Source organism: Mustela lutreola, chromosome 2 (genome assembly GCF_030435805.1).
Source record: "Mustela lutreola isolate mMusLut2 chromosome 2, mMusLut2.pri, whole genome shotgun sequence".
In the NCBI taxonomy this organism is placed as follows: domain Eukaryota; kingdom Metazoa; phylum Chordata; class Mammalia; order Carnivora; family Mustelidae; genus Mustela; species Mustela lutreola.
This window is the reverse complement of record NC_081291.1, coordinates 12,736,955-12,875,217: the sequence shown is the minus strand read 5'-3', so window position 1 is coordinate 12,875,217 and position 138,263 is coordinate 12,736,955. Positions and strand designations below refer to the sequence as shown.

At 50.9% G+C, this 138,263-nt stretch overlaps 6 protein-coding genes across 14 annotated transcripts; 1 reads left to right on the top strand and 5 right to left on the bottom strand.

Annotated features, from left to right (window-relative positions):
• Positions 1-22,949: 22,949 nt before the first annotated feature.
• AP1M1 (adaptor related protein complex 1 subunit mu 1) lies at positions 22,950-48,417 on the bottom strand. 2 transcript variants are annotated; one of them, XM_059160348.1, is made up of 12 exons: positions 48,250-48,417; positions 42,611-42,767; positions 41,178-41,245; positions 39,440-39,570; positions 38,597-38,744; positions 31,586-31,712; positions 30,406-30,548; positions 30,023-30,094; positions 29,453-29,611; positions 24,569-24,694; positions 23,936-24,011; positions 22,950-23,815 (listed from the first exon to the last, which is right to left on the bottom strand). In XM_059160348.1, exons 1-12 carry the CDS (start codon positions 48,289-48,291, stop codon positions 23,793-23,795), a joined length of 1,272 nt encoding a protein of 423 aa, XP_059016331.1. In that variant the 5' UTR covers positions 48,292-48,417; the 3' UTR covers positions 22,950-23,792. The 2 variants fall into 2 exon arrangements, with proteins under 2 accessions (XP_059016331.1, XP_059016332.1); XM_059160349.1 differs by lacking the exons at positions 41,178-41,245; positions 42,611-42,767; positions 48,250-48,417 and adding an exon at positions 39,712-41,120.
• Positions 48,418-51,427: 3,010 nt separating this feature from the next.
• FAM32A (family with sequence similarity 32 member A) lies at positions 51,428-56,051 on the bottom strand. Of its 2 annotated transcripts, XM_059160347.1 has the most exons (5): positions 55,896-56,051; positions 55,639-55,780; positions 52,258-52,355; positions 51,949-52,002; positions 51,428-51,682 (listed from the first exon to the last, which is right to left on the bottom strand). In XM_059160347.1, exons 1-4 carry the CDS (start codon positions 55,967-55,969, stop codon positions 51,984-51,986), a joined length of 333 nt encoding a protein of 110 aa, XP_059016330.1. In that variant the 5' UTR covers positions 55,970-56,051; the 3' UTR covers positions 51,428-51,682; positions 51,949-51,983. The 2 variants fall into 2 exon arrangements, with proteins under 2 accessions (XP_059016330.1, XP_059016329.1); XM_059160346.1 differs by lacking the exon at positions 52,258-52,355.
• An 11,211-nt stretch (positions 56,052-67,262) lies between these two features.
• On the top strand, positions 67,263-72,841 carry CIB3 (calcium and integrin binding family member 3). Its single transcript, XM_059160345.1, has 6 exons — positions 67,263-67,313; positions 67,533-67,567; positions 69,247-69,358; positions 70,313-70,460; positions 71,330-71,525; positions 72,716-72,841. The coding sequence occupies exons 1-6, from the start codon at positions 67,263-67,265 to the stop codon at positions 72,735-72,737; spliced, it is 564 nt and encodes a 187-aa protein (XP_059016328.1). The 3' UTR covers positions 72,738-72,841.
• Positions 72,842-74,300: 1,459 nt separating this feature from the next.
• Positions 74,301-83,485, bottom strand: HSH2D (hematopoietic SH2 domain containing). 3 transcript variants are annotated; one of them, XM_059160344.1, is made up of 7 exons: positions 83,328-83,485; positions 81,625-81,698; positions 80,248-80,393; positions 79,029-79,080; positions 77,774-77,959; positions 77,161-77,298; positions 74,301-74,974 (listed from the first exon to the last, which is right to left on the bottom strand). In XM_059160344.1, exons 3-7 carry the CDS (start codon positions 80,370-80,372, stop codon positions 74,408-74,410), a joined length of 1,068 nt encoding a protein of 355 aa, XP_059016327.1. In that variant the 5' UTR covers positions 80,373-80,393; positions 81,625-81,698; positions 83,328-83,485; the 3' UTR covers positions 74,301-74,407. The 3 variants fall into 3 exon arrangements, with proteins under 3 accessions (XP_059016327.1, XP_059016324.1, XP_059016325.1); XM_059160341.1 differs by having other exon boundaries at positions 77,774-77,939; positions 78,991-79,080; positions 83,328-83,473; XM_059160342.1 differs by lacking the exon at positions 81,625-81,698 and having other exon boundaries at positions 77,774-77,939; positions 78,991-79,080; positions 83,328-83,473.
• A 3,491-nt stretch (positions 83,486-86,976) lies between these two features.
• Positions 86,977-105,603, bottom strand: RAB8A (RAB8A, member RAS oncogene family). Of its 2 annotated transcripts, XM_059160340.1 has the most exons (9): positions 105,383-105,513; positions 103,163-103,232; positions 100,891-100,951; positions 98,984-99,044; positions 95,452-95,529; positions 93,842-93,931; positions 93,161-93,226; positions 91,829-91,879; positions 86,977-88,419 (listed from the first exon to the last, which is right to left on the bottom strand). In XM_059160340.1, exons 2-9 carry the CDS (start codon positions 103,170-103,172, stop codon positions 88,327-88,329), a joined length of 510 nt encoding a protein of 169 aa, XP_059016323.1. In that variant the 5' UTR covers positions 103,173-103,232; positions 105,383-105,513; the 3' UTR covers positions 86,977-88,326. The 2 variants fall into 2 exon arrangements, with proteins under 2 accessions (XP_059016323.1, XP_059016322.1); XM_059160339.1 differs by lacking the exon at positions 103,163-103,232 and having other exon boundaries at positions 105,383-105,603.
• A 2,751-nt stretch (positions 105,604-108,354) lies between these two features.
• On the bottom strand, positions 108,355-130,248 carry TPM4 (tropomyosin 4). Of its 4 annotated transcripts, none has more exons than XM_059160335.1 (9): positions 130,069-130,239; positions 124,217-124,342; positions 119,719-119,852; positions 117,632-117,749; positions 117,088-117,158; positions 115,999-116,074; positions 114,065-114,127; positions 113,910-113,979; positions 108,355-109,804 (listed from the first exon to the last, which is right to left on the bottom strand). In XM_059160335.1, exons 1-9 carry the CDS (start codon positions 130,180-130,182, stop codon positions 109,722-109,724), a joined length of 855 nt encoding a protein of 284 aa, XP_059016318.1. In that variant the 5' UTR covers positions 130,183-130,239; the 3' UTR covers positions 108,355-109,721. The 4 variants fall into 4 exon arrangements, with proteins under 4 accessions (XP_059016318.1, XP_059016319.1, XP_059016320.1 ...); XM_059160337.1 differs by lacking the exon at positions 108,355-109,804 and adding an exon at positions 112,600-112,873 and having other exon boundaries at positions 130,069-130,248; XM_059160336.1 differs by lacking the exons at positions 124,217-124,342; positions 130,069-130,239 and adding an exon at positions 123,679-123,949.
• Between the last annotated feature and the right edge of the window lie 8,015 nt (positions 130,249-138,263).

Sequence of the window (138,263 nt, the reverse complement as noted above, 5' to 3'; positions counted from 1 at the left end):
GTGTGCCTCCCCGTGTGCACGTTGCTCCCATGGGTGCCCACGTGTCTATGTGGCAATTTTGAGGAACCGAATCCCCTGGTCGGATGTGTTTGCTGCCCAGAGGGTGTGGGAGGCTCCCCCAGGCCACCCCACATCGCGCTGTCCACAAGCCTTCCCGGCTCTCTGGCCACACCCCGAATCTGACCTCTCCTCTCCATCGCCCTCGGCCCCTGGCCCCCGACCTCCCTCCTGCCTGAGCGCTCCTTTCTCCCATCAACTGCCAAGGGGAAGCTGTGAAACCCAAAACCCTCTTTGGCTCCAACCCCGGACTCCAAGCCTCAGCCCTCTGCCCAAGCCTCAGTCTCCACAGGGAATGCGTGCCAGGGCCGGGCCTTTCGTACCCCATCAGCCCCCACATGCAGGAGCATGGAGATAACTGTCACTCCCACCTCGCTGTGCCCCAGGGGAGGGGTTTTGTCTGGTCTAGTTGCCTCCCTGCATTATGAACCAGACTCAGTATACAGCAGGTGCTCAATAAATACCTGAATGAATGAAGGTGAGGGAGGGGCTGGAGAGGGCAGAGGAGTCAGGTGGGGTGAGGACTTGCCTGTGGGTCTGGGCCTGGTCAGGGGACAAAGGCTGGGGAGTTGGTGAAACGCTGTGAGCTGGGCCCTTCGTGGTCTAAGGAGTGGCCCTTTGGTGGCCCACGAAAGCGTGAGTGCCAGCAGGCAGGGCTCGGGGGTGGGGTGGGAGCTGTCAGAAGCTGGGCTCATCCAGTGCAGGGACTCAAGCCAGGTGAGAGATTCAGGAGGTGGAAAGAGCAGGAACAGCGCTGATTGATATGGGGGAAGGTGAGCCTCGGTTTCCCATTTGTGCTGTGGAACAGCCGGGCCGGGGCTCGCTGAAGCAGGAGAGGTCCTCAGAGTGAGGAGGAGCAGCAGGGTGCCAGGAAAGACACCGAGTTCTTCTGGGGACCCGTCTGCCTGTGGTCTCTCCGGGGAGGCTGGAGGACTGGAAGCCATCCTTGTTTCAAGGTCAAGTGGAGAAAGGATCCATCCCCGGGACGGAGAAGGAGCTGTGGGAGGAAACCACGGGAGGAGGTGGTGGCTCAGAAGCCAAGGGCAGAGGGGGCCGCTCGACAAAGGGGTTGCGGTGGGCACCCCACTGGGTTTACGTCAGTGGAGCCGGATTGCAGTGCAGTCGGAACGTGCGTGAACCCCAGCACCCGCAGCAGGACTGCTGCGGAAAAGGCTGGTCACACGGAGTGCTGGTGAGGAGATGCAGCAAGCCGAGTCCCAGTCCCCGAGTCCCCGCCCCGACGTGCCTGAATCTCACCGGCACAGAGCAGAGCCGCAGCAGCCAGATCGGGAACAGGACAGGCTGTGGGATTCCGTTTGTCTGGATTCAGGAACAGGGGACACGAGCGATGGGGATGGCCGACAGCACCTGGCTCGCTCAGGGAGCGCGGGAGGGAGCCTGCGGTGTGGCGCACAGGGTGAGGGGTGGATGGGGTGAAGTTCTGTGTCGATCTGAACACATGGAGGTAAACACGCGTCAGGCGTCATACAAGAGGGGAGTATCAGGCACATCTTGCTGCCTGTTCTATCTCAATCCAAAAGTAAATATACAGACTCAAATGAAAAACAATTGGGTATAGACCTTTAAATACATGAACTATCAGTAGCATTAAAAGTGTGTGGGTGGGGAAAAAAAAAAGTGTGTGGATGGGCGCCTGGGTGGCTCAGTCGTTAAGTGTCTGCCTTAGGCTCAGGTTATGATCTCAGGGTCCTGGGATGGAGCCCTCCATTGGGCTCTGCCCTCAGCGCAGTCTGCTTCTTCCTCTCCCTCTGCTCCTCCCCCTGCCTCCTCTCTCTCTCTCTCTCAAATAAATAAATAAAACCTTAAAAAGAAAGTGGGTCGGTGTGTGGATGTGAAGCAGTGTGTAGTCGCTGGGTGGGGGGTGGGGGTGGGGGCTGGCCGACTGGGGTCACTGGGAGGAGGGGCCGCGGTCAGTGAGGGTGGAGCGGGGGCTGAGGGGAGAGGCAGGTGGGTGCAGAGAAAAGAGTTCATCCAAAAACACTTGCCAGAAATTTCCAGGCATGGTATTCCCAGGTGCCATGACCTTTTAACCTTATAAAAATCAGGGATATCCCTCAAAAATTAAGCCCAAATTACCATATAATCAGCAATTTCCGTCCCAAGTATATACCCCAAAGGTGGGGACACAAACAGATTTTTTTACACCATGTTCACGGCAGCCCTAGTCACGGTCGCCGGAAGGTAGACACAGCGCACGTGTCCCTCAGGGGGTGGGCAGGTGAACAAACGTGGCAGGTCCACACAGCAGCGTGTCACTCAGCCACAGAAAGCCCTGACCCGTGCTACAATATGCATGAATCTCAAGGACACTTTGCTGGGTGACAGAAGTGGGTCCCAAAACACAAATACCATATGATTCCACTTACACGAAGTGTCCCACGGAGGGAAAGGCGCAGAGGCAGAAAGCAGATTGGCCGCTGCTGGGGAGTGGGGGGAGGAGGGCGGGGAAGGACTGCTCATGGAACCAGGTTTCCTTGTGGGGTGATAGAATGTTCTGGAATGAGATAGAGGTGGTGGTTGCATAATACTGTGAATGCCCTAAATGCCACAGAATTGCTCACTTTAAAACGGTGAACTATATGTCATGTGAACTTCGCCTCAGCTGAAAAACAATGACATATCGGTACCGCCGTGGTCTTTGCGCCTTCTAAAGGATTGTGGCCCCTAGAGAGGGCGACCCAAGAGCTCCCACCTGATGGACAGCAACCTGAAACTTCCTTCTTCAAGAGATTTTTTTTCTTCTAACCAATTAGCTTGCAGAAGCCCCAGCATGGATGTGGAAACAGTCCCGGAGAGGGCAAGGAGCCTGCTCAAGGTCACACAGCAAGGGGAGTTGGTCTGTGGGGCTCAGTTTTGGGCTGGGGACCCCAGGAAAGCCTGGGTGAGGGACAGACCCAGTTCCCTATTTGTTGAATAGGAGGCTGGAAGAAAGTGGGTGAGGGTCACCCTGCTTTCTCTCTCCCCAGTCCTCCTTCCCCACTGCAGAGTGCAGCTAGAGCAGGTGGGTGGGTAGCCCTGGGAATAGGGGACTGCTCTGGGCTGTCTTTGTGCCTCAGTTCCCCCTGTATACCGTGGGGACTGCAGGGCTCAGGCAGGGACTGGGCAACCTGAGTGGAGGTTCCCTGATTTGGGGAGGGTCAGCCTGACCCCTGGTTGGTCATGCGTTGGTCCTTCTAGCCAGGACAGAGTGGCCAGTGGGGAGCACAGTCCCCCCCCCAAGGTCAGGGCTCCCAGCCCCTCCAACCCCGCATCTGCATCTTCCCTAACTTCTTCCAGAGGGTCTGAGAAGTATTCCCTGGGCCATCGGGACACATTCAGAACCCGTAATCTTTCTGTGACCTTTACAAGCCTCTGTCTGCACATCTGTCACAGGCAGGCTGCAGTGAGAACCCCAGGAGAGCTACAAGCAGACTGGGGTGTGCCTGGGTTCAGAGAGGGTCTGTCCTGCCTACCTCTCCCAGTGGCCCAGTCCTAAGTCTGATTTATGACCTCTAGGCTCCCCCTTGTGGTGATGACTGGCAGACTCTGTGGGCGTGTCCGCCGATCGTGGTCCCAGCCCAGGACAGCTGGGTGCAGCCTGGGGATACTGCCATGACAAACCAGACAGGGGACCCTGCCTTTGGGTGCCTTCTAAGGCAGATGGGAAGCACAGAAGGATGTGGGACAAAGGACAATTGCCTTTAGGGACAAGCTGGAGTAGCAGGGGGAAAGTGCCGTTTGAGTTGACCTGTCGCTGTCAAGAAGACACCCAAGAGAAGGCTGCACCAGGAGAGGGACCTGCATGTACAAATGGTGCAGGGGAGACAAGCTGGGGGCAAAGAGGCAGGGGTGGCAGGAGCAGAGGGAAGGAGGGTGTGCATGGAAGCCAGAGCCAGAACTGGGCTGGACCTGCAGGAGGAGGGGTTTTATTCTTGAGGGCACTGGGGAGCCATAATAGGATTTTGAGCAGGGGAAAAACATGATCTGAATTGCGACCTTTAGTAAGAGCCATCTTAGGCCATCACAAAAACACGGGTGCTAATTTAACAAATATTTGTTTGTGCACCACTGACCAGAAGGAATGAACGTGACAGATGGAGTGGAGGCATGCGGTCTCCAGCTGTCGCTCTCCTGCCCCAGAGCAGACGGCTGTCTAGAACTGGGAGTCAGTCCTTCCTTCATGGGCTTTACACTTTATTGTGTACTATGTTGGCCAAAGGCAACAGGATTTATGCGATTTTAGGCTTTATGTAAATAACAGGACAACATCCTCCTGTAATTGGTTGATTTCATTAAGATCATTCATATTTTTGACGAGATTGGGAGGGAGACAAACCATAAGTGACTCTTAATCTCACAAAACAAACTGAGGGTTGCTGGGGGGAGGGGGGTTGGGGGAAGGGGGTGGGGTTATGGACATTGGGGAGGGTATGTGCTATGGCGAGTGCTGTGAAGTGTGTAAACCTGGTGATTCACGTACCTGTACCCCAGGGGATAAAAATATATTATATGTTTATAAAAAATTAAAAATTATTTTTAAAAAAAGATCATTCATATTTTTAACTATTGGTATTTTTATTTTTTAAGCTTTGAAGAACAAACACACAAGTGAAATGAATAAAGTGCACGTGTGCTAGATGTCCATCTTGGTGTGTGTTATCTACGTGCACACGAGTGGGAGCAGCACCCAGGTCAAAATGTAGGACCTTCCCATCCTTCCAGAAGGTTCCGTCCAGTCTGCTGTTCCCAGGGATAGATATTTCCGCACTTGCCTGCACTCTGTTCTGCAGAGGCAGGGAGTGGACCTCTGTGGCTTTTCATTGCTGTGTCCTATGGGGCTGAGAGGGGCTCCCACCATTTGTGTTTCTAGTGTGGGGCTCCCGTGAGTCCGGCTGCCGTAAGCATTCGTGTCCATGTGTTTTCGGGGACTCACGTGCTCACTTCTCTTGGGTAGATGCCCAGGGGTGCAACTGCGGGGTCGCAGGCTGCGTGAAAGTTCAGCTTTGGTGGGAACCACTGAGCGGAGCTGCAGCTGTGGCCGTGTCAGCACACCCAGCCCTGGCCAGTTACGGAGTGAGCAGAATATTCACCTGGATGGGCACACAGCTGCTCTGCCCTCCTTCTCTTGGTTGTGCTTGGGCCGTGCCCCACTGTCCGTTCTTACAGGGCTGTGGGGAGTCTTCTGGAACGTTAGTGCCTGTGTGAGGCGGGATGCAGGGGTGTGATGGAACTCAGACCAGGACAGCAGGACGGCGATGACAGTGTTGCTTTCACTAACCCCTAAGTGAGGTTCAGCATCTCCCAGGGGCACTTGTCACATCACGGGGGCTTTGGGGCAGGTCCTGGCCTCCCCCCACCTGCTGTGCACGTTTCTAGAGAAAGCCACCAACCAAACCCTCCTTCCCTGCTTGTCTGCTACTAGAGGGCACTTTTTGATGCTTGGTGGGAAATGGGGTCGTTTGTAGTAGGGAAGCTGCTCCCTCCTATTGCTGTGCTTGTTTCCATTAGGGATGTCTGTTGTGGCAACACTTCATTCTCAAACTTACAGACGTGGTTTAGTTTGGTGGTGGGATGAGTTATAGGGATTGAGTGGCTTCGGAGGAACCCATTCATGCTCCTGGAGTCAACCCTGCTTAGTCACAGCATGTGGTACCATTCACCCATCCAGTTGCTAATATTTTGTCTAAGAGTTTTGTTTGGTTATTCATAAGTAAGTTTCACCCATGGTTTCTTTTTTTTTTTTTAATTAACATATAATGTATTATTTGTTTCAGGGGTACAGGTCTGTGATTCATCAGTCTTACACAACTCACAGGGCTCATCATAGAACACACCCTCCCTGATGGCCATCACCCAGCCACCCCATCTCCCCTCCCCACCCTCCAGCAACCCTCTGTTTCGTGAGATTAAGAGTCTCTTAGGGTTTGTCTCCTTCTCTGGTTTCGTCTCGTTTCATTTTGCCTCCCTTCCCCTATGATCCTCTGTCTTATTTCTCAAATTCTTCTTATCAGTGAGATCATATGATAATTGTCTTTCTCTGATTGACTTATTTCACTTAGCGTAATACCCTCTAGTTTCATCCGCGTCATTGCAAGTGGCAAGATTTCATATTTTTTGATGGCTGCATAGTATTCACACACACACACACACACACACATACACATACACACATATCACATCTTCTTTATCCGATCATCGGTTGATAGACATCTAGGTTCTTTCCATAGTTTGGCTATTGTGGACATTGCTGCTATAAACAATCAGGTGCATGTGCCCCTTCAGATCACTATATTTGCATCTTTAGGGCAAATACCCAATGCGATTGCTGGGTTGTAGGGTAGCTCTATTTTCAACTTTTTGAGGAACCTCCATGCTGTTTTCCAGAGTGGCTGCACCAGCCTGCATTCCCACCACCAGTGTAGGAGGGTTCCCCATTCTCCACATCCTTGCCAACACCTGTCATTTCCTGACTTGTTAATTTTAGCCATTCTGACTGGTGTGAGGTGATATCTCATTGGGGTTTTGATTTGTATTTCCCTGATGCTGAGTGATGTGGAGCACTTTTTCATGTGTCTGTTGGCCATCTGGATGTCTTCTTTGCAGAAATGTCTGTTCATGTCTTCTGCCCATTTCTTGATTGGATTATTTGTTCTTTGGGTGTTGAGTTTGGTAAGTTCTTTATAGATTTTGGATACTAGCCTTTTATCTGATATGTCCTTTACAAATATCTTCACCCATTTTGTCAATTGTCTTTTGCTTTTGTTAACTCTTTCCTTTGCTGTGCAAAAGCTTTTGATCTTGATGAAGTCCCAATAGTTCATTTTTGCCCTTGCTTCCCTTGCCTTTGGCGATGTTCCTAGGAAGAAGCTGCTGCGGCTGAGGTCGAAGAGGTTGCTGCCTGTGTTCTCCTCAAGGATTTTGATGGATCCCTTTCTCACATTGAGGTTCTTCATCTATTTTGAGTCTATTTTCGTGTGTGGTATAAGGAAATGGCCCAGTTTCATTTTTCTGCATGTGGCTGTCCAATTTTCCCAACACCATTTGTTGAAGAGGCTGTCTTTTGTCCATTGGACATTTTTTCCTGCTTTGTTGAAGATTAGTTGACCATAGAGTCAAGGGTCCATTTCTGGGCTCTCTATTCAGTTTCATTGATCTATGTGTCTGTGTTTGTCCAGTACCATACCGTCTTGATGATTACAGCTTTGTAATAGAGCCTGAAGTCTGGAATTGTGATGCCACCAGCTTTGGTTTTCTTTATTTGTTCTTCCAATCCATGAGCATGGAACGTTTTTCCATTTGTGTCTTTCTCAATTTCTTTCATGAGTATGCTATAGTTTTCTGAGTACAGACCTTTTGCCTCCTTGGTTAGATTTATTCCTAGGTATCCTATGGTTTGGGGGACAATTGTAAATGGGATGGACTCCTTAATTTCTTTCTCTTCTGTCTTGTTGTTGGTGTATAGAAATGCAACTGATTTCTGTGAATTGATTTTATATCCTGAATTCTTGTATGAGTTCTAGCAGTTTTGGGGGGAGTCTTTTTGGTTATCCACATATAGTATCATATCATCTGCAAAGAGTGAGAGTTTGACCTTTTTGCCAATTTGGATACATTTTATTTCTTTTTGTTTTCTGATTGCTGAGGCTAGGATTTCTAGTACTATGTTGAATAGCAGTGGTGATAGTGGACATCCCAGGTATGTTCCTGACCCTAGGGGAAAAGTTTTTCCCCATTGAGAATGATATTCGTTTTTCATAGATGGCTTTTATGATATTGAGGTATGTGCTGTCTATCCCCACACTGTGAAAAGTTTTGATCAAGTAAGGATGCTGTACTTTGTCAAATGCTTTTTCTTCATCTTTTGAGAGTATCATAGGGTTATTGTTCTTTCTTTTATTCATGTAGTGTATCACACTGATGGATTTGTGGATGTTGAACAAAACTTGCAGCCCAGGAATAAATCCCACTTGGTCAGTGAATAATCTTTTTAATGTACTGTTGGATCCTATTCCCTAGTATTTTGGTGAGAATTTCTGCATCCATGTTAATCAGAAATAGTGGTCTGTAATTCTCCTTTTTGATGGAATCTGTGTCTGGTTTTGGAATCAAGGTAATGCTGGCCTCATAAAATGACTTTGGAAGTTTTCCTTCCATGTCTATTTTTTGGAACAGTTTCAGGAAAATAGGTATTAATTCTTTTTTAAATGTCTGGTTGGGGGGGGGGGAAGTAGATGGTGGAGAAGTAGAAGGCTGAGATGACATCAGGTAGCAGGAGATCAGCTAGATAGCTTATCAAACCATTCCGAACACCTACAAATCCAACAGGAGATTGAAGAGAAGAAGAGCAACAATTCTAGAAACAGAAAATCAAGCACTTTCTGAAAGGTAGGAATGGTGGAGAAATGAATCCAAAGTGATGAGAGGATAGCCTGCAGGAAGAGGGGCCGGCTCCCGGCAAGCAGCGGAGCAACGAGCACAAAATCAGAACTTTTGAAAAAGTCTGCTCCAATGAGGACCATCACTCCAGAGGCTAAGCCAGGGTGAAGCCCATGCAGGGACAGTGTGGTCTCAGGTCCCGCGGGGTCACAGAAGGATTGGGGCTGTCTGAGTGTCACAGAGCTCATAGGTATTAGAGCAGGGAAGCCGGCTACAGAGACGGAGCAGAGGAGTGAGCTCTCAACTCGGGGTTACCTTAAATCGTGATCCATGGCAGAGGCCACTGCTCTGTTATGAGGGACTCCACAAGATCCAGGGAGACCCTCCTGGAACTGCTCAGGGATCTGTGGGGCTCAGAGACTCCAGGTGGGGCTGGATGTCAGGGAAGAGACGCTTGGTCACAGGCTGGGTGAGCTCGGAGCACAGGCAGAGGCCAGGGAGACGGGAGTGACTGAGCGCTTTACTCTGAGGTGCGGGGCCCCAAGCTCTCCAGGCTGGAGACCGCCATTTTCATTCCTGTCCTCCAGAACTCTACGGAAAGCATCCAGGGGAAAAAAGCTCACAAAAGCAAACCCAAGCGGATTACTTAGCCAGGCCCCTGGTTAGGGCACTGCAATTCCACCTCCAGCAAAGACACCTGAGAACCACTACAACAGACCCCTCCCCCAGAAGATCAACAAGAAATCCAGCCAAGACCAAGTTCACTTACCAGGGAGAACAGCAGAATTCCAGAGGAGGAGAAAGCAAAGCATGGAATACATGGCTTTCTCCCCATGATTCTTTAGTCTTGCAAAGTTAATTTTTTTAATTTTATTTTTTCTTCTGCTATTTTTAAAAAATGTTTACCCTTTACTCTTTTAACATTTTAAATTAGTTTATCTTAACAATATCTTTCATTAAAAAAATCTTTTTTGAAACTTCATTATTATAGTAATATTTTATCCTTCATTGTATCTAACTTTACTTTTTTGTATACACATAAGGTTTTTTCTTCTAAAAAAATTTGGGGTACAACTTCTTCTAATAGATCTAAATACACCCTAAATCTATCACAGGGCTTTGTTCTAGCCTCCAACCTGAGTAAATTCTCTACACTTTCTTTTTCTTTATTCTCCCAACCAACTTATCTTATCAACTCCTTTTTTAGAAATTTCTTAAAAATTTTTCATCTTTATAGTCATATTCCATCCCTTCATTATGTTTACCCTTATGTGTGGTTTTCATTCTTTAAAGTTTTGGGAGGTAGTTTCTTCTAAGAGACCAAAATACTCCCAAAATTAACTGGGTGACCCTGTTCGATTCACCAGTCTAATATACATATATTTTCTTTTTTATATTTTTTCTTAATTTGTTTTATTTTTTAAAATATTTTTTCTGAACTTCTTTTTCCCCCTTTCTTCCCCCCACAATTTGGGGCTTCTTCTGATTTGATTAAAGCACATTTTCCTGGGATCTTTGCCACCCTCTTAGTATTTTATTTGCTCCTTCATAAATTCTTACCTGGATAAAATGACAAGGTGGAAAAATTCACCACAAAAAAAACCAGAACAAGAGGCAGTACCGAAGGCTAGGGACCTAATCAATATGGACATTGGTAATATGTCAGATTTAGAGTTCAGAATGATGATTCTCAAGGTGCTAGCCAGGCTCAAAAAAAGGCATGGAAGATATTAGAGAAACCTGTCTGGAGAAATAAAAGAACTAAAATCTAACCAAGTTGAAATTTTAAAAAGCTATTAATGAGGTGCAATAAAAAATGGAGGCTCTAACTGCTAGGATAAATGAGGCAGAAGAGAGAATTAGTGATATAGAAGACCAAATGACAGAGAATAAAGAAGTTGAGCAAAACAGAGACAAAGAACTACTGAACCATGAGGGGAGAATTCGAGAGATACGTGATACCATAAGACGAAACAACATTAGAAGAATTGGGATTCCAGAAGAAAAAGAAAGAGAGATGGGAGCAGAAGGTATATTGAAGAGAATTATTGTAGAGAATTTCCCTAATATGGCAAAAGAAACAAGCATCAAAATCCAGGAGGTGCAGAGAACCCCCCTCAAAATCAATAAGAATAGGTCCACACCCCGTCATTTAATAGTAAAATTTACAAGTCTTAGCGAAAAAGAGAAAATCCTAAAAGCAGCCTGGGACAAGAAATCTATAACATACAATGGTAAAAATATTAGATTGGCAGCAGACTTATCCACAGAGACCTGGCAGGCCAGAAAGAACTGGCATGATATATTCAGAGCACTAAACGAGAAAAACATGCAGCCAAGAATACTATACCCAGCTAGGCTATAATTGAAAATAGAAGGAGAGGGGTGCATGGGTGGCTCAGTGGGCTAAAGCTTCTGCGTTCGGCTCGGGTCATGGTCCCAGGGTCCTGGGATTGAGCCCCGCATCGGGCTGTCTGCTCCAAGGGGAGCCTGCTTTCTCCTCTCTCTCTGCCTGCCTCTCTGCCTGCTTGTGATTTCTGTCAAATTGAAAAAGAAAGAAAGAAAGAAAGAAAGAAAATAGAAGGAGAGATAAAAAGCTTCCAGGACAAACAAAAGCTAAAAGAATTTGTAAACACCAAACCAGCTCTACAGGAAATATTGAAAAGGGTACTCTAAGCAAAGAGAGAGCCTAAAAGTAGCAGATCAGAAAGGAACAGAGACAGTATACAGTAATACTCACCTTACCGGCAATACAATGGCACTAAATTCATATCTCTCAATAGTTACCATGAATGTAAATGGGCTAAATGCCCCAATCAAAAGACACAGGGTATCAGAATGGATAAAAAAACAAAACCCATCAATATGCTGTCTACAAGAAACTCATTTTAGACCACAAGACACCTCCAGATTTAAAGCGAGGGGAAAACAATTTACCATGCTAATGGACATCAAAAGAAAGCTGGGGAGGCAATCCCTATATCAGACAAATTAGATTATAAACCAAAGACTATAATAAGAGATCAGGAAGGATACTATATCATACTCAAAGGGTCTGTCCAACAAGAAGATCGAAGAATTTTAAATATCTATGCCCCTAACATGGGAGCAGCCAACTATATAAACCAATTAATAACAAAATAAAAGAAACACATTGACAATAATATAATAATAGTAGGGGACTTTAACACTCCCCTCACTGAAATGGACAGATTACCCAAGCAAATATCAACAAGGAAATAAAGGCTTTAAATGACACACTGGACCAGATGGACATCACAGATATATTCAGAACATTCCATCCCAAAGCAACAGAATACACGTTCTTCTCTAGTGCACAAGGAACATTCTCCAGAAGATATCACATCCTGGATCATAAATCAGGTCTCAACCGGTATCAAAAGATTGGGATCATTCCCTGCATATTTTTAGAACACAATGCTTTGAAGCTAGAAATCAATCACAAGAGAAAATTTGGAAAGAACTCAAACACATGGAGACTAAAGAGCATCCTTCTAAAGAATGAATGGGTCAACCAGGAAATTAAAGAAGAATTGAAAAAATTCATGGAAACAAATGATAATGAAAACACAACAGTTCAAAATCCGTGGGACACAGCAAAGGCAATCCTGAGAGGAAAATATACAGTGATACAAGCCTTTCTCAAGAAACAAGAAAGGTCTCAAATACACAACCTAACCCTACACCTAAAGGAGCTGGAGAAAGAACAACAAAGAATGCCTGAACCCAGCAGAATAGAAATCATAAAGATCAGAGCAGAAATCAATGAAATAGAAACAACAAAACAACAGAACAAATCAATGAAACTAGGATCTGGTTTTTTGAGAGAATTAATAAGATTGATAAACCCCTGGCCAGACTTATCAAAAAGACAAGAGAAAGGGCCCAAATAAATAAAATCATGAATGAAAGAGGAGAGATCACAGCCAACACCAAAGAAATACAATTATAATAAAATATTATTAGCAACTCTACGCCAACAAATTTGACAATCTGGAAGAAATGGATGCATTCCTAGAGACATATAAACTACCACAACTGAACCAGGAAGAAATAGAAAACCTGACAGACCCATAACTAGTAAGGAGATTGAAACAGTCATCAAAAATCTCCAAACAAACAAAAGCCCAGGGCCAGATGGCTTCCCAGGGGAATTCTACCAAACATTTAAAGAAGAATTAATTCCTACTCTCCTGAAACTGCTCCAAAAAATAGAAATGGAAGGAAAACTTCCAAACTCATTTTATGAGGTCAGCATCACTTTGATCCCAAAACCAGACAAGGATCCCATCAAAAAAGAGAATTACAGACCAATATCCTTGATGAACACAGATGCGAAAATTCTCACCAAAATACTAGCCAATAGGATCCAACAGTACATTAAAAGGATTATTTACCACAACCAAGTAGCATTTATTCCAGGTCTTCAAGTTTGGTTCAACATCCGTAAATCAATCAATGTGATACAACACATTAATAAAAGAAAGAACAAGAACCATATGATACTCTTAATAGATGCTGAAAAAGCATTTGACAAAGTACAGCATCCTTTCCTGATCAAAACTCTTCAAAGTGTAGGGATAGAGGGCACATACCTCAATATCATAAAAGCCATCTATGAAAAACCCACCACAAATATTCTCAATGGAGAAAAACTGAGAGCTTTTCCCCTAAGGCATGGCAGGGATGCCCATTATCACCACTGCTATTCGACATAGTACTAAATGTCCTAGCCTCAACAATCAGACGACAAAAAGAAATTAAAGCCATTGAAATTGGCAAAGAAGAAGTCAAACTATCACTCTTTGCAGATTATATGATACTATTTGTGAAAAACCCAAAAGACTCCACTCCAAATCTGCTGGAACTTGTACAGGAATTCAGTAAAGTGTCAGGATATAAAATCAATTCACAGAAATCAGTTGCATTACTTTACACCAACAGCAAGAGGGAAGAAAAAGAAATTAAGGACTCAATCCCATTTACAATTGCACCCAAAACCATAAGATACCTGTGAATAAACCTAACCAAAGAGGCAAAGAATCTATACTCAGAAAACTATAAAGTACTCATGAAAGAAATTGAGGAAGACACAAAGAAATGGAAAAATGTTCCATGCTCATGGATTGGAAGAAAAAATATTGTGAAAATGTCTATGCTACCTAAAGCAATCTACACATTTCATGCAATCTCTATCAAAATCCCATCCATTTTTTTCAAAGAAATGGAACAAATAATCCTAAAATTTATATGGAACCAGAAGAGACCTCAAATAGCCAGAGGAATGTTGAAAAAGAAAACCAAAGTTGGTGGCATCACAATTCCAGACTTCAGGCTCTATTACAAAGCTGTCATCATCAAGACAGTATGGTACTGGCACAAAAATGGACACATAGATCAATGGAACAGAATAGAGAATCCAGAAATAGACCCTCAACTCTATGGTCAACGAATCTTCGACAAAGCAGGAAAGAATGTCCAATGGACAAAAGACAGCCTCTTCAACAAATGGTGTTGGGAAAATTGGACAGCCACATGCAGAAAAAATGAAACTGGACCATTTCCTTATGACACACACAAAATAGACTCAAAATAGATGAAGAACCTCAATGTGAGAAAGGGATCCATCAAAATCCTTGAGGAGAACACAGGCAGCAACCTCTTCGACCTCAGCCGCAGCAGCTTCTTCCTAGGAACATCGCTAAAGGAAAGGGAAGCACGGGCAAAAATGAACTATTGGGACTTCATCAAGATCAAAAGCTTTTGCACAGCAAAGGAAAGACTTAACAAAAGCAAAAGACAATTGACAAAATGGGTGAAGATATTTGTAAAGGACATATCAGATAAAAGGCTAGTATCCAAAATCTATAAAGAACTTACCAAACTCAACACCCAAAGAACAAATAATCCAATCAAGAAATGGGCAGAAGACATGAACAGATATTTCTGCAAAGAAGACATCCAGATGGTCAGCAGACACATGAAAAAGTGCTCCACATCACTCGGCATCAGGGAAATACAAATCAAAACCTCAATGAGATACCACCTCACACCAGTCAGAATGGCTAAAATTAACAAGTCAGGAAATGACAGGTGTTGGTGAGGATGTGGAGAAAGGGGAACCCTCCTACACTGTTGGCAGGAATGCAAGCTGGTGCAGCCACTCTGGAAAACAGCATGGAGGTTTCTCAAAAAGTTGAAAATAGAGCTACCCTATGACCCAGCAATTGCACTACTGGGTATTTACCCAAAAGATACAAATATAGTGATCTGAAGGGGCACATGCACCCGAATGTTTATTGCAGCAATGTCCACAATAGCTAAACTATGGAAAGAACCTAGATGTCCATCAAGAGATGAATGAATAAAGAAGACGTGATATATATATATATATATATATATATATATATATATATATATATATATTATATTGCAGCCATCAAAAGAAATGAAGTCTTGCCATTTATGACAATGTGGATGGAATTAGAGGGTATTATGCTTAGTGAAATAAGTCAATTGGAGAAAGACAGTTATTGTATGATCTCCCTGATATGAGGAAATGGAGATGCAATGTGGGGGGTTTGGGGGTAGGAAAAGAATAAATGAAACAAGATGGGATTGGGAGGGAGAGAAACCATAAAAGACTCAATCTCACAAAACAAACTGAAGGTTGCGGAGGAGGGGGGTAGGGAGAGGGTGGTGGGGTTATGGACATTGGTGAGGGTATGTGCTATGGTGAGTGCTGTGAAGTGTGTAAACCTGGCAATTCACAGATCTGTACCCCTGGGGCTTATAATACATTATGTGTTTATAATAATTTTTTTAAAAATTACTAAAAATTTTTAAAAAGGAAAGGGAAAAAAAGTCTGGTTGAAGTCCCCTGGGAAGTCATTTGGCCCTGCGCTCTTATTCTTTGGGAGATTTTTGATTACTGCTTCAATTTCCGTACTGGTTATGGGTCTGTTCAGGTTTTCTATTTCTTCCTGGTTCAGTTTTGGTCATTTATACATCTCTAGGAATGCATTCATTTCTTCCAGATTATCTAATTTGCTGGCATATGGTTGCTCATAATATGTTCTTATAATTGTATTTGGTGTTTGTTGTGATTGCTCCTTTTTCATTCATGATTTTTTTAAAAATTTGGGTCCTTTCTCTCTTTCTCTCTCTCTCTCTCTCTCTTTTTTTTTTTTTGATACGTCTGGCCGGGGGTTTATCAATCTTATTCTTTCAAAGAACCAGTTCTTAGTTCTGTTGATCTGTTCTATTGTTCTTTTGGTTTCTGTTCCATTGTTTTCTGCCCTGATCTTTATTATTTCTCTTATCCTGGGTTTGGGCTTTATTTGCTGTTCTTTCTCCAGCTCCTTTAGGGGTAGGATTAGGTAGTGTATTTAAGACCTTTCTTGTTTCTTGAAAATCATTGTATTGATATATTCTTTCCTCTTAGGACCATCCTTTGCTGCATTCCAAAGCTTTTGAACAGTTGTGTTTTCATTTTCATTTGTTTCCATGAATTTTTTAAAAAGTATCCTTTAATTTCCTGGTTGACCCATTCATTCTTTTTTTTTTTTTAAGATTTTATTTATTTGACAGAGAGAGAGATCACGAGTAGGCAGAAAGGCAGGCAGAGAGAGAGAGATAAAGAGGGAGGAGGAAGGAGGCTCCCTGCGTAGCAGGGAGCCTGATGTGGGACTTGATCCCAGCACCCTGAGACCATGACCCGAGCTGAAGGCAAAGGCTTAACCCACTGATCCACCCAGGCACCCCGACCCATTCATTCTTCAGAGGGATTCCCTGTAGGCTCCATGTATTTGAGTTCTTTCCAAATTTCCTCTTGTGATTGAGTTCTAGTTTCAAAGCACTGTGGTCCAAAAATATGCAGGTAATGATTCCAATCATTTGGTTCTAGTTGAGGCCTGATTTGTGACCTGAAATGTGATCTATCCAGGAGAATGTTCCATGTGTACTAGAGAAGAATGTGTATTCCATTGTACTGGGATGAAATGTTCTGAATATATCTGTGATGTCCATCTAGTCCAGTGTGTCATTTAAAGCCTTTATTGCCTTGTTGATCTTTTGTTTAGATGATCTGTCCATTCAGTGAGGGGAGAGGGTTAAAGTCCCCCACTATTATTGTATTATTGTTGATGTGTTTCTTTGATTTTGTTATTAATTGGCTTATATAGTTGGCTGCTCCTATGTTAGGGGCATAGATATTTAAAACTGCTAGATCTTCTTGATAGATGGACCCTTTAAGTATGATATAGTGTCCTTCCTCATCTCTTCTTATAGTCTTTGGTTTACAATCTAATTTGTCTGATATAAGGATTGCCACCCCAGCTTTCTTTTGATGTCCGTTAGCATGGTAAATTGTTTTCCACCCCTTCACTTTAAATCTGGAGGTGTCTTATGGTCTAAAATGAGTTTCTTGTAGACAGCATATTGATGGGTTTTGTTTTTTTATCCATTCTGATACCATGTGTCTTTTGATTGGGGCATTTAGCCCATTTACATTCATGGTAACTATTGAGAGATATGAATTTAGTGCCATTGTATTGCCTGTAAGGTGACTATTATTGTATATTGTCTCTGTTCTTTTCTGGTCTATGTTACTTTTAGGCTCTCTCTTTGCTTAGAGGACCCCTTTCAATATTCCCTGTAGAGCTGGTTTGGTAGTTGCAAATGCTTTTAGCTTTTGTTTGTCCTGGAAGCTTTTTATCTCTCCTTCTATTTTCAATGATAGCCTAGCTGGATATAGTATTCTTGGCTGTATATTTTTCTCATTTACTGCTCTGAATATATCATGCCAGTCCTTTCTGCCCTGCCACGTCTCTGTGGATAGGACTGCTGTCAATCTAATGTTTCTACCATTGTAGGTTACAGACCTCTTGTCCTGAAATGCTTTCAGGATTTTCTCTTTATCTCTGAGACTTTTAAGTTTTACTATTAGATGATGGGGTGTTGACCTATTTTTATTGATATTGAGGGGGAGGTTCTCTGTATCTCTGGGATTTGATGCCTCCTTCCTTCTCCAAATTAGGGAAGTTCTCTGCTAAAATCTGCTCCAACATACCTTCTACCCCTCTCTCTTTATTCTTCTTCTGGGATCCCAATTATTCTAATATTGTTTCATCTTAGGGTATCACTTATCTCTCAAATTCTCCCCCTTGTGATCCAGTAGTTGTTTATCCCTCCTTATCTCAGCTATCATTTGGTCTTCTATATCACTAATTCTCTCTTCTGCCTCATTTATCCTAGCAGTTAGAGCCTCCATTTTTTTAATTGCACCTCAATAATAGCTTTTTGACTTGATTAGATTTTAGCTCTTTTATCTCTCCAGAAAGAGATTCTCTAGTGTCTCCTATGCTTTTTTCGAGACCATCTTTATAATCATCATTCTGAATGATGATGTATCTTTATAATCATCATTCTGAATGATGATGTATCTTTATAATCATCATTCTGAATGATGATGTATCTTTATAATCATCATTCTGAATGATGATGTATCTTTATAATCATCATTCTGAATTCTAGTTCTGACATTTTACTAATGTCCATATTGATTAGGTCCCTGGCAGTCAGTACTACCTCTTCCTCTTTTTTTTTTTTTTTTTTTTTGAGGGGAGTTTTTCCATTTTGTCATTTTGTCCAGAGAAGAATAGATGAATGGGGGAACAAAATGCAAACAGGGGAACAACCACCCCAGAAAAATATACACTAAACAAATCAGAAGAGACCCAAAACCAGGGGTGGGTGGTGAGGAAAAAAAGGAATATGATCAGACTGGTGAATAGAACAGAGCAACACACTAGATTTTGGGTGTCTTTTGGTCTGTTAGAAGAAACTGTCTCCCAAAATTTTAAAGAAAGACATATATACAAAAATAAGGGTAAATATGAAGAAGGATGGAATATGACTAAAAAATGAAAATTAAAAAAGATTTTTAAAAAAGTATTGTTAAGATGTTGGTTAGAATAGGAAAGAGGAAAAATTTTTAAAAATAGAAAAAAAATAAAGAAAATTTTAAAATTTTGAAAAATGAAAGAATCATGGGAAAAAGGCCAAGAAGAATTCTATGTGGTGTATTCCCCTAACTCTGGAGTTCAGCAGCTCTCATTGATTGGCAAACTTGGTGTTGGCTGGATGTTCTTGCTGATCTCCTGGGGGAGGGGCCCGTTGCAGTGATTCTCAAATGTCTTGCCTGAGGCAGAATTGCTCCACCCTTGCCAAAGCAGGCTAAGTAATCTACTAGGGTTTGCTCTCAGAGCTTTTGTTCCCTGGAGGCTTTACATACAGCTTTGGAGGACAGGAATGAAACTGGTGGCCTCCTAGTCTCTGGCCCTGGAGAAGCCAAGAGCTTGGAGACCCACTCCTCAGTACAACCTCAGAGAAAAGCAGTCAGTTCCTCCTGTTTCCCTGGTCTCCAGCCGCTGTCCATGCTCACCCGGCCTACGACCAAGCATTTCTTTTTTTTTTTTTTTTAAGATTTTATTTATTTATTTGAGAAAGAGAGACAGTGAGAGAGAGCATGAGCGAGGAGAAGGTCAGAGGGAGAAGCAGACTCCCCATGGAGCTGGGAGCCTGATGTGGGATTTGATCCTGCGATTCCGGGATCATGACCTGAGCCGAAGGCAGTCGTCCAACCAACTGAGCCACCCAGGCATCCCGACCAAGCATTTCTATCTCTGGTGCATGGCTCCATTTGGAGTCTCCAAACCCAGCAGATTCCTGCCATGTGCTCCCGCGCCACTCCTCCGAGGGGGGAGGAAGATGATTCTCCCTGGATCAGCTGCTTGTGGAGTCCCTTCTCAAAGGGTAGTGACTTGACTGTGCCAGGTATCATGGTTTAAGGTAACCCCAAGCTGAGAGCTCACTCCTCAGCTCTGTCTCTGAGCTCCGGCTTCCCCACTCTGATATCTGCCACATCAGGCACCCCCCGTCTTTCTGTGGCCCCACGAGTCCTGATACCACATTGTCCTCCTGAGGGCTCCACCCCCACTTAGCCACTGGAGCCAAATCCCTCCATGGAGCAGACTTCTAAAAGTTCTGATTTCATGCTCCACATGCTCTGTCACTTGCTGGTAGCAGGCTGATGGAGGCTCCCTCTCCATGCGGTCTGTCTTCCCAAATATTGCCTTGGATTCACTTCTCTACACTTCCTACCTTCCAGAAAGTGGTCGTTTTTCTGTTCATAGATTTGCTGCTATTCTTTTCTTTGATCTCCTGTGGAGTTTTTAGGTGTTCAGAATGGCTTGATAACTCTCTAGCTGAATTCCTGGGACCAGATGAAGTTCAGGTCTCCTGCTCCTCCACTATCTTGCCCGCCCCCCCCCCCCCCCGGGTTTCTTTTCTACCTCCTTAACTGGTTTTGGTATTCAAGTCCTGGCTGCTTAAAAGAATGAATTGGGGCTCTCCATCTTTTTGATTTACATAACAATAAGTGTTATGTTAAATGACATTAAATTCATCTGATTTTTGATGCATTAAACATCATTATAACATCATACTATAAAATGCATAAAACACAAACATACCATTCAACAAAATTATGAGGCAAACACCCACATCACCACCACCCACTCAACAAAGAGAGAGCAGCCAGCACCTGGGAGCCCCCTCTCCTGTTCCCTCTTTCTCCCCAAGTAGATCCATTCTGACTTCCTCTTCTTTAGATTTGCCCCTCAAAATGGAAGCATCCCCAAAGAACAGTTTCACTGAAGCCTGGTTTTGAATTTCCTTCTGATGCAATCACACTGTGTTATTTTGTGTCTTAATTACTATTGATGAAATAGGCCTTGCTGCCCAAATAGGTCATCCTCCCCCCACTTTCTTGTTGAGATAGTGTGAAATTAGGGTGAAGGGCAGAGTGGGGAGAGAGAGAATCTTGAGTAGACTCCCTGATGAACGCAGAGCTCAACACAGGGCTCAGTTTCACAACACTGAGGTCATGACCTGAGCTGAAATTGAGTCTAATGCTTAACTGACTGAGCCACCCAGGTGCCCCATTTTATTCTTCAAGATTCTTCATGATTCTTGGCTCTGACCTTCCATGTGAATTTTAGAATTTGCTTGTTAAGTTCCACAAAAACCTGATTGGGATTTTAAATGGGAATGCCTTCAACCTGTAAATAGTTTTGAAGTCTACTCATATCCTATTGCTGATGTAACAAATTATCACAAACAAAAAACAACACAGATTTATTAACTTCAATTCTGGAGGTCAGAGGTCTGAAAGTGTCTCATGGGGCTAAAGCCAGGGTGTCAGTGGGGCTGTGTTCCTGCTGGGGACTTTGGTGAGAATTTGTCTCTTCCTTTTCCAGCTTCTGAAGGCAGCCTGCATCCTTGGCCCATGGCCCCTTCCTCCACCTTCACAGCCAGCAACCACAGACTGGGTCCCTCCCACACTACTGCTTTCTGCTTCTCCTTCCTCTATCCCCTTCTTCTACTGTTAAGGACCACTGTGATTACACTGGACCCACCTGATGGTTCAGGGTAACCTCCCCATTGTGGTCAGTGGATTAGCAACCCTAATTCCATCTGCAAACTTAATCCCCTTTGCCATGCAACTTAACACAGTCAAAGGTTCTGGGGACCATGGACATCTTTGTGGGGAACTATTACTCTGCCAACCAGAGGGATTATTAACATCTTGACACAGACATCCATTCTATGACAAGGACGTACCTCCCCTGCTTTAGGTCTTCCCTGAACATCCTCCATAATGTTGCCCGTGAGGCTTTGTGTATTTTTTAATCCCAGGTACTTCATTTTTTGGGGGGGGGTACTGTTGTCAATAATTTGTAGTTGGCTTAAGGGTTATTCTCTTTTTTTTATCATAATGTTTAATTTTATCAAACACTTTACCTGCACCTATTGAACTGATGATCATAAATGTTTTCCTTCCTTACTCTTTTTAAGGCAGTGGATTAGATTAACCCATTTTCCAGCATTAAACTGATTTTGTCTAAGATTTAACCTTAGACCCAAGGTTATGTCCTTTGTATACATCCCCACTTCCCCTCTGATTTTTATTTAGGATCTTCACATCTATGGCCATCAGTGAGATTGGCCTATAATTTTCCTGTTTCATATTATTTTGAGGAAATGCTGGTCTCACAGATGGGTCAGGAAATGCTTCCTATTTTTCTGCCAGTGAGTGTTGGGTAGAGCTCTCCTAATAAGGCCATCTGGGCCCGGAGCTCTGACTGGTTCTGGCTCTTTAGTAGCCATAGGACTGCTCAGATTTTTTCTTTCTTTTTGGGTCAGCTTTTGTCCTCTAGGAACTTACTCATGTTAGTTTACACTTTCAAGTGCACTGGCACAAAGTCACTCCCAGCATCCCTCACCCCCTCTGGGGTTTTCAGGTAGCTTGGACAAGGACAGCCCCTCTTGGGTGGCTGGAGCTCCGGGGGCATGGGTGGCCTAAATGCCCCATGAGGTGACAGCTGTCCTGCTCTAACCTCTTTCATGTTTGAGAAGCTGCAGTAATGTCTTTTGTTGCCTTTTTATCTTGATCCAACTTCTTAGCAGCTTTATTCATTTTTTAAAAGAACAAACTTGTAGTTCTGCTTTTATTGAATGTTTGTTTTCTATTTCCTTCCTGTCTGCTATTATTTCCTGCTATGCTCTTAGGCTTCGTTGTTTTTTTCTGATTTCTTGAGATGGATGATTAGCCCACCGTTCTCAGTCTTTCTCTTATATATACTATACTAAACATCACATACATATGAGCTAATAGCGGGAGGGCTTGTGGACAACCTTGTCCCAAGCATTGCTGGGAACAGAGGCCCCCCTCTACACTGTGGGTGTCCACTCTGTCCCACAGGGGCTCTGGAGGCTGCAGCTGGGCCTCCGGCGATGGCAGTGAGGATGGGAAAAGCTGTTGGATCCGAGGTCTCCTGGAGGGAGGCCAGGCTGTGGATATGGGTGTTGGCAGCGAGGGACGGGGCATCAAGGGTGCCTCCAACAGCCCTGGCCCAAGCCCTAGGCCACGGCAGTGCTCTTTATTCAATGCAGGTGAGAGGCCAAGCTCCTACTTGGGCTGATGCCCACCAGTCCTCCAAGGGGGAGCTGGGTGATACGGGAGAGGGACAGGGGAGAACAGCCCTTGAAGGCAAGAGGGGGTGATCCAGGTGGGGCCAGCAGCACAGATGGGGAGGTAGGTGTGTGGTAGGTGCCCACTGCGGGAAAACAGGGTGCTTCCTGCCCAGGCGCCCCCTGCCATAATCCCCTCTGTGGATCAGGTAGTGGTTCTCAAACTCCAGCACATGCATGAATCACATGGAACCTATGAACTCTCCTTGGCAGGTAAGGGTAGATCTGTGAATGTGCATTTCGGGTGAGCTCAGAGGGGACACAGACGCTGCTGCTCTGAGGATCACACTCTGAGGGAGACCATCGGGCCAGCACGGGGGTTGATGGGAGCCCCACACCTGCCCCTGCTCACCCAGGAGGAGTTGACCACGTGCCGCATCAGAGGGAAAGCAGGCAGCACCTTTAAGTAATGGAATTTAATGTAATCATGACATTAACATAGACAGGGTGGTGGTGGGGTGAACCAGCACAGATGGGGGTGACCTGTGCCCCCAGCCCTCTGAGGCCACCACCTCCTTGGTGGGACAAACACTGATGTGGCTGAGTGACAGCATCGCACGGTGTGGCGGACTCTGGGAGAGCATCTCCGCGAGGCCGGGAGCCCCCGAGGAGGAGCCTCTGCCGCAGAGGCGCGGGCCGGGGTCAGGCCAGGCAATGGGAGGGAACCCAGTGTCGCGTGGGCCTCGCTGCGGAGGAGGGCACTGTGCCCTCACTAAGTGCTGCCCAAGAGCTTTAGGACAAAGGGCGGGAGGCACGGACAGTGGGGTGCACGTAAACAACAACGAACAGATGGGACAGAAACTAGGAACACTCATGAACCTAGAACATTCAACAGAACAGCAACCGAACAGTGGCCTAGTCGGCCTGGCCAGAGGCCGCGTGCAGCCAGTGGCTGGGTGAGCGTCTCCCCATCTTTTTGGTGCCTGGGGGCTCAACAGCACAGAAGGCTGTATTTGATCTCTAGAGGGAAAGATTTCATTTCCTTCCCCTCAAACTGACTCAGGGGGCAGAGAGACAAGACTTCTCGAAGATGAGCCTCGTCTGGGAGGAGGGACCCAGAGACGAGAGTGGCAACGGCAGAGCAGGTGTGCCTGGAAGAGGAGGGGTCCCCGGGAGGAGCCGGAAGGGTGGCCGGTGGCCAGGGGTGCCCCCCCTCCATCCAGCAGGCTTGGCAGGTGCTTCCTCCTGGTGCTTCCGCCAGGAGCCCCAGCGCCGGGGCCGGGGGGCGCTGGCTGTAGGGCCCCTCACTGGGTCCGAAGCTGGTAATCTACAATCAGGGAGGGAAGCATTGGTTTTCTGCTCTGTACCTGGGTCTGGGGGTGGGGGGAGTCCCCTCCCCCAGACCCAGGGGCTGCTGCACGCCCACCGCCCTCTCAGCCATGCGCACCTCCGTTCTGAGTGATGTAGCGAACCCACGGCAGGGCCTGGTAGCCGCTCTTCTCGATGATCTTCAGGTAGCGCACCTAGGGCACAGGCAGCAGGGCGTATATGCGCTGGCCCCTCTTTGTCCTCCCCACCAACCCCCTCCCAAGGCCAGGGAGGGAAGGCTGTGCCGAGGACCAGGGCAGCACAGGCAGAGGAGGAGACGGGTGGGCGGGGCCTGTCACTTGCGGATGCCAAGGGAGGGAGGAGTCACTGTGGAAGGGGTGGGAGAGAGCTGGAGGTGCACCCTCAGGCCCGGCGCTCCAGCAGACTCCTGGGGAGGGGGGCCCGGCCCCTCATAGACTTGCCATGGAGATGCCTAGGGAAACAGGCCCTGTGGTGGCGAGTGTGTGGCCAAGAGAGGCTTGGACTCGAGTTCTGGGGGTCAAACGAATCTCTGAGCTTGGGGCTGAAGCGCGGGGTCAGGTCTGGGTAGACAGGTGTGGAGAGCGGCAGAAGCAGGGCAGCACCGCGGCACCCCAGGACAGGCTGTCCGGCACCCTCGCTGAGGCGGTCATCTGCAGCTCTCTGAGCCGGGACGGACAGCCGGGCCTGGCCACGTCCGCTCCGGGGCCCCGGCGACCCCGGCCGTACACACCTGGATGCCAGAGGTAGTGAAGTAGGGGATCTCAAACTTGACGCTGATCGGGGGCTTGCCCTCCTTGTCCTCCGCCTCCACGCTGGGCAGGCCGAAGTGGGCCCGCATCAGGTACTCCTTGCCTCCCTGCGGGAGCACACGAGCAGAGACGGTCAGGCGGACAGCTGCCCCCAGAGAGTTCCAGGTTGCTGGCCTGGCCAATGAGCCCCTTCCTGCGTGGCCGTAGTCACCCAGAGTCTCGGCTCCTCCAGCACATTTACACTCACCCAGGCCTCACGGACTGTCTGGCCAGCCGTGCCAGGGGAAATCCGTGAATTCCAAGCATCGGGAGAGTTTCACAGACTCTCAGGGAGGGCAGACTAGTCGCTGCAAGGAAGCCTAGCCCGACAGGCCTCAGGAAGGAAGCGGGGGCACAGAGCACCGAGACAGACAGTGCAGGTGCCTCTGTAGGACTCAGGCTCTCTGGCCCAGGCCAGAGTCCAAGTGAACACCCCAACATGTCCAACGTCCGGTCAGCATGTGTAAGCAGAAGGGGAAAGGTCCAAGTGAGGGACGGTGAACAGAGGGAGGTGACAAAAGAGACCAGGGTCGGGGGCTGACGATGAGCTGGACTGGAGTCCTGCTCCCAGAGGGCTAGGATGAGGGCAGCGCTGGCCCCGGAGGCTGAGCAGTGGCTCTGGAGATGGGGCCTGAGGCAGAGTCAGGAGGAACCGGAAGCCCAGTCCTGCATGGGAGGAAGGCATCATGCTCTGGTTGTCCAGGGGCCCGGTGTGCCTTGCCTACAGCAGTGGGGAGCAAAGACAGCCCAGCTCTGGCCACACCAAGGACCATGTAGGCCTCGATCCCCAGGCTCCTGGAAGGAGTGGCTGCCGACCAGCTGCCTCCACCCCGAGTCGCACTTCTCGGGTAGAGCAGAGCTGCGCCCCAGTTCCCCAGGGCGGCGCTCAGGTTCCCTGCCCTGGGACGGTGCCAGTCTCTGCTCACCACCCCTGGGGCCAGTGTGAGAGCGGGGACTCCGTACGAGTCAGGCACATGTGCTGAGTAAAGACTCTGGGACAATGAGGGGAGAAAAATGGGGTCCTAACAGCAGACAAAGCAGGTGGCAAAGGAATAAAATCAGCTCCACCAGCCTGTGTATGAGACAATAACCAGACCCCAAATCTGGGCCTTACGAAGACAAAAGGGAAAATGAAAGCAAAAGCACCTGCAGGGGGCAGGCCCTCCCGGCGGGGCGGTGGAAGTGGGCTCCCCTACCCTGGGTCCGTCATGTCGACGTCCATGGGTCTGATTCTCCCACGAACGAGGCAGGCCTCCAGGCTGGCTCACAGCCCAAAACACAGCTCTGTGCTGGAACAGCAGACAGAAGATCCCCCAGCAGGAGGACCAAGCAAAACAGAGTGGGGGCTGCTGTCACCGGGGAGAATTCAGGGCAAGAAGGGAGGCCAGGCCGCAGTCCTGAAGGCTGCAGTCCTGTGTCCAGACGGAAGGGATCATAGTCCCGAGTGTCCACAGCTAACACAGCCGCAACCCCTGTAAGCAGACGCTAGATGATGGGCAGAGGGCACCAGAGGAAGGCAGCGCCAAGTGGGCAGACCTCGAGGGCTCCCTACCCCGGTACCAGAAGCCTCGTCCTCCTACCAAGTGCACCTGCGGCATTTACAAACTTGGACCTTCTGTTAGCACACGACAAACACGCCGAGAAATCCCAGAAGTAGAAACAGTCCAAACAACACTCTCTGGCTCCAGCGCTCCGCAGTGAGGACAGATGAAAGTCAGAAGGCCCGCCCCTTAGGGACTTAGGAAAGAACCATGGGGTGCTTGGGTGGCTCAAGTGGTTGAGCGTCTGACTTGTGATTTCAGCTCAGGTCACGATCTTGGGGTCCCGCACTGGGCTCCGCACCCAGCAGACAGTCTGCTTGAGATTCTCTCGCCCTCTGCCCCTCCCTCCATGCTCCTGCACGCTCGCTCTAAAATTAATAAATACATCTTTAAAAAAAAAGAACGATAATCAACTCTATCCAGTTACAGATTTCTAGATGAGCAAGTCAAATATTACGTGTCAGAAACTATGGGTTACCCAGGTAAGGCAGGGCTCAGAGCAACATCTATGGCTTAAATACTTGTATTAATATAAAGTTTAAAACAAGATCATCAAATGAAAATATCTAACTTGAAAAATTAGAACAAAAAAAGGATGAAGAAATTCAAATCAAAGACTTGTAAAAGACAGAAAAATATTACAACAAAATTAAAAAGCAAACCTGGAAAATAAAAACAAAAAGATAAGCTGCTAGGCAGCCTTATCCAGGGAACCAGAAGGCCCAAAGACACACCAGAAGAAAGAATAAGGAAGAAGTAACTTTATAGGTGAATGGGAGGTAAAAAAAGACCACTTTCTCCAACTTTGCAGACAACGGCGGAAGTCTGCTTAGGATGGATCATGTTGAAGGGAAATATGATCTACCCAGTCTCCGACAGAAATGGAAACTCTGACGACCCGGTTTCTACAGAAGAGATGAAGAAAGTAGTCGAGATCTGGAAGGTCACATGGCCAAATTCTATCAACCTTCTCAAGACCAGACGACGTCCTGGCCACTTAACTGTTCTGCAGCACGGAGACGGGACACAGAGTACTTACAAAGCAGGCATAACACAAACCCTGGCAGACAGTACACCGAAAAAACAGCCTCATCAAAGTGAAACAGGTCATCAAAGTGAAAATGTCACATACAGTGTTACTGATAGAATCCAATGGTGCACGGAAAAGGAAAGATCAGGCGGAGTTTGCCAGAACGCGGGGACGGTCCAGCTCCACCCACGGACAGACCCGAACTGAGACACGCTGAAGGGGCACCTGGATAAGTCTGTCACCCATTTGTGTCAGAACCGCAGTAAAGTGGGGCTGGGTCAAATCCACAGCCCCGTGCAGCGTCGGACTTGGAAGGGACACCTGACTGGCATCTCTGGGTTGCGGCAAGACCAGGCGGCCACTGTCCACCGCGTCTTACAGGTCCCAGAGACAGCAGCCAAAGCAAGGAGGTGCCAGAGCCATCAAATGCCCGAGAAGAGCAGAGGAGAAGGGAAAACTGTATTTGGCTGAAATGATACGAGAGGATATCTGAAAACCCACAGGAACTCAAAGAACAACAACACGAAAGCAGACACCCGGTAAGGAACCAGAGCAGAAATTACCATGCAAATAGCGGCTACCCCCTGGAGGGCACAGCTGAAGACCAGACCCCACTCACTAGCACGCTGACTTAAAGCTCATCTTAATGAGAAATGTGCAAACTGGCAGGAGCCTTGGGGGCTCCTGACGGTTGGGGGGCATTCTGCGGCTTTCGCCTGGTTCTGGACACACGGATGTATCCCTGCCGAGGAAACTCCTTGAGCTGTCCACATTTCGTCTGTCTACTTTTCTGCATGTTGTACTTCGATGAAGTACTTTTTAAAGCAAGAGAGAAGCTATGTGAGGTACATAAGGTAAACGTGAAGACAGTCCCAAAGCACTGAGGTGACATTGGCACAAAGCCTCATAAAGGTGTTTGCACTTCCGAATTGACTTATAAATTTAGTGCCAACAAACTGATTCTAAAACTTGTAAGGAACACCGAACAAGTAAGCAAGCAAGAATCACCAGGAAACAAACAAGTGATGTGTGTATGGGGGGATGGGAGTAAGTTCGGGTGGGGTGGGCCTGGCCTTATCAGATGTTAAAACAGAGAATAAGGCCCTGAGTTAAAATATGGCCTTGCTGCATGGACAGAGAGACAACAGGACATTCAGAAAGACTTCTTTCGCTGTGTGAAAATCTGATATTTAATAAACATGGCATTTCAACCCACTGGGGAGAAGACGGACCTTTTAGTAAACGATATTCAAAAACTGGATAGCTATTTGGAAAAAGATAAAACAGAACCTGCACCTCCCCCCATTTATCAGACCCAGCTCTGAAAGTACCTAAAATCTAAGGTGAAAACTGCCACCACACAGGGTCCAGAAGTAAATATGGATGAATTCCTTTACATCTGGGAATAGTAAAGCATTTCAAAGCATGACTTATAATTCAGATATTATAAAAGGAAAAGATCAAGAAATCTGACATTAAATAATAATGAAACAAAGAATTAATTGAATCAAAAAAGGTCACACAGCAAAAACTACCAGAAACAAAGCCAAGAGAAACATTAAAGGGGGGAAAACCATTTGCAACTTACAGCAAAGAAAAAGTGCTCATTTTGCTTATATAGACAGAGCTCTCGGAAACGAAGGAAATGACCAAACCTGACAGAAAATGAGCAAGAGGTGGCTGCTAGAGCTTCCAGGGAAAGAAATGCAAATGGCCCTCAGACATAAGAAAAGGTGCTTCATCTTGTTTAAAAGAAGAAAATGGCGGTGGGCCATGGCCGGCCCGGGAGCACACATCCACCTTCAGGCCCTGTGGGCACGACTGGCTGCACACCCGGATTCCAGTGCTGAAAATCCTGAACACAAGCCAGGCAGCTGGGCCAGCCTGAAGTGTTCTACATTCCTGGAGCTGGTGCTGGATTCCTGAAACCCACGCTGCTCAGGCCGCAAGGCAGTCTGGTCCCTTAAGGGAAGCTGAGTTCTGAACCAGTGTCAGAGAGAGGGCAATGGGGTTGAGGGTGCTGTCCGATGCGGAAGATAGGCCGTTCACGCACAAGCTGCCTCTCCCAGCTCCAGCTTCCTCTTCCTCTCTTTGCTCAGCCAGCCCCTCAGCTCTGTCCACTGGCCTCTCAGAATCCCCACGTGCGGATCACAGCCCCATGCCCCGGTTTCGAGGCTGCTGCACTGTGGTGGGGACAGGGAGCAGATGCGGTGTGCCTGGAAGTCAAGGGGCATCCCACTGAAAAGGGCACTCACCGGGAAGGACTTGATGGACCACACGATCTCGCTGTTCTCGGGGACCCACTTGACACTCCCCACTGTCGTCTTGAACTTGGGGGAGTCGGCATCATTGGGCACGGGGATGTGGATCTCCACGTTGTTGGCTGTCGATCGCCGCTTAAACTGGCTCTTGGCCTGGAGAATAGGCCGGTGCGGCCAAGGTTGTGGAAGGCACAGGTGAGAGCCCAGCCCCCACCCAGCCTGTTCCCACCAGGGCCCTACACCCCTTGGCCTGGCCTGTGGGCCCCACCAAGCCGACCCCCAGTCCTCTAGGCACAGCTCACACCCTCTCAACCACCTGAGATTCTCCCTATGCCCTCCAGTCCCTTTGACCTTCAGGGCTCCCCGTCCTTCCCTCTGGCTCACAATGAGGCAGCACGAGCATCAGTCACAGGCCTTATCTCCCAGAATAGGGAGCACAGAGGCATGGGGCCCCTGCCCTGCTTAGGACCAATGTCAGAGGCCCTGAACAGGCGGGGTCATCCACCAGCCCCCTCTCTTTCTGCCCGCATCCCCAGGCTAACTGTGTGCGGGCTGCACGCGCACCTTGATCATGTACTCGATGCGGCTGTGGGAATGCTTCTCAATCACGGACTCGATCCATATCAAGGGCTTGACCTGTTGAGGAGAGTGAAGGTGGCACTCACACATGGTCATTTTACACAGGCTTATCTCAAGGAGGGGAAACTGAGGCCCAGGGCAAGGGACCATCTGCCCGGGTGTGAGCCCAGCGTGCCAACACCCAGGGCTATCAAAGGAGTCCACAGCCAGACTGGGATGGACAAAGAGATCAGGGGGTCTCCGTGAAAATGCAGAACACATCACTGGGGCTGCTTAGAATGGGGTCTGGCCCCTTAGAAAGTGCAGCGCCCTGGGCTGTGGAACATGGGCTCTGCGGAGTCTGGGCGGGGGCCTGCGGGCACACTCACGTGCGTGTTGAGGCGGTACGACATGAGCTCAAACTCGCCATCTGGAGGGATGAAGGAGATGGTGCGGTCGTTCTCGAAGCGGGAGAGCCGCACACACTGGTGGAATTTCACGTCCTCCAGCTCCACGGACTTGCTTTTGCCACCTGGGTGGGGGGGCAAGGGTGAGAGCGGGACAGATCCTAGGCCCTCTGGGTCTGTCAGCGACACTCCCATTGTTTGGGCTCACCCCTGGCAGAGCAGAGCTGCCTCTTAAATCTGTGGGTCATGATGGCCAAGGGGCTTGGGTTCCCAGGCAACCTCCCCTGTCCTTCCTTAGCCCCTCGGAAGCCTTGTCGCATCCCGACACTGGGCACATGCTGAGGGCAGGGCTGGGTGGCCTGGTTCAGTCTGAGTCCGCAGCAGTTAGGCCAAGGTCTAGCCAGGGCTGCCTCTCAGGAACGTTTGCTGAACGACCAGTAGACCAGGCTGGCAATGCACACGGACGGCTCAGGGCTCCCAGGATGCCCTGGCCCCATCATCATCCCTTGGGTTCTGGGTTCCTGTCTTGGTTTTCTAACCCTCAGAGGAGCTGTGCAGGCTGGGCCCAGCCAGAGACAGGAGCCGCCCTGATGGCCCAACACTGGAGAGACCCTCAGTTCTGCTGCTGTGGAGGTAGGTCTGACAGTGCGGCCATGGCTCCTGTGGCTGGCAGTCTAGTTTGCAAACACAGAGCCTCAGGAAGCCAGGCCCCTGGGGTCTCCCACCACATCCAGGCCAGATGGGAGAGCTAGAGCCACTGTGTGCGGCCTTCCAGCAGCCCGGACCACATGCCCCATGCAGGGGCAGGAGCTCCGCAGGGAGGGGAAAGAATAAGGCCTAACCTTGAGCCCACTGCTCCTTCCAAGATGGTACAGGGCGGGGTCGCGGACCTGCTGCGTGACCCTCCTGGAACTTAACATCTAAGGCACTGGCCCGTGTTCTCTGGCCCATGGGGCGGTGAGGGGACTTGACTTTAGGATCTTCGCTCTTCCGTACTTTCTATGTCCAGGTATTGATTTGTTTGTTTTCACAGCTGTCTCGTATACAACGTGAAAATGTGTCTGAAGCAAGTGCTTGAGATCTGCGTGTTCCCTCATGCAGCTGACTATCCCCTCGTCTCCGCTCAGCCACAGGGGCGCAGTGGGGTCGGCGGGGTACTCACGGCCCGTGTTGTCAAAGAGGACCTTGTCGTTGAGGCCCAGGCGCAGCTCGGGCATGCCGGACAGGAAGACCCGCATCTTGATGGAGCCAACGATCTCGCTGCGCAGCACGTTGCCGTTGGCACTGACCTGGGGGATGGCGAGGCGGGTGTGATGGGACGTCCCCACTCACAGCTGCCCCTTCTCCATGCCCTTCTCGCCATCCCCTGAGCTGGGCGAGCCTCACCTGCCTCTCATCCGGCCTCTGTGCCAGGGCCTCAGGCCACGCGGGCAGGCCTCTTTCGGAGCAGGCCATACTTGCTTTTCTTCTACTTCTATTACTTCCTAAAGATGGGGTTTCCAGGACCCTGACCCCTCCCTGCTCCCCGGGGGTGGCCTGAAGTCTGGTACCACCGATCCAAAATAACAGTACATTTACACAGGTACGGTAACTGACTGAGCCCTTTCTCTGCTCCGGGTGGGGCTCTGCGCGCCTCAACAGCCTGCAGGCCAGGGTTCTGACTCGGGCAACCCTCTACCTCACATGCACACCAGGAAGCAACTGAGCGCAATGAGACAGTCACGGCAGGCCAACAAGCAAGCCCTGAGACTGTCCTGAGAGAGCCAGGCTGCTGCAACGCCTCTTGACACACAAGGACACTGAGGCACAGAGCAGAGGCCATGTGTTGGCTGGCAGAGGTGCTGGGGCCACAGCTGGGACTGCCACCCCATATCAGCATGTCCACACACACAGGTGAGAACCAGGGCTGTGAACACAGGGGCCCAGAGGGGCCAGCCACACTCTCGTGGTGCAGGGCTGCCTCTCTTGGCAGAGGAGGAGGAGAACCCGTCCAGCCTTTAACTGGAGTGTCTGGAGAGCCCCGCATGCACACAGGTGAGCCCTCTACCTCTGAGGGAGGCACAGACCTGAGGCACCAAGCAGATGACAACCCCAGAAAAGGCACACAACATGCCAGAAGGCCCTGCACGGTCTGGCTCCATTACCCCCACCCTCGCAGCTCACTCCACTCTGGCCACGCTGTCCCCCACTGACCCCAGTGGGCAGGTACCTCCCTGTCCCCACAGCACACAGCAGCCACCTCTTCCTCCCCTGCCTCTTGCCAGCTCTGCCTGCCCACCTCTGCCCCTCCTCAGGTGACAGGCTGTGTCAGGCTGCTCACCACCGGGCCAGCATGAGGACAGTGCCTGGGTGGGCAGAAGGTCCTCAGAGAGCACGTGCTAATGGGGGCCCTCGCTGGCCAGCCGGGCTCTGGCACTGCCTGGCCTTACTCAGGAGGCCCTCCAGGCTCCCAGGGGTGACTTCCCCTAGATTGGGAGGGCCATCTTCCCCTTGGGGAGTAGGGACTCCTCAGCCCCCTGTAACTGAGCACATGAGCCGGGAAGGCAGGCTCAGGAAGGGTGCAGCCCACGAGGCTAATCTCAGCTCTGCGGGCAGCAACCAGGCCAGGTGGGCACAGCAGAGATGGCTGCTGAGCTGCTGAAGGACCCCACTGCGTCCAGATGACCAGAATCTGGAGGCCCATGTTGACTCAGCTGCTCGCTCTGTAGTCAGACCCCGGAGTCTGGTGTTCTGACACATAGGGGTATCCACACCCTCATGGTGCCCTGTGTATGGAAGAAAAGGGCTCCTTCGGGCACAGACGCATGCTGGGGTGCACTGCGCTGGACACCCCGTGAACTCCTAGTGCTTTCACATAGAGCTATGTAGAAACTACTCCTTGGGATTTACTCTTCTAGCCCAGGACACTCTAAAGTCTGAGACACCATGTTCTGGGCTCAATAAATAATTCAGACAAAGGTCCCGAGACGGGAGAGGCCTGTGGTTACCGAGGCCACTGTCTTGCTCCACGACTTTAACAGTAAGAAGGCAAATATGTTTACGTTAAGTCCACTGGGAGAATCTGTTGGGGAAGCACTCTTGGCAATTCCACAGTGGGGAACTCAACGTTCCAGGAATCCCACCCAGGGGTGGGAGATGCCCCAAACACATGTTTGAGGATGAATAAGTTTGCCTGTTTCTGCACTGTCTGCAGCACCTGGAAATGGGCACAACCAAGTGAGTTACACAATGGGATTGGCCCAGTCATGGTAATCTGAAGGCGACATGGGGTCGGCTCTCATCCCCCTTCCCTGCCACTGACTACATGACAAACCTAGGCAGGGTGCATGGGCAAGCACGGAAGACTGGAAGGCGCAGCAGGGGGATCTGGGAAGAACCGGTGTAGGAGAGCGCCCTCCTCCCCCACCTCCCCTTCGTGCGGAAGTGCAGAGGAAACCTGGAAGTGGAAGTGAGCACTGGGGTGCAGACAGAGCTTGCAGAATCCTCTAGCTCTGGTTTTAGGGCCAGAAGGGGAACTCCTGCCTCTTAGAGCAAGTACAGAAATCCCCTAGTTCCCCCCTTTTGTCTGTTCTCTCACACCCAGGCCCCAGGCCACATAACTGCTGTTCCCAGAGGGTGGGGCAAACCCAGGATGGGAGCCCACTGCAGACAAGCACGGGGATCAGGAGTCCCCAGTTGGTCACAGAACCAAAAAGGGATGCCCAAGGCAACTGGAAAGTACCAGAAAGGTAACTGAGAATGAGGAGTCCAGGGAAACAAACCCATGCACTTGTTTAGGTCTCCACGGAGCTCTCTAGAACTAGGCAAGGGTGGCTATGATGCTCATTAGCATGCCAAAGGCTTTGAGATACAAACTGCACAGTCCCAGACTGACCACCGGGTGGTGCATACTCCGGATAAGCTCAAAGAGCAAACAGCACGAAGGCTTTGAAAACTGAACTGATACTCATTGCCCACGGACTGGAGAGTGCAGCTTGTGGCTAGAACCTAACCAGGTCAACGGTCAGCTGACACACAAATAATGACGCTTCTGGTATAATCTAAACAATACCTAGAATCTTAGAATATTCAAAAAGTCCAGGATCAAATCTAAAAATACTTGGCATACAAAGAACCATGAAAACTTTAGCTCAGATGGAAAAATACAGTCAACAGGTCCCAACCCTGATGTAAACGCTAGGATTATCTGACAAAGACCTTAAACAACTAGGTAAAAATCACAAACACCCTGGTAGCAAATGTTAAAATAGAAAGTCTCAGCAGAGAAGCAGACTACAGGAAGAAGGATCAAATGGAATTTTTAGAGCTAATAAATACAATGACTGAAATACAAAACTTGTTGGATGGGCACAATAGCAGAATGGGGACAAAACAGGAAAGGGTCAGTGAATTTGAAGACAGATCAAAAGGAATCATCCAATATAAACAACCAAAAGAAAAAAAAAGTTGGGATAAAATGAACAGATCCTCAGAACCCTTGGGTCACTGACAAAAGGTCTAACATTCATGTCCCTGGAGTTCAAAAGGAAGGAGAAAGAGTGAAGTGATGCAAACCTATTTAAGGAAACACTGGCTGAAAACATCCCAATTTCTGTAGAAGATGTAAGCCTACAGATTTGAGATGCCAAACAAATCCCAAACAATAGAACCCAAAGATACCCATACCCAGACACATCATGATCTAGCTGCTAAAAATTAAAGACAAACACAAAATTTGGAAGGCTCCTATGAAATGCAATGCCCTAAAGGGTGACTATAGTGACTGTGGATTTCTCGCCAGGAAGCATGTAGCCCCGAGGGAAGGCAGGACATTTTCAAGGTACCAAAGGAGAACTGTCAACCCAGAATTTGATATCCGGTCAAAGTATCCTCCAGAATGAAAGTGAATGGAAGACATTCTCAGATGAGGGAAAACCAAGTGGACCTGTTCTGAAGGACCTGCTAAAAGCAGTTCTACCGCTTAGGGGGAAGGGACAAGATCCCAGAAGGAAACCTGGAAAGTCAGGAAATGAAGGGAAAGCAACAGAAGTGTCAAATGTCTGGGTTATGTGGAAGACTGTTATTCTTCCACTCTTGATTGCTGTCAGTGTTTGAGAATTAAAAGCAAAAATCTTAACATTGTCTGGGACGCCCGGGTGGCTCAGTCGGTTAAGCATCTGCCTTTGGCTCAAGTCAGGATTCCAGGCTCCCTGCTCAGCGGGGAGTCTGCCTGTCCCTCCCGCTCCGCCCCTCCCCGCTTCTCATGCTCTCCCTCACTTCCTCTCTCACACTCCCATGTCCTCTCAAAAAAATCAATAAAATCATTAAAAAAAAAATCTTAACACTGCCTGATGTGGTTTCCAATGAATCTAGATGGATATATGGAACAATTCTAGCATCAAGGGGTAGGAAAGTTTCTGGATTCCAATTGAAATGATAAAATATTGATTCTAAGTAGAGGATGAAAAGATAAGTATGCATTTTATAGCAACAACATTTTATAGAAAAAAAAACTATCCAGAAATATAATAATGACCACAATGAAGAAATGAAAGGGAAAACTAAAAATATCCAGACCATACAAGGATAGAGGGGGGAAAAAACCCCAAAAGAATAAAAAAACAGAGGGAACAAAAAGAAAACAAGTAATACAATGGTAGATTTTAATCTAACAAATTAATAATTACTGTACGTATAAATGCTCTAAACATATCAATTAAAAGACAAACTCCTAGAACAGATTTTTAAAAATGACCCAGTTTGAGCACTGGATAATATATGGAAGTGTTAAATCACTGTATTGTATACCTGGAACTAATATTATACTGTATGTTACCTTACTGGAATTTACATAAAAACCTTTTAAAAATGACCCAGTTATATGCAGTCTACAAGATATATGATACATGTAAGTTAAAAATAAAAGGACAGGGTGCCTGCCTGGCTTAGTCAGTAGAGTGTGTGACTCTTGATCTCAGGGTTGTGAGTTTGAGCCCCAAACTAGGGGTAGAGATTACTAAAAAATAAGATCTTTAAAAATAAAATAAAAGGATTAGAAAAAGAAGTAAAAGGATAGAAAGACACATAATGTGTAAACACTGATTAAATGAATTCTGGAATAACAATATTAATAACAGACTTCAGAGCAAAAAAAATTACTAGGGATAAAGAGGGATATTATATAATGATAAAAGAAAGGGTTGGTTCACCAAGGAAACATAAGAATCCTAAATGTGCTTGTGCTTATTGGCACAGTGTCAAAATCTGCTAAGCAAAGGCATTAATTTGCCATTAACAGCTGGAGCTTTTAATACTGTCAATAATAGTTAGAACTAGTAGAGAGAAAATTAGCAAAATAAGCTAGAAGAATTGAACAACATCACCAACCAAGAGGGTTTAATTGGCATTGACAGGACACTCCACCCAACAAAAGCAAAATATACATTTTTTTCAAGTGCATAGGAACATTTACCAAGATAAGATTATATTCTGGGTCATAAAATAAACTTTAACAAAATTTAAAAAACCAACATTATTAAAAGTATATTCTTAGATGATAATGCAATTAAATTAAAAATCAGTGACAGAAAAATTTGTGAACACTTAAAAATTAAACAACACACTTTTATTAAATAATCTACGGGTCAAAAAGGAAGTCTCAAGGGAAATTTGAACATATCCTGAACAAAAATGAAAATCCAACAAACCAGTTATGGGTTGCAGCTAACATAGTACTTGAACATTAACAGCATTAAATATTTATATTAGAAAAGAGGAAAGGTTTCAAATCAGTATCTTCAGTTTCCACTTAAAGAAACTGGAAAAAGAGCAAAATAAACTGAAATCAAGAGAAGAAAATACTGGTGCTAATAGCAGAAATCAATGAAATAGAAAACAGGAAAACAACAGAGACTATCAATGAAACCAAAAGCCACTTCTTGGTAAAGATCAACAAAATAGATGAAACTCTCACAAAACCGACAAAGAAAATAAAAAAGCCATATGGCCAATATCTGGAATGAAAGAGGGGCAACAGCATAGACCCTGCAGACATTAAAGAGACAATAAGGGAATACCATAAACAACACTATGCATATAAACTCAATGACTTCGAGGAAATGGAACAGCTTCTTAAAAACAACACACTACCAAAACTCACCCAAGATGAAAGAGAAAATCTGAATAATTCTAGAACTATTACAGGATTGAAATTTGTAGCTAAAATTATCCTGAAAAAGGGTTGCCTGGGTGGCTCAGTTGGTTAAATGTTCAATTCTTGATTTTGACCTAGGTCATGATCTCAGGGTGGTGAGATCGAGATCCACACCGGGCATGGAGCCTGCTTAAGATTCTCTCTCTCCTTCTGCCCATCCTCTCTTAAAACAAAAATTCTGAAAAAGATATCTCGAGGCTCAGAGAGTTTCACAGGTGTGTTCCACTAAATAAATTAAAAATACACAATTTATGATACCTTCAAAAAAATGAAATAGTTAGGTATAACTATAACAAAACATGCACGTGGTAAAAAACTACTAAACGTTGATGAAAGAAATCAAAGATGACCTAACTAGAGAAAGAGATATATAGCATTTATGGCTTTTGAGACAATATACTAAAGATACCAATTTTCTCCCATACTGATTAATAGAATACCAATCAAAATCCCAGCAAAATCTTTTTGTAGATAAGACAAGCCAATTCTAAAATTTTATACAAAGGAATTAAATACCTAAAACAATTCTGAAAAAGAAGAATGTTGGCAGGACCATACAGTCTGATTTTCAACATGGACGGGACTGGAAGAAATTATGCTGAGTGAAATAAGTCAAGCAGAGAGAGTCAATTATCATATGGTTTCACTTATTTGTGGAGCATGGAGGACATGGGGAGTTAGAGAGAAGGGAGTTGGGAGAAATTGGAAGGGGAAGTCGGAGTGCCAGGTGGTGGGTATTATAGAGGGCACGGATTGCATGGAGCACTGGGTGTGGTGCAAAAATAATGAATACTATTATGCTGAAAATAATAAATAAATAAATAAATAAAAAGGTAGGTGGAAAAGATAAAAAAAGAAAGAAAGAAAGAAAGTAAACATCTCTCATGGCCTGGCTAGTTTTAAAAGTCTAGCTGCTTTTTCTTTAATCACGGAGAAGACAAAATTTCTCTAAAAGCAGCAAAGAAAGGAAAGGGAGCCTACCAAGAGGTTGACAGATTCGATGACGTCCAAGAACACCTCGTTCTTCCGGTACTTGATGCCCTCGGACCGCCAGGACACTGCGTTGGTGACGGTGGCTGGGGGCCTCGGGGCCCCCGTTTCCAGCTTGTGGCCTTCCTGAGTGATGTATCTGTGGGACCACACCCAGGGTCAGGAGCTGGGGCACCGGCATTTGGAAAACAGTCAAGAAGCCCCAACAAACTCTATACTGAGTGTAGAGCACGCAGTTTGGGGGCGGGGGTGGCAAGGAGACAGCAGTGGGGAGGAAAACAAGGAACGGACACCACCTGCTCTCCTGCCGGGCAGGTGGAGGGGACCGAGCCCTGGGGGGAAGCTGGTGACCCTGATCCCACCTGGGGACTGATGGGCGCGGGATGCCAGCCAGTGATGTGGCTTCTCCGAGTGTCCCCTGCACCATGTAAAATGGGGAGCCACGCCCCTCACACAAAGAGGTGAAGCTTTCGCCACGGGGCCTAGTGCCCAGACTTGATCCGTCTGCCCCGGTGCAAAGGGCAGGGCTGCCAAGAAGAATGCGTTTTTCCCTCGGCCTCATGTATGACAATGAAAACAGAGGGAGGTGACTCCCTAACGACAAGGCACGTAGTGCACCACCTAGCACGAGCGACATGCTTGTGGTGTGTGGGGACGCTGAGTGCCCAGGAATCTACAACCACCCAGGAGCCTGCAAACGCCCAAGTTGGACCGAAGATGGAGACAGGGTGCCGGCTCACAACAGGAAGGCGCTTTCATTTCCTCCTGTCTTCACACCTGATGACATCAACGCTGTGATGTCGCCAGGCCTGGGTCCCCACCCTGCCCACTCACTCCTGCAGGATCTTGCTGTCGGTGGTCTGGGGGTAGCCGAAGTCCATGAGCTCATCCAGCAGCTCGTAGATGATGACAAAGTTGTCACGGATGCTCTCCTCCTCCAGCTCCTTGAAGTACTCAGAGAACACCTGCGGTGGGGCGGCAGATGGGTGACACGGGGCCAAGCAAGGGAAGCGCCTGCAGGAAGCCACTTGGCCTTCAGGCCCCAGAGCCCACAGCCCTCATTCCGACCCGCTGCATCTGCCCATGTGCAAGGCTGAGTGACAGACCATTGATGAGGCCTCAGGCTCGGCGACTGGGCAGGAGGATAGCACTGGCTGCGGAGAGGCAGGAAGCAGGCTGTGGGCAGGGCAGGCATCCTCGGGGGCTGGCAGAGCTCTGCATCTCCATTCCTGTGGGTCCTCTCTCCTCTCCATCCCAACGGTCCCCACTGGGTCTAGGGTCCCATTAGAGCTTCTCTTTAATCCCCACTGTTAACTATCACCCTGAGCATGTCACAAGTGATTCAGGTGAGGGGCAAGAGCCACTGGGGACAGAACAAGGAGTTCTTCTGGACTCTTCCAACTCCCCTGAGCTGTGACACATCTCCCCCAGTTCAACAGGAAATTAAGAGAATCAAAGAAGGGAAGGGAGAAAAGTTTCATTAGCCCTAACCCTAAAGGAAAGTCACCAAGGCAAAAAGGAAATGCCAAACGCTGCAGGGAGAAGAAACTCCCTCCCTCCCCCTTCTCTGGTCCGCTGATGTCCCTCTGCATCGTGGGACCAGCCGCTGGGCCTCTCTCTACTCAGAAGTCATTCCTGCACCAGAGGAAATGACCCACTGCTCTGGGACGAGCACCTACTCCTCAGCCTGGACTCAGGCTCCCCAGGGGGACACACATTCTCCTGCCCCTGTGTTCTCATCGCCCAGATCAGCCCATTCCCCAGTGTCCAGCACTTGTGGCTCCTGAGCTAGCTGCACATGGCACCGCCTGGGGAACCACAGCTCTCTTGGGCCCACCCAGGGCCTCCTGGGTCTGGTTCTCCACTTTCTTCAACCCCACGGCTCCTGCTCCAGTCAGGCCCTCCATTTGCCCTGTGGGAGCTTGCAGCAACTTCCTCATTGGCCTCCTGCCGCCTTCTAGTTCCTCCTCCATTTAGCAGCCTGCCAGATGATCTCAACTCCAGTCAGGTCTTGTCAATCTCCTGCTTCGAGTTCCCCACCATCTCTCATCACTCTTGGAATGGAATCCAAATTCCCTCCAGCCCCTGTGCGTCCCTAACCCCAGTCCAGCTCTGCCAACCTTGCTGACCTCAGTCCCACACTGTCCTGAGCACCCTGGCCAGCCTGATGCTCCCTGACCATACAATCCCACATGCACTCCTGCCCCAGGGCCTTTGCATGTGTTGCTCTCGCTGCCTCCCCATCTCTGAGCAGAATCTGGTTCTGCCCTCCTCCTGGCTAGCCTGTCTTGCTAAGCTCTGACTCTCAGCTGGCTGCCCACCACCCTTCCCCAGCCAATCCTGGATTCAGGGCGCACTGACCTGCCCCGAGCTCTGTTCACTCTGTTCACTTTCCTCTCCTCACCATGTCAGAAAGACAACGAAGGCCATAAAATCCCACACGTGGGGCAGCTGGAGCTCCCCCTTCCCATTTTTCGGGGTTCTATCCCTGCAACTCCCTAGGGTGCTGCAGCCCTCAGGGGGTATGGGCAGAGGCCCATAGCAGAGCCAGGGTGACTGCGGTTCGACTCACCTGAACCACCTTATAAAGGAAGGAGAACACCAGCGACACGCATGCGTTCTTCTTCGACGTGGCAACCACTGATTGGAGGCCCCAGTTAAGGAGTGTTCAGAGGCCTGGGCTGGTACCTTGCAGACCCCGGTTCACCACAGGTCTGAGGGGGGACCCCACAGCCATGTGGGGTTCAGAACCTCCCTCAACCCAACCCTAGACATTCACTTGGCCTTCAGTGAGTTACTGAGCTTATGACCTGAGCCAGGCCTGAGACACAGCAGTCACCCAATGTGGTCCCAGCCCCAAGGGAGTCCTCCCTCGTCAGAGAGGCAGCAAGGGGCACAGGGAACCCGCCCCAGCCACGGGGCTGTCATGAGGAGCTGCTACCTGAGCCGAGAGCCAAAGCCCAGGGTGGTGGTGGGGGTGCACCTTGGGTGGGGTGAACGTCCCGGGGTGGGGAGCAGAAAGCAGGACCACAACTGGTCTTTCCCCAAAGCCAGTGGTTTAGGTGATCCCCCTGAGGCCCACGGCTCCCCAGCCAGGCTCCAGCGGAGACAGCCAGGGCCAGCGCTGGCTCAAGCCCTTCCTGCAAGCTTTGGCTCCTAAAGCAAACCTTTTTAAGGGACTCTCCATTTTCCTACTTGTTTGATGGAGGCCTGACCATGGATTCATCGAGGTGATGTGTGTAACATGTGCGACACAGACTCTTCCTCCAACACAGGGGAGGGTCCCTGCCTCATGGAGTCAGCATGTGCTATACACCTCCCGTTCCTTTCCCTAAAGGGCCTCGAGCCACTTGGGGAGGCTGGTTCCTCCACTGCAGGCCCATGTGCTGTGCCCTGGACATGCCCGTTCATGGCATACCCGTGCTGCCCAGCCCCTGGGGCTAAGCCCGGAGCTCCAGGCAAAAGGGATGGCGGGACCCATGTCCACCTCACTTCCTGCCCAGAGCAGGGACCCAGGAAGCCGATGGAGGGCCAGTCAGAGTGCTGGCCTCTGTCCTCCAGCCTGGGATCACATGTCCTTCTGCTGCTTTTTAAGGAGGGACAGCAGGCCCTCCAGGCTGGGCCCTGCTGGAAACTGTCACGGACAATGGAACCAGGGAGGAGGAAGGGGATGTTGGGCAGCAGCACCCAGAGAGGTGAGCGGCTGCCGTCTCCTCCCCGGGCTCGACTGGGAACTGGCCAGACGGCTCCTGCTGTGCTCACACCACCACCACCTCCACACCTGGGTGGCCACTGCCCAGACCCAGGGCAGCTTCACAGACTGCCAACCCCTGGACTACAGGCTGCCTTTGGTACTCTGGAGCCGTCCCCCAGTCCCTCCGGAGCAGGAGGGGGAAGGAGCAACAGAGGCTGCAGGGGAGGGACCTCAAGGAGTTCTCGGTCACCCGTGCGTGCCGGTGTGTGTGCGCACAGCAGGCCCCGGGGAGCTGCCCCGCGAAGGGATACGATACAGATTGTTGTGCTTGATCCACATGAAGCGGACGCCCCCGTGGGCCAGGATGGGCGACAGCATCCCTTCCTCCTCCTTCTCCATCAGGATAGGCATGAAGTGCTCCACCTCTGACATGTCCACGTCACCGCGGTAATTCCGGCAGATGAGCACCTGGGTAGGGCGGGGAGGAACACTGCTTTCAACGTGAGCCCACAAGCCAGGTGCCTGGAGTGGGAAGGTGGCTAGTCACAGCCCTGTCCATCAGAGACTCCAGGCCATGCTGATCTCTGTCCCCCAGGGAATTCCTCAAGGAGAGCATTTCCCAAAGTGAGCGACACAGGGGCCAGCCGGCTGCTCTGCAGGGGAGGGGAACAGGGGACAAGGGGTCCGGGACTGAGCCAACTGTAGGGTGCCAGGTTAAAACAACATCCTGTCAGCTCTCTCGATGCAGACCTTCCCAGAGCCTTGCCTATGCTAACATACCCCACCCTTCTGCCTGTGTCAGGGTGCCCGCCCATTCAGGGGACACCGCTGAATGTTTGTGTCCACCAGAACCCCCCTGTGGCCTGAGAAGCACGTCCTAGCACTGCTGCTTCTTTCTTGCTCTTTCACAGCCCCTGTGTGAGGACATGCAGCACCCAGAACCCTCGTCTGCTGCTCCCGGAGACTTGACATGGGACAAGCACTTCGGGAAAGTCTGGCAGGCTCTCACACAGGGAGACCTAGCATAAGACCCAGCCATTCCTCTCTTAGGTATCTACCCAAGAGAAGCGAAATCATACATATACACCAAGACCCAAATACGCTGAAGCTTTACTGTAAATAGATCAGGCTGGAAGGAGAGTCATCGTCCTTCGACGGGCGAATGGAAATAAGAACTCTGTCCATCCACAGCCCGGAAGGCTCCTCAGTCACGACAAGGAGCGACTACTGCCATGGGTGGCAGCATGAGGGACTCCTAGGACCACTGGGCCCAGGGGATTGCATTCACATAAAACCCTCACAAGGGGTGACAGAAAACATGTCCGTGGCAGCCAGGGGATGGGCTCGACACAAGGGGAGTGAGGAAGCCTCGGGGGTGATGGACTGTGTGCATGAGGCTTCCCGGGTTTACACAATGACTGAACTCATCAAATAAACGCGGTCTGGACCATGAAAGCGACCCCTCCCGGAAGGGATAAAGAGGAGGCCGAGCTCTGCGAGGCTGCACAATGCTCTCTCTGGAGACCGGTGTTCTGGGCGGCCGTGCCTGAGTCAGCCCTGGGCCCCTGGTTGCCTGTGTGTGCCGGGCTGCTGCCACGAGCCCGGGAGGACAGCGGCAGCAGGACTCGGCACCAAGGCAAGAGGGTCCCTGCACAGCTAACCATGCTGGCAGCACCAGCCTCAGAACCTCTAGTTCCACAAAATACACTCTTTGTTGTTTCAAGCCAGGACAGAGAGAGAATCAGAGAGAGAGAGTAAAAAATGAGAATCTCTTTCCTAGTTTCCCTTTCGTGGTCTGTGTCCTCTTCCTGAGAGGTCCAGAGGGCCTTAGGGAGCCAGCACCCAGTGGCTAAGCTCATGGGCACATGGGCCAGGCCCGGGCTACTCCTTGCCAGGAACAGACACGGCGGGACTGTTACTTTTAGAGAGATGCACAGTCTGCCCGTGGTCACACGGCCTGTCCGCGGTCACAAGCCAGCAGAGGTGACTCTGGATTCTAACCAGTTCTCATCCCCTGCATGGTCCCTTCTGTTCCCTGAACATTGCTTTCCTGGCTTCTCAAGGCCCAGCTTCTTCCCCAGGTATACAGTTTTGGGGGCTGCTGCTAGCAGGGAGCCCCAAGTCCCCAGAATGGTCAGAGGAAAGAGCAGGGAGCAACTTCTCTCGCTCACCTTCTTCACCAGGGCTGAAGAGAGGCCCGCTCACCGCCACAGCAGGCACTGTGTGCCCCTCTGCCATACACCAGGCCGGACCTGGGGACACGGAGGTGACCAAAACAGAGTCCCTGCACTGGGATGCTTGCTTAGGAGGCACTGAGAGCCTCCCGAGGGTGTGACCTTCTAACTGAGGCCAGAAGGGCCGGGGGGACAGAGGCAGGGGGACGAAGTTAGCTGAAGCCACGGGGTAGAGTCGGGGGTGCAGCCCATGGTGGGACCTGCGAGTGCTGGGTTGGTGGAGTGAGGAGAACCTCAGAGCTTGGGCTGCAGGTCCCGGATGAGAGGACAAAGGCAGGAGACAGGATAGATTGAAGGGAGGCAGGCAACGTTGATGAGACAAACCTCTATCCTTATGGCTACTCTTGAGTCCCACAATTCCTTCCCCACAAAAAAAGAGGGGTCTTCTTATGCAGAACTCAGACTGAGATTCTCCCTGCTGAAACTGCTGTCCACCCCGGTCTCCCCCATCCTGAAAGCAAACTGCACGCTGAACCCCATGGCAAACTGGTTCTTCATGGCTCCGCTGAAGCCTCTCAGTCCATCTCGCCCCCACCCTCCCTCCCCCACCCCCAGGTCACTCCATTCCAGCCATCCCGGTCCCCTAGCCGCTCTCTGAGCCCTCCACATCTGTTCCTGCCTCCAGGCCTCCACACCTGCAGCTCCCTCTGCCCGGAATGCCCCGGCCTCTTCTAACTTCTCAAGCCTCAGGTCAGGCGGCACCTCCCCCAAGAAATCAGAGAGCAGACCCTGTCCCTCCCTAGCCCAGTGCCACTCGTCCTTCATTGCCACAACCCTGCTGCACTAGAACTTCTATCCTCTTTCATGGTCCGTCCCTTCTGCCAGAGTCTAACACTCCCTGAGCACGATGACCACTTCTAACTCGTTCACAACTGTGTCCCAGCACCCACAACAGAGCCTGATCCTGGTGGGTGCTCAGCTAATGTCTGTGGGGTGAACATGGGGTGAGGAGAGAAAGGAGGCCCGGATAATGCCCAGGTCTCCAATGAGGGCAGTCCCGTGGATGGCGGTGTCACTCACTGAGATGGGGAGAGGGCCGGTCTGGGGTGGCAGCGAGCTCATTTTGGGAAATGCCAGGTCTGTGGTGGCTGTGGGACCTCTGAGGTGTCCCAGAGGACAATGGATCTCCAGATAAGTATTCTGGGCTGTGGCACAAACTTGAGTCCCTGGTATAGGGCCGTGAATCAAAGCCTGCCCAAAGTGTGCGCGGGACTCCTAGGCCTGAGCAGGAGGAGTCAACACCCAAGGGGAGAGGCCAGTACATGGAGACAGAAATGGGCAAAATAAGAGGGAGCAGCAACTCGGAGACCAAAGGGAGCCCACCGAGGAGTATGGTAGAGGTGTCAGAAGCTGCAGAGAAACAAGAAAGTAAGGGCAAGGAGATGTCATGAAGGCTTTCTAGCAGCTAACTGTGGCCATGCTGGTTTCCCTGGCGATCAGAGGTTCTGGCTGGCAGATAGACATGTGGTCATGAACTTCTTAATGGGCAATTACCTTACTTTTTATTAAATATAGTCTGCACAAAAGGTCCTTTTAAAACCTGAGGTCCATGGGGAATGGAGTAATAAACAGCACGATGGTTGCTGAGGCCGGGAGGCAAGGCCATGACTGCCCTGGGAGCGTCCCGAAAGGCAGGTCTGGTCATGCTCCTCCCCGTCTACAATCTCCTCCTGTGGAGGTGGTGGCTCCTGTTTCTCGGGATCCCACTGGTCCCTTATGTTCCTCATTCCCATCTGGACATCCTCAACCACCCATGGCCCTGCTGGTGCCAGCCTCCAGGCTCCAGCATTACCCAGGCCTTCTGGCTCACCAGCCCCAGCAGGCCGCCCCTGACCCCTCAAGGCCAACCATGATGCTTCCATGTCCACCTGACCGTCACCTGGTCCCAGCTCTGGCACCTTCCTCCTCCAGGAAGCCTGTTGTAACTACTTGTCCTTCTGCAAGGCTGGCATCTATATTACCTGGCGCTGTGTCCATACCTTGCAAGCTACCTAGATCTGACCATTTGGATCCATCCGCTTCCGTGTGTCTCCCCTGCTAGACCTTGAGGCACCAAATGGCGTTAATAAGGATGGTGGGCCATGGGTGGTGCAAACCCATCTCAAACATCTGCTCAGAGAGTTTGCACAGTAACACCATAACCAGCCTGTGTGAGCAGTGAGGAAAACAAGGCTCAGAGAAGGGAAGGTACTTGCCTGAGGTCACATAGCTGAGCAGCAGCGATGGGTTTTGAACTCAGCCCTAACTGTACAGTCACGATAAGACAGTCCGCACTGGGCTTGGTGCATGCTAGATGCTCATGAAATGTTTGCGGAAAGAATGAGAGATCGGACATAAGGCAGCCTTTGGAAACCCAGGACACAGTGGCTCCCATGGAAGGAAGAATACGCGTGACAAAAACACTAGGAACACTTCACGCATTTGGCCCTGGTATGCCCTGTGTCTTCCCTTGCCTGAGGGCTGGGGAAGGGAGTCCAGCACGGGGCCTCACTAGTTGTTGACTTTGGGTGGCATCCAGGGCAGGCGACCCACTCGAGGGACTCTCAGAAAGTGCTAGAGTGCGGAACTCTGGGATGGGGGCTGGAAGGGATAGCCACCTCACCTCTTCACTCCCCACTGCTTTGGAGCTGACTCCTACTTGCCCCCCTGGGCCCAATGCCCACCTCTCTTCCAGAGATCCAGGCAGGACTGATTTAGCATTGTTGGTAGTGTTCCTCTTACGTCCAGATGCAAGAGGCCAATACTCTCACTTGCCTAGTCAGGACAGACTTGGGGGAACGCAGCAGCCCCCCTGGAAAGGCTCTGAGATCCCTCCTTGAAGAAGTTTTCCTGGAGTCCTCTGAGAATGGTGCCTGGGTCCTAGTCACGTTCAACTCTACCTTTAGGTCTCAGCCAGATTTGTCAGTCCCTCCCGGAAACCCTCCCCGACCCCCAGCCAGGGCATAGTCTCCTATTACATCGTCACTGCTTCATGAGGGCAACTGACTTTGATTCTGCTTTCTGAGATCAGTGTCCCTTTCTCCCACCAGACTGTGAGCTCGAGAAGGGATTCCGATTTTGCTTACCAAAGGCAGGCGGAAGCTAAGCACCCCTAACAGGTGCTCCCCAAATATCAGCTGACTCCTAGACCTGCCATTCTGTGGCTGGTGTGACCTTGCGCAGGTGGCGCGCCTCTCTGTGCCTCAGTTTCTCCCTCTGTAAAATGGCCCTCCCACCACCCACCTCACTTAATCCTGTAACTAACTCTGTGTCACTCCGAACATTAAGAAATTCAGGCGGGGACTGGCCCAGAGAAATCTCCGGATAAGGAGGGCGGGACTGGCCCGAGGGCACACTGTCCCCGACGCGCCTCACCACTACAGGCCAAGGGTCGCACGGCCCCTGAGCGCCAGTCCTGGCTTCGAAAACGACTGAGGGTCGCCCTCCCGGCTGCCTCGGGTTCCCCTATGCCCCCACGGAGGACTGAGCACCCGACCCACAGTGGGAGGGGGGCCATGCAGGTGTGTTACCTAGCAACAGGGCGGGGCTCCGGATAGAAGCCCCCGCCAGGTTACCTAGCAACAGGGTGGGGCCCTCAGGTGAGGTTGACCGGCCTCTTCGCCTAAGACTAGGGTGGGTCCCATTGGCGGGTTACCTAGCAACAGGGTGGGTCCCCCTCCAGGGGGCGAGGCCCCACCGGTTGCCTGGCAACGGGGAGGGTGGAGAGCCGTATGTACCTTGCCCTTTAGGTCCAGCACGTAGACGGCGCTGGCGGACATGACGGCTGCGGGAAGCCTCGGCAGCTGCCGAGGACGGCGGCGACGGCGGGGACTGCCGAGCGTTGAGCAAGGCCGGGCGCACCCCGCGACAGTTCGCCTCCACTTCCGGTCCGGGGAGCCGCGCGCGGACCGTTATGTCCGGTCGGGGAGGGGCTGCCAGAAAGGCGCAGGCGCGAGGCGGAGTATGCGCAGGCGCAGTACACGCGATGTGACCTTATTTCCCGCTCCTACCTCAAGCATCCCGGAAGTAAGGCGCGGAGGGGCGGGCCCGGGCGTGGCCGACTGAAGCAGGGCACTCTCCAAATGCCAGGCGAGGAGGCCAGGGAAGCTGGAAACCCCGCCCGGCCGTGGGCCAAGTGAGGTGATATACCGGTGGCAGAACCCACCTTGGGCCCAGTCCCATGAACCCCACAGTCTAGTGGGGGAATCTAGGAATAAATATAGTTACCAATTATGATATGCTTGATAGGGAAAGGGAAGGCGGTGGTTACTTGCAAAGAGGCCAAACTCTCTGAATGGCAATCCAGCCTTACCAACAAGTCACCGCTTGTTACCTGTCAGTGTCAACATTCTTCAGTGCCTGTTTATTGCCTGGAATGATCTGGAAACCACGCCCCACCGAACCTTGGTGAAAAGCGCTTCTCTTGTTTCTGTAGTTGGTGACTGTAATGGGTGATGCAAATTGTGACCCCTGGTCTATCGACTGGGTATCTCATTGCTTTTAATAACACTCGGGATGTGGAGAAATGCCTGCATTTTGTCCTAGTGAACCATCACAGTGCTCTGGAGACCACAACCCTGCAATCTTCCTCCTATCTCCTTTGGGGTTTTGAAAGATGGCTTTTGCAATACATCCTCTGCTTAGGATAAAGATGAAGTGCAAGAAAATCCAGAGAAGAAAACCAGAGTATTTAGAAAACTACTAAGTAAATCCTGGGCTGGAAGCATTCTTTCACAAAACGTCTGGGAGACTGTTTTTGACAGACTTCAACTGTCTTGTACAATACCCTATTATACCTAGCCTCATAGTTTGCCCAAAATATTTCAATGTTTTAGGAAAACATGTCTTTTGAAAATTACAAAATTATACACTTCTCTGGAAAAAAAATCTATGGAAATGCCAAAAAGTACAAGACAAAAAGAAAAACCACCCAGGAGAGGTGACCCCTCTCATTATGGAGTATTTCAGGCTTGCTCTAGGCAATGTTTAGATGTTTAAAATCAGTATTGGGGGGTGGAGATAGGGCTGGGAGGAACAGATTGGACAAAAGTCTTGAAGAAACAAGACTCCCAAGTGCCAAGAGCACCATGACAATAAACACTGTTTACATAAATTATTTGTACCCTCTCTTTTCCGTGTGTGGGCGGAATTCAAGTCACCGTCCTTGGCAGTTACACTTAATGTATAAGCCAGATTTGACCTCTGCACCATCTCAGGAAAGACCAGATGTGGCAGACCAGGGCTTCTCAAACTTTGCTGCCTATTAGGGTTATCTGAGGAGCTCTGAAAAATCTCAGTGACAACCCCACCCCAGGAAGCATCAGTGGTTCTTAATGCTCCCAATGCTCCCAGGAGTCTAACATCCACAAGAGCTCGAGAAATGTTGTGGTAGAACAGTGATGGCCTGAATCAAGAACGTCTCCTGGTATGCGTGGCCATGGAGTTCTCTCCCTCACTGGGTCTGCCAAATGTGACTTGTGTTGGCCAACGAGAGAATACACAGAGATTCTGAAGAAGGCATAGATGCCACCTTAGACTTTCTAATCCCCAGGCAAATTAACACAGTGACACAGAACTATACCACATGGCGTAGAACCGTCCAGCCCAGCAGTCAACCCACAGAAGAGAAATCCTGCTGTTTTAAGTCCTTCAGCTTTGATTAGGTAGGCAGAGAAGTGGAGGATCTGTCTTCCAGCATACTGACGATGGCTTTTCACAGCATCCCAACATGCTCACAAACCCCAGCTGCTGGCTTGTGGATGAAAAAGCCCTCCAAGTGCCTTTCTGCTAGGCAGAGGGGGAACCTGCCCCAAAGAGCCACTACTAATGAGTGGACTCTCAGGTGGGCTGCCAAGCCACAGGTGGAAAAATATGTCACCTAATTTCTTCCAAGTTGAGGATGAATGGTCACTTTGTAGCATCCACATTCTACAGGTGCAATAACCCAAAAAGCAGTGTTTCTAGTGATAATCAAACCACTTTTAATTAAGACACTCAGACTTCTGTTTAATAACTATTTTTTTGCTTTATTCCATTCATAGGTGACAGCCTCAAACACAACACTTGGTTTTTCTCTTTTGACTTTGCTGTTCTGTCACTACCTAGGTCAACAGAGTCTTCCTCCCAATAGTATATGCAGTTTGATCCTCAGCAAGTAGGGTACCAGTAGGTCCTCAGAGATCATGGCTCTCCAGCACCAGGATCTGGGTCCTCTCCTTTGACTGCACTGTCTGTGCTGGGGCTCTGCCCAGCACAGGTCCTGTCACTCCTGAGGTGTCCTTAGGCCAGAAAGGCCAAGCGGGCTACATGTCATGTGCCAACTCTGAACAAACCCAGGGGATGGTTAGAGCCCAGGGTCAAGGGTAGTATGGCAGGTTGTGTCAGGGTTCTATTACAAAGGGATGCCATGCTTGATTAGTGATGTCTGCCCTGGCAACACCCTCTAGACATGTCTGGAACAGAGACACCAGGGGAAGAGGCTGCATGCCAGCCACAGGCTCAGATAGGGACAAGGCATGCATCCCATTCTTGCCTTAGACAGTCGTTCCACTTCCCAAACTACATTGTCTCACAAACGACGTGGCTGGGGAGGCATTCTGAAGGCCATGAAGGTTCAAGCGGCTTCCTTAGGCTCTGGAAGGAACAGCCTAAGCCCCAAGCTAGAGGAAGCTTGGGAGGACAGCTCACGCAGGGCCCCGTGGGGGCATAGGCTCCTCATCTTCTGGAGTCTGTTTCATCCGGGGAAAGAGAGCTGAGCTGGCTGACTGTCAGAGTTAGATGCAACTTGGGAGGTAAAGACACTTTTCTGTGACACACAGAAATAACCTTAATCTCTGGGTAAACTTGCAAAAATTTCCAGTCCAAACTAAAAAGGTTTATCGTTTGTGCTACTGACAAACCAAAATAGAGTAAAAGGACAGTCTTATTACTTTAATCATGTTCCAGAAAGAGGGCATACTGCTTTGGAAAGCACTTGTCTCAGTAGAAGACACAAGAGTGTGTGTAAAAGTATGTTTCTAGAAAAGACCAAAGGCACCAAACATAACCCCAATTTTGCCTTCCACTTCCCCTTGATGCCACTCCATACCCTGGGTGGGGAGGCTACTTCGTCCAGCTGACTTTGGGAATGTCATAGTGCTCTGTGAGGGTGTCCAGGTGTCTGTTGAAATCCTGGGAAAGCCGAGAAGAAAACCCACATCAGTATAGCCTCAGACAGGGCACTACTGCCGTGTGGCACTGCCCACTCCCACTTGTCCACATCCTGCCTCTCCTCTGTGAGCGCCCTCCTCTCAAAGCCACCTGGCCCTGAACCCTGGGCTCATCCTTAAATGACCCTGGGAGGTGTCGTTTCTGCTGGGTACCCCCACCCCAACACTCCAGTGGCTCCCTCTGCCAGGCTACATAGCCTGGTCTTCCCCACTGGACATGTAACTTACCTCCACTCTCTGCTTGTGGGTTTTGGATGCTTTCTTTAGGATCCTTTCCATTTGCTGAAGAGAGGAGAGAAATGGAGGTGAGTTCACACACTTGACACAGCCCAGGCCAGCATGGGGTGGAAGATGGAAGCCCCTACCAGCTTGGCTCTCATACCTAGCACAGCTGGAGGTCTCAGGAGGTACATGCTGTCCCTCCCTTAACTCTACTCAGGCTGGTCCAACAAGGATGCCCAGCCCCCAATATGTCCCACCAGGAACCCTGGTCGACTGCCCTTCAGTCAGAGTGGCAAGGAATGTACTAGCACTGACCTTAGCAGGCTCTGCTGGGAACTGTATGTGTGCTTCCTGCAGCCCCGGGCAACTGACTGCATTCCCATTTTGCAGAAACAGAAAGTTTCAGATGGGGTCTGAAGAAGGATGAAAAATGAGGAAGGTGAAAGGCCCAACACCTGGTAGGAGCTCAAGGAAGTAGGTGCTGGTGACACAGTGCCATGAGGGCTCCAAGATCCAGATCGCCCCGATGAGTGTGACTGTGGAATGTGTATCTTGTACCACCATGACCTGCCCCACACCATTCCCAAAACTGGATGGGACCTCGTAAGAGCGAAGAGCACGGGACACAGAGCCCAACAAACCCGGGGCTGCACTTGGCTCTATGTTTACTGACTGAGTGACTATGGCCAACTTTGGTGCCCCCCCCCTGTGACCCATGCTGCCTGGTATTGGTGCCCTAGTGCAGTTCTCTGCCACAATGACTCTGGGATGGCCCTGTGACTCAATTTACTTAACAAAATGCAGTGCCAGTGCTGGGCCAAAGATGTAAGACCCGGCAGCCTTTGTGTGTTCTTGGAAGCCAGCCACCATGCAGGAATTCTGATGACCTTACTGGAGAGAAAGGACCTGGAGTATAAGAGGACATGTGGGGAGAGAGGCCATGGGAGGAGCAACAAGGCATCAGGCGTGATGGTGACACTATCTTGGACATTTCAGCCCAGTTGGGGCTCCGACCTCAGCTGCCATCTAACTGCACAGATTCCAAGCGAGGCAAGCCGGAGAACTCTTCAGGTAAGCCGAGCCAACCCACAGAAGACCATGTAAGCCACCACCTGGCTGCTCCTTCGCCCCCCATCTCATTTGCTACCTCATCTTCCTCTGCATCCAGTTGGCTCTCACCTGGCTGACCTGCTTTCCCATCCCTGCCTCTCTTCCTGCTGCTGTGAGCCCCTGTGAGGCCTGTGCATCCTTATAAGAGGCCACACTGACCTGACCAGTTGTCACCAATGCCAGGCACTCAGTAGGGCTCTGCCTTCCCTCTCCCCACTTTATGTACCAAGTTCACAGGGTATCCCACTTCACAGATACAGAAAATGAGGACCAGCCTGTGCAGTGGGTGATGAGACTGGAGATGCCAAGCCCTATCCCTTCAGGCTGGGGCCCTGCCCCATGGGCCCTTCTTCCAAGAACTGTCCAGCCTTCAAGCTCACTACGCTCAATCAAACACCCTTCTACAAAGGAATCCGCATTTCCCAATCCCAGCTACCTTTGCCCACACTTTCCCCCATCTCTCTCCTGGGTCAAAACAAAACCAACTGCAGAACTTCCAGTTTTCAGTGCCAGCAACAAAAAAACTCCCCTTGACCTTCCACCACCGTCTAGCTACAGATTCATTTCTGTTCCTCTTGACAGATCTCCCAAGAGTTATTTCTGGGTCTTGTCTCCACCTCTGCCTTTCCCCACCCACCCCACAATCCCCTCTAATCAGCCATTCTTCCTTCTCATTCCAACTAAGGGCTCTCTGTACTCGCCCCACAAGACCCTCGGCAGCTTGATACTGTTGATCACTTCCTCCTTCCCTTTTTTTTTTTTTTTTTTTTTAAAGATTTTATTTATCTATTTGACATACAGAGATCACAAGTAGGCAGAGAGGCAGGCAGAGAGAGAGGGGGAAGAAGGCTCCCGGCTGAGCAGACAGCCCAACTCAGGGCCCGATCCCAGGACCCTGGGATCATGACCCGAGCTTAAGGTAGAGGTTTTAACCCACTGATCCACCCAGGCACCCATACTTTCTCCACTCAGCTAAGGACACACTCTCCTGGTTTTCCTCTTTCCTGTGATCCTTTGCAATTTCAGATTCTAGACCTCATCTCTGTCCCTGTGCCTCCTCAGAGGATCTCACCCAGTCCAATGGCAATCCAGAACGTTTGTAAAGGTCCAGAGAGGCCTAGACCTCTCCTCCAAACTGGAGATTCAGATCTCAAACTGTTCACAAGAGTCCTTCATTTGAATGTCTAACAGCCATTCAACATTCAAGTGTTCTCTAAAACCAAGGTCTTGATTCCCCACTTTAGAAGCCTGCTCTACCTGCTATCCTTCCTACTGTAGTAAATAGCACCTTCATTTACCCAGTATATCCCACCAAAAATCTTGTTCATTCCTCATGTCCCAGTCCACACCCAGTCCATCACCTAATTCTGCTGTTCTTGCTCCAAAATCAATCCCAAACCTGATACTTTCCATTGCTTCCACTATTACTGTTCTATTCCGTTACTAGTCACCTGATGGTGACTCTCCCCAACCGTGCTTTCGCTCCTGGAGTAACATCCCAGCCCAGCCTGGGACTGTAACCTCAGGGACGGAACTTAAGTGCATTCACTTGTTAAATTCTCACCACAAACCTGTTAGGTAAGGACTTCACCCCCGTTTTACAGGTGAAGAAAATGAGGTGTGGGAGGTTAACCAACCTGCCCAGAGTTATACTACCACCAAGAAACAGTAGAGACTGAATGGAACCCAGGTCGGTCTCGTCAAAGCCAGTGAGTCTTACCACCCCCATTTAAAAAAAAAATGACTCAACTAAGCCCGAGAGTGATGAGTTAATTCTTTATGATGTTACTGGACAAAATCACCCAGATCAGGGTTAGGGTTTCTCAGCCTGGACACTTGACATCTGGGGCCAGATCATTTTTGCTGTGGGGGATGCTGTCTTGATGACTGTAGGATGTTGAGCAGGATCCCGGGCCTCATCCCACTAGATGCCGGTAGCACTACTTCCCCCCGCCATCAGCACACCCTGAAGTTTTAACAAACATAAATGACCTCAACCACTGCCAAACGTCTTCATGGGAGCAGACGTAGGTTACAATCACAACCTATTTGAATCTGCCAAACAAAGTCCTCATGGAAACAGACTTTGTGGAAACTTATAGCCAGGAGCATCACCAGTTAATATCAACAGCTACCATCAACGGAGCACTGACTGACTTTGCCAGACTGAGTGCCAAATGCTTTATCTGGATGACTTTATCTAAAGTTCCCATCCCTTTTAGGAGAAAGCACTATCCTGATCCTTACAGACAAACTGAGGCAGAAAGAAGAGGAGTCATTAGCCCTGTCACTGGGCAAATGAGCAACTGCGCTGGAATCCAAAGCCAGCCCCCAGCTCTGGCCTTTCAATGCCAGCTCTAGCTTTCTTCTCTGCCGTCCACTCTGACCAGAGGCTCTTCCTGACCTCGGAACTGCCCCAACCGTGGATACCATCTTCTCGGAATCCAGGTCTCTCTGACCGCTCACACTCCTCCGAGAGACCCCGGGCTGACCCCAATTTCGAGTCGTCTGGCCCTGCCTCTCCATCCACCTCCAGAGACCCAGACCTGCCGCGCGGAGCATCTCCAGCTTCCCCACCGGCCTTACCCGCTTCTCTTGCATCTTCTCGAAGGCCGCCTGGGCCGGGGTTCGTTTGTCCAGACCGCGCCTCTTCTCCTCCTCATTCTTTTTGCTCGTTCCCATCGCTTCCAGGAGTTTCGCCTTGTCTTTGTCCTTCTTTTTCTTCTTTCTGGGAGGGGAGAAGCGGGAGAGGTGAGGGCGCATCAGGGAGAAAGAGCTTGGGGACTCTAGAAGAGGCTTAAGGGGACAGAAGACAAACTTCTGAGGGGCTCTCGGGGCCTCACCGCTTGGTGACGCCAAGCTCTGCAACGCCTTTTAGTTTCAGGGGCCCCTTTTGAACTTGCTCGTAGGCCGCCATGATGCCGCTCGCCGTTCTGTAGGTAAACTGCCACACTTCCTGTTTGCGTACGCCCTTTACGTCCGAACGCCCGCCTCACTTCCTCTTGATTGGTTGAGCTGGGAGGCGCGCCTGCGCTCTTGGCATCCGGAACTGGACCACACTTTCTGGTTGTAGGTGGGGCCTGGAGGGTGTGAGTGGACCTCATCCTTCGCAGGCAGTGTCCTGCCACGCTTGCGGTTGGATGCACTCATTCGGTTTGCCCGGCTTTGGGCCCCCTCGATCCAAGAAGCTCCTTTGAGGGGCTCCTCATTTCCTCCTCCTCCTTTCTTCTTCTTCTCTTCCTCCTCCTCATTCCTCATCCTTTTTTTTTTTTTTTTTTTTTAATATTTATTTATTTGAGAGGGAGAGCCCACGCTAATGGCTAGTGGGGGAAGTGGCAGAGGGAGAGAGACTCTAAAGCTGACCTCACACTTAACGGGGAGCCCAACGTGGGGCTTGATCTCAAGACCCCAGGATCTTGACCTGAGCTGAAATCGAGGGAGTGGGATGTGCAACCAGTTGAGCCACCCAGGTGCCCCAGAATCCCCAGTTCCTAAAACTGCAGTGTTCTCTTGAGTGTTTTGTGTGCACAGGGATGTTCCGTTCTCTTTTACTGCTGTATTTTGAGAGTGTTTTGTTTTTAAGGTTTTATTTTTAGGTAGTCTTTACCCCCACGCTGGGGCTTGAGCTCACAACCCCAAGATCAAGTGTCATGTTCTGCTGACTGAGCCTGCCAGGCACCCCTGAGAGTTTAATAGATAACCTAATTTTGTGAACCTAATCAGTACTTAACTAGTTTTTTCCGGTCTTGGTGAATGATGGTATTATGCGAAGTACATGTAAATCATATTTGAGAAAAAAATTAAATATATCCTATTGAGGTATAATTTATAAACAGTAAAATGCATGCATTTTAATTGTACTTTTTGATGAATGTTGTCATGTTTACACACCTCTGCATTCAAGACATAGAACATCCCATCACCACAAAGTCCCTTGTTCTCTTTCCCAGTTAACCATCCACGCCCACCCCACCGTTCTCTGCAGGCAACTCTGAACCTGTTCTCTCTCACTGTAGATTAGATTTGTTTTTTGTAAAAGTTTCGTATATATGGAATTATACTATATGCATGGAATTATATACAATCTCTTGAGCTAGAGTTCTTTCAATGAGCATAATGTGTTTGGAATTCTTCCGTTTTTTAAAGATTTTTTGTTTGTTTGTTTGAGAGAGAGCATGCTATTGAGAGAGAGAGAGAGAGAGAGATGGGGTCCAGTGCTGCCCAAGGCAGCCAGTTAACCAACTGAGCCACTCAGGTGCTCCGCTCTAGTTTGTTATAAAAGTACTCCATTTGTATTGCTGAGTGTTATTTCACGGTATACATATACTAAATTTTTTAAAAAATCCACTTATCTGTACATGGGCACTTGGGTTTCTTCCACTTTGGAGCCCTAATGAATGGAGCTGCTGTGAACATCAGTCTATAAGTCTTTGTATGGACCTAAGTTTCATTTCTCTTGGGCTCACTTCTGATGCCTTCGTTACCTTAAGTAGAATAGTAGCAAGGTTTGATTTTTCTCTTTATAAAATGTTGAGTCTTGGGTGGCTCAGTCGGTAAGCATCTGCCTTCAACTCAGGTTATGATCCCAGGGTCCTGGGATCGAGTTCCGCATTGGGCTCCCTGATCAGCAGGAAGCCTGCATCTCCCTCTCCCACTCCCCTTGCTTGTGTTCCCTCTCTCACTGTCTCTCTCCCTCTCTCTGCTAAATAAATAAATAAAATCTTTTTTAAAATGTTGAGTCTCAGCCACTCTGTTTTGAGGGTTTGATAGAGAAAATAGCTGCATAGGATGTACTGAAAACCCTGATCCAGCAGAGCCATAACACTTGGGGCTCCAATGAGTTGGGGTGTTTCATTCCCTGATAGCATAAGTAATTTGCTTATTGAATAAGCAGAGCTATTGTCATAACCGAAACATTCCTATTTTTCTTTCCTTCTTTCCTTTTAGGCATTATATTTCTCAGCGTGGATCATCTTCCTCTGGCCCTGGATGAAAATGCTGTCAGGCCTTCCAGCTTTTCTCTCATTGTTTATGTGATATACGGTACTATTGTCACTTTAAGTAGTACATGGTTCTCAATTCAATATGTGGAAGGTCTGGAACTTGATCTGGAAAGAGTAGTCTCTCCTTTTCCTTAGCTGGGACTAACACACACTAAAAAAATAAATAAGGTGGGGCACCTGGGTGGTTTCAGTAGGTTAAAGCCTCTGCCTTTGGCTCAGGTCATGATCCCAGAGTCCTGGTATAGAGCCCCACACTGGGCTCTCTGATCAGCAGGGAGACTGTTTCCTCCTCTCTCTCTCTGTCTGCCCCTCTGCCTACTTGTGATCTCTCTCTCTCTCTCTCTCTTCAAATAAATAAACTAATTAAAAATCTTTAAAAAATAAAAAAAAAATAAGGCAATGGGCCCAAAATGCCTTATGCTAATCACCACATCGCCAAACACAGACTTGATTTCATTACAGTTTTGGCTCTTCAGAAATGAAATCTTAAACCAGTCAATCAGGAATTCTCTGATCAGCACTAGGGAGGTAATCTGCCTGACAGGGTCATGGGATTGAGCCTGGAGTCAGGCTTTGCAATGAGCATGGAGTCTGCTTGGGATTTTCTCTCTCCCTCTGCCGATTCCTATATCTCTCTTAAATAAATAAATTTAAAAAATGGAATTTTAGGTCTTCTTCCTATCAGAATGTTGTGATTTGCTTTTGTATGTTGAGCTAATACTAAGGGAAACAGAGAAGACTCCAAATCTTCCATAATCCTCTGCTGACATTAAAAATATATATACACACATGCATACGTTCCATTCAAGAAAAGCACACAGTATGGAAAAGGTTAAAAGGAAAAAGAAAAAAAAAAGTAGAAACATCTCTTCCTACCTCTTTTCAAAATGATTCGCAATTTCATTTTTAATATTTTTTGGCACAAAAGTGTATATGCCAACATCTGTATATCTGTGCAATGTTCTTTTATTTACGTCCTCGGTTTTTCATTTAGCAAACTGTCTTTTTTTTCCTAAAGATTTTTAAAATTTATTTTAGAGAGAGTGAGCTAGCGTGTGAGTGCGGGGAGGGGCATAGGGAGAGAGAGCCACCCCCCCAAGGGGACTCCACGCCGACACTGGAGCGCAGTGTAGGCTCCAACATTATCAAAATGTCTTGAAGCTCTTTACAAGGCCCCAGTTACCTCCACTCACCTTCCTCAATGGCTGGGTGTTCTGAGGCTGAGTGAGGCCCTCCCTAACCAACGCTCATCGACTTGCCCACAATCTCAGCTCACTTTTGCAATGGCCTGAATCCGTAGTATTATATACTACTGTACTACATAGTCCAAGATTACGTACATTTGTGCATTTTAATGTAGACTGCTATTGCCCAAATTGTGCCAAAGACTTTTGAGGGAATGAGAAGGAGGGAGAAGCAAAGCCTCCCGGCGTTAGGCCAAAGGAGGGCTCTGGACTGACATTTTCAGTTCTACCTGCAGGGGGCAGCAAGCGACTGCCCAATTCTCCAGCCATAAACTCAACCCTTGGTATTCAAGAGTTATTAAGAGAGCGTCCAGAGAGAATGGGTTTCCTGGTATTGCCGGTGGGTCCGGGTTTGCTAGTGGGGTGATCCTTGACAGAATCCGCACCTCAGGGAGGAATAGGACAGACTCAGCTGGGAAAACCTGTTCTCCCCCAGCCAGCCTAGCAAGTTTGACGCCCCTCTCCGGCACTTCCAAGGCTGTGAGACCTGCAGCAAGTGGCTTGATTTCTCTGACCTTCTCTTTCCTCTTCTATAAAATGGGGCTTCTGCTGCTGCTAACAACAGCTAATACTTCCCTTGGATTTCCATGGATCATCTAATTTACATTAACATCTAATTTACATTACATCATCTAATGTAAATTAGATGATCCATGGAACAGCCACCTGTTACACAAACCATCCTGATTTTACACGTAGGGAAACTGAGGCACAAATTGTAATCCAACCTATGCTGATTGTTCCAGCCTAGCTTTTGTCACCACAGTGTGAGGCCATGCATTGTAAGATGAGTCACTATTTTATAAACCTCTGTGACAGCATTTCTCAACCTTCCCCCCCGCCCCATTATCATTCCCTAAAGAGAACAGCCCCTAAAGAGAGCTCAATTCAATTTAGTTTAAGGAGAGAAGTTCAGTATCACTGATGAGGTTTTTGTCAAAGATTGAGCTTTAGGGATGCCTGGGTGGCTCAGTGGGTTAAAGCCTCTGCCTTCTGCTCAGGTCATGCTCAGCAGGCAGCCTGCTTCCTCCTCTGTCTCTGCCTGCTTCTCTGACTACTTGTGATCTTTGTCAAATAAATAAATGAAATCTTAAAAAAAAAAAAAAAAGATTGAGATCTGGAGAGAGCCACAAACCATTGAAGCATCTAGGGTTTTTGTGTCCCCTCCTCCCAGAGCCAATTTTCACCATCTTAGGAGCAATATTGCCCCTATTGATAATTAATGTTCTAAGAGGAGATTTGTGCTAAATTCCTGTGCTTTTGCTCACTTGAAATTATTTATTTATATTTATTTATTTATTTATTGAAGATTTTATTTATTTGACAGAGAGAGAGAGAGAGCGAGAGATCACAAGCAGGCAGAGAGAGAGGGGGGTAGAAGGTTTCCCGCTCAGCAGAGAGCCCGATGTGGGGCTCGATCCCAGGACCCTGTAAAATTTTTTACTTTATATCCTCTTAAAGAGTCATGACATTTAGGGGCACATGGGTGGCTCAATGGGTTAAGCTGCTGCCTTTGGTTCAGGTCATGATCTCAGGGTCCTGGGATTGAGTCCTGCATCGGGCTCTCTGCTCAGCAGGGAGCCTGCTCCCCTCTCTCTTTCTGCCTGCCTCTCTGCCTACTTTTGACCTCTGTCAAATAAATAAATAAAATCTTTTTTTAAAAAAAGTCATGACATTTAAATACACAGAGATTTTTATTATATATTATTTTTGCATATACATACAAAGAAAATAAAATAAATCAGCTAAGGTTTTCTACGTGTCTTCAGACACAGTTACAAATCATCGAAATCACTGTCCAACTCTAAGTGTCCACACTGGTGCTTTATCACATGACACTGCCCTCTGTACCATCGAGGACCCTGATAGGGAGGATTTCTTTAACACAATCTGCAGTGTTTCCAAAGAATAGTGTATGGAAAGGGAAAGCAGTTACGCAAGGATGGGAAAACAGGCAAATGCCGCCATAACCAAGAGATCAAGGTCAACATTGTTGGTGACATCATGTAGCTATCAAGTAACCCCAGGTATGATGTGATGAGGAGCACATCTCACCTCTGAGGTCTTCCCCCCAAACCCTATAAACTCAGTCCAATCATGAGAAAATACCAAATAAAAATGAGGGACATTCTATACAGTACCTGACTGGTAATCTTCAGGATTATAAAGGTCATGGGGGAAAAAAAAAAGACTAAAAAATCAAAACCAAATAAAACAAAACAGACTGACGGTCAGGAGCCTAAGATCCCAAGTGTGACGTGGGATCCTGACACAGAAAGAAGGAATTGACTGCATATGCACACCCATGTTCATAACAGCGTTAATCACAGCAATCAAAAGGTGGAAAGACACCAAAAGTCCATTGATAGAGGAATGAATAAATAAAATGTGATCTATCCATACAATGGAATATTAGTCTTAAAAGGGAAAGGAATTCTGACATGCTACAATGTGGCTGAACCCAGAAGACATGCTGAGTGAAAGAAGCCAGACGCAAAAGGATAAATACCGTATGACTCCATTTACATGAGGTTTCCAGAATAGGCAAATTCACAGAAACGGAAAGTGGGATGGTGGGATGGTGAGTTCCAGGAACTGGGGTAGGGGAGAATGCAGAGCTGTTTAATGAGGACAGAGTTTCAGTTCTTCAAGATGAAAAGAGGTCTGGGGACAGATGGTGACAGCTGCCCAACAGTGTGAATGTATTCTATCCCACTGAGCTGTGCACTTATAAGTGGTCCAAATGGGGGCGCCTGGGTGGCTCAGAGGGTTAAAGCCTCTGCCTTCGGCTCAGGTCGTGATCTCAGGGTCCTGGGATTGAGCCCCACATCAGGCTCTCTGCCCAGTGGGGAGCCTGCTTCCCCCACCCTCTCTCTGCCTGCCTCTCTGCCTACTAGTGATCTCTGTCAAATAAATAAAATCTTTTTTTTTTTTTAAAGTGGTCAAAATGGGGGGCACCTGGGTGGCTCAGATGGTTAAGTATCTGCCTTTGGCTCAGGTCATGATCCCAGGGTCTGGGGATAGAACCCCACGTTGGGCTCTCTGCTTGGCGAGGAATATGCTTCTCCCTCTCCCTCAGCCTGCTGCTCCCCCTGCTTGTGTGCTCTGTCTCTGTCTCTCTCTCTCAAATGAATTTTTTTTAAAAAATGGTCAAAATGGTAAATGTTATGTGTACTTTACAACAATTTTCCCTCAATGGTAACATCTTACCAAACTCTAGTGCAATTTCACAACTGGGATATTGGCATTATTATAGGCAAGATATAGAGCAGTGCATTATCACCAAGACCCTTCTTGAGGCACTTGATATACACCCATCCCCTACCCCCACTCCATCCCTCCACACTGGCAGCCTGCTGTTCTCATTCCTATAATTTTGTCATTTAAAGAACACTATGTAAGTGGAAACTCACATTACATAACATTTAAGGATTGGCTTCACCCCCCAACAGTCAACAGAATTCCCCAGAGATTCATCCAAATTGTCAGGTGTATCCCTTTTATTGCTGAATGGTGTTCCGCAGTTTGGATGAACCAGTTTGTTTAACCATTCATCTGTTGAAAGATATATGGGTTGTTTCCTGTTTGGGGCTGTTTTGAATAAAACATCCATTACAGGTTTTTATATGAATGCACGTTTTCATTTCTCTTGGATTGCCCAAGAGGGCAAGTGCTGGGTCCTATGGTGGTTACATTTTGTTTTTATCATATTTTATTGTAGTAAGAGTACTCAACGTAAGCTCTAAACTCTTCATAAGTTTTTAAGTGTACAAAGCATTATTGTTGGCTATAGATATAATGTCCAGTAAACCTCTGGAACTTATTCGTCTTGCTTGATGAACCTTGCTTTTGTGCCTGTTGGCTAGTAAGCCACTTTCTCCCTTCCCCCAGCCCCTGTGAACCACCATTCTACTTTCTCCTCCTGTAAGTGGAATCCAGTAGTATTTGTCTTTCTGTGACTGGCTTATTTTACTGAGCAAATGCACTCAGAGGTCACCCGTGTTGTTACGTATTGCACAATTTCCTTCTCCCACCCCCACCCCCCACCCCGTACCTATATGTCCTATTTTCTTTATCCTTTCATCCATCCATGGACATTTAGGTTGTTTCCATATCTTGGCTATTGTGAATAATGCTGCAGTGAACGTAAGAATGTTAATACCTCTTTTGAGATCCTGATTTCGTTTCTTCTGGATGTATACTGGCATCTATGGGAGATCTATTTTTAATTTTTTGGCACTTCCATACCCGTTTCCATGGCTGGTGCTATGGAATTTGCATTCCAACCCACATTGCACAGGGTTGCCATTTCTCTACATCCTCATTAACACTTACCGGCTTTTGTTCTTTTCATGATATCCATCCTGATAGTGATATCTCACTGTTGTTTTGATTTGTTTTCCCCTGATGATTTTTGAAATGCCGTATTGTCATTATGATTCTAAATTCTTTACCTTATATTACAAGGGGGAAATTGTTGCCTATTATTTGTCATAATATAAGCTGGTATTTATCCATACAAAGATAAAATTAATTTATGTGTGCCATGAAAAATTATTTCTTTGGAAATGCAATAAAGAAAAATCCCATGATTGGAGCTGGGTGTCAGAGAGGCAGCCTCTGCTGGCGGACCAACTGGAGGAGCAGCTTGGTAATTTTAATTAGTGCTTGGTGAGCTCCAACACAGAACCACCCTCTTGCCCTCCTCCAACTGTGTCAAACTTACTCCAGCCTCAGGACCTTTGCACTTGCTCTTCTCACTGCCAGGGACTCCCTTCCCACTCACGATTCCCTCAGTTCCCTCCAGTCACTACTCAAATGTTGCTTCTTCAGGGGGGCTTTCCTCTCCCAATCCATTTAGCCCAACCTCTTCTCTCTCTATCCCTGCCCCATTTTATTTTTCTTCCTGGAGCTTTACACTCCTGACTAATTATGTGTTTATTTGGTTGCTTCCCCACTGGCACAAGAGCTCCATGAGAGCACTGCTTTCGTATCGTCAGGACCTAGGACAGTGCCTGGCACACACTAGGTGCTCAATAATTAATTGTTTATGGGTGGGGAGACACATAGCCAAATCACGGAGTCCCTGATAGGGTGAGGCATAGGAATCTGGACTTCAACCATGAGGCACTGGGGAGTAAGGAGGTGTTTGCTAATTCGTTTTCTTATTGTTTTCATTTTTTTAAATGTTTTTACATGCAAAAAAACTCACCCTTTTTGGTGTACAGTTCTATGAGTTCTGATAAACGAATACAGCCATGTAACCAATACTACAATCAAAATATAGAACAGTTTCATCTCCCCTAAGTTTCCCTTGTTCCTCCATCTGCAGCCCCTGGCAACCATTGATCTGTTTTCTGTCCCTATAGTTTTGTCTTGTTGAGTATGTCATTCTGATGGAATCGTCCAGTAGGTAGCCTCTTGAGTCTGGCTTCTTTCGGTTAGCCTAACACATCTGAGGGTCTTTCATTTTGTGCGTATCTGTAGTTAATTCCGTTTTATGGTTGAATAGTCATCTCTTGCATGTATGGACCCCAGTTTAACCATTTCGCAGGTGAAGAATATTTGCATTGCTTCCAGTTTTTAGTCATTATGCATAAAGTCGCTATCGCTCTTCCCGTACAGATATTTTTAAAAACAGAGATATAATTCACCCACCCTACAAGTGATCCTTTAGAGTGTGCAGTTCAGTGAGATTTATCCCCTTCACGGAGTTGTGCAACTGTCACCACCGTCTAGTTCCAGAACATTCTTGTCACTCCAGAAGGAAACCCCAGCCCCCTGAACAGTCAATCTCCTTCTCCCTCCCCCAGCCCCTTAGCAACCACTAAATGTGCTGTCTCTGTGGACTTGGCACTTCTGAACATTTCATATACATGGAATCACGCACTAGGTGGCCTTTTGTGTCCGACTGCTTTCACACAGTGTGGTATTTTCAAGGCTTATCCTCGTTGTGGCAAGCATCAGTGCTTCATTTCTTTTATATGACTGGATAGTATTCCATTGTATAAATGGACCACAATTTTTTTTTTTAAGGAAAAAATTTTTAAGGTTTTATTTATTCATTTAACAAAGAGGGAGAGTACAAGCAGGGAGAGCAGCGGGCAGAGTGGGAGGGAGAAGCAAGCTCTCTGCTGAGCCAGGAGCCGGATGTGGGACTCGATCCCAGGACCCTGGGATCATGACCTGAGCCAAAGGCAGGCACTTAATGAACTGAGCCACCCAGGTGTCCCACAAACCACAATTTCTTCATCTATTCATCTATCGACAAACATCTGAGTTGTTTCTACTTTGGGGCTATTTTGAATAATGCTGCTATGAACATTCACATACAAGTCTTTATGGGCACATACATTTTCAATACTCTCCACCTCGGAGTGAACACTTTGGGGTCATATGTTAACTCTATGTTTAACTTCTTAAAGAACTGCCACACTGTTTTCCAAAGCAGCCGCACCATTTTGCATTCCCACCAGCAGTGTATGAGCATTCCAGTACCTCCACATCCTGGCCAACAACTTGCTATTTTATGTCTTTTTTGTTGTGATCCCGGGGTCCAGGGATCAAGCACCGCATTGGGCTCCCTGCTCAGTGGGGAGTCTGCATCTCCCTCTCTCTGCCCTTTCTCCAACTCGTGCTCTCCCTCTCTCTCAAATAAGTAAGTAAAAAAATAAGATCTTCAGAGGGAGAAAGAATCTCAAGCAGACTCTGTGCTGAGCATGTAGCTGGACATGGGGCTCAATCTCATGACCCTGAGATCATGACCTGAGCTAAAACCAAGAGTCAGAGGCTTAACTAACTGTGCCACCCAGGCACCCCTATAGGAAAGTTCTAATCCATTTTCCAGAGTGGCTGGACTTTTTGCAACACCACCAGCAATTAATAAGAGCTCCAGTTGTCTCACATCCTCTCTAATACTTGATATTGTCAGGGTTTTTTTTTTTTTCTTTCAAATCATCCCAAGGGGGTCTTTAAAGCCGAATCATAGTCACATTCTACAAGATGGGGTGGATGAGAATTGATGATGTGATCGTCCAGGCCAGAGAGACTGGGAATGAGGGAAGGGGAAGATCCCAGAGCAGTTCAGTGAGGGTGAGGGGTGGCAGTGGAAAAGGCTGAGCAGGAGAAGAAAGTGGAGGGACAGGAGAGACCCAAAGGAAGAAGAGCGTGGAGCACCAGGTTGAGGACTTTTGACCCCCAGGTGTTCTGCCCAAAAGGATTCTGGGTCTTAATAAGGTTGGTAGCTGTTACCTTGTATGTACCCATTGAGGATTCATGGTGAACATTAGCATGCTAACGGCTCTGAAAAAGTCCTGCAATAAGGAATTCTGTTTGATATTATTTAACTGACTGTTCTCTAACTTACACCTTGGATCACTTTTCTTAAGCTATAACATCATCAATTATCATCATCACCTTCAGTGTACATCTGGGGACCTCTTTAGCTTGTTTGCCCAGTGCCTAAAATTGACTTAAACCAAATGGTTAAAAAAATTTTTAATGGTCTCGTTAGATCTTCAGGACGACTCGATGAGTTAGGTACTAATATAACTTCCAACTTACAAACGAGGCTTACAGGTGATGTGTCTAAGGCACAAAGCTGGTGGGTGGAGAGGCGGTATTTGAGCTGGGATCTGCTTGCTGTCTCCCCATCACCCTGCGTGTCTCTGGAAGGGGCCCCATACCCCCACTTCACCCAGTCATGGCAGATGTGGTCTGCTCTTCTGGGACCTCCTGCAGTCCATCTTGTCCTGATGGCCATGAACGTACTCGGGCTGTTGCCCAGAGAACTCAGCTGTAACTTGATCTCACCAGGCTGGGGGTGACGGGCGGGTGGGCAGGTGACGCCAGGGCAGGGAGATTTGCCCAGACACTGGTGTGCAGCTGCCTGGAAGCCTGTGTGGTCCTGAGGAGACTGGGGTCTTTGGGAGCTTGTCTCAGAGTCCTGGCAGTAGTCATCACCATGGGCAACAAGCAGACAGTCTTCACTCATGAGCAGCTGGAAGTGTATCAGGTAGGGGTGATGGGCTGGGCCCTCAGGAGGTTTGGCAGCCTTGGCTTCCTGGCCTGAGAAGTGGGGACAGCATCATTTGTCCTGGGTGTGCAGCCTACAAGCATTCCTGGTGCAGCTCTGTGTGCAACAACAGGCAGAAATGGCCGCGCAGTGGGAGGGAGAGGAAGGTGGCCTCTGAAGCAGGCTCTGGGCCAAGCCGACATCTATCTCTCTCTGCAGGATTGCACCTTCTTCACAAGAAAGGAAATCATGAGGTCAGTCTGGGGAGAAAGGGAGGAAGATCTGGAAACAACTTTCTCTCCTTCGCTGGAGGATGTTTGTAATTGACCAGGGCTGAGTGCCCCATGGTGGTTAAAACACAAAGGGAGGGATTGCGGGCATGGTCAGTGGATGGAGGCCGAGATGGGGATGCTGAGAAGCCACGTCTTGTCACATCGTCACTGTCTCTAGGTTGATTAGCTTGGGCTTTCTCCCAAGGGTTGTGGGGAGTCATGGAGAGTATGTGAGCAGGGGTGTGGGGGAGTGGGAATCAGCATGTTAGAAAGATCCCCCCTCCCGCGGCCAGTGTGAAGAGGCTGGGACTGAAGGCTGGGCACCTGGGGGCAGAGGCTAGAATCAGCTCTGGGTTGTGGGGGTAGCATCCAGGTAAGGGTGCGGGTAGGCAGTCTGTGGCCGCTGCAGGTTGCTGGCATGCACTAGAGAGGCATAGATGGGTATCCCACGTTACTGCTCAGTGCCCACGCAGCCATTGTCCAGAGGCTCCGACCCATGAACTCGGAGCTATGAAACCCAAGCCGGCCGGGGTTCAGATACAGAGTGATAGGGGCCAAGGCCCGAATTGTGTGGGCATGGAATATCCATTATTGATGGGCACACCTTTCACCAGTGAGCCCCATTGTCTGGGTGAGGACAGCTCATAGGGTCACCCTGGCCATCAGAATCAGATTACTGATGGGGAAACTGAGGCTTGGACAGGGGAGGCTGACCCCAGCTTTGCAGATGGGCAGAGCTCCAAGGAGTTAGAGGGCTGACATTTCGTCCACCCAAGCTTTTTGTTTATCAGCAGAATAACTCAAGCTCAGAGGGGAAGAGGAAAATGCTCATGGCCATGCAGAAGCCCAGACCCAGACTGTTCCCTGAGGGGGCCCAGACAGGGACCTGGGTGGTCAGGACTGAAATTCCAGATACCTCCTCTTCGAGTTCCTAGCCATCATATGGCCCAGGGGTTCCCATCTCCCTTGGAATCAACCCTTAGCAGCTTGGGGACCTCTGACTCACCAAAGATAGTCTCACCAAGGCTGCTGCTTTTCATGCCCCCAGTGAAGACAGGGTGACAGCAGGGGAGCACACTGGAGTGGAGAGCTGGCCTCACCATCTAGCTGGTGTCAGTGGTATTTGGTATTTTGCAAAATGTCTTGCATGCATTAAAAAATCCCGAATATTGGCCTTTTGTCTCTGCTCTGGCCCAGTTAAGGAATGCTTGCATTATGGGGAAGAAGGAAGGAAAATGTGAGAATGGGGGGGGGGTCTCTAGAGCCAGTGGCCAACAATGTGATGATACTCAGAGATTCAGAGATTCACTCGGACTCTCTGAATTTTGATGCGAAACGATCTCACCTTAAGCACACTCCCTTTCGCCATCCCCACCTGCCTGGTCAGCTCCTACTCATTCTTCAAAGCCCAGTGTCAATGTCTCCACTGAGTTTCCCCTGGCTCTGGGGCCCTCTCCACTATGGCCCTGTCCCCAGGGGGTAGACGTGCCTGTGTTTGGCTCTGGGTGCTTGAGGATAGGGCCCAGAGCAGATGACTCTTGGAGACCCATGATCCTTCAGTCCTCCTGTGTGGAGTGAGCAGTGGCAAGAATGAGAGAAAGGGGACAAGTCCTCCCCATGCCATCTCCCAGCCCTGCCCGGTGTTTCCCTCCCCGCACCAGGCTCTTCTATCGCTACCAGGACCTGGCTCCCCAGCTTGTTCCCCTCGACTATACCAGCAGCCCTGATGTGAAGGTGCCCTACGAGCTCATCGGCAGCATGCCCGAGCTGAAGGTATTTGCGGGCCATTGGGCAGGCAAAGAAAAAATAGTAAGGATACCTGCTGTGGCATTCCTATGAAGTGGATGCATTTTAAAGATGTAAGAAGTGAGGTTCAGAGAGGTTAAGAAACTTGGTCATGGTCACACAGCTAGGATGTGACAGAGACAGGATTCAGACCGGGGAGTCGTTGGAACGATGGGATGAGATAATGCTGGTGAAGGGCTTGGCATGGGGTCTATGGCATGGCAAGTAGTCAGGGAACCTGAGTTCTGCTTTTCATAGCAAGAGCCGCTAAAAAGGCAGGTCCTTCTCAGCTGGATGTTTGTCACATAGTTTGTGTTGCCAAAGGGGATTTGTGGGGTGAGGGACTGAGCAGAGATGATTTTATCACAAGGGACAGAGACCTCATTGGAGAGGGACAAAATGTATTGGAACACAGGAGGAGAAACCCCAGGCGGCAGAGCTATCACCAGGTCTGGCTGGAACCCGGGTTTCTGAGGGTGTGCTCAGGAGTCTCTCTTCATCTCTCAGCTTCCCCCAGGAAGGGGCTTTAGTCTCAGGCAGCCTGTCTGCCCGAGGTGGTGAAGGGAAGCCCCGGTGGTCCCAGATCCCTCCTGCCAGCTCTCCAACCACCGGAAACCAGGTCCCTCCAGATGCATCTTCCAGGGCAGCCTCTGATTGGCCAGTTTGAGTCACGCTACCTACCCCAGAACCAATCATGGTTGCCAATGGTAGCGCTGTCTGATTGGCCTCAACCAGGTCACGTGGTTCCATCTGGAGCCACAAGTGAGGTCAAGGCCACCCAGACCACAGGTCCAGAGCAAGGAGTTGCCTGAAGGCCACCGGCGGGAGGAAGTTTGAAGGTGGGGGGTACTTGAAGGTTTCAGGAAGGTGGATGCTGAGAGCGTTTCCATAGGGAGCCCGGAGTCCCGGGTCAGGGATGGCCTCTCTGCTTCCTGCCTCCAGGACAACCCGTTCCGCCAGAGGATTGCCCAGGTGTTCTCTGAGGACGGGGACGGGCACATGACCTTGGACAACTTCCTGGACATGTTTTCCGTGATGAGCGAAATGGCTCCCCGCGACCTCAAAGCCTATTATGCTTTTAAAATTTATGGTGCGTGCAGAGCATGGGGGTGGGGGAGCGTGGGAGTGGGGTGGGGAGTGGGAACGAGACTCTGCCTGGGACCAGGGGCTGCGCTGCCATCACTGATGTCTCCCCGGGGGTTTTGAGGCCCTGCGTGGCCCTGTCCTGCACACTTGGTACTTGCTCCCCTCATCCCCTTACTCCTTTCCAGCCACACTGGCCTTCCTCTTCCTCCAGCACTCCAAACTCTTCCTCCCTCCCGGCCTCTGCATCTGCTGTTCCCTCTGCCTGCCAGCGCCTTTTCCTGGACTCCTGCTCATCTTGAAGTCTAGGGCAAAAGCAGTTCCACCCTCAATCACTCTCCACCCCACATCCTAGTTCCCTTCTAGCACGGAGCAGTGCTGCTTAATTTCTGTTCATAATCTGTTCATTTCTTATGGATTTCTCTCTGATGAGACCCAAGGGCAGCAACAGTGTCTGTTTTCTTCCCCATCGGTCTCTTATGCTCAATAAATACTTGTTGACTGACCGAATGAATGGACATTTATCACAGCGCCTAGGACATAGTAGGTGCTCACTAAAAACCTGTCGAATTAATGGAACTTTGTCACAGTGCTTAGAACATAATAGGCACTCTCTAAATCCTTATTGAGTGAGTAGATGAAAAACAGTCACATATGCCTGGCACATAGTAGGGGCTCAATAAATACTTGGAGAGTGAATGAATGACCTCCCACCAGGACTCTGCTCAATTCCAAAGCAAGACCCAGCTATTATCGCAGGGTCTTGGTTTCTCTCCAGTGCCTCACTTTGCTCCTCTGTAACATGGGGTCAAGAGGCCCAACCTGCCTGTGCCCAGCTGTGCCCCCACTCCATATCCCCTCCATCCCACTGCACAGACTTTAACAATGATGGCTACATCTGTGCGTGGGACCTGGAGCAGACAGTGACCAAGCTGACGCGGGGGGAGCTGAGTGCTGAGGAGGTGAGCCTGGTGTGTGAGAAGGTGCTGGATGAGGCCGATGGTGACCACGATGGGCGGCTGTCCTTGGAAGACTTCCAGAACATGATCCTGCGGGCACCCGACTTCCTCAGGTGTGACACTCCTTGCCACTTTGCATGTCTGAGAGGGGCTCCTACAGAACTAGTTCACAGACTCCATTTGTGAAAGTTCCTCTGTTCATTCATTTGTGACCTTGGAGAACTTTCCCAGCCTTCCTGGCCTCAGTCCCTGCATCTTTAAAATGGGGATAATTGGGGACCCTGTGGGTAATGCCCTGTGGGTGGATGCAGCTCTTTGGGTGAATGCAACATGGCTGGTCTTCAGTGCTCACTTGCCTGAACATTTGGCAGTGAACAGAGTGTACAACTGTACTGGGCAGTCCTGGAGAGAATCAGAGCCCCCATCGTAGGGCAGATAGCCAGTTAATACAGGGGGTGGCCCAGCCACCTGTTTTTGTACCTCTCGTGAGCAGAGAATGATTTTTATGTTTCTTAAATGGCAGGGGAAAGATTAAAGACTAATAGTGCTCTGTGACTCGTGAAATGGATATGAAATTCAAATTTCCGTGTCCAGCAGTGGTTTATTGGCACACAGCCAGGCCTGCCTGTACTTGGATTGGCCATGGTTGCTTTCGAGCTACAAGGCCTAGCTGACTCCTTGCACGAAGCTGGAAATACCAACCGATTGGCTCTTTATGGGACAAGTTGGTCGATCCCTGAGTTAGTACATGGAAAGACTTTATGGCAGGGTTGGCACACAGTAGATGCTCTATATCTGTGTGCTGGGGTTGCAGTCGTGGCTATTACTATGTGTCCTGACATGCACAGAGGGCACCCCCACCACCTAGAGAAGCGCGGCTGGTCTCTTAGCAGACAGAGACAGCAATAATGACAACTGAATGAGCCCTACAGAAGACAGCATCTCTGTGTGGCAGTGCCCTGTGCATTTTCCCCCTTGGCCCTCATTATAGCCCCAAGCAGAGGGATGGCTATTATCCCCATTTTACAGAGAAGTAAACTGAAGCCCAGGGGTAGCCACTCACTCAAAGTCCCACAGCAAGTCTGCGGCGGAGTCAGGATGTCAACTCCCGTCCACAGAGGTGTGCTTTCCACCCCTGTGGGGGTTGAGGGGGGCCGCAGCCTGGGGTTCTTGAGGGGATCCATCTCCTGCTGTGGTTCCTGGCCTCAGGGAGTCCCTACGGGAGAGTTCGGGGATGGGAGGGGTGACAAAGGAGGGCCACCTTCTCTGCCTGATGACTCACTCTCCATCTTTTTGCACCCAGCACCTTCCACATCCGCATCTGAGCGCACCATGGAGGAGAAGCCGGGTCAGAGGAGGACGGGGTGACCCCTCAATCCATGATGGAATTCGATCTCCCTGGGTTCCAGGAATAAACACACATCATTGAGTCACATCTGCTTGGAGGACACGTGTTTCACCTTAAACCTGCCGGATGGGAGAGAGGAAGCCTGGGCTCTCACCTCTGCCCTCACTGCGTGACCCTGGGTGTGGCTATGCCCTCTGAACCCTGATCTCCCCATTTATACTAGGGAGTGGCTGACTTCTAGATCTCTGGCCACCGTGAGAGCTGGAGGTGCACTGGTGGCTGTGAGTTTTGGGGGGCAGAGACCAGATGTGGAGATCACGCCCATGGGATCTCATCCCCGGGCCTCCCAAGGCTGAACCCTGCCTCCAACCTCTTAAGTCTCCTCTTTCCTCCCAATCCTTGAGCTTCTCAAAGGGACCAAAGCTTTAACTCCATGCTCATTCATTAGAACAGCCAGAGGAGGTCTCTGGGGGAGGTGGCAGCAATGTCCTTCTCTGAGGCTGGCACTGTACTTTACAGTTTACAAAGCACGCGTCTCTCTGCCATTGCATTGGCTGCCTGTGGCATCCCAGTGGGGTTGACTAAGAAGCAATCACACTTCATTCGGAGCAAACGGACTCATTAGCCCAAGGCTACACCTCACACATCATCTACAAAGGCAGCCTTGAGCCCAGGCCCATCTCTTTCCAGATCCCAGAATATCTACACTATGAGGATTTGAGAAGCCCCACATCCACTCCACCACATCTGGGGGCTCACTTAGAGCCCCAGTAATTCCAGGGAGGGATGGTCATTCCTGGAATCGAAACGAGCTGCCAGGACCCTTCCCAGACCCTTCCACTGTGTGTCATTGCTCACCCCCGCCCCCCACAGCTTCCACTTACTAAGCACCTACTGTGAGCCAAAGCCTCAGTTTTTATGTGCATCCTTTTGGTTCATCCTGAGGTAGAGAGATTGCTTCTCTCCCCATTTTCCAGATGAGAAAACAAGCCCAGAGAGGTGTAGGATCTCACTAGAGGTCACACAGTCTTGTGACCTGGGATTTCCTCCAGAACCCACTGCTAACCATGACCCGGGGCTGGCTGTCTTCTTCTTTAAAGGGGCTCATATGCTTCTCCTAAAGCTGATTTTGATGTTGGAAGTGTGTACCGTGTGCCAAGCCCGCTCCAAGTCTCACCTCCTTCATTTGCACGAGAACCCCGGGAGGAAGATGTGAAGAGCTCTGTTTATGGGTGAGGATGTACTTAGGGGTGAGCCAGGGGCAGAGGATGTAGGGAAAGAACTCCAAGTGACTGGGTTTCAAATCCTGGCACTGACCTCCTATAACCGGGTGACCTTGGCTGTGCCTCTCCTCCTCTCTGACCCCTAGTCTCTTCTTTAAAATATGCAGCATGAACCTACCTGCTGGGCCTGCTCAGAGGCGGAACAGAAATAATGAACGTGGAGGCTTTGGCGTGAGGCCTGGCACACAGTAGATGCCCTAGACCCTTCCTGTAACTGGTTATTATTACTCAAATCACCACGTCACCCCACCGGCAGCTGCAGGACCAGACCCAAGCAATGTCTTTATTACATTTCTCGGTTCCTGAGGACTAATAACAAGGGGTCCAGTGTGAGCAACCCCCAGAGCCAGGACAAAGCTCTTCTTTAACAGTACCCAGGGGCAAAGGGTGGTGGTGGGTGGTACTCCTCAGGGAGCCAGTCCTTCTGGGATTCTGCCAAGTCCTTTGTCTCTGGTCTGGACACTTTGGAGGACAGAGCCCTCACTACCGCTTGGTGCCAACCCTTGACCCTCGGGGTCGCCTCACTCCAGCTGGCCAATCTTGAGGCTTTCCTGGATGGGTCGGCTCTGTCTCTCCGATCCTGGGGCCATGAGGGGCTTGCAGGGGACATGGCCACTGAGCTGTCTGTGTCGACGTTATCGTCCCAGTGTGTGTCACCTGGCGTGGTCCTTGAGCTGTGTGTCGCTATTGGTGGCCCAGCACTCCAGAGCGAAGACAAGTTCACAGATGGCAGGTGGAATGGCAGCTGCTGCTGGACCCTCTTGCCTGTCTCAGGGAGTGTCTTGAGGTTCCTCCAGAGTTTCCGGCAGGCCTTCTCAAGAGGAGCTTTTGGGGGGCAGGAGGAAGTGGCTTCCTCCGTGGAGACTCTGTCCATCTGTGCTCGTGGCTCCCTTCCCTTTGGCCAGTGAAGCAGGACCGGGCTTGCTGAGGTCTGAAACCAAGAGCAGGTGAGACCTGGGCCATCCCACCCACCAGAGCTCTAAATCTGCCCTGGAGGTTGGGACATGGGTCCCACTCAGACATCTGGAGGGGTGAGAAGGACCCCAAGTGAACCCCCAAACCTGATCCCATGCCCCCTCCCCCTCCGCATGAACACCTTCATTATCTCCCCCAGAGACTGGCAAACTCTTTCCATAAAGGGCCAGAGAGTAAATATTTTTAAGTTTCTTGGCCACACAGTCTCTGTTCTGAGGCAACTGAGATGGTTCGTCAACGAGTGAGTGTGCCTGCATTCCAGCAAAACTTGATGGATATGCAAATTCCACTTTCATCTGATTTTCACAGCTCATGACATATTATTTTCATTTTTATGCTTTTCGACTGCTCAAAAACATGAAAGCCATGCTTAGCTCATGGGCCAGACAGAAACAGGCCAGATGGAGTCCTCAGGCCCTGACCTACTTGGTCATTCAGGTGACCTTGGTGGCAGATGGCGACAATGCCCCATCCATCTCCCTTTGCCCTGAGCACTCAGTGCCCCCAGCTCCACTCCCAAAGGCCAGCAGAGGGGACTCTGGCCGGGGTCCTTCTATGAACCCATGGCAGGCCAGAAGTGCAGAGAATTAAAATCTCCCAGAAGTGGCACTTGACCAAGGACTAATGGGAGATGGAGTATCAATACCCCAACTCCTTTCCCCTAAGGTGGGATAACCGGAATGCATGTCCCATGCAGAGTTCCAGCCTTCCCGGGGGGGAGACCAAACCTTGGCTTCCCACAGGGGAACCTGCTCCCTAACACGCCCTTCCTGCGCCGCCCTCTTCTGTCCCACTTCCCCACTCCCCTACTGGCACATCTTGGGATCACCTCCCAAATAATGGAGGCCCCAGGGACTCAAGCCATGACAGCAGCTCGCTTCCCCTCACCCCCCACCTCCAGATTCCCTTCTAAAATGCCTAAAATATCCTCTTCTTGCTCTACCCCCAGGGATCCTTTTCTGGTCCCTCCCAGTCTCTGCCTTGGACAGTCCCTACCTCCTTCCTGCCACCTCCTTACTGCCACCAGGCAGCCCCTCCTGCAGCTGGTAGCCACAGGCTCTCTCATTGCAACTCCCCCTGCACAACTAGACTAGAATGCCAGCTCCTCACCCAGGCCCCAAGGCCCTGCATGACTGGCTCCTGCTGTTCCTGGCCCCTCACCTCCCAGGGACCTCCCTTTCATTCAGCCCACTCCATACACATACTGGCTATTGTTGTTCTTTTGATCTGCAAATACACTGAGCCTCCGGACCTTTGCATGTGCTCTTTTCTCTACCTGAAACACCCTCCCTGCATCACTGTGTGTGACTGACTCCTCCTTATCCTATGCATCCCAGGTCTACACCGCCTCCCCCAGGAGGTCTTCCCTGACTGTTTCCTTCACCACTTAGCTCCACACCCACTGATGTTCATCCTACCAGCCTGTTTCATTGCCACTATTATCAGAACTTCCTTGCCATGTGGGGGCATGGAGGACACCACTCACTATCACAGTCTGATAGGGGATGCAGACAGGAAACATGAAAACCTACAAATAAACTTTAACCCAGGAAAAGACCAGTTAAATTATGAATACCTCCCAGAGCTCACAGTCTGATAGGGGAGGCAGGCAGGAAACATGAAAATGCACAAATTTTTAAACCACAAAAAGACTTTTTAAATTGTGAGGAGAGATCTGCAGTGAATGAACAGAGTGAGGTGATGGAGAATGCAGAGGGGACTACTTCCAGTCTGGAGTCTGGAGAGGGAGACACTTGAAGAATTGAAGAAAGAAGCCAGGCATAGGAAATCTGGGAGCAGAGCACACACAGCATGTGCAAAGGCCCTGAGGTTGGTGGCACAAACATGTGCAAAGTTCCTGAGGTGGGACCAGCACATGCAAAGATCCTGAGGCTAGTTTGATGCATCAGAACAACAGAAAGGATAACAGAGAGGCTGGAACTGGGCTGGTGCTGGACACAAGGAGTAGCTGAGGTCACCGTTTGGATTTTCATTGCAGTGTCTTGAAAAATCACCGGAAGGTTTTATATTTAGAGCTATAGGGTCTAATTTTTCACTCTAGAAAGTCTCCTCTGTCAGCTGTTGGCCACTTCTGCCCCTGCCCCACCCCTGTGTTGGAGATGCGAGCTTTCTGTCACATACCTTCTCAGGTGCAGCCCTGGGATAGGAGGAGGAAGGATTCTGATGCTCCCTGGGGACATGGGCGGGGCTGGTGACTTCCTCAGTCAGTGCATTGGAGTAAAGGAAGAGATCCTCATAATCCAAGTTCTCTGGATCCTTCTGTAGGGCAGAGGGCGTGTACTGCTCATCTCCCTCCCAAGGAGGGAGATGGGGGTGGTCCCAGGGTCCCAGACAAACCCTAGAAGGTGGTGCTCAGGACCTGCCTTGCCCATGAACCTTGTATGGAAGCCTGCCCCTCCCACAGTAGCTTCGGAGGGTAGGAGCAACCCCCCCACCCCCTCACCCCCCCCACCCCGCCATCCCCTTCCACTCCCATGAGCCTTCTAAGGAGATATATTATTCCTATAGATCAGCCAAGGTTATACCCCCACAAACGAACCCTTGTAACGAATTAGCCTGGGGGGCTGGGGTGAGGCAAGGAAGGGGGACCAGAAGGGGTGGGGCTGTGGGAGGGCAGGGACCACAAGCAAGACAGAATCACAAGAGGCTGAATGGGGAGCATGGGAACAAAATGAGTCTGGGGGCTTGGCCCCTGCGAGGGCGGCTACAGTCCCCCAGGGGTTCCAACCCTTACCTGCCCACAGGGCCGGGTCAGCAGGTCCCTGTGTGGCCGCACAGGCTGCTGCTGGTGGAATGTGACTAGGGCGTCCAGCGAGGCATGGGCCTTCTCTTCCCCAGGGATCATGAAGCTCCCATCATCCAGAAGCTTCACCATGAAGTGGCGGCAGCAGCTCTGGGCTCTGCGGTGACACTGCTGGGACTAGAAATCCTATTCCTCCTCCTTCCGACCCCATCTCCCACCAGCCCCTCCCCCAGCTGGTGGCACTGAGGCTGCAGCTCTAATGTTTAGGTTCCTAGAAGCCTTCTGCATTTTTTTAGCCATGTGACACTGGTACTAACTACACTGTGCCTCAGTTTCCCCATCTATAATGTGGGGCTACTAAGGCTGACCTCGGGATTTCTCATGAAAATGGAATAAGCTACCGCAGATAAAAGCTTAGCTCGGTGTCTAGCTGGAGTCAAAGGATCGGTAGAAGTGATGGTAGTGAAAACCAGAGTCAGGCCTCCACGCTAAGTCTATGCACTGGCACACAGCAGGTCCTCAATAAATGGTCTATTAATGGATGGATGCACTTATTAATGGCCCACTATGTGCTTAGTATATCTCATTTAATTTTCACAACAGTCTGAATGACTTTAACATTCTTATATTAGAGATGAGGACTTTGGGGGAGGCACAGATAGGTTGAGTAACTTGTCCAAGGTCACACAGCATGTAAGTGGCAGAGTCAAGCCTTAGACTGTGTGACTCAGGACCTAAACTTTTCCCATGGTGGGTAACTCTCCAGTGAAGCCATTGGATTTTTTTTTTTTTTTTTTAATTCCTTTGGCCTGGAGTCCTTTTTGAAAAGTGGTTTGTGTTGTTGAATCCTGTGGGACGCCCGGTCAGGTTTTGAGGCCTTAAGGAGCTGGACTGCCCTAAGTTTCCTTAACATGTTCCTGTGGGTGGAGTCACAGAGCTGCCAAGCAGATGGCTGAATGGGGAGGGGTGGTTAGGGGAGGGCAGCAGCCACTCTTGGGCTCCCAGCAGCCCCTGTTCTCGGACACATAGGCTGTTACCACCAAGCCCCCATCTGCTGGTTATAGCCGGACCTGCAGCTGCAGCCAGAGTTGGCTAGAACTTGACACCAGCTGCTCTCTGAGCAGTTGTGGCATGATACACCCCTTGCCTCCTCCCAGGAAACCCTGGAGCCCTCCCACCCCTTCCCTGGCCCCTAGCCCGGGCCTTACTTGTAGGACAGCGTGTAGCCAACGTGGCTGTGACTCACTCTAATGAGAAAGGATCCCAGTGGCTCTAACTCCAGCAAATTCTCGGCGTCCCTGGAAGGACAGACACAGGAGGGAGATGTGCACCCGTTATCCCAGGACTGAACAAACCTAAACCCCCTTGTTGTGGTTTCACACCTTGGGATTCTCAGGCACAGGGATGTTCCAATCAGGGGCAGAGGCCTCTGATGACTTTGACCCCAGGACAGAATTTCTTCTATATCCCACCACCCTTGCCTGCCTTCCTGATGCCTGAAATGCCCTCATACCCAGTAACTTCTCACCAAATTACTACTAGTATTCACCATCATCGTGACTATGATTATCCTGGGGTCACAGAGAGGAAGAAGGTGGCCTTCTATAGGACACGATGGGGAGACTTGGGACCCAAGCTGTCTACTCCAAAAGCTGCTGACCACGTGTAGCTACTGCTCACTTAAAATGTGGTTTTTAAGATGCGCTTTTGGCATAGGATACCAGAGGTTCAAGACTTACTATAGGATAAAGGAATGGATACTATCTCATGAGTGAGCCTTTAGTGCTCATGTTGAAATGGTAATATCCTGGATATACTGGGTTGAAGAAAAGATAAGATTAAAATTAATTCTGCCTGTTTCTTTTTCCTTCTTTTACTATAGCTACTAAAAGCTAAAATTGCAACACGTGGCTCACATTATATTCTTAGGGGTGTCCCCACCCCAAAACTCAGAGATAGTGGCCAATCTGCCCTCTTTGTGGCTTTTGTGACATTCTCTCAATGTCTCTAGGCTAATGCTGGCCATAGATGTTCTCTTCATTTGTTTGAGAACTGAGGGGGTGAACTAATGAGATGTATTTGTTCATGTCCTCAGAACTCAGACCAGTGTAGAAAGTGCATGTAGGTCATGTCCCTGATGGATGGAGAGCAGCTGTTTGGGACACTGTGTTAAGGAGGATTCAGAGGCTGCACCCTGCCATGATTGATGGTGGATGCCTGGCTTCGGGGAATGGGTCCCTGGCAGTGCTGATCTGGTGGCCACTAGTATAGAGAAAGCTGAGGTTCAGGGATGGGAAGTAGCTGGCCCACGTCCCACACCGAGTCCCCACCTGCCCAGGACTTTAGAGCTCTGTTCACCAAGCCAAGCTGAGTCCAGAATTCTGTAGAAAATCTGCCCAGGGCGGGGGCAGACAAGGAAAGAGGGTGAAGGGCATGGTGGAAGGTGTGTGTGTGTGTGTCCTTACTCTCTCGAGATGGCACCGTGGAACCATGCAGGGATCCCTTCTTGGGAGAGCTGAACCACCTGCGTCTGCACAAACCAGTCCAGTCGAGGGGGCAGTGGTGGGGGAAGTTTTCCTGCCTCTGTCATGGCTTTCTGGGGAGCGGTTACCTGGCAGTAGGAGGGAGGAGAGAGAGTCAAGCCTGGTCCACCTCCTGTACTTTGCTCTGTTCTTACAGCTCATGGTGCCTCCTCCTGGGGTAAGTCCTCCAAGCGGGTGAGAGCAACAGGCTTGAAACTGGCTTGTGTTTCTTGAGCACCTACTATGCATTCATTCATTGGCTTCTTCCAAAAATCCTCCCAGAACTTTTCCTTGTCCTTCTATTCTTATTACACTATTACGAGTTAGAAAGCTCCCTTTATAAATAGATGCATTTAAGCTTAAAAACTGACTTTATTGAGGGGCACCTGGGTGGCACAGTCGGGTAAGCACCCGACTCTTGGTTTTGGCTCAGGGTGCAATTTCGGGGTCCTGAGATCAAGCTCTGCATTGGGCTCCACATTCAGCATGGGGTCTGCTAGAGATTCTCTCCCCCTCTCCCTCTGTCCCTCCTGCTAGTGCACACACTCTCTCTCTTTCTCTCTCAAATACTTTTTTAAAAGATGAACTGACTTTATTTAAATAAATATCAACATCCCAGGAGCTATGGGGACATGGCAAAATGGTAAGTGAAGGGGCACCTGGGTGGCTCAATGGGTTGAGCTTATGCCTTCGCTCAAGTCATGATCAGGTCATGATCTAGACCTGGGATCGAGCCCCGCCTCGGGCTGTCTGCTCAGCAGGGAGCCTGCTTCCCCCTCTCTCTCTTCCTGCCTCTCTGCCCACTTGTGATCTCTGCCTGTCAAATAAATAAACAAAATCTTAAAAAGAAAATGGTAAGTGAAGAAACACTAGAGAGATGTGGCCCTGAGTAACTTCCTTTGCTCCCAACATCATCATGTCTGGTGGCACCAAAGCCACATCTGTAATGTGTCAGGGACAACAACATTAATTCACATGAGTTTCGACAGTTTTAAGCTCAAGGTAACACTGGAACTGTGAGCCAATGACAGGGAGCTGAAGAAAAAGAATAGTCCTGATTTTTTAAAAATTATTTTTAAAAGATTTTATTTATTGGATGCCTGGGTGGCTCAGTTGGTTAAGCAACTGCCTTCAGCTCAGGTCATGATCCTGGAGTCCCAGGATCGAGTCCCGCATCGGGATCCCAGCTCCATGGGGAATCTGCATCTCCCTCTGATCTTCTTCCGTCTCATGCTCTCTCTCGCTGTCTCTCTTTCTCTCTCTCCAATAAATAAATAAAATTACTGGGCTGTTTCCAGAGGTGGGGACATATTGACTAACCTAGTCAATATTGACTTTCTTCTGCCAGAAGACAGATGCTGAGCATGCCCACCCGGGAGAGGCCCAAAGGCATTCTGGGAGGAGTAAAATTAAAGAGATCTATTAAGAAATATTTAATAAAGTCAGGTGACAAAGCAAAGAGCCTGGAATCAGAGCCAGCTCCCCCACTCAGCTGCTGTGTGACTTGAGTAAGTCACTTAATATCTCTGTGCCTTTAGTTTCATCTGTAGTTTGGGGATATGACCATATTTGCCTGGGAAAATACAGTTTATTGTATTCAGAACTATGCGCTCTGTGTATATGATAAATACTCATGAATCCAGTAGTGTCCAGGTTTGTTCTTTTTTCTACCTGGGAGAACTCCTAGTTATCCTTCAAGACCCAGCAAAAATATCCCCTCCTCCAGGCAGCTTTCCTGTCTCTTCCCCTAGACAAAGCCTTGGCCTCCTTCTCTGTCTCCCATCTTCCCCTCTGCTCCTGCCCAAGTTTTGCCTAGCCTTGCCTCGTGGAGGTCAAGTGTCTGCCGTGCATGTGAGTCCTGATGGCTGGTTTTTCTTTCTGTTAATTCAAGTGCCTGACTTAAGCTTTGACTGCCAAGTCATCTGCTTGAACTCACTGAAGTCTATCACGAATAAACACATTGAGAGCCGCACAACTAGATAAAGAGCCAGTATATCCCCCCCCCACCCCCTGGTTTTCTTCCCCCACCCCCACAGCCCCACCACGAGGTTCCTTTATTTCAGACATCCTAGTTGATTTCGGTAACTGGCCATTTGGATCATTTCCCCCCCTTCTTTCTTTTCTTTTTTCCTTCTTCCCATGCTTCAAATTCCTGCTCTTGTTATACATTCACTAATAAGGAGCCCCCCAAACCCTAGCCACCCCCCCACCAAGCCCAATAAAAGCAGAACCCCAGGGCCATGTGCGCTGGCTTGGTTCCTCTCTACAACCTGGTTGTGTGCCCCCTGGACACACAAAGTTTCTTCAAAGTTTCCAGGTGGTTATGGCTGAGGGTCAGCTTGCGATCCTAATAACCACAGGGGTCAGTCCTGTTGTCACACTGGTTTGGCAAGGGGAGACATGAGTGGGAAGCTCAGGGGCCTGGGCGAGCGCCGGAGTCATTTACTATCAATCGACCGAGATGCACAAAGCACTGTGTCTGTTTCTGTCTCCCCCATATGAAGGGCGCCCAGAGACCTGGCCCAGGGCTAGGTCATTTTGGATTTTTCTGGGTCCCCAGTACTACCTGGTGCTGGGCAGGCACAGACGAGTGTGCAGGGGTGTCTGGTGATGAACATCCAGGGATGAATGAATCCGTACTAAGTTTTGACCTCCTGACCCAGACACTGGGGCTTCCCCATCTCCTTGTCCCCCACACTCCAGCCCTAAGGGACATCCTTGTTCTACCCCAAACTGACCAAGCTCTCTTACCCTCCACACCTTGGTCCATGCTGTTTCCCTGCCAGGTATGCCCTCCCCCATGCCCCAGCTCCGTTTTTCAATGGTCAGCTCCCACTGGAAATTCCTTCTGCTTTCCTGGTCTCTACCACCTTGTCCCTCCTTCTGGCCCAGCCTGGCTCTCACGCTCTGTCTTCTAGAAATCTGGGATGACGCTGAGGCCCTCGGGCCCGGGCCTCACCCAGCATGGGGCAGGCCCAGAAGTGGGCGTGTGGCTGGCTAAGGGACTCCCACCCTGCACTTACCTGGGAGACCCCTGGTCGGCCAACGCCCTCACTCTTGCTGTGCTCAGAACCTGCAGGAGCCTTGGTTTCGATTCAGGGTCTGCACGTCAGTGGGGTGGGGCTACTGCCCCCGGGCTGTTCCTGTTTCCTTAAGCAGGTGAGCCCTAGGGGCGGGACTGGGACTCTGCTGGTTGCCCTGGGTATGCTATGCAGTCCAGCAAAGCCTCTGAGCTGTGTAGAGGGACACCCTAGCTTCACCCACGACAAGCCTTTATTGAGCACTGTTTATCTGTGTGCCAGATCCTTAGGGGACAGAGAGGGACCCCAAGAGGTGCAAGCCCCACCCCTCCTGGCATCTATAATCTAGCAAGCAATGAAGAAGAGTAAGAAATGATTAATGTTTTAAAGGAGACAGCTTCTCAGGAAGGAGGGTCTGGAGTTGCAAGAACCCCAGAGGGGGTTTAAACTGATCTGGAGGAAGCGGCGCTTTGGGAGTTAACTTGATTGTGAGGTGCAGAAAGAGAGGGCTATAGGTGGAGGGAAGAGCACAGGCAAAGGCCTGAGGCAGGGTCAAACCTGGACAGGCTGGGGCCTCCTTATGCACATGGGGCCACATTATGACTTCCTCTGTAACAAAACACACACTAAAACCACATTTAAAATGATATTTTATGGCATTGGCATCTAGTCCAAGCTGGATTATTATATATTCATTATTGTATTCATTTCTTTTCTTCTGATTTTAGAAAACTAAGACATGCTAGGGAGCCCTACTCGCCCCCCGCCTCCCCCCGACCCCCCGTAGGCCATGAGTGTAGGAGCTTGTGTCTAACGGACCAGGCAGGCCCGGATGTGAGCCAGCTGCACCTCCTTCCCCAGCACAGGGGCCAAACCACTTCCTTCTCCCCTTTCAGGCAGAAATAGCCCAGATCCTCGTGGCTGAGCTGGGGGCCTCCCCCGGGGGCTTATCACCCTGGGCCAGCCAGTCTAGATAGCTCTCGCTGCAGGCTCAAGGTCGGTAGGGGGTGGCCTTGTCTGGAGTCTATGGGTCCACAAGTCCCAAGCGGGAGACACATGGGATGTGGCCTCTTACTCACCCGACTGGGTAGCCTTGGGTAACTTGCTCAACCTCCCTGGGGCTCGGTTGCCTCAACTGTGAAGTGGGCATGATTACGGCCCCCCTTAATCACGGGATGATGGCAGGAGTGACAGTCATCAAGCCTGAGGCGTGGGGCTCAGTTGAGGGTAAAATCAGGACTCTTCACTGTGATTTAATCTGATGCCTTTGGGCCTGGCTGGGGACACAGAAGCCCGGGCTTGGGACTGCACAGCCTGGCCACCTTGTGCCACTTGCGTCACCTCTGTGCCCTCCGCAGCCCGGTGAGTCAGTTCCGAGCCCTGATGGTAAGGAGCAATGCTGTTGGGGAGGGGCTCGCACCAGCCCAAGAGAACCTTGCCCCTTCCAAATCTTGGTCTCGTTCGCATATGGTGCAGTCTCCAGAAACATGAAGGGTCTCAGGCCACTTCTGGCCCTGCCCCCTGAGGCTCTACCACAGAGGGCTCCCCCCAGTAAGCTTGACCCACTTGGGGGACATGGTCTTACACAAACCGAAGTCCTCCCCTGAGAATGTCACAACAGAATCATCCCCAGCCCTTGGTGACCATAGTCCTCAAAACTGTGAGCAGACGGGTGGCCCCAGAGAAACTTCTGGAAGAGGACCAGCAGGGGGATATGGATCTGGGACTGCAAGGCCCCTCCCGCTCTGGCGTAGCTCTGGGCTTTTCACTGGAGGCCTCAACTAGCAAGTAGGACTTTCCTGGCCCCACGTGGGGTGGCTCTTGGGGCAGGGACCACAGTGCCCTCTCAACCCTGCAGACAGGCAGGGGTGGGGCAGTGAGTCTCTGCCATTGCTGATCTTGATGTGTTTTCAACCATCCCACCGTCCTATGAGGCTTTCATTCTATTCACGAATTCATTCACTCCACAAACATTGGCTGAGTCCCAACTGGAGGCACCATGCTAGATGCTGGCGACGGAGCAGATAGGACCAGCGCTGTCCCTGCCCGGCCGGAGCCTGCAGTCCGGGAGATGGTTACTGCACAAGCCCCCACGCGGGAAAGGCTTGCACAAGAGGGAACAGCCAGGGCAAAGGCTTGGGTTAGGAATACACCAGGCACGCTGGAGAAACAGGCAGCTCGGGGGCCCAAAAGGTGGAAATAAGCGAACGCCCACTGGTAGATGAACAGATTAAGAGAACATGGTCCGTGCACACGACGAACATCACTCAGCCATAAAAAGGAATGCAGCCCCGATATGCACCACAACAGGATGGATCTAGAGAACCACGTGGAGCAGAAGAGGCCTGATCCAAAAGGCCATACGGTGTTAAGATTTCATTTACACAGTGTCCAGAACAGACAAATACAGAGACAGAAAGACTAATGGCTGTGGGGGGCTGCGGGATGGGGAGTGACTCCCCATCTTGGGGATGAGGTGACAAAAACATTCCAAAATGGACTGTGGCGACAGTCGTGCAACTCTGGGAACACACTGAAGACTACTTGCACCTTGGTTTGTGGGCGGATGGTTCCGTGTGTGAATTACATCTCAATTAAGATGTTATGGAAAAAACTAAGAAGTCATGTCATCTCTGCTGGTTCAAGGGGACAAGACCCGAGGAGCCACTTCTCTGCGTGCCACCGCATCGAAGCCCTAGTGAGTGCAGAAAAGCGCGGGTCTAACGCAGGTCTGAGTTCAAGGACACCAGGCCTGACCTGGTTGGGAGCAACGGGGACAAAACTGGGGCCTCATGGGGCAAATGCTTTGAGCTCAGAGCCAGAGCTATTTCTCTGACTTGTGCCCTGTAGAGGCACAAGATGTGAAGGGAGGTGGGAGTTTTCTTCCGGGGGTGCAAGCCGGATAGTGAGGCTAACAACGAGGACGATGAGGACGACGTGGCCAGCGGCTCACCTCCCAGTGCTTACCGGGCGCCCATCCCAGTCTGAGATGCACTAGCTTGCTGGCTCGTGCCTATTTGACTGGCAAGGGGACTGGGGCTCAGCCCGCCGCTGTGCTGGCGGGGGGGCGAGGACAGGGGCTCAGAACCCAGCACTCGACCTGGCAAAACGGGTGCCAGCAAGGATCCAGACGAGAGGACGGACGGTGGGGGCACGGTGGGGTCCGAGGTTGACCAGGCTGGCTTAATAGGGGACATGGTGTCCCCCAGTGGTGCTGTGGGTGCGTACACCTCTCCGTTCTCCTTGCGGGGAGGGGGGTGCAGTGATGAGGGCAGAGCCAGGGGTCGGGAAGCTTCTTCTCCCAAGTCAGGCTTTTGGTCACAGTTTCGTCTCCTCAGAGCTCAGGGTAACCAACCTCCTGCGCTTTGATCCTGTCTAGACCTGGGGTAAGAGCAAACCCGGCACACCTAGAGGAGCGGATGAGAGCCAAGACACGCGAGAGTGGAACAGGTGTGCAGGCCCTGCCAGCAGAGCCTGTGCTTTAAGTAAGAGGCCTCCCGGGGACCCCCGACCCAACACCTGGCCATACCCGTGTACCTCCAGGAACATGTGGACATAAAAATCCATGAACTTGAATCTGGTCCAATCTCTGATTTTACAGATGAAATTAAAACCAAGAAATAAGATAAGCTGTAAAAAAAAAAAAACCCCGTTAACTTTAAAATGAGCTTTAATTTGTCTTCTGTAAGTGCATTTATCCTTGTAAACAGAGCATGTTAAGAGATTTCAGGGGAGAGCAGACTATTGCTGGTATGTTGGTTTTAATTCACAAAAGAAACTACAACGCCAATGGCTTGGACTGACAGCAGCTTGGGGGTGGGGGTAGCGAAGATGTGGGGGCAGAAAGAGAAAGAAAGGCTCCCGGGTGACGCCCCTCCGACCTGGTTACCTGGTCCCAGTTGTACAGTCTCCACAGGAGGGCAGAGCTGTCACAACAGAACCAGGTGACGGCAGTTAAAACCAACTCAACTGCTCTGCACTCAGTCTGGCACCTGCGCCCCGGCCCAGGCCAAGCGCGGCTTCACGCTCCCAGCCCGCCCGGCCAGGGTCTGCCACTGGAAATCAAAGTCGGAATCACTTCATGACACTACAGATCTGGAAAAATAAAAATCTCAGCTAGAAAGGATGTCCGATTTGGAGACAAAGGGAGGGAAGAGGCGTGGGGGGGCGCTGGGGTGGGGGGCAAGAGGCAGATGCCCCAAGCACAGGTGGACCATGTGTGGTTGCGCGTTCGGGGTCACCTGTGGCCCATGTGGTGTCCCCTCGGTGCTCAGCAGGGAATGCCAAGAGGCCCAGTGACCACGCCCGAGGCCTCGCTGGACTACAGACCAGCACCTGGCTGTGAACAGGAAGGGCCGCCCCATGCTTCTTTCCTCAGGATTTCCGTAATTTGTGCTTCCCTTTGGTTTGGTTTGACAGTTGCGAAGAAGGTGGGGGGGGGAAGAAAGGGAATGGTTTTCGTCACTTGTCCAAAACTGACAGAAGAGGAGAAAGTAGGCGTCCGATGTGCTAGGTGGACGCTTCGTGGGCCCGGCATGCGTCGCCTCGCTCAGGGTGTGGGGCCTGGAACTCCCGGAACCCTCGCTGGCCTCTGGGGGCCTGGCTTCTGTGGTGGGGCTGGGAACCGGCTTTCCGGGGGGGCTTTAGTTGTGCTGCCGTGAGATGAGGATCAAAGGCCTGGAGGTGGAGGCCCGCCGTGGTGGCTGACGCTCACAGTCGTACCTCAACTCCGTCTTCCTCTCTGATTACGCGACGAGAGGGCCCGTTCAGCAGACATCGAGGGAAAAATAGCAAATTCTTAACTTATTCTGTCTCCAAAGTTGAAAAAGATCAGACAGTTACTAAAATAAACAATTTCTCAATTGTGTCTGGTGGCCACGGGCCCAGGGGCCGCGGCACGGCAGGGAGTGTTGGAGGGGGAGGGCCCCGGCTGAGTGAGGGCCTCACTCAGGACAGGCACAGTCAGCTCGGCTGAGCGAGGCTCAGAGTAAGGCAGTGCTCCTCACAGAAGAACACATCGGAAAAAGCTGCTCCTCTTCTGCTGGTCTGGTGTGATTTTGACTCCCTGGTTGCTCCCTTGGGGACTGTTGCCTTCCTGAAATGGCAAAAGGTTTTCTGAGGTCATGGCTGAGCATCAGCTCTCCGGCTCTTAACCAGCCAGCCACCCAGCCAGCCACCCATCTGCCAGTCCATTCACCCCTCCGTCCCCTCCCATTTGTCAAACTCTGTCACTTTCCAACCAGCCAATCATCTAACTGTCCCTTCCCACCGACCACTCGCTTTTCTCAGAGCCACACATCTGCTACCTACCTCTCCTTTCCAAGCAACCGTTCTTCCAGTCCCTTACTGGCCTGCCCATCCCCTGCTCCCATTCATCCCTTCAACATATTTCCCATTTGCTCACTGCCCCCCGCCCCAATGTCCTTCCTTTCAATCCATCTACCCACTATGCTGCGTCCCTCACACTGAGGCAGCCCGGAGGCGGCAGAAAGACTGCCCTCTGGGATTGGGGGGCAGGGAGAGGGGAGATGGGTTCAAGGTCACTCCTGGCTGGTCTCCATGTCCCTGTGCCAAGGCTCTGACTTGTCCACCTTCTTGTCCCACAGCTGATATCACAGGCCCTATGCTCTAATCTTGTCCACTCGATCCATACTGAAACCCACCCATACACCCCCATTCTCAGGGGGTGCTCACCCAGCATCTGCCTGTGATCCAGAAGAACCTATTTTCTCCCATTCCACCCTGTTTGCATGGCTTGGTCCCCTTTTCTTTGACTAATTCCTTCTCATCTTTCTGCTCTTAAGTAAAACCTGAATTTATTCAAGTAGCCATCGAGGCCTATGCTGTGCTAGATTCTTGTGTGGGCACCGGGCATGCAGCGGTGGGCAAATGGTCCAGGCTTGGGGAGCTCGCATTGTATAGGGCAGACAAATCTTAAGGGTCAACAAAAAAGCCATGATTTCCCACAGCAGTGAGTAATGAGCGATAGGACAGGTAGAGGGTGGAGAAGCGTTTTGATGGTGGTGTCTGAACAGAGGCCTCGTGAAGTGAGGCCAGGGACAGTCCAGGGGCACAATTGTGGTCAGCGGAGTAACTACCCCCAGTATGTCCATGCCCTCGTCCCTGGAACTTGTGCAGAAGGAAATCTGACAAGGCAGGAGGGACTCTGCACATGTGACTAAGCTGAGAGCACAGCCTGGATCCCCTGGAGGCAGGGGGCATCCAACCCTGAGAGCAGAGCAAATTCCCAGCTGCGGTGGACAGAATGGGGACGGAGGAAGCAGGGTCAGAGAGATGCTGAGTGGCTCGCTCGGAAGATGCAGGAAGGGCTCACAAGACAGGGAATGGCCTCCAGGAGCCGGACGAGGCGAGTTCTCCCCTGGGGCCTCCAGGGATGAGGGCACCCCTGCCGACACCTTGGTCTCAGTCTGAGATCTGTTTCCGACTTGTGACCTCCAGAACTTTTACACACGTGCGTTTTGGATGCTGCTGAGTGTTACGGGAATTTGCTACGGGGGTCCCAGGATGCTGGCGCAAGAGGGGAGTGCCCCAGGTGGAGGGCAAAGTCCAAAGGAACGTGAGGGGTTCAAGGAAACAGGAAAGGGCCTGTGTGGCTGCAGCAGACGACAGGGAAGCGGCAGGGTGAGAAGGCGGAGGGCGGCAGTGGCCTGGGCAGTGCGGAGTTTGCTCTCCGTGCAGCGAAGAGTGCTGGGCTGCGCAGAGCAGGAAAGGCCCAGAGGTCTGCCAGCAGGGTGGTTGGGGAAGAGCCTGGCTTTCTATGCTGCTCTCAAGAGAGAAGACGGATGGGCAGAGCTGGCTGCATCACTGATGTGACCAAAAGGAACTTGCAGCTCGGAGATAAACAGGTTCTGGAGAGCTAACGCACTGCACAGTGATTACAGTCAACAGTACTCTGTTGACTCTATTGCACCGTGTTATAAAGTTCAGAGTTGCTAAGAGACTCGATCTTAATTGTTCTCAACACAAAGAAGGAATGATAATTATGGGAACCCAAACTTGCACGCTGTTAAATGTCAATTACATTTCAATTAAAAAGAAAAAGCAGAGTGGAAGTGGTCTGGGGCTGTGACTCTGAGTATAAACAAATGTGTTAGGAAATGAGTAGGAATTTAACTGTCTGTGATTTGCAATCCAGTTCAGAAAGAGGAAACGCAAGGACAACGGCTGCACACCATCTTCATACAGCACGTCCGGAGGCCACCTACAGGCCGCGGAAAGCAGAGCATCACCACACACTTAGTGTAACTGCCAGGGCGGAAGCGTCAAGAGAGATCATCAAGAATCACAATTTTACGTCACACTGAAGAGGAAAGAAAGGATAGGAAAACGACAAGCTGTTGCTGGTCAGTGGATCTGTGCACACGGATGGCTTCTTATTTCGACCAAGGGGCTGCTCCTCATCAATCCTGTTCTTTATAATTCCATTCACGGCTGCTGAGAATTACGGAGGCACATCTTAAATCAGATGTGAACTACCTGAGCGGTGTTTTGTGTCATGTGACCTCATCTGTGACCAGATGTGACTCAAGGGACAGACGGCTTTATGCTCTCGTATCCGACGACGAAAGGTGGGAAAGGGCCAGGAAAGAGGGGCCAAAGAGGGGCTGGGGACTCTGGGGCAACACTCTCAGCAGCCTTTAGGTGCTCAACACGCCCGAAGTACAGCCAACTGTGTAGACACGACCAAAGGCGGCACTAAAAATACTAGTGCCTGGGACTATGAAGCAAGAAAGCCAGAAAACAAACAAAAGCGTGGATGCGGAGGGATCCAGGAAGGACCCCTCCGAGGCCCCAGGGCCCTGGGACACATTGAAGCTCACAGAGCTGTCCCAAACTATAGCATTGGAGATGGGACTCGAGATGGAGAGCCGGTGGCTGTCAGACACAGCCCTGCTGGCAGACTCATCCCGGGGAGGGCTGTGGTTCTGGGCCTGCATGCGGCTTTTCGGCAGGAGGCTCTCTCCTTATGCATGTGATCTCCCAGGCAGCATGGAAGGGGCTGTGTATTTCCTGCCAGCTTGTGTGCTCAGCGGGCAGCACTGGGCATGGAGCAGCTCCGAGCCATATAGGAAGGATGGAACAAAGCAGTGCCTCTGGGTGCGAGGGCCCAAACCTCTCCCGCTACCCCTCGCCCCTTTTCCAAAGATGCCCTGCTGGGTCCGGCCGGGCCCCGACAAGCAGGATCTGCCCTGGGGATGCATCACAGCAGTGAAGCCAAGGACGGCTGGTTCCAACAGGGACCGGAGCAAAGATTCAAAAAAGGACATACACTTGGGGTGCCTGCGTGGCTCAGTGGGTTATGCCTCTGCCTTCGGCTCAGGTCATGATCTCAGGGTCCTGGGATCGAGCCCCACATCAGGCTCTCTGCTCAGCAGGGAGCCTGCTTCTTCCTCTCTCTCTGCCTGCCTCTCTGCCCCCTTGTGATCTCTGTCGAATAAATAAATAAAATCTTCAAAAATAAGAAAAAAAGGACATACACTCACCAATTTTTTGTCCATTTTTGCTTTGATGTCTCTGGCGAGAGTGAAAAACGCCTGTGGAATAAGCATGTCATTAGTGCCCCTGGAGCAGGGGACAGAGAGGGGCTTGTCGGTTCTGGGCCGTACCCCTACCCCCGTGTAGAAGAAGTGGTGGGACCGTGGGGTGGGCAGGGGGCAGCATTAGGGCAGCTCCCCGGGTGTAGGTGTCCCCTGCCCAGCCCCATTTCCTGCTGCTACTGGGCTACTCCTGCCAACCTGGACCACTACCTCCCCTGGGCCAATGACCCGGGATGGGGGACAGCATGACTGGGCAGAAAGGACACTCAGGTTCAAAGGGGTGAGTGACTTGTCTGAAGGCACACAGTGCCTAACTGACAGAGCTAGAAGGATCCATGAGGACGACCTAGCTTTCCATCCCCAACTCCTGTGTTCTGTCCAGTTTCGCCCCTGCTTCTGATGGTCAGGGGCAGAGAGAAAGACAAACCATTCTCAGCCCAATAAGCTTCATTTCCCTGCCAGCAGGGAGGCCTGGAAAGGCCGGTACTGGGTGAAAGGTTTCTCCCCCCATGCTTGACAAAGGCTCAACCCAGGCTCTCTTGGGGGCCACATGAGGTGGGAAGTTCTATTATAGAGGGTGACCTGGGGTGCTGAGGAAAGGGGGAGGGGCCTATAGGCCTGAGGGACAAGAGGCTTCCCCGGGGAAGGCTCACTTGGGCAGGGCTCTGAGGGAGAAGGGGGTACAAAGAGGGTGCCACACAGGCGGCGTGGCAAGGAGGGTGCTGGGGCTGGTCAGAGAGGGCCTCTGTACCAGGTGTACGGGGCTGAGCTCAGCAGTGACAGGGGAGACCCACTGTAGGAAGATCACTGGGGCGGTGGGACAGAGGTGGGCAGGTTAGCTGCGAGGCCTGCATGCCCATGGAGAAGAAAGGGTGGTGTGGGCCAAAGCTTAGCCAGGGCTCCCTGCTCCATCTGGGCTGTGACCAGGGCCTGTCTGAGGGTGGCATGGCCAAGAGCACAAACTTGGAGCCAGGCCTGGGCACCAGTCAGCTAGGTCTATCTGAGGCTCAGTTTCTCCATCTACAAAACCATGCCTGCTGCCCAGGGCTGCCCAAGAGCCACTGAGGTAATGTCCTGGGTGGCCAGCTGGGGCCCACACCTGCTGATGTCCAACACAGCAGCGGTTCCCCCAAAGGTCCTGGCACATGGCACTGTCCGAAAAGTGCCTCCAGGCCAGCCGGCTGATAAAGCAGCCCAGAGCCTAAGGTCAGAGCCTCCCCAAAGGGTGCAGCCTGTTTCTCAGCCTGGAGGGGTTTGTGCCGTGGGCCTGGGACTCACATTCTCCACATTGATGTTGGCCTTCGCACTGGTCTCCATGAACTTGATTCCGTAGTCCAGGGCCAGCTGTGAGGAAGGGAGACACACATGTCCACCTCAGCCACCAGGCACCCCTGAACCCCACAAACCACCAAGTGGGGAGCAAGGAAGCTGCGGGGGGGGGGCTCTCAGGCCATGAACGTGACCTCCAGGGCTGCTCCCTCAAGCCCCCTGTGGACAGTAGGTGGTGAATGGGGGAATGTCTCTGGCAGGAAGATGGAGGGGCCCGGCTCAAACCACAGCTCTGTCCTCTGCTCCCTGTGGTCTCGGCAGGTTCCCACCAGATGCCTTCTGGGGGCACACAGTGCACACCCCAGGAGCCCTGGCCCTTGCAGTCTTTAGACAGAACCCCAGCCAGGGGAGTGTGCTTTCCCCCCTCTCTTCCCAAGGAAAGCACCCCACCAGCGCAACCAACGTGTCCCACTTTGCCTGGCGAAGACCTGAGTCCTAGACCCTGAGTCTTACACAAGCCAGGATGGCGGGTCAGTGTATGCTCAGAAAGACTGTGAAGGAGTCGCCCCCACTCCATCAGCGAGCAACTGGGGACCCTTTGGGCCAGAATAGGTCTCCATGCAGAGAACCCTAAAACCCCAAGGTCCCTCTGCCGGGAGGCACCAGATCCAAGCTGGCTGCCGTGCTCACCTTTTCTCCCCGTTCCTTGGAAACTTGTCTCTTGTCGTTCACATCACACTTGTTCCCGAGTATCATCTTTTCGACATCTGCAGAAGCATGCTAGGGTGGAGGGGCAGACAGGGAGGGTGAGAGGTCAGAGGGGACCACAGGCCGACAAGCAGTCTGTCCTGAAATCAGGGTGGTGGGCCAAGACTGCTAGCCACCTTTGTACCGGCGACAAGCTGAAGCTCAGAAAGCCTGAGTGGCCTGTCCCATGTCACACAGCCAATACAAGGGCAGAGTCCAGGTTCGACTAGTACTCTGACCAAGCACACGCCTACTGGCTCCTGAGGACAGCTTCTCTATGGGCCATGTCGACACCCAGGTTCCGAGGCCGCTCCTGGCAGGGCCCGGCCTACGGGAGGCCAGCAAGGCTGGCCATTTCCCTCTGCTTGCCTCCCTCCCTCTGGCTCCTCCGCCGGAGGCCCCAGCTGCTGTCCTGGGACCTTCTGCCCCACTCCAGCTCTCTCTGTTTAGGCTCTGAAGTGGGCAACACCTGTTTGGGGTGCCCCCCGCCAACCTCAGCCAGCCATGGGTGCTTCCCTATCCCCTGGTGCTCTGACAACTGCCCTCTCTACCCCCCACGCTGTGTCTGAACAGGACTCTTCCTCCAATTTTCCCGAGGCCCCAGTGGAGGAGTCAGTGCTTCCTGAGGGACTAGGGTATAGAAAAGGGCCTTCTTTGTGTAGTTAGTCTGGTCTTGGTGAGACATGCTGCCCCGCTCCCTGCCCAACTTCCTGTTAACTGCAAGCCCCCTCTTGGCTGGAACAGTGAATTTCCACAAAGACCAGTGGGAGCTGTTCCTTGTCCTCTGCCAGGGCCCAGCCTCCAGCCAGCCAGTGTGGGGCTGTCAAGAAGGCGGCCTGGTGCCACTGCTCCCGGACGCCAGTGGTGACAGGACCTTTGGTTGTGGCTTTATGGATGGGTGAAGTCCTCTGGCTGCACCTTTGACCCAAAGCCCCACCTGATGAGTCATCAAGAGCCATAAGTGCCATCGTCCAAGAAGGCTTGGCAGGTGACAGCCGGAAGGCGAGGACACCAGCTTTGGGACTGGGAGGTGGGGCTAGCTGCCTTCTTTTCCCTCCTTGGTTCCAGGTCTTCCCTCTAGGCCAGCTGTAGTCAAAGAGCTGCTGGCCTGAACACAGGTAGCTCAGACCAGCTCACACCGTTCTCTGCTGGAACTCAGTACAAACTGAAATGCCTTCCGACCACCTCTACCCAACACAAGGGTCACGCCTATTCTAGAACCTTCCTTTTCTAATTAGCACCAAATGTTCACGGTGATCAAGAGCTTGGATATCTCTTCTCTCATGACTGAGACACTGCCCAGATCCAACAGTCCCGCTGGGGAAATGGGCTCTTGAGGCCTCCCCGTGATGAGGCCAGGCCCATGTGTGGTCTCCAGCGTCAGCTGCCTAGCTTCTAGTCTCCATCCCGGGTATTCTCCTAGCTATAGGGCTCTTGGCAAGTGACTTCTAGGGATCTCAGTGATCTAATCCATGACCAGGCAGCTCTGGGGTGGGGACTGAGAAGAGACACGTATGAAGTTCCTATGCCACGGGAGAGGTTATGAGCCTTACCTCCTCAATGTTCCGAATCCAGTTCCGGATGTTGTCAAAGGATTTCTCGTTGGTGATGTCATAGACCAGCATGATGCCCTGAGCGGAGGGAGACAGACACGCGAGCTAGATAAGCTGCGAGCTTCAGGGAAGGCCCCCAGCAACGTGGGGGCGCTGGGACTGGCCCCAACAGGACACCCCTCCCACTAACTGCTTCTACTCCACCCCTGGGTCCCACACCCCCTTCTGCTGGACTGCAGCACCAGCTCCTCCCCAGTCTCCCAGGCTCTCGTCCTTTCTACTGAGCCACTGAGGGGGACCCTTCACCCTACAGACCAGCTCCCACCACCCCAGGGCCAGCAGGGTAAGTCTGGCCCACACCCGGCAGCCCGTGACGTGTTGCGGACCTCCCAGCCTCACGTCCCACAGCGCCCTGCCCCACACGCTGTGCTCCATGGGCCCAGCGCCCACTGGGCTCCCCTTCACTCCACTCCTCTGCTGTGCTCAGCCTCCCCCACCCTCTCCCTCACTGCCACCCTCCCTCCCGGCCGGAGTCACCTCTGGGCACTCCAGGATGACCTCTCGTCTGACACCTACTGCAGTAGGGTCTCCCTGAAGCCCCAGGTCCTGGTCACATGGGTGCCACCACTCCCAATATACAGACGAGGACCTTGAGGTGGGGGATGGCTAGGCCTGTCTCCTGTCCCATTTGAGAGTAAAGGGCACAACTGAGGCCTGAACCCCTGGATGGCCTGATGCTGACACCCTTCTGCGTTCTGGTGACTCCACTTAAGTGGGGGGCCAGCTTGGAGCAAGGGGCTGGGCAGCACTGAGGCCCCTGAGGTTCCATAACCCAATGCGTGAGCACCTATGGGACAGTCCAGGGGTCCCCATGATCTTGTTGCCATCACCGAGCAGGGCAAATATCCTTGTTTGATACAAGGGAAACTGAGGCACACAGAAGAGACCTTTAAGACTGAAGCCCAGGCAAGGCTAACTCTGAAGAAGCTGATCACACCAGCCCTTGTCAGGAACCTCCCTGGGCCCTCCTCGGGACCAAGCAATGCTGAGGGCCACCTCTGCGGCCCAATGGGGTCAGCTGTCCTGACCCAGCCTGGCTTACTCTATTCCCTCAGGCTACCCCACCAAGGGCACAGCCCTGCACCCGTGACCTCTGGCGCTGGCTATGAAGTCTCTGAAGCTGTTTGAGTCTGCAGAGTAAGAACACGGGCTGTCGGTGCTGGGCTGGGAAGTGGGGACCATGGGGAGGACGTGTGACAAAACCTCAAAGGTGTGAGAGAGCCTCCGCAATCCTAAATCCCAGCCATGAACCTGAGAGGATGCACTGCAGACTTGTAGCCTGCCACAACCATGGCCATGGCCGAATCCCTCAAAAATGCCTCCTAGGGGCCCTTTCTCAGGGCTCTCTTGGAGAAACTGAACAGAAGCCACCTGTGGGATAACTCGGTGGAGGTTTCAGCAGCCGTGCTGTCCACCACACGCCAGCCGAGGCTAGTGTGAATAGAAGACGCCGGCGTGCAGACTCCATAAGTCAAGCATCACTTGCCCAGCAGCTGCCCTCTGGCCGTCAGGGGCAAGGAATGCCATGGGGTCCTGAGGCCTTTCCACTCTTTATCCAGGGACTGGCCCATCTGGTAGACCAATTGATACCACAGGCTCAAGATTCCAAGGTCCCAGATATTCACCAACTAAGGGGTATAAGCAGTGGGTAGAGCTCTATCAGGAAAGAGAAGTTCCTAGAAAACACAAAATCGCCCTATTCCAGGTCCTCCCAGAAACTCTCCTTGAAGCTCCAAATGACCATTTTCCCAGCCCTCGTTGTGCACAGCTCCCCGTATCGGGTTGTAAGTTCATGATGGGACAACAGACATCCAATGCTGCCAAATTTGGGCCCCCACAGTTTAATACTATGCAGGGAGAAGCTGGCTTCCATGGTGGCTATGTCCTCTGACTGTCCCGCGAGGTCACCCCTGGCCACACGTGACTCTGGAGTAGTTAAAATGCAGCTGGTGCTCCTGAGGGGCTGGATTTTTTACTTTAATCAATTTAAACTCAAAGAGCCAAAAGTGGTTGCTGGCTTCCATATGGGTTCGCACAGATTTAGGACTGCAAACCACAAACCTTGGGGTTGGACAGGGCCACACAAATGGTTCAGCCCAGTGCCACCTGGGGCTGGCTGAGGATGTGGGCAGTGTTGACAGCCAATCAGTACTGGCCCGGCCATCTACCCTCCACGTGAACTTAAGCAGGGCATGAAGCCGTGCTGAGCCTCAGGTACCCTGTCTATAAAATGGGGATAACCATAGCACCCATGCTCAGGGGTTAATGGCCAAGACCTGGGCCCAGTAGCTGGCCCAGGAAGGGGCTCAGTGAATGGAGCAGTGGGGTGGAGGTGGCTCTTGCAGGCCAGACAGGGATGGGGCCCACCTGGGGCCACACAGCAGAAGCTCCCCCAGGGCCAGGCCCCAGATCCCCAAGACCCCTATCCCGCCACAGCACAGCAAGGTGAGAGGAAAATAAGTAAATACATCTTAATGAGGAGTGCTAAGGTTGCAACCCACATGACTGAGTTTCTATTATGTTTCAGAAGCTGCGTGGGGTATTAAAAATACTTAATGCCGCCACTCATTTCGGCAGTCCACCAGCACTTCCCAGGCACAGTCCCAGGCACAGGGCAAGCGGCAGTGACCAAGACGGGGCCCTGCCCTCACGGAGCTTATGGTCTGACGGCGGAAGCAGGCATTTATGCTGCTGTAGGATGGGGTATACACTGGGAAGGGTGGGGTGTGGTAGGAGCTGGAAAGGGGCAGCTGGCCATCCATCCTCACAGCTGCCCGGAACACAGTTCTGTTCTCTGCTCCACTTTCCAAGTCAGGAGATGGAGCTCAGATGGTGACCTGGGGCTCTGAGCCAGGCTGCAGACCTCTGGCCCCCAAGCGCTCGGCTCTGTACATGCTTCACACATGCACAACCTGCTCAAGGCCCCCGAGGGCAGGAACTAAGCCCATTCCAGGTCCTCCTCTATTTCTACCTCAGGCCTGGCCTTGAGAAGGTGCTCAACAGAAGTACTGGAGGGATGTGGAGCAAGTCTTCCTATCACAGTACCCGCCTCTGGCCCAGGAGACAAACCTAAAGGCCAACAGCCCAGAGCAAGTCAGGTCCTGGATAATCTTCAAGTCTTTGGGCGCAGATTCCATAGAGACTACGTGGGCCACGTGAACACTCCTAAGTGTTGGGGCATGCCATCTCCAATTTCACTGACCTCACCTGGAAGAACCGGCTTCCTGGGTCTTCCCTCATCCCTGAAGAATTAGGTTTCCTTAAACCCTGCATTGTCTCTAAAGCAAAAGGGGATGTACGTGGGGGCAGGGTGCACTGTCTTCTCCTGAAACTAACCTGGGACCGAGGACCCCTAAGACGCCTGCGCGTGGGATCCCCAGAAACGTCCAGGCTTTGGTATTCAAGATGGTGATGTTCATTTTGACCAAAAAAGAAAAAAAAAAAAGAAAAGGAAGCAAAAACCAATCCATACCATTGCGCCCCTGTAGTAGGCTGTTGTGATCGTCCGAAACCGTTCCTGACCAGCTGTGTCCCTAAAGGAGAAGAAGGGATATGGGTGATGGCGAACACCAATAACCATTACAGTGGCAGCAGGGGACATTTTCCCAGGACGGACACCCCGCTTTCTCACGAGTGAGTTCCTAATTCACCGACCTGCCATGGGGCAGCACCTCCACTCTCCCTATTCCTACAGAGAAGGAAACGGTGACCCAAGAGGTGTCCCGCTGGGTGTAAAGTCAGGTGCCATGCCCCCCATGACTCCTCTGGTTTCTGGGGCTTCTCCCCAGAGCTGCTGGGTCACCAAAGAGGCAAATCAGATATTATCTGTGAAAGTCCAGGGCCACAAGGGTCTGGAAAGGCTTGGCTACACGGCAGGAGGGCTGGGCTGGGCAACCTCAGGGGGGCCCAGAAGCACTTCTGCACTTGCTGTTTTGGTGGAGGCCAGGGAGAAAGCCCTCCGTCATTGGGGCAGAGGTGCCTCCAGGCTGAGACACGCTACGCCCAGCCCCGCTCCTGGCATGGGAGGTATTCAGTGCTCGGGATAAAGGGGACTTTATGGATTGGTGGCAGAGCCAGGGCAAGACCCAAGTCTTTTGTCTCTGGACCCATGGCTCCTTTCACGACCCCACACCCGCTTCCTCCCCTGCCGAGGGCTCTCAGTCTGGACCGCACAGAAGCGCCTCACTTGGGCCTCTGTTCACTTTCTGATGCCAACAGCAGGTGACATCCGTGGTTACGGACAGTCATTTTATTTCCAACTGTGGCCCTCGTCCAAAAAAGTTACGAAAGTCATTAACCCTAAGGAGACTGCTAAGAGCAGAAAACGGAAGAGAGGGGAAGAGGAAAGCGAAACTCTTGTCTCAGTGTCACTGTGGACTTCGGGCACAGAGGCTGCTGGGAGCCACGTGTGGCAGGTGGAGGCACTTCTGGAGGCAGCCGGAAACTGCCTGATTCCCAACAGACAAGGGTTAGGACTCATCCAGATTTGGGACTCTGGAGTCTGATCGAGTCCGAGGCAAACGCCACAGAAGCCGAGGGGCCATACTTGGCAAGCAGGGCAATGCCCGCGCTCTGACGCCGAGTGAGGGAGACAGGCTGCAGGGAAGATAGCTCTGTGGCCCATCCCACCACAGGGGCTAGCTGGGGCCAGGAGACTGCACCACCCTCTCAAACAGGACTTCTCTCTAACTCTGCTCAGGGCATACACTTCCCTGTCAGTGACGTGGCTACGGGGAGGGAACTCCCCTCCACCTGACCAGCTAAGCTCAGCCTTCTTGGCGCCACGGGCTACACAGACCACAGTCAGCATCAGTCACAGGGACTCCCTATGCTTCTAATTTAAAAATCGTGAGAAATCGGCCCCGGGTCAGTGGAATGGCCATGGGTCTCACCATTGGGCCTGGGCCTCAGTCTATTTTTGGTTCGGGGGTTTCGGGTCTATGTGTTAGAGAAGTAAGGCCTGGGCTGCCCCAGGACAGAAAAGAGGAAATGATGTCTGGCCTCCTTCAGTGACCTGATAGGCTCAAAGAGGAAACGCTGGGCTGGGGAATTTCACTGCTCTGCAGCCTTCACCGCTGCCTGGGCACAGAGAGCACTCTCCAAGTTTAATGGAAGTAGGCCACCGAGAAGCCCAGAACCAGCTGTGCCCACATCCGAATGCTGAGCTAACCAGGACTGGCAGCTCTGTCTCCAGAAGGTGCTGACACAGACTCCAGGGCCCAGTAACCAGCAGAGCACAGTCCCCGAGGTTTCTGAAGAAAAGCCTGATTTGTACGGCAGGGCACAAAGAGATGGAGGCCATGGTCACGGAGACGGGGAAAGAGGTACCAGGGTTTCTGGCTCAAAGCCCTCATGGGCGAAGGTGGCAACAACGCTTACCATATCTGTAGCTTAATTCTCTTGCCATCGAGTTCTATGGTCCTAATTTTAAAGTCAATTCCTAAAAGAAAAGAAAAAAAAGGCACATCACCGTCAGCCCATTTCCCAAGCTGCCTCCGAGGCGGGCACTGCCAGCCTGGGTGGGGAACGGCATCCACGGCTTTGGCAGCACCTGTCGGGCACCGGGCACGTGGGATCTCGGAATCTCCCAGAACAGATCGGGAGGCACCTGGAGAACTTTCTCCTTTCATGGACGGGGAGGCTGCGGTTCAGAGCTGGCAGGCAAACCCAGATACTTCAGGTGCCAAAGCCTTGTTCTATCCCCTCTCTCCACCGGGCCGCCTCTGGGGGTGAGCCTCTATAGGACGCTTTGCTGGCCAGAGCCCCATGCTTCCGGCCACCCAGCACCAGGCCCTTCAGGCACACAGGGCACGGAGCCCCATGACACCCCAAGATATTGCTCCCATGGCCTCTAGGCCTCTACCCTTCCCACCTGCTGTTCCTTCTCTGTCGGCGGTCCCCACCCCACCCACCTCTCAGCCCACCAAACTCTCTCTCTTAGGCCATGCTGGAAGGTCACCTTCCAAGAAGCTTTTCTGCCCCTGCCCCTCTTGTCCCCTTTCCCCAAGACGAGGGTGACCCGTCAGCCTCTTTGGCTATTCTCCAGGCTCCTACCCCCTCGGTCACCTCCCAGGGTTTCCAAACCACATTCAACCATGTCACAAAGCTAACCTCTGTTCCAAACCTTCTAGGGTGTCTGCCAATTGATGGATGAACAAAATGGGGTCCATCCATACTACTACTGAGTCATGAAAAGGAACAAAGCCCCAACACACGCTGCAACATGGATGAACCTTGAGAACATCACGCTGAGAGCAAGAAGCCAGACAGGAAAGGTCAAAGAGCGTAGGACCCCATTCGTATGAACTCTCCAGAATAGGCAAATCCAGACAAACACGAGATCAGCGGTTGCCAGAGGTTGCAGAGGGAATGGGAGATTCAGGGGGTTGACTTCTTTTTGGGGGCTTTTTGTCCTAACAAAAATGTTCTAGAATTGGATGCGGTGATGGCTCTACAACTCTGTAACTATACTAAAAGCCCCTGACTTGTATGTTTTAAATGGATGAACTCTACAGTTCACGAATTCTATCTCAATAAAACTGTTTAAAAAAGCCAAAACAGTTTCCACTGGCTTCCCACCACCCCCGTGGCCCCAGAAAAAAGTGAGAAGGGCGGCATGGGAACTGGTTTTGCCCAGCCTGGTCACCTCTCGGCACCTGTGGCTCATGTGACGGTTTCCTAAATATCCCAAGATCCGGCCTGGGGGCTCTCTGTTTGCTTTCTTTTCTTGCAAGGTTGTTTCCTTCCAGTTATCTGCCTCATCTCCTCACCGCTCCCCACCCCCGGGCCATTCACTCAGGTCTCTGTTCAAGTCACCCCCTCTGGGAAGCCTTCCTGACCAGCCTCGCTCTCTCCTCCCAATCTTTTTCCTTCTTCATGCACTTATCCCTGACAGTGTTTATTTGCTCCATGAACCTGGGAATAAACCTGCCCATGTGAATGGCCTGCACGGAGGGCAAATAGCCCAGATCTCTGCTCGTGAAGCCATGAGGCTGAAGCCTGGCTTGACCCCTCAGAACTGATGACGGGGATGGTAATTCCATCCCTGCCCACCTCAGGAAGTGTCCAGGGGGCCACAGGGAATGTCAGCCTGCACATGAAGTTTGCCCACAAGAACATAAGCTCCAGGAGGGTAGGGGCTCAGATGTCTCACTCATGGCAGTGTCTCCAGTAACTCAGCATGGCAGAGGCCAACTACGTATTTGCTAGATGCTGATCACCCAGTCCTGCACACACACCTTGACTACAGGCCTTGCTGCATTTCTGTTTCCCTCTGATTCATCCAAGTCATCTCTGCGGCCCTGGCGGCCCTGATGGCACTAGCAGGTGTTGGGGAAAGTCGGCAGGGCAACAGAACTAAGAGCAACAGGGTCTGTGTGGTGCTGCATGGTTTATGATGCACTCTGACGCTACACCATCTGTCTCCCTAAAGGAATGAGTGAATGGGGCCCTGAGGAGGCGGTGGAAGCTGAGCCAGGCAGCAAAGAACCAATTCCAGGAGCCACGGGGCCAAGTTCACACCACAAATGATCGATGAAGCTGATGAGAATAGGCTTTGGCAAAATGAAACATGAGCAGGAAACAAACAGCCACTTAATCCCTGATCTATAAAGAAAACCCAGACGTACACTTAGTGCCAACAGAGAATCACCTTTATGCATTCAGTTGTAGTTCAGGACTAAGAGGCCAGTGATGCTCCTTCCTAAAACACCCTCCACCTCCTGTCACAGATGCACAGGGACATAGAAAATAAACACTGTTTCATTGGCAAAGTCCAACAGCATTACTCTGTCCTCTCCTCTTCCTGGGTTTCATTATCACACCAAATTTAATTAGGAAGTGTAAACTTTACAAGGCTAAGAATTATGAGGCCATTACTTCAAGGTCAGGATGAATGAAATTTTCTTAGAAGACAGAGGCCTGCAGGAAAACTACAAATGTAATGAGAATACCATGGTGGGAGGGAGAGATTCTGGGTTCAAGGGCCACCTCTACCTTCCCAGGGGACCTCGCCCAAGTCATGTCTTTGTCGGGAAGTGAAGGCCAGTCTCCTCAGAGCCCTTAAGTGCTAGACTGGGTTTTCTGGCCAAGAATTAGGAACCAAACAAAAAAGTCTAATCCCTGAACTAATATCACTAGTGCTTGTGCTGAATGGGAAGTTTCTGATGCTGGGAAACAGATCTGGGTTGAGAGCGAGCCACAACCTGCCAGGAGTTAACATCACTTCCTGATTGGTGAAGACGCAAGGGTTATCCCAAAGTTTGACCTTAGGGTGGCAAAGGGGGAGGAATCAGAAATATCTGTGTCCAAGGATGGGATGCTGCCACTGCAGGGAGCCATCTTGCTTCCTCCAGGTAGCCTCTGGCCATGATGACAACCCCTTATCCACTGTACATTTCGGATCTTCGACCAACCAGGGCACTGGTCAAGGCAGCCAGTGTTATTCCTAACCTGAAGAGACAGGGTTCAGAGAGACTAAGTGCTTATTCAAGGGCAAACAGCAGCTGGAAAGCAGGCATGGCCATTTTCAGTCCAATTCTCTCTACTCTGCATCTGGCGTACAACTGTAAAGTGCAGCCCCTAGAGGAGGGCAAGGTTGGACAAAGCAGATCATCATGGGGTTCAGGGAGATAGATGAGTGGGTTCAAGTTACACAGGGGTAAAGCAAAATCTGGTCCCTAGGTCTTCCCCATTCAGAATCAACTCCTGGGCTGGAACAAGACTGCAGAGCTCACAGGCCACTCTGCTTGATCGGTGTTATTTTCAGGTCAAACGTTTTCACGCGGGCAATGGCCGTTGTTTGTGACACGGGGAGAAGTGAGCTCCACTTTTGTGGGTATCAGCACTGAGAAGCAACAAGCCAATTCTGTTCAACCACAATGTGGGCTGGCTCTGTGGGAAAGGCTGTTCTGCAGTGACAACCGGTGTCCTGGGCCTCAAGATAGGGAAGTCAGGGCTGTCTGTGGCAGCGGCTGATTTTGGTTTCTCACTGAAGTTTTTATCTGGCATCTCCTTGGGGATGACAGGTCCTTGGGCAGGCAGCTGTCACCCTCAAGTGATGGAAAGTCCAGCAGAGAAAGCCTCCAGACTCCTCACCATTCCTTCTAGAGGAAAATCACCCGTGGAGGAAACAGGTTCAGGGAGAGGGGCTTAACCCCTCAACATGCCAGAGGAAAAGAGCAGGAGAGGTCTGGTTTAAAACAAGTTCTGGTTCGTAGATGGACCAGCGATGCTTGCCCTGGGGGCAAGCGCTCACATCTCTCTGGGATGGTCCAGCCTTGAGTTTTGGAGTTAGACCCACATGGATTCAAATTCTATCTTTGCCACCTGCAGTCTGTGACCTTGGGTGAGTCTCATCCCTCCCTGGACCTCAAATTCCTCATCTGTGAAACGGACTCATAAGAGCACTTAACACTGAAGACTGGAGAGTGTGATAATGCACATAAAGCGGCTAGCACACAGTAAATGCTTAATAAGGTCAGATGTCATAGGCCTCTTCCTATGGCCTACTCCCCAGGCCTGTTTCACTTCTGTAAGGTGGGAACTCCAAAAGAACAGCTTCGAGGGCTGCTGCGTGGACAGAACGAGATGACCGGCGCCCGAACCCCAGCCCAAGGCACATACTACCTGAGGAGCAAGCTGAAGGCTGGAGCCTCAGTCTCCCTATCTGCAAAATGGGCACTTGGTTCCCTCCCCCCCAGAGCCCGGGAACCCCCGAAAGGCGGTGGAGGCGGCTGTTCTCCCCTCCGGTCCCCTCGACCCTCTCAGATCCCTGGATCCGTCCGGCCCAGCCGCTCCCTCAGCCCCAGCCCTTCAGGGGCGCGCCCGGCCCGGGCCTCCGGCGTCCCCGGCCGCTCCCCGGCCCCGCTACCTATGGTGGAGATGAAAGTTGAGTTGAAGGCGTCCTCGGAGAAGCGGAACAGGACACAGGTCTTCCCAACCCCCGAGTCCCCAATCAGCAGCAGCTTGAACAGGTAATCGTAGGTCTTCGCCATATTACACTCTCTCCCCGACGGGAAGTGCGGCCAGCGCCTCGCCACTGGCCGCTAGCCCCGTCCATCAGCGCCGAGCCCGCCCTCTATTGGCTCCCGGCCCGCCGCGCGTCACCGCGGCCCTCGCCCGCTCCCGCGCCCCGCCCGACGCGGGGAGACCTGGGGAAGGGGCGAGCAAGGAACGGTGCCGGAAGCGGCCCGAGCGCGCCGCTCATTGGTCGGCGCTCGGGACAGGGCGGACTCCAATTGGCCCGCAGTGAAGAGTCGAGGGGCTTCAAAAAAGACCAGCAGGAGGCGTGGCATCCCGGGTCCCCGCCTTCTTCCCCCGACACAGAGGCGGCCCCGCCCCCCGGTGGGAGGGGGAGAGCGGGGAGCGTCGCCAACGGCTCCGCGTGCCCGCAGTTTGGGGGCGGGGCCTGGGGCGCGTGCGTACGCGGGAGAGAGAGAGAGAGACCGTTAGGCGCCAGTAGAGGGCGCACGCGCGGCGGGCTCTCCGGCTCCCGCCCTCACGGCCTGCGCAGCCTCTGTAGGCGCCAGGGAGAACGCGGGAACGGGCTGCGAAGGTGGCCCTGGTGTGTGGAGGCGGCTGCGTCAGGCCCGGGGCAACGGAAGAGGAAAGGGGAGAGGGGGCGCCCGCCGTAGTGGAAGCAAGGCCCCCTCAAGACGTCCTCCGGAGTCTCAGCGCTGGCCAGGGAACTACTTAGGGTTACCCAGGCCTCCGCCACCTGAGCGGCTTCACCGCCACTCGCTGGGCTGAGGCCCTCGGGGACTCCTTGCGCTGCGCCCTCGGACCTAATTAGAGATTGCCCAGACCACTGTCTGCCTGCAGCTTTCCCCGGGACCCTCGGCTGCCCCAACCCAGTCGGCCGCCCAGGGAGCTAGGGTCGTGAGGCTCCTAGGTGATGGTTCCGATCATTGTTCTTCGTCTGCTGGCGTTGTCCGCTCTTACAAAAATACAGAAAGTAGTCAGTCCCTACCCTGACCTACTGGGGTCGGTATTGCGTTTCCTGCCTTTTTATGGCGAGCAACCCGAGGCCAGAGCTTCAGTGATTTTCCCAGACTCCAGGATGGAAAGTTGGGTCCGAGGTCGGACGCGCAGGCTTCGGAGGCCGGAGATCACCAGCGTGTCCTGCGGGTCCGAGGTGGGCCACGCCGCCGGCAGGGCGTCGGAGAAGCGTCTAGACTGGTAGCCCTGGTCACCCCTCCTCCATCTCTCCGCAGACCACTGCGCGCATCTGGCTCGGGTGGGGAGAGCTTAAGGCGGAGACGCGCCCGCGTCGTCTTCGGTGCCACTGGCCCCCTTTCTGCGACACTCCACATTCTACTGTTTCTTCTGTCGCCTACGCCTCCACGGCCTGCTTCTCAGATTGCATTGCAGACTTTCGGGGTCTCCGCGTGTCTTTTAGGAGTTCCCCGTGGTCCCAGGTCTGCTCGCCCTCTGGGGGAGCTAATTCACTCCTGTGGCTGCTAGTGTATCCGCGCACAGGTGATTCCTTAAGGAAACCCATAGCCCGGCCACCCTTGTGTCCAGCCCATTTCTGCATCTGGCAGATGTACTTCGACCTGTCCGCAACTGAACGCGGCAACTTCGACTCAAACTAGCCTGGCCCGAGTTATCTTATGAGTGAAACCGAAGCCATCCTTGAGATTGCTCTTTCATCCCCGCGTATCTTGGTGGTTGAACTGTGTCCTCTCCACTGGTCTTCCTGACTATTCTGTTCTCTAATCTAGATTTTACCCTGCAGTGTGCTCATTCTAAAACCCCCAGTACCCATCCAGGGTGTCAGGATCAGGCCTTCACAATCTGGCCCTAAGCTCACCCTGTGTTGCACATCATGGGACTGGGAATTCCCAGAGATCTGAGATCAGTTTACCCAACATCGAACACTTGTTAGGTGCTGAGACATGGGATGGACTGTAACAGTATCCTGAGATTGGATTACAGCCCAAGGTGGTGGGCCAGAGGGACAGAAGGAGCTTCAGTCCGGGGAGGCCCTTAGAGAAGGAATTGCAGCCATTGATAGTCCCTGCATCTACCATCTAAACAAGCTCACAGCATCAGCTAATTGTTGAATTAATATGAAGAAAATGTTTTTAATTGTACTTGGTGACAAAAATTGTTTGCATACGACATTAATGTTTTAAGACTTTCGTTTCTCTTTTTGATTCCCTACCCTACTTCCCCAAGATCAGATCTTGAGGCAGGTATCAGAGCAATTCAGGTAGTGAAACTGCAGTCATCTTTCTTCTTTAAGATACCTGCCAGCTGGTCAGCTGTTTTAAGATTACTTCCTCCTGATCACTTCTTTTCATTCCAAGGCAAGCACTACCTGGGATTAATGGAAACATCCTCTTAACTGGCCTTACTGCCTCTAGTCTACTCCCACTCTAGTCCCTCCTGAAAATGACTAAGTGGATCTTCCTAATGTGTTTCTTTGATTAGTCTTCAGTGGCTCTCCACTCCTGACCAAATTAAGTTCAGGCTCTCATTGCTATGGACCCAGCTTACCTTTCAATTTTCCTACTTCCTTCCTTTATATATCCAGGCCTTGGGCTTTCCTGACTCAAGCAGCAGCGACCATTTTCCCTCTCATCTATTAAAATCCTAGTTACGCTTCACAGCCTGAGTCAGGCAGGACTGGGTAAAACAAAGGACAGGAGTTTTTGAATTACTGAGGCCAAGTGCTCTCACCTGAATACAGAGATCATAATCCTCATATGAAGTCATGGTATAAAGCAAGTAACATTTGCTAATGATCTTGGCAGTTATCTTTCCCTCCCGTCCAATCAGCATTCATTGAACAAGAGTACCTTCAGTGTCCCCCCAAACAGATTCTGAAGTTCACACAAATTATAGTTTATGTAAAAATTTATTTGACCAAAATGTAGAAAAAGTGATACTATTACATATGATACAGTTGCAAGAATCTAAATGGAAAGTGTGGGTTTTATTCAATTGCACAATTTGCTAGTGTACCTTCTGGGTAGTGTGATGCTTAATAAATAGGAGTGAGGGGTAGAGGACTTGGATAAGCTAGAAGCAGGGTGATTTTATCAGAATTGTAAACTTGAGTTGGCCCCCACACTGCCGGGGAATGTGGAATGTTTCAGCTCTGAGATGTTAACCAAGAAAGCAGAAATATAACGAAGCCAAAATGTGCAGCCCTGCCTACAAAATACTCCATATCCAGTTTAATCAGGAGTTTCTTGGTCTTTTATTAACTTGGTCCTGAAGAAGGACTTAAAGTCCTACATAAGTAAATCTTCAGTTTGCCATTCCCTGAAGTATAAAGGAGATGAAGCTAGGCCGATTATCTCTACTTTGCTGTCAGAGAGGCCCCTTCCACCCAGTATTTGTTAACAAATGCTCAGTTATTGAAGGCTAGTGGTCTTCTTGATAGGACTTCTCTGAATAAGACTGAATTCTACCACATTCATTCCTGCTGAGGAGATGGTCTCAGATCACAGCAGACAAGCACAGGTCATTACTGGAATAAGCTATCTGCTCCTCAGAGAACAACTTTAGAATGAAAGGAACATGAAGAAGAGCCTAACATCAAGGATCTATCCAGAAAATACTGGGGTAATATGATTATGTCCTGAGCATTCTCATGCTGACTGCTCAGAAGATGTTTGTTCTGCATGGTAGAGTGTGGGAAAGAGCCAAGATGATTAGGTTAATCTGTCTATGGTTTAAGACTTCCACAAAGCCAGCCCCCTCCCCGTGGCCTTTTTTTTTTTTCCCCCCCTCTGGATGGAAAATCCCTACCCATATTTTAATGTGATGGTCCCTGGTTACCTGTCATGTGACCAACAGTGGCCCAGAAAGTTATACATTCTTTAGCCTTCTAAGCTGACCCATGACTAGATACTGGAGTTGTTTTTGAAAAGTATAGGGTTGTCTATTTTCCCAGGAACCAAATGCCCTCAGTCTTAAGAGAGTATGCTCAATATAAAATACCCTGCCTACCTTATGAATAAATGCAACTTAAGGATAAAAATAGAGCTGAAAAAGCTGGTGCCTTTTGAAAAAAGGAAGGAATTAGATTTAACTGGTGCACAAAGCTTCTCTGATACAAAATATTTGGTCATATATTCATAATTTGCTTGACATTTCCAGCAAAGCGAAGATTTCAATGGCAAAAGAAACTTCTTACAAGAGAAGAGAAAGACACGGAGCTCTGGTGTTTCTGTTGGAACAAGACTCTTCTGTTTTGGTTATATACAGTTAAGTTCGTTTAGTGTCTGATCCAGTGTCTGATGTAAGCCCACATTCTCTTCTTTGGCCTGGGCAAGTTTTTCTGGTGAGGATTAAGAGTAGGGGAAAAAGAAATTAATAAGCATCATTGTTAAGGAGGAAAAGGTTTCTAAACTCCACAAACTGTCACAGTGAAGTCATAACAGAGAAAGTACTTAACATTTTAATTATTGCAGAATACCACGGAATAACAGAGATCAAGTATCAAATATGGGAGTCAGGGTTGCAAGATAAAACTACAGAGTCTTCAATTAAATTTGAATTTCAAGTAAGCAACAAATACTTTTTTAGGACAAGTATATCCCAAATGTTGCATGAGATACACTTATGCCAAAAAATCACTCATTGCCTATCTGAAATTCAAATTTAACTGGGTGTCCTATGTTTTCATTTGTTAAATCTGGCAATCTAGAGTTGGAACACCTGGACTTAGACCTCAGTAGTACCACTGAAATATACCGTTTAACCTTGCTAAGTCTCGGTTTCCCCATCTGTCAAGGATAAGAACCGCAATACGGGGCATGCAGATTACCATAAGGAACAAATGAGAGGTGCTTCAGAACTCAGGAAGTGCTACGCACATAAAACATAGTCGTAGATACAGGAAACAGTACATCCCCCACCTAGGGTCAGTTAATTAGCCTATGGTAGGAAATTATAATCCCGAAATCCATTTTTTCTTTGGAGGTTTTGGGAACGGCCATTGAAATTCCAAGCATAATCGTCTTATTGTGTCTGTGCATCCATAGCCATGGAGTCAAACCTCAGATAAATGCAGCGTGACTGAAAATCTAAGTCAGACTACAGGTGAGTTATTAAGTGACCAGGCTGATAAAATAAATTTTCAAAAACCGAAAAAGTGAGATGCCATTTAGGGCTAGGCACAACAGCGATCAAGACAGAACTGGTTTGCCGTGAGTGATGGCCGATAAGAGGCGAGGCCAAAAATCATTAAAACACTGGAGGAAAGCAAAATGCCTCATAAACTGTGATAAGATCAGCTTGGAAATTTTCAGAAAGAAAAAAAAATGACTGCAGAGATGGCAATCTTTCAACTAGAACGGCTCAACCTTTCATCTCACGAGGCACTGAAATATACCAGGTCTCCCTATAATCGGGCAGATTCTGTGAAAGAAAAGCACAGCGAGCCACGTGGGTCTGACTAATGTGGATGGACAGTATCCACTCCGTGGTCTCCCCTACGCCTCATGGACGGAGCCACCACTTGTGTTTTGCAGAAAAGCTAAGCTGCTTGTGCAAGGTCCCACAGGGCTGAGATTCAAACCCAGGTCTCCCCGCTACAAATCCTGACCACATGTCACCTTGCCACTTGGATTCCCTGGCATCTACTTTGTATTAGATCTAAGAGAAAACAAAACAAAACAAAAAAATGCCTTTCCCGTAAGGTATCAATTGTCCTCGAGAAGTGTGACAGACCCCTAGACCGTCAACAGGTGGTCGGAGGTCACGTTAGCCCAAATCTCTGTAAATGAAGTTCCACTTAGGGGCTTAGTTAAGTGGAATGACTGGATAAGTAGGGCTGCAGTTATTTCAAAGGGTGGAGGCCACCTACATCTGGAAAAACCCCAGGAACAAATATAGTGAGCAAACAAAAAAACACCCACCCCTTCATAGCCCAATGTTTCCACAGTCCTGAGTATGGCCATGTCGGCGGGGGGGGGGGGGGGGGGAGTGGTTTATGCAAGAGTTCACGGTGGATGGGAGTTAGGAAACCGGGGAGAGGCTGAGGTTGGAAGGCTGTGAATAGTTGGAGGGAGATGGATTTGGGAGGCATGAATATAGAGAACTGGGACAGAGGTTCCTACCTGAATAAAATTACAGGATGAGGAAAAATAAAGCTACAGTGACCAAAAATTGTTGCTCTAATTGGAGATCTCCATGCTGCTCTCAGGTTCACGGGGGGGGGGGGGGGGCAGTCTAGAAGACACGCGTGGACATCAAAATGGCAGTGCTTCTGGGATAATTTATGGTGGTGGTGGTGGTGGTAGTGGGGTGCAGGGGACAGTAGATAAAATATTTAAAATTTGGTTTCTTGTGGAAAAATCTATGAGCTTTCGGTCAGTATATACATTATCTCTTAATACCCACAGGCTAACTTTAAGAGTTCTCACCAAACCAAAGCAAGGTTCTTGATTCGAGTTAAATTTAAGTATGAGGAGATAGCTGTTACCATCTCAGGCAACTTTGAAACTCGGGAATGAATCATCTCTTTCTGACTTTCCAGCAGCTTCCACCCCCTTTCCCTGCTAATGGGATGCGTTTTCATCCCTTGTGTAGTTGTTTTCTAAGGGCAGAGGATAGAGGTGAGGCTCACTGGTGAACTTCCTCCCAAGACCCAGGGCTAGATAGATGTTCCACGAACAGTGAAGACACCGGGAACCCCGGACACCACTCTCAGAGGGTAACACAGAAAACAAATGCGAAAAGGAAGAAAAAGGAGACCAGAATGCCACTGCCGCTTTTTTGAAACCGTAAGTCAAACTCCATTCAAGACGAGCCTCTCTTTAGACAGAGGCCTTCCAGTTTTTGCAAGTTCTGCTGACTCTATCAAGCTCCTTAAGGGGCTGGATGAGTCCCCATTCAAAAACAATTTCTATTTAAGGAAAAACTGCTATTGGCGTGCAGATATAGTTAGCTAGCACATTTTTGAGAGCTCATGCCAAATTGGCTTTTGTTTTCATACAGGCACAAAGCATCACGTGGGCATCATTTTCCTTTTGAAATGAGCTCCCCATCTGAACCACCCACTTTCTGTTGTAGCCACCGTCAAGGGCATCACAGCTACGGCTCAAAAGCGGCAAGTGAAGGAAATGAAAATGAGGGTCTGGGCACAAGGAGCGCCTGTCTTTATTTCAGTCACACAGTCACAGACATAGCAGAGGAAGGCTTGAAAGACCAAACCAGGAGGCAGGAAACGAGCTTCTAGAAGCCCACGGGAAGTGTAGGCACCACAGTGAGAAGGCCAACTTCGGTATTGCTAAGACATAGGATGGCACCCCAGCTCCCTCTTAGAGAGACGTCATGTCGTTGAGAGCATGATCCAGTTCCTCGCTGATAGCTTTGTACTTGAGCTTCTGAGCATATAGCTCGTCTAGAGGGCGGAGGTCCCCAGGGATAGAGTTCAGAAGAAGAGGTACAGGGAACAGAACGAGAGGGTCGGAATGGAGTGCCACAGATGAACAATGAGAGGGAGAAAAAAAAAAAGTGAGAAAACAAAGTATGAACCAGAAGAAAGTTGTATCTTACGTAAAACAGATGAGGAAGCAAAAGATTGACAGAGTGGTTGCTAAGTGGTTTGAGGCTCTGCGGGGAATCAGCCATAAGAAACCTTTAAAAGAAGAGGGACTAGAAATGGACACAGCTTCTACCCCCAACCCTCTGCCCCAGGTTATTTCTGACTTGCAGTGATGTCACCCAGTCCAAAGGTTATACTTTGGGTATTTTCCCTTATACGGAAACCTCGCCTCCCAAACCAAACACTGGGACACATGGTCTGAGGAATAAGGCTGGCACCCTTTCTGAGTGAGACAGACGGTTTTAGGAGATTTTTTGTTTGAATCCAAAGATACTAGAATTTCCTGCTTATTTTATGAAGAACATGGGACAGAATTCCTTTTTTTTTTCTTTTTTTCTTTTTACAGTTGGAACTCTTCAAGAGATTCTGGGCTATGTGGGCACCAGACTTGCAGACAGGAGTCTTTATTCAGTCTCTACATTCTCTGTATTCAGTTTTCTCCTACTGTGATAAGCTCTGAGCTCTCTGGGAGAGAGCTTCTGTAAAAATGGAAGGCATTTTAAAAATGCAAGGCATCTCTCAGGAATGAGCACATTGAAGGAAATTCTAAAGGCTTTTTCAAACAAAATCAGCCATATTTGGGTCTCTGTATTCATACGTGGAGCCAATTAAGCTGAGAGCTTTTACTTCCTGAAAAACAGCCACCCCGGTCTGCATCGGACTTGCACTGTCCTGTTCCAGTGCCCCAGACCTCCAGATGGGCCCTCACTCTGTACTGCACTTTCCTAGGATGAACAAAGCCCAGCTCAGCCCTCCATAGACTCCTCCCCCCGGCAGCGGACTGTCACAAAGCTGGAGGCAGAGCAAGCGTAAGCAGATGGCAGTTTCATACCTTCCAGGTCATCAATTGTCTTTTCTAGTTTTGCAACCGTTCTTTCTGCAAATTCAGCCCGGGTCTCAGCCTAGAAGGAAAGAGAGGCCTCACTATGAGGGCTTCGAGACCAGCCTCGAGAGAAAATGGAACTAGCAAGGCATGATCGCACTCACCTCTTTCAGTTTGTCGGACAAAAGTTTGATTTCTTCTTCATATTTATCCTCCTTTTCAGAATACTGTGGGAGAAACCAAAACCGTACTTTAAAAAAAAAAAAAAAAAAAAAGGACAAAAAAACCAAAACAAAACACACAGAAGAAGGTAAGTTCTCTGTTCCTTAGAGAAAAGCAGGTGCTTGAAGCACTATGAACATGGCCAAGAAGCAAAGTGGAGGTGGCACCTTTCTAGGTAGAAGCAATGGGCCCAACACTCCAGAGGATCTGCACAGGAGGCCTCTGGGGTGGCACCGAGCTGAAGGTCGGGGCTGCATAAGTTGAGATGACACTGTGATGAGGACGGAGCAGAGAGCTGAATGAAAACACGTGCCACGTGGGGTCCTCCGCAGCCAGCCTGATGTTTCCAAGCCCGCTCCCCACCACCTTTCCCAAACACGTTCCACGCACTCTCTAGTCTCCCAGCCTTAGGCCCCCTGCCAAGCACAGGATGTTCCATCCCCCGCTGACTACCTATCAGAAATGATTTTTGTCTTGCAGGGTTCAACTCAGATTAGTATATATATATAGTATATATGTACTATATATAGCGATTTTACGGCCGCTCGCTAGCTGGCTAGATATCCTCAATCCCATTTTACAGATGAGGAGGAGAGTCACAGACAGGTTAAGTCATTGGTCGGGGGTCCCATGGCTGTGAAGTGACCACACCGTGACCGACTGGAACCGGACTCTGGAATCTGAGCTCCAGGCCTTCTTCCTGCTTTACAGCCCTTGTAAATGCCACCTCCTCGTGACACATTCCCCAGCTTTCCAAGGTCCCTCTGTTGAAGTCTCCAAGCACGTTATCACTGGATCAGCGTCTTCTACTCAACTACACTCTGAGCCTTGCAGAGCAGAAGCCATATTATCACTGTAAGGTCTACCCCCACGGCCTACGACCGCACTTGGCATGCCCACGTGAGCTAATGAGGCATGCACGTGAGAGCCACGTCACATATCCTCGTATCCCTGTGAATACTAATGACATAGCTCCAAACAAGACAGATACAGTCTCCGTTCCTAAACTTGCCATCTAGCAAGGAAGGCATGTCCTTAATTAATTAGGACAAATGTGATCAGCCATCATGATAGGAAAAGAAGTAGTGGGGCTATAAGTCGGGAAACCCCTAACCTGGGTGTTCAATGCACCTGGCCCGCAACAGGAGGTGGGGGGAGGGAGGAAGCGGGGACAGCGAATCCACGGGGCGGGCCACGGGGCAGGCCACAGAAGAAGGCGTACATTGCTCCTCACGTGCTTCTCTCTGGTAATGACTGCTTTGGGGACTATTTCAATCCCAAAAGCCCAAATCTGCGTCTCCTATCTGCTGCCCGGCCTTTTAGAGTGTATTTCTGGAGGATTCAAGGGATTCATCTGAGAGTGAGGCTCTGTACACAGTTAGGCTCAGGTCTCCCTAAGAGGAGGCTGACCAGGTAGGAATCTCACATTCCCTGTACACCCTCCTTGACGGTGGAGATAAAAGACGGTGCATGGGGTACCTGGGTGGCTCAGTGGGTTAAAGCCTCTGCCTTCGGCTCAGGTCATGATCCCGGGGTCCTTGGATCGGCCCCGCATCGGGCTCTCTGCTCAGTGGGGAGCCGCTTTCCCCTCCCCCACCCTGCCTGCCTCTCTGCCTACTTGTGATCTCTGCCTGTCAAAAAAATAAATAAAATCTTTAAAAAAAAAAAAAAAGACGGTGCAAAGACTACACAGAAGAAGGAACTGTAGCCACTGGACGTCCCTTTTTGTTGGGGGTGGAAAACCCTGCTGCTGGGCACGAAAGCCACCGTTATCAAACAGAAGTCAGCTCCCTGACGCCCCGGCTCGAACTCTCGTGCACCGTGAGGGGAAGGAAAGAAAGCCCAGCAAATCGCCAGCACCAAACCGACCACCAACCTTTTCAGATGCGGCCTCGAGTGACTTCAGATTGTTGGTGACATTCTTGAGCTCTTCTTCTAGGTCACCACATTTCCTGCGCAGACACAAAAGAAATTTATGTCCTATCCCCCGCTTAGAGCAGACAATTCCCCTGAAAGCTTTCAAGCAGAGGAATCCACGCTGCCTAGGGCCCCCGGAAGGAATGTGGGGAAAAATGTTAATGGCTTCTTGCTGAGCTGTAGTGCTGTGCCCTTATCCAGACCCCACGGTGCCTGGCAAATAGGCCGAGGAGTGTTTGGAAGATTTGTGTAAAGTGCTCCTGGGCTCTCGCCAAGGGTGAGGCAACAGGGACTTGTGAAATCTGTGACTCAGGAGGCTACCTGCGGAAGGTGTAAGGAAGAAATGGAATGCAGGAGGCCGGGAGACAGCAATTGGTTTGCAGCCGACGCTCCAGGACGCAAGCTCTGAATGGATCTGCGAAACTGTACACCGTACAGTTTCTTGTCTTGCAGGGTTCAACTCAGATTAGTATATATATATAGTATATATATACTAATGGAAACTCTCTCGGCATCTTGGGATGCTCCATGGAGCTGGATCCCTCATCCAAGGCCGAGGGGGGAGAGGCTTTTTGTGTGTTCGGAGCTTGCGGGACTGTGGGCTGGCTTTTCACTTCCCGCCTGCCACGCCCACCCAGGAAGGCGTCCCAGGCCAACGATGACATCAAGACAAGGCAGAAACGCTGACAGGGAAGCCCGCTTTCTGCAGGGAAGTGTTCCTTTAAGAAGGCACAGCCTCCTGAGAGATACCCTCTCTGGGAGAATGGGACTTCCGGGCTTCTCTGCTAGGGCCTGTCTCCCGGCTATTTCCCAATACCTCTGTGGGACGGGTGAGCACGTAGGCAGTGCTTCCCAGGGCAGTGAGAACAAAAGGACACTCTCTTGTCAGCCACGGCGGCAAAGGGGGAGGGCTCAGCTGGGAGTCCCAGGTGCCCATTCACTTGAGCAGAGGCCTTGAAGAGTCAGTCAATTCCCGACATGACAGCTCCCTCCCGCTCAGCACCCCAAGCCAAGCCGGGTCCCCTCTCCATCCTGCTCTGGCACTCACAGTTCAGACACCTCGGCACGCTCCTCCGCCCGCTCAAGCTCGCCCTCCAGGATGACCAATTTACGAGCCACCTGCAGACGGAAAGGATCGACTGAGACCCAACAACCGCATGTAGGAGGATGCCGCCCCCTGACCCTTAAAAAGACGGCAAAGCCGCGCCCAGATCATCTGCGAGCACCTGGGCCCCAGGAATGAGGCAGGCGGCGGGGGAAGCCGACCATGGAGGCCAGCAGAAAAGCCACTGAGCTTTCATGGTCTGAAGACCCATGATTCCCAATTTCAGCCGAAACACCCAGCTATGGGACAAAAAGTGATCCGATCGGTCGGTTTCTCCACTAAGTTAGACAAGTGTCGCAGAATTCCCCAGGCCCTGCTGGCGTTGTGGAAGATACGGCTTCCAGCAGCTGTGTCTGGAAGAACAGATGTGGACGCAGAAGGACAGATGAACTAACCCAAAGCTTCCTTTAGGCAGCCCCGGGCTCTCCCTATCACAGATCCGTTTCCTCCCCACTTCCTGCGGCTGCCCTCTGCCAGCCCCACTCACCTCCTCGTATTTGCGGTCGGCCTCCTCAGCGATGTGCTTGGCCTCTTTGAGCTGCATCTCCTGTATCTCCATCTTCTCCTCGTCTTTCATGGCCCGGTTTTCTATCACCTTCATTCCCCTGCAAGGAGCAACCTCGTCATTACCTCCGCACACGGGTTAGGCTCGTCACACACCTCTATGCGGCGGCTCGTCCAAACTCCTCTCCAAGAGCCATGCTCCGAAGAGGAAGCCGTATAGCGGCGCTTTCACTTCCCCTTCCCCTTCGACTTCACAGCTGCCCTATGAGGCACACCATCCCCACTTGACAGAGGAAGAAACGGAAGCACAGAGAGGCCAAGTAACTTGCTCAGGGTTGCGAAGCTCATACGTGGCAGAGCTGGGATTCAGACCCTGGTGATCTGGCTCCAGGGTCCGTGCTCCCGTCCTATACAGCCTCTCGCTAACTAGTACTGACAAGTACTTGTACCATGACAGTTACCGCGTGGGCCAGCCTGGCTGTGGGAATGATGGATTCTACTGCGCTGGGGGAGAAGGTGTGTACGTGTCACTGCAGGCTTTCCAGAAGGGAACACAGGGAACCACAGGAGGGTTTTAGAAGGAATGGAAACCAGAAAGATGAAGGGACTGCCGTGGGGAGACCAGGTAAGAGGCAGGTACCCACAAGGTGAGGGGTAAGGAGGAGCTGAACCGAAGTGGACAGGTCAAGTCTGGAGAGGACAGTGTCTGGGGATGGCTGGATATCTACAGGGCAGCTGGCTTTGGCCTGCACTGCTTGGAATGCACGAGTAAGACCAGATACCTCCCAAGAGGCCAACCCAGGATAACGTACTGATGTGTGTCATGCTTGCCCAGACTGGAGGACCATACATGTCTTGTTGCTTAAAAAATACGTCACTAGCATCCCCCGCTCACAGTCAAGACACCTTCACACCTGTACAAAGCCTTAAACTCAGCACAAGAGCAAGCTTGGGAAACCTTTGCAACAACTGGAAAGACCCTTGCCCAACCCGACGTGAGGGGCCGTGGAAGGACTCGAATCCAGACCTCCAGTTCCCAAGCAGAGAATTCTTTCTACCAAAACTAGCTGTCTCCTAACAAGGGCATCACCAAAGGGCTCTCGTGGTACGACACAGAGACGTGAGGGGCCTTCCCAGGCTTTCTGGGTTTGGTGAGATCCTAGAGGTGAGATGTCTGGCCAGCCCGGTCTGCCCATGAATATGGGCAGCAACTAATCCAGGCCCCAGGCACAGCCAAGAGCAACTTGTGATGACCAGGAAGCATCTGCTTGGCTGATGCCCACCCCAGTACAGACTGTTCCACGCTGCACAGGAAGAAATGTCCCGCATGGGCAACTGGCAAAGTCAGCCTCCAAGATTCCCGGGTTGGTTTTTCATCTCACCAGAGCATAATCAGAAATTAATCCTTCAGAGGAGCTTACACCAGGAACCGGTGGCGAAACGAAAGTCCTGGTGTGATTGCCGGCTAGATACACAATGACCACTGGCCGGGCCCACACTGTCCCCACACAAGGAGCCCATTTACCACCACCACACAGAGACGGCTGATTCTGTGAATGACACAATCTGCCCTCAGTCCTCCAGAGCCTGTGCCAAGGCATGAATTATCCTGCGCCCGAGGACGCAGCATCCCACCGGAGGCCCGAAGGCAGAGTGCATGCCCCTGAGGTGAGGAGTGCTATCAATTCCCAGTTGACTAATAGTGCTGCTCTGCGAGTGTCCCTGACATACAGTTGTCACTGTCCAGCTGCCTTAACGATCGATCATCCATGCAGATGCCCCATTCAAAGTTTCCATCTCCCGACCCCCTCTCCCTTCACCCGGAACTTGATACTCTGAGAACACCAGCGAGACGCACAGCAGCTCTCAGAGAATCCGCGAAGCAGCCGTCTGCAAATGGGTGGCCAGGGACAATTGTCCTTGCAGGCTTACATTGACCCATTTGTCAATTTTCTCTGCCTGTTGGGAGTTCTCCTACAGTCCATCCTGGCTCCAGGAGGTCAGCCACCTGGCGCCACGCCCACTTCTGAGAAGCACCCGCGGATGCCTCCAAGCCTGAAGCATCCTTACCTCTCGCTCTCATCCGCGGCCTTTTCGGCCTCCTCCAGCTTCTGCAGGGCCGTGGCCAGTCGCTCCTGGGCCCTGTCCAGCTCCTCCTCAACAAGCTGGATGCGTCGATTGAGAGCTGCCACATCCCCTTCGGCCTGGGGAGGTCAGAGGCGCAGATAGGTTAAGAAGTGAAAGGCTACCCCAGCATCCCGAAGTCGCATGGCATCCTTCCCTCTATTGACATGCTTCCCGCATCTCCCTCTGCCCGAGAAAGTCCACCCAAGAATGCAGGCAGAAAGGAATTCATGCTCTCATCTGGAGAACATGAATTTTCCATATGATCTTCCTCTGAAAATGTCTGGGAACTTCCACCATTCAACGACAAAGGTGTGTATCCCAGTAGAAGACAGGCAGTCAAGTCAACATGAAGAGTGCCTGGGAGAAGACAGTGCTGGCCTCTCTGGGATTCCTAGAGAACTGGGCCACCAAGCGCCCTGACTTACTATGGCATATAAAAAGCTCTGCTCCCAGTCACCTCAACAGTAAGATAAATTTAAGAGTATGGAACCCTCAGTTAAATGTTGGCCACACAACGTGTGGGCAAGGGGGACAGCACCCTCAGAACACCACCCTGAACTAAGCCTGGCCCAGAGAGGAGGGGACAAAAAGATTTAAGTAAGCAGAGAAAAGAAAACTTGGCTATGGAAGGGAAGCAATGTCTGAATGGTGATACTGGCTTTTTAAGGTATCTGCACCTACAAGGAAGGTAATAAGGCGGCGGACATAAAAGCAGGATCTCCGGGCTCAAAAAGCGCTCGGTCAGAAACCCTGTTTTGCCAATTTGTAGCCGAGTCGCATTGGGCAGGCTGCTTCACTGCTCTGAGTGCCCCCAACCCAGCCCCAGCACGGGGGAGACAGTAACTGAGGGTGTGGCATTGCACCTGCCAGGTGGGAAGTCCCATGATTTCACCTCATTTAATCCTCCGGTATTTTACAACGGGAAGCGGAGAGGTCCAGCTAGGGGCAGTCGTTCCATTCAGTGTCACAGAACTGGTGAGAAAACAGCTTCAGGAACCCCAGCCCACAGCTCTTCCCCGGCTGAGTCTATCCTGCGGAGTCCTGTGGGGGCTCTGAGGTCAGCCACCCTCCGCAAGAAATAGTGAGGAGTTGGTGAAATTTGACTCAACCGAGGGAAGATGTGTAAAGCTACACTGGCTTCTTCCCATCGAGACAATCTCTGAGTTGGGGGAGGCCATAAAAATTAGTAGGAAACCACTCCCTCCCCCGCCCCCTGAATTTATACAGACAAAAAACCAAAACAAAAACCAAAAAACACACAACAACAAAAAAACCAGGAGTAAAAGAATGAGACCAGAGATGCTGAAAAACTCAGTGACTCAGGAAACTGTGCTCAGCTCCAGGGTCTTAAGCAGCAGATGGAGGGAAAACTCTCACAGGTGTTTCTGATCGCCACTTCCTCTGAAACACCAATCTGGAGACTACATTAAAACCACCGATGAACTATTTTAAGAAATTCACCCACTCCTGCCAACAAGTGGGTGCTTTTTATTCTTTTTAATAACACAAATTTTAACTCCTTCAGCAACAGGGGCAGGAACTGATTTCCCCTCTCCCCCAATAGTACATTTAGCAAAACTGCCTAACCAACACCACTACCTAATTCTGGAACATTTCCATCACCCCACCGCCCCCAAGAAACCCCATCCCCATTAGCAGTCAAGGTATTGATTTTTAAGATCATACAAAAAGGTGCTTTATTCATGAGTTGTCTTTAAAAAAATGAAAGTGGGTCTATCCTTCTGTGGGGAATTCTGAATCCTGATAACCACGCTCTGGCACATTCTCAACTGTCTGGAATTGAAAGAATGCTGATACACATGACTATATCCGTGCATACATATATATATATGTATTTTTGAAAAACTGCTAGTCACTGCTAGTCATTTTGGGCTCCGCCCCTTCCTGCAATCAAAGCTTCTACACTCTACAAAGGATTTCCCTTATAAGGTAAAAGAGGCTTGCTAGATACATGTGGCAAAGGAACAGGAAGATGTCGGTTAATCACACAAAAATCTAAACGAAACCAGCTGTCGGGAGGCAGACCCAGAAGTCTGCCACACGCCGGCTCTTGGCTTTCTCCACAAGAGACTGAGAAAGGGTTTTTTTTTTCCTCCCTCTCTGGGCTCAGTTCCTTTGCCTGAGTACTTTCTTCAGACTTCCCCATTCTGACCAAGAGGAGCATGCTTTGAAAAGCAAACTTTTTAAGAAGTCCACAACTTTCCAAAAACATCCTTCCTCCCCACTGGACTGTCCTACTCCTAAGTCTTGGCTTGAGGCTGAGGGTCATTTTTAAGCAGAAGTAATTGTCCTCCAGCGAGATGACTTGGGATGAGATCAGAGGGAGTGCTCTGCCGGTTCCTTGTGTGAAAGAGGCCAAACCAGCTACTGTTTGAGGCTTGCACAGGTTTCTGGGGCCTCCTCACGCCAGAGCGGCCCTGACAGACCAAATGCTTCCACTCAGGCCAAGACAGGGGCGGTGTTGGGGCTCTTCTCCAGACTTGTCAACACCCAGGGCATCTTTTCCACTTCTGGGATCCCCACCCTCAGCCTCAACACTCCAGCCTTCCAGGGCCCTGGGGCTTCACGGTCTCCCCCAACTTTCTTGCACACCCAGGGCCCTTCTCCCAGCAAATCCTTATTCTATAATAATAAATGCTCGACTTCCATTTTGAAGCCTACCCCAAGAGGGAAGGGGGGCTGCTCCCCTCTCCTGCTCCCACAACAGAACACTGAACCCCTCTGCAATGCTATCCAGCCTTATTTGTACACCTCACACCCGTTAGACTGTGAGCTCGCCTAAGGTGACTGGGAGGAGGAAAAACAGCCATGAATTGAGCACCTACTATGCCCCATTACTCCCCAGACCCTCCCAGCTATCATAGGGGGTCGGCACTATTGTCACGGCTGCTTTACAAATGGGGAGACACGGCGCTAGGGGTTAAGTACCAAGTGGTAGGAGACGGCGTTAGAATGCGGGTCTCTCCCCAGCCCCAGGAGTTGCCACCCTGTGTCCTGCCCCAAGGGGCAGTCCGAGGACGGAGGGAGGGCGAAGAGAGCCCTCCTCCATCGGCCCCATTATCTGTCTCAGGCCGCGCAGCATGGAGCTGAGGCACACCAGACCGTGTTGGGTCGAGGACCCCGAGCTAACATTCCCAAGTTCTTTTGGAGAAAGGCGGGGTCCCGCGGCCGTCGCTCGGCGGTCGTTCCCGCGGGGACCAGCTGGGGAGGGAAAGGCCGGCCGCTCCGGGCTGAACTTCCGCCCCCCCCGCCAGGAGCAGACACGTCGCCGCCGCGCCCCTGGGAACAGCTGGGAAAGTTCAGCTGGAGCCGGGAAGCCGCGTAAGAGGGGAGAAAGTGCGACGCCCCCCCTCCCCGAGTCCGCGTCGGCTAGTCCAACCCCAGACAATGGAAGCTCAATGTTTCCACTCTCACTTCCCGCTCCAAGGTCCAGTCGCCCCCCACCCCACCCCACCCCTCCCGCCCAGGACCCCGGCGCCAGCCCGGAGTCAGAGGGCAGTGCGGCGCCCCACACAACCCCCTCCCCACTCCAGGATCCTGCGTCCTCCTCGGCCCCATCCCCCCATTACCCGCTGGGCCGGCCACGCCCGATCCGGATGCGGCGCCCCCTCCCCCGTCCCAGGCTGGGGAAAGAGGATGAGCGCGGAGAAAGGGGGTCTCAGCCCGCCCGCGGGAGGGGGCTGCGGGTCCGCGATCGGGGAGCCGCCAGGCCAAAGCGCACGAAGGCGGGCTAATGGGGAGCCCGGGGAAACCCGGTAGCGGCCGCCCAGAGCGGGCGGGGAGCGCGGGAAGCGGGCGGCGCGGGGAGAAGGGGAGAAAGGAGCGTGCGCTGGGCCCGGGGATGCCGGGGCGCGGGACCCGGACCCGGGCGCGGGCTCTCACTTTCTCGCGCCTCTCGCGCTCGCCGTCCAGCTCCCGCTGCAGGCCCTGCGCGCGGTCCTCCGCCTCGTCCGCCTGCTGCTGCAAGGCCTGGATCTTGCGTTTCACCGCCTCCAGGGAGTTGAGGCCGGCCATGGCGCGGGGGCGCGGAGGCGCACGCAGCGGGCGGCGGGCAGCGGCGGGCGCTCGGCTCGGCTCGGCTCGGCTCCGGCGAAAGCTGCACCAGCCGCGCCCCGGCCCCCGAGCCTTTGCCTGCGCCGGGGCCGCCCCCGCCTCTCCCCGCCCCCGGCCGGGCCGCCGTCGGGGCGATGAGGTCACCCGGCCCGGCCGCCGACGTCAGCACCGCTGGGGGAGGGCCTGACGTCGGCACCGCTGGCCACAGCTGCTGGAAAGTGCCCCTTTTCGGGACTTATTTGGAGAAAGCGCCGGGAGGCACCGCCTTCTCCTCTTCCTCCTCCTCTTCCTCCGGCGCTGCCCGCCCTCCCGGCCCCGGGGCTCCCGCCTGGCCCAGCCGCAGGCGCCCCCATTACTGCGCACGTACGTCGGAGGCTTTCTTTTCCGTGAGCTCCAGCTTCTCCTGGGCGTCTTTCAGGTCCTCGGAGTATTTGTCCAGCTCATCCTCCGTGCCCTTCAGCTTCTTCTGGAGGTGCGTCAGCTCCTCTTCCACCTGGGGACAGATGGGGGGACGTGTCAGCCTGGGGCCCACGTACCCGTGGCGCTGGGGCGTCTCCTACATTGACAAGAGTCCTCTGTCTCTCTGGGCCTCAGTTGCCTCATCTGCAAAACAGGGATAACCATACTGTGCACCCCTCAAATGCCCCCTGTTAATATGATTTTCACCTTCCTCCCATATCTTGGGATCAGCTGTGTATGGTTATCTTTGTGGGGGGGGGGGGTGTCCCGGATACTCTTCCAGAATCGATTGCGGCTTTTGGGAAACAAGTCCCTACACGCTTTCCAGAAACACATTTCAGTTTTGCATCCCAGTTTCAGGGGTGCGGGCTCCTGGGGATCCTGAGCTAAGCAGAAATAGGAGTCTTATACTCTGGGCCCAGACCTTCCCCCAAACCCCAGCCTGTCCCTCTCTAGTCCTGCCTCCTACACTGGCAGCCAGAGAAACTTTCTAAATGTATGCTTGCCCTGCTCCTGCCCTGAACTGCCATGGCTCCCCCTTGCCCAAGAGAGCGGTTCCCTGACTTTCCCACAAAATACTCTGAAAGTTTGGGGCACCCGGTGGGGGTGAGGGTGGGGGCGCTCAGTAGGTTAAGCCTCAGATTCTTCATTTTGGCTCAGGTCATGATCTCAGGGTCATGAACTCAGGGTAGTGAGATGGAGCCCCTAGTCCGGCTGGCGCTGTGTGGAGCCTACTTAAGATTCTCTCTCTCTCTCTCTCCCTATACCTCTGCCCCTTGCCCCCACCCCTGTCCCATGCTCGGTCTCAAACAAAATAAAACAAAACAAAAACTCTGAAAGGCTGAAGGGCTCAGGCCTGTCCCTCTCCTGTACTTGGGGGGCCTGGCTAGAAGAGAGCTAACCCTCAAAGACCACTTTCTTTGAAGGCTAAGGTTAAATCTTTAAAATTACCGCACATCTGGCTTGTGTTCATTTTAATAAAAATGTCCCCCACATTCTCTAGGTTTTCAGTTATGTTTATCCTGGGAGCCTTGCCCCTCTCTTGGCCTTCCTAGCTTGAAGAGCTCAGATCTACAGGATACAATCCACAGACCCCCTCACCTCTCCAACACCCTCCTCTGTACTGGTCAAGAGTCAGTTCAGGAAGCCTTCTCTGTCACCTCCAGGCTCCCTCCCCTGGCCTGAATTCTGGTCCAAGCTGGGTCAGTCCAGCTCATGTTTTTATCCGACTTGTGTCTCTGGTAGTTTGACCCCCTGGTTCAGTCAGTCCATGCTCCCAGCGTGAGCAAGCAGCCTTCCCTGGAGCCCTGCTTCATCCTCCTGCTTCCCTTTCCCAGCAGGAAGCCCAGAGAGGTCAACTGACTTTCTCCAAGATCCCCCCCCCCCCCCCCCCCGCCGCACAGGTCGGAACCCACTTCTGAACACACCCTTGTGCCAGTCTTGCTTTCCTTCGTCCCCTTCTGACTTCCCTCTTTTCTCTAACTTCCTGAAGAAGGTATGTTCTAGAAGCTGATGTGGCTTCTAGGTCAAGTTCTGAATCTGATCTGGGTTACACACTCACCCTAGATGAAGTGCAAAATGTGCCAGATGCTCTGTGTGTGTGTGTGTGTGTGTGTGTGTGTGTGTGTGTGTGTTTGTCCCTGTGCTAAATCTTTGTTTTGTTTTGTTTTAAGATTTATTTATTTGAGAGAGAGAGCGCGCGCACATAAGTGGGAGGGGTACAGGGAGAAGGAGAGAGAATTCTAAGCAGATTCCACCTTGAGTGCAGAGCCCAACATGGGGATTGATCACAGAACCCTGAGAACACAACCTGAGCCAAAACCAAGAGTCTGACGCTTAACCAAGTGCACCACCCAGGTGTCTCCCCATGCAAATTCTTAAAAGGCCTCCTGTCCTGTCTTCAAGGCCACTGAGTGTCCTACTGCTAAGCTAGGGGATGGGGAGGGGAGTGGGGGTTCAGAGGAGAAGGAGGGTGACAACAGCTCAAGCCTATGTCAGGCTCCCCAAGGCCTGATCTTGACCTTACTAGGCAGTAAGTCTAGATGCCTGGCTCCAAATCCCAGCTGTATGACCCCTTTTCTGGCCTCAGTCTTCTCATCTGCAAAATGGGAACCTTGTCGTGGTGATTTCTGAGTTCTCCAGCAGCTGCCGTGAAACTTCTGCCTTAACCAAGAAAATGAGCCAGTTTCCTTAAAGGCAGGTCAGCATGACCCAGTGTTCACCTGACATCCTTCTGGAAGGATCTGTGGGGTACAGCATTTACGAGGTGCCAACTCTGTGCCCAGCACAGTGCTGTCTTAACATGACAGAGTGAGAGCAAGTTCTGCGGCTTTGGGCTCATCCAGGTGTAAAGATGGGTGGGTTTTTCATGACATTTTCCGGCAAGGTTTGGCCAACAAGGGGTGGGGACTGGGATCACGTGGTGCGGGGGCCATGAAGCATTTAGAAAGTGCCAGGCACATGACACATACCGTCTCACTGAAGCTGCATGTCACAGAATGGTAAGCTGAGTCCTAACATGAGAAAGGGACTTGCCCCTGGCCATACAGACAGGGGATTTGAATCCTCATCAGACTGATTCCAAAGCTGGTTCGCCTGACTTCTAGGTTACACATGCCCGCTGCTCACTGACTTCCCACTGACCTTCCACACCCAGCAACAATGCCCACTCCTCCCGGGGAAGCCCGCCCTGCTGCCCTGGGCAGAGCCTCACCATGGCCTTGGACCTCCGCCCTGCCCCCCCACCCCAATCCCTGTCCCTCCCTTTGGCCCAGCCCTGTCTGCTGAGGCAGGGAGCGTCCCTCCATGTTTGGCTCTCTCTCTCCCAGCCTGCACTTCTCCAGAGTTGGGCCAGGCTGAGGTCACCCTGAGCCAAGCCCCAGCATCACCCAGTATGGGGCTAGGCTCAGTCCTCACCAAAGAAGTCCAGGGAAAGTTTGCACAATGAATTAGTGACACACCCCACAGCCTTCAGTGGTTGAAGCCAGGTAGGAAAAATCGATAAGACTGACACATATCGGGTTCCTTGCCCCGGCTCTGGACCTGGCTCTGGTCTCTGACAAGTCACTTCCTTCTCTGGGCCTCAGTTTTCCTGCCTGTAAAATGGCTGGGAAGGTCATGGACTGCACACCTTAGTCCCGGTAAATGGGGCCTGAGGACAGGGCTGAGGCAGGATGTGGGGTCAAAGGCCAGTTGTGGCGGATGTCACTGCCCTGGGAGGGGCGCGGGCAGGAAGTGGGAGGGCTGGGCCTCCTGGTCCTGTTTCCACACTGGACAAACAGGGCCTAGAATGGAGACTTTGCTGTGGGGTCCCCAAGGGGCAGGCTGGCTCCAGGACCCACACTCTGGCCTCCTGAAGTGTGAGGCACTCCAGGTAAGTCAAGTCCCTCATGGCATCCTGCCTCCGTTCCTAGGCGGGACAGGCCACTGGCCCCTTTGGAATGTGGCCTCTGCTTTGGGCCTCTGGAATCTTGGGTTCCATGCCTGGCCGTCAGAAGGTAGCCCATGCCCCCATTTCACAGATGAGACTGAGGGTTCAGAGAGAAGCAGCAATATGTCCTGAGTCAAAGTTAGAAGATCCAGCCTGGATTCAAGCACAAGTCCACCCCAGGGGGTGACTTCATGGGAAAACAAGAACAGAATGAAAACCCAGCTGGAGGCCAGAAAATCTGTCCCTGCCTTTTTGGCCTTACTAGGGGGCCTGAAGGCTTTGAGAAGCCTTCCCTTTTGAATGTGTGTCTGCCTTGGGAGACTGTATCAGTCACTCACAACTTAGTGAAAATTAGAGCCATAAACTTGCTTTTCTCTGAATCCCTAGCTGAGCCTCTCATGGCCAGGGTCGAAGAGTGAATGGAAGTGGGCAGCTCGGGCGGCACAAGATGGGTGTCTGCGTCTGCCAGGGAGGAAGGAGGAAGGGAGTGTGGCAGGGAGTGCTGGGGTGGGGCTGGCCTCCGAGAATGTGTCACGGGCTCTCAGGGAAGCCCTGGGATGCTGGGGGATGGGGAGGCCCACTGGGGAAGTAGGGCGGAGGGCCGGGAGGAAATAATCCTGCTTTTATTGAGTGCTTACTCTGCGCCAGGCCCAGGACAAGGGCTCCACCTGCAGTCACCTCTAATCCTTCCATGGCCGTGAGGGAAGCCCTGCTGTCACTTTCCTATCTCAAACATGGGGCCACTGAGGCCCAGACCCGTGAAGACCTTTGCTCCATGGGGCTCAGTGCCCCAGCTGTGAACACAGCCGGTCTGAGCTCAGAGCCTGATCTTTTTACCATCCAAGCTGGCCTGGCATATGGGCTGGGCTGGGCTAAGGCACAGAGTGTCGCTGTCCTGGGCGGTTCCCACGGTTTATCCGAGACCCTGACGTTCCTGAGGGTTGGGTGGTTAACCCTAAGGGGTGCCAATGAGTCCTGTGGGGGGCAGGGTGCTACAGAGAGAGCAGAACCCCCTTCCTTCCTCCCACTGGCTGATCTAGCCACCCAGACAGCTGACTTCTGCTCTGCTCCAGACCATGGCCTTGGGACTGCCTAGCCCAGGCCTCTGCCCACCAGTTGCATTAGCCTCCGGTGTACCCAGTTTCCAGAGCCTTCTTCAAACTTGTCTCCAGAGCTCTAGGTCCAAGGCCTCCGCCTGCCACTAGCACATCTGGGCTCCTGGCAGGGTTGGCAGGGGCACCAGAGATATGCAGGGATGCACTGAGATCCTCAGGTTCACCCCCAAATCTCCAACTGCCCCAGTCCTGACTCTCACCCAGTTGCCCCAGCAGCCGGACACAGCTGGTCCCACACTCGGCCACCCTTCCGGCACAGTCCCACCTGGGTCTGTCCTGACACGGGGACAGGGTACCCACACTCACACACAGCTCGGCACTGCCACCCTCACCACTACACACACGCGCACATGTGTACATGTGTGCACAGGTACCTGGGCACTGCCACACTCACCTGGACACTAAGGTACACACACACACACACACACACACACTCTGCAGGAACAATCACCTGACAAGCACACACATGCCAGTACAAGTACACTCACTTCGACACACACTCGCTCACCCTGACACACACATTCCATTGCTGCCATGTCAGCTTTGGCATCAGCACACACACACACACACCACCAGCCTCTCCTCGCTACACACAGGCCCACAGTGATACCAGCACCGACGCCCTCGCAAACGCCTGAACACATCCAGACTCCGCATCCCCACTTTCCAACAAGCACGCACTCGTGCCTCGGTCTGCACACACTCATTGTCACAGACACCTTTACCCTTCTGCGCTCTGTCCAGCCCAAACACGCACACACATGCGCACCACCTGTGCACACACAGAATGCCCAAGCACACAAATACACTCTCAGACACGGCATCAACCAAACACCCCATCTAGTACACACACCCCACGCTCATCCGCTCATCCCAACACCCCTACACGCACTCCAGCTTGCACACACATCCAGGCGCTCACAAACACCTCTCCTTTGCCCAAACGTGCTCGCTTACTCTCTCTCGCTCTCTCTCTCTCACTTTGCTCATCCTGGCGCTGTGGGGTGATGGTTGCCTCTCTCTCCCAGCTCAGGGACGCTGGAAAGACAATGGTCCCCTCACTCTCAGCCAGAGTGTCACCTGGTCCCTGCCCTGACTCCAGGCACCAAGGTTTCTGGAACTCCCACCTTGGATCCCAGAGCCTGGCGTCTGGAGCAGGGGTAGCCCGGAGAAGGCACTGGGCAGCCAGACCTGGCCTGGCGGACGGCCCCTCACCTGCTTGCACTTCTCCTCGGCGGCTTTCTTGTCGGACTCGGCCTGCTCTGCCCGGTCGATGGCGTTCTCCTTGTCCAGCTTCAGCATCTGCATCTTCTTCTTGATGGCCTCCATGGCTGGGCGGTGGGGCGCGGGCACAGAGGGCTCTGCGGAGGGGACTGCTTGACGGGCCGGGCCAAGTGAGCAGCCAGGTGGGGGCGAGGCCCTTATAGGCTCCCGGGCGCACCGCCCCGCTGCCAGGCGAGACCTGGAGGACGCCCAAGCCCAGGCCGCCGCCGGGCCAGCCGCCACTCGCTTGCTCAGGAGGACTTGGCCAGCTCACCGGCCGCCCGCAGCCTTCGCCTTATTTGGGCCTAGGATTTTCTCAAAGGGAAAAAAAAAAAAAAAGAAAAGAAAAAGAAAAAGCCCAACCCGTTTCCATTTTTAACCTGGTGACAGAGGTCCCTGGTGGGCATGTGGACACAGCGCTGGCTCAGGAGGAGGATCCTGGTGGCCTTTCAGCCGGCCTCAATTTCCCCATCTGTGCTGGGGAGCACAGAAGAGGGCTTGGGTGTGGGTGTGGCGTAGGGGCGAGGTGGGGTGAGGAGGCACCCGTCGTCCCCTCCCCTCCCCTCTGGTCTTGCCTCCATTTTCCGCTCTGTCCCAGGGGCTCCCTGGGTTACCCCCCTCTTTCTGGTGAGTCTCTGACTCATCATCTTCTCCCTCCATCTCTTTTCTGATGAGTGTCCCTCTGTCCCTCTCTGTTTCTGTCTGTCTCTCTCCATCTCTCTGTACCTGTCTCTGTGTCTCTCCACCTTTCCATGTGTTAATTTCCCCGTCTCCCCGTCTCTTTTGGTCTTGTTCTCTTGGACTCTCTCTGTATCTCTTTGTCTGTCTGTCTGTCTCTCTGTCTATCCTTTCAGGTTCCCCCTGTCCTTCTTTCTATCTGTGTCCTCCTGTCTGTCTCTCCGTCCTCTTCTCTGCCCCTGCAGGCAGGCACCACCAGGGTGAGATTGACCTGGATCACCTCTTGGAAATCCTTGGAGCCCAAGACAGGCCCAGACCAGGCCCTGATGCCATCCTGAGATGGCACGCCCTCCCGTCCCCGCTCCGTGCCTCTCTGTGGCTCCCCAACACCACTAGAACAGGAGGTAGCCTTAGCTCAGCTTGTCACTCAGACTCCTGTCCGTTGCTCCCTCCTCAACTCTCCCCAGCGGTGTTTCCCAGGCTGGGCTGTGCTTTCCCCACCTCCAGGCCTTTGCAGGTAGGGTACCCCCCAGCTGCCCCATTACGCTGCCCCTCTGTCCTCCAGCAATCTGCCTCCAGAAAGGTGTAGTCGCTCATTCTTTTGTGTGATGAACACAGAGAGCTTTCCCGTGCTGAGCCCCCGCGGCCCATGCTCAGAACATGGCATGTCCTACCATTACCGTTATTTGGTTATCGGGTTAGAACTATGAGCTGCTTTGGGGCAGGCCTGTGCATCAGTCATGTCTGTGGCCCCTGAGTACCTGGCCTCCAGAAGATCAGAGAACCCTTGTTAATTAAAGTGAACAATTGCCCCTATACATTCACACGCTCTCTCGCACACATTCACACCCCCCCCCCCCCCACAACGCCCCTCGCTCTTCTCCAGCTAGGAAACTAGTCATCTTTTAAAGTTCAGATCAGAAGGCTCCTCCTCCAGAAAGCCCTCCTGGACTCCTAGACAGCTGGACCCTTAGCCCCAACATCAAAGCTTCTATGTGGGATGAAGTAGGAGTAAGGCTTCCATGTTTCCTGCCCAAGACCACAGAAGGACTGGGATAAAGAGGGATGGGTCGGTGGCCAGCACCACTGGGGAGCATGGGTGTCTGGCCCAGATAAAGAGTCCCTGCTTCTTTCTGCCCCCCAAACCAGCTTCCTTTTCTTTGTCACATTGAGAATTCCTGTCCCTCCCCCATCAGCATGGGGGCCCAAACAGTAGCAAGGAGAACATTCTGGAACTTTTCTCATTCTCCAACAACATTGGCTTGTCCCCACATTCAGGAATCCAGGGGGCTTGGCCCAGATCCCTCCCCAACTCTGTCTCCATCTCTCTCCCTTATCCCACCCCTCCCCACGTCCTGGCTGTGCAGATCCGGTTTCCTCCTAGGATACAAGCAGACCGTCATGCTTGCATCTTGAAGAGTGTCCGTGATGACTGAAAGACTGGGGACAGATAATGAAGTGCTGTGCCCAGTGCCATCCTGAGCACTCCACTCAGAGCATCTCATTTCAGCCTCCCTGAACCTTAAGACCTAGAAGAACGGGTTTATTCCCATTTATAGAGGAGGAAGCTGAGGCCCAGAGTCACTCACCCGGGTCACCCAGCTTGTGAATGGCAGAACTGGAACCTCACCCAGCTGCCCCTAGACAGAGCTGGAGAGACGTCCTAAGACACCCTGCCATGTCTTTCTGCCCTTCTTCTCCCATCCTCTGACTGTCTCAGACGGGGTCATCAGAGGTCATCTCCCTCCCCACATCCTCCCCTCCCCCTGCCTCCTGGGAGTCCCTCGAACCAGCCTTACCGCAGGTGTTGTGGCTAATTCCAGGCCTGACACCACCAGGTCAGGAAAAGGATCCCTCCCTCAGGAGCTGTCAGCTAGCTCGGTGGCCTTGTAGGGTAGACCCTTGTCTCTGGAATGTCCTCTTGCTCAAGGAGCTCCCAGAGGTGGAATCTGATGCTGGGAAGGGGAGAAAGAGGCTAGAAATGGTGTTAGAGCCCAGCTGTGCTCCCTGCCCTGTAGCCTCGGGAGCCAAATTATCCTTACAAACGATGCCCTCTCTGTGTGTCTGCCCCCAGAGACACCCAAGGAGGGCTGGCCAGGGCTAAAAGGGTCATCCAGGGCTCCTGGAGTCCCTGGCCCAGCTGTCCAGGCTGTGGGGCATGAGGGGGGTGGAAGCTGCCATTTATAGCTCAGAAGGAGTGAACTCCCCTCCCGACAGTGGGATCAGAGGATGGTGGTGAGCGTAGTGACCGCTGCCATTGTGGCCACCTCACACCCATGAGACTTAGGGTCATTTATTGAGCATCTACTACATGCCAGGCACCATATGGGCTTAGGAAGACATGATGATGGACCTGACTCAGCCCAGGGAGTAAAATGACCAATAGCTGCGAACAGTTACGGCATTCATTATAATAATAGGGCGGACTGCTGTCTTAGGTTGGGCTCCCCCAGAAGAAGATGCTGAGGCAAGAATTCAAAGGCAAGTAATTTAATTGGGAGGCAACCCAAGGAGACATGGGTAGAGGGTGGGAAAGTGAGACAGAGAAGGAAAAGAGGTCAGTAAAGGAAGGCTGCCATACTGAAGCCGGTCACCTCTTTGCACAACTGGGGCATAGTCCCGCCCAGCACCTCTGGGGGTGCAGCGGAGGACACACTTTTCATAGTTGTAGGGACTGAGGGGCAGGGAAGCTGGGGTATTTATCCACCAGTCCCCGTCCTCCTTGGTTGAAGGCTGATTGTGTCGGGGAGTGGGTGCCCTTGCCAGGGGTACCCTTCCCACCCCACCCCCATGTAGGTTTAAGAAGAAGGAAGCCCTTCATGCCAGAGGAGCAGTGGGAGCCAAGGGCCCCTGGGTAGGCAGTGAGCATTTCCGATAAAATGTTAATGGAGTATACAATACAGGGATTTCCTGATTGGAAAGTGGAAGTCAGGAAAGCCTTCCTGGAGGAGGTGGCAATTGAAGTGAGGTCCGAAGGAGGACTGAGAGGTGAGGGAGTAGAAACAGGTGTTGCATATATAAAGTCCACAGGTGAGAGGGTCTGAGAGGGGGGTGAATGTGCCTTGATGGTGAGGAGCCAGGTGAGGAGCGTGGTAGGTGGGAGATGAACCAGCAAGGGTCAGGTGACAGAGGAGAGTATCGGGGGGCCCCTGATTTGTCTTCTGGAGGTTGAGGCATGCGGAGAGACTGCAGGGGCCAGAATGAACCTAGTATTGGTTGAAAAGAGCAAAGATCTCATCTTGCACTCTATGGAGTCTTGCTTGTTGAATAATAACATGACAACTGTGATAATCAAAGTGGCACTGGCTAAGGATGACCCAGAGTGTATGCTGGGTGGGTCACATGCAGGGTGTGTGTGTGTGTGTGTGTAGTATTTGTGTGAGGAGAGAGTCATTGATCCTTTACCCAGATCCTTGTATAGTGACCTTGGAGACCCCCCACAAGGAAGCTGCTCACCACGGTCACACAGCGGGCACATGGCAAAGCCAGGATTTGAACCCAAGTCTGTCTGATTCCCTGAGTCCTGAAACCACTACCACTCCAGCCCTGCTGCCCTGTTTACTAAGTCAGTAGGGGGAGGAGGGACCAAAGAGCCCTGTGTCCTCCCAGAAATCTCTGAGACAGGCTCCAAGGGAACTGTGTGGGTTAGAGAGCTTGCCCACAAATGCCGAAAAACAGGCATGACCACAAGCTCTGTGGCATTGTCATGCTAATTAATAATAATTATAGTTAACACCGACATGGCTCTCAATCTGCTCACACTCTTCTAAGTGCCTTGCATATATAAGCTCATATATTAATTTTCACATAACCCTATGAGATAGGGGCTATTACCATTTCCATTAAATAGAGGAGAAATTGGAGCACAGGGAGGTCAAATACTTGCTCAAGGTCACCCAGCTAAAAAGTAACAGAACCCAGAGCTGTCTGGCTTTAGAGTGTATTCATTGAACCACTGCACTGTATCCTGAGCAGCCTTCCGTGCTTGACCTCCAACCCAAATTATCCTTACAAACGATGGCCACCCCCTATTGGGTCTCAATGCTATTGCTATTCAGAGACAACTTTCTGCGACTTTGGCATTTCTATACAACTCACAAGCAGTGGCGTGGGGAGTGTTTTATTCTGGCTATCTTTTCAAGGATGTTTGTATAGCAAACAGCTGTGGGAGACAGAGTTTCTTCCTGCAGAGCAGAGGGCAGGCTTATTTGCTGTCCATATAATAAAGATAATGCCTCCCTCTGAGATAAGGGTAGAACAGGTTTGTTCGTAATCTACTTCTCAGCTTGGAATTCCTCGGCCGTAGTACAAACACGGTTTGCCTCCATTGCCTATCTGCGTCCACCTGTATGGTCTCTGTGGGACTTAGGAGGAACTGGCACAAACAGGAAGTTTATGCTGCTGGCACCACAAGTAATAAAGTCTTTTGTCTCTGGCCCTGGAGTCTCGTGTCTTCTGCCAGCATCCATAGTGATGGTAGGTTAAATTGTCAGCTAGTAAGTAGGGTGAAATCTCAGACCCTTCATAGTTCTTGATACCTCGTTGCTCTCTCTGATGCCGCTTGTCGCCAAGGTGTCTCTTATGGAATGCTGGAATACCCTGTTGAGGTCTCACCTCTGCTGCTGCCTTTCTGAGCTGGTGCAGAGTGAGGTGAGAATGAGTTAAAAAGCATGCCGTCTTTTTAAGGCTTATTTCTCATCCTCGGCCTTGTTGACATCTGGGGCCAGATCATTCTTCATGCCACAGGACTGTCTGTACAGTGGATGTAGAATCACATCCCTGGCCTCTACCTATTTGATGTCATTAGCACCCCAGCCCCAGTCATGACAATTCAAAAGTGTTCCCATACATTGCCAAATGTCCCCTGGGGGGGGGCAGTCTAAATCGTCCTTCTTGTTGAGAACCGCTCCTTCTAGGAAGGACCAACATCTTGGGCATCCAACAAAGCTGCCTTCTTTGACTTAGGAAGTCTGGGGTTTTTGGGTTGTTTTGTTTTGTTTTGTTTTTGGAGGAATCCTTCTATACTCCCACATTATATGGAAATGATTCCTGAAATAACCTTAGTTTGGACATTGGCTTATCAGAATTCCTGAGACTTTGAACAAATGGATTAATGATAAAAAGTAACAATAGCTTTGTGGACCCATGTTCATAGCAACACCGTTCGCAATAACCAACAGCTGGAAGCAACCTGAGTATCCATTGACAGTTGAATGGATAAACAAGCATGGCATAGCTATACAATAGCTTATTCAATCTTCAAAAGGAAGAGAATTCGCACACTACAACATGGATGAATCTTGAAAACGTCATGCAGAGTGAAAGAAGCCAGTCACGAAAGCATAAATACTGTTTGACCCCACTTATAGGAGGTCTCCCTAGAAGAGCTGGATTCATACAGACAGGAAGTAGGATGGCGGGTGTCAGCAGCCGGGGGAGGGAGTGGGGGGGGGTCAGCATTTATCAGGGACAGAGTCTCAGTTTTGCAAAATGAACAAGTTCTGGTGATGGCTGGTGGTGATGTAAATGTAAACCATGTAAATGTGCTTAATGTCACTGAACTGAACACTAAAACATGGTGAAGATGGTAAATTTCATGTTTTGTACATTTTACTACAATTTGAAAGTAACAACAACAACAACATCTCTTCAGTTCTTACTTTGTGCCAGACACCGAGTGTTTTAGATGCACTATCTCAGGGTTTACAAACTTCAGTCATTCCTACATCACCTCTACCATTTTTGTGCATGTTTTACTTTTGAATTCCCCAAAAGTAGACCCCCCAAATAAGGATTTGTGGGAGATGGTCCTAGAAGTCTGGTGAGAGAATGAGGAAAGGAGACAAGGAGGGAAAGTTCATTCGTGAGTAGGCTGCTGCTACAGGCAACTGGGTGTTGGTTCCTCTTGGGGTCTTCTCAGCAACTTCTGACTTCCCACTCCACAGACGGTTTAGAGTCATCTAGGGGAAGGTCAAGAAGCAAGGGGCAATTGCCTACCAACTGCTGACTATCACTGGTTGATGGTTCCCCTCTAGGCATTAATGTCCTGATGCTTCTGGTCTGTCCCATGCGGGCCATGAACATTCCATGTTGGAAACTGTAGGCATGTAATGGGAACCATCTGCAGGTGAACTACTGGTGGGTTGAATACAGGGAAGGAGCCATCAACAGTCTGCTAAGGCCATGTCTGTGTACCATAGATACTACCATTTGCTTCAATTTTTAAAGTAAGTCTATCATTTAAAGAGTTTCAGGTAGGTTAGTGTGGTCCGTGTGAGCCAAAAAATGCAGAAGGTGATAGTGCAGCCTATCATTTTCAGGTATTTGTGAAAGAGATCTTAGATTCAGGAATGCCTTTATAAGCCAGTGAATATGCAGAGGGCTGTATCATCAGTTTTGATGGGTATAGGGACCTCGTATTAGACGGTACAAAGAGATTCTTTCTAAAGCAAAGTCAAGAGGACAACTGGATCGGATCATGCTAAAAGGAGATGGCATGGTTCTCTCCAAAAGAAATGATCAGAGGCACCTGGCTGGCTCAGTCAAAAGAGCATGTGATTCTCGATCTTGGGGTCATGAGTTCGAGCCCCACATTGGGTGTAGAGATGACAAATAAGTAAAACCTTAAAAAAAAAAAAAAGGAATAACCAATGAAGTGAGGAATTGTTGAGAAGACAATACAGTTTTTTTTTTTTTTTTTAAGGTGTCCTCTGTTGGGAATACAATCCAAGACATTTCTCCATATTGTTTTGATTACTCTTATGTTGTTAGCTATAGGATTGTTTTTATTAAAAAACAAAACAAAGCCTTAGGGACTCCTGGCTGGTCAGTCATTAAACGTCTGCCTTTCCACTCTAGGTCATGATCCCAGGGTCCTGGGACCCAGCCCCTTAACATGCCCCTACTCAGCGGAAAGCCTGCTTCTCCCTCTCCCACTCCCCTGGGGTCATGTTCCTTCTCTCACTATTTCTCTCTTTCATAAATAAGTAAAATCTTTAAAAACACACACACACACACACATACACATCTCGATAACTTCTTTGGCCTCATCTTAGTGCAAACTTGAAGTATACTAATTTGTTGAAGAAGTAGGGAGCTACCGTGACAGTAGAGGGCGTTATCTCAGTGGCTGAGATGGTGAGTATTTCAGGCTAGAAAGCTGGGTATCCTCTTTAGGTCAAAGCCAAGGTGAAACTTAACTGTTGAGAACTTGGAAGATGGTTCAAGTGGTTAAGAAGCCCACATCCCTCGATAAAGTGATTAGAAGGAGCAAAAAAATCATTGTGAGTTGGTGGCTCCTTGCCAATTGGTGCAAAGTTTACAAGAAAATGTGGACTCAGGGGGAACAGTGTCGCCCTACAGAGATAGAAAGGTCCACAGCTGAGGGTCCCCAAGGGGCTGGGGAAGAGGTAAGGAGGGCATTGTCTTTTGTAGGGAAAGTGGCTGACCCTAAGCTTTTAACCACTGAA

What these genes read in the sequence shown, in the direction of transcription:
- AP1M1 (XM_059160348.1), bottom strand. Translation starts at nt 48,291, where the DNA reads ATGTCCGCCAGCGCCGTCTACGTGCTGGACCTAAAGGGCAAG. An exon ending in TCCTTTATAAGGTGGTTCAG is followed by an intron (nt 39,571 to 41,177) that starts GTGAGTCGAACC and finishes GCCCCACCGCAG; the next exon opens with GTGTTCTCTGAGTACTTCAA. An exon ending in CCTCTTTGACAACACGGGCC is followed by an intron (nt 30,549 to 31,585) that starts GTGAGTACCCCG and finishes CCCCCCACCCAG; the next exon opens with GTGGCAAAAGCAAGTCCGTG.
- FAM32A (XM_059160346.1), bottom strand. Translation starts at nt 55,969, where the DNA reads ATGGCGGCCTACGAGCAAGTTCAAAAGGGGCCCCTGAAACTAAAAGGC. An exon ending in GAGCTTGGCGTCACCAAGCG is followed by an intron (nt 55,781 to 55,895) that starts GTGAGGCCCCGA and finishes CTCCCCTCCCAG; the next exon opens with AAAGAAGAAAAAGAAGGACA. An exon ending in CCCACAAGCAGAGAGTGGAG is followed by an intron (nt 51,683 to 51,948) that starts GTAAGTTACATG and finishes CGGCTTTCCCAG; the next exon opens with GATTTCAACAGACACCTGGA.
- CIB3 (XM_059160345.1), top strand. Translation starts at nt 67,263, where the DNA reads ATGGGCAACAAGCAGACAGTCTTCACTCATGAGCAGCTGGAAGTGTAT. An exon ending in GCAGCATGCCCGAGCTGAAG is followed by an intron (nt 69,359 to 70,312) that starts GTATTTGCGGGC and finishes TCCTGCCTCCAG; the next exon opens with GACAACCCGTTCCGCCAGAG. An exon ending in TTATGCTTTTAAAATTTATG is followed by an intron (nt 70,461 to 71,329) that starts GTGCGTGCAGAG and finishes CCCACTGCACAG; the next exon opens with ACTTTAACAATGATGGCTAC.
- HSH2D (XM_059160341.1), bottom strand. Translation starts at nt 80,372, where the DNA reads ATGACAGAGGCAGGAAAACTTCCCCCACCACTGCCCCCTCGACTGGAC. An exon ending in TGACCCGGCCCTGTGGGCAG is followed by an intron (nt 77,299 to 77,773) that starts GTAAGGGTTGGA and finishes TCTGCCCTACAG; the next exon opens with AAGGATCCAGAGAACTTGGA. An exon ending in CCAGGGCTGCACCTGAGAAG is followed by an intron (nt 74,975 to 77,160) that starts GTATGTGACAGA and finishes TCTTGGTTTCAG; the next exon opens with ACCTCAGCAAGCCCGGTCCT.
- RAB8A (XM_059160339.1), bottom strand. Translation starts at nt 105,506, where the DNA reads ATGGCGAAGACCTACGATTACCTGTTCAAGCTGCTGCTGATTGGGGAC. An exon ending in AACTTTCATCTCCACCATAG is followed by an intron (nt 100,952 to 105,382) that starts GTAGCGGGGCCG and finishes CTTTTCTTTTAG; the next exon opens with GAATTGACTTTAAAATTAGG. An exon ending in CCAAGGAACGGGGAGAAAAG is followed by an intron (nt 93,227 to 93,841) that starts GTGAGCACGGCA and finishes CCTTCCTCACAG; the next exon opens with CTGGCCCTGGACTACGGAAT.
- TPM4 (XM_059160337.1), bottom strand. Translation starts at nt 130,182, where the DNA reads ATGGAGGCCATCAAGAAGAAGATGCAGATGCTGAAGCTGGACAAGGAG. An exon ending in CCGACCGCAAATACGAGGAG is followed by an intron (nt 117,159 to 117,631) that starts GTGAGTGGGGCT and finishes TTCCGTCTGCAG; the next exon opens with GTGGCTCGTAAATTGGTCAT. An exon ending in CGTGCCGAGGTGTCTGAACT is followed by an intron (nt 116,075 to 117,087) that starts GTGAGTGCCAGA and finishes GTGTCTGCGCAG; the next exon opens with GAAATGTGGTGACCTAGAAG.